Here is a 142,047-nt window from a genome sequence, read left to right on the forward strand (position 1 = left end):
AGGGTTCCCTTTACTCCACATCCTCTCCAACATTTGTTATTTTTTGTCTTGGTAATTATAGTCATTCCAACAGGTGTAAGATGCTATCTCATTGTAGTTTTGATTTGAATTTCCCTGATGATTAGTGATGTTGAACATCTTTTCATGTGCCTGTTGGCCATCCATATATCTTCTTTGGAAAAATGTCTGTTCATATCCTCTGCCCATTTTTTGATCGGGTTGTTTGTTTTTTCATTGTTGAGTTGTATGAGTTCTTTATAAATTTTGGAGATTAACCCCTTGTCAGATATATGATTTGCAAATATTGTCTCCCAGTTGGTGGGTTGTCTTTTCATTTTGTTCATGGTTTCCTTTGCCTTGAAGAACTCTTTAGTCTGATGAAGTCCCATTTGTTTATTTTTTCTTTTGTTTCCCTTGCCCTAGTAGACATGGCATTTAAGAAAGATGCTTCTAAGACCAATATCAAAGAGAGCACCGCCTATATTTTCTTCTAGTTTTATGGTTTCACATCTTACCTTCAAGTCTTTAACCCACTTTGAGTTAATTTTTGTGTATGGTGAAAGATAATGGTCTACCTTCATTCTTTTGTATGTGGCTGTCCAGTTTTCCCAACACCATTTATTGAACAGGCTTTCTTTTCTCCGTTGTATGTTCTTGACTCCTTTGTCGCAGATTAGCTGTCCATAGATATGTGGTTTTATTTCTGGGCTTTCAGTTCTGTTCCGTTGATCTGTCTGTCTGTTTTTGTACCAGTACCATGCTGTTTTGATTACTATAGCTTTGTAGTATATTTTGAAGTCAGGGGTTGTGATGCCTCCAACTTTGTTCTTTTTTCGTCAACGTTGCATTAGCTATTTGGGCTCCTTTGTTGCCACATAAAAATTTTAGGATTCTTTGTTCTATTTCTGTGAAGAATGTCATTGGGATTCTGATTGGGATTGCAAGGAATCTGTAGATGCTTTAGGTAGTATGGACATTTTAACTATATTTATTCTTCCAGTCCATGTGCATGGAATATTTTTCCATTTCTTTATGTCATCATAGATTTATTTCAATAATGTCTTACAATTTTCATTGTATAGGTCTTTGACCTCCTTGGTTAAATTTGTTCCTGGATATTTTATTCTTTTTGTTGCAATTGTAAATGGGATTGTATTCTTGAGTTTTCTTTCTGTTAGTTTGTTATTAGAATATGGAAATGCAACTAATTTTTTAAGTTGATTTTGTATCCTGCAACTTTGCTGCAGTTGTTGATTGTTTTCCAATGGATTCTTTAGGGTTTTCTATATATAAAATCATATCATCTGCAAACAGAGAGAGTTTCACTTCCTCTTTGCCAATTTGTATACCTTTTATGTCCTTTTCTTGCCTAATTGCTCTGCCCAAAACCTCCAGTACTGTGTTGAATAAGAGTTGTGAGAGTGGGCACACTTTTCTTGTTCCTGTTGTCAGAGGGATGGCTTTCAGTTTTTCCTCACTGAGTATGATGTTGGCTGTGGGTTTGTTATATATGGCCTTTAATATGTTGAGGTACTTTCCTTCTATACCCATTTTATTGAGAGTTTTAATCATAAATGGACATTGGATCTTGTGAAATGCTTTCTCAGCATTTATTGAGATGGTCATGTGGTTTTTCTTCCTCATTTTGTTAATATGGTATATCACATTGTCTGATTTGTGGATGTTGAACCATCCATGTGTCCCTGGTATAAATCCCACGTGATCATGTTTTATGATCCATTTGATGTATTTCTGTATTTGGTTTGACAATATTTTTTTGAGGATTTTTTGCATCTATGTTCATCAGTGATATTGGCCTGTGGTTCTCCTTCTTTGTATTGTCCTTGTCTGGCTTTGGGATCAGGGTGATGTTGGCCTCATAAACCGTGTTAGGAAATGTTCCATCTTCTTCAATTTTTTGGAATAGTTTGAGAAAGATAGGTACTAAATCTTCTTTGAATGTTTGGTAGAATTCTCCAGAGAAGCCATCTGGTCCTGGACTTTTATTTTTGGGGGGATTTTGATTATTTCAATCTCTTTACTTGTAATTAGTCTATACAGATTCTCTATTTCTTCTTGGTCCAATTTTGGGAGGTTGTACGAGTCTAAGAATTTATCCATTTCTTCTAGATTGTCCAATTTGTTGGTATATCATCTTTCATAGTATTATCTTATAATCTTTTGTATTTCTGTGGTATCTATTGTAATTTCTCCCCTTTCACTCTAATTTTATTTATTTGAGCCTTCTCTCTTTTTTCTTAGTGAGTCTGGCTAAGGGTTTGTCAATTTTTGTTCATCTCCTCAAAGAACCGGCTCTTAGTTTCATTGATCCTTTCTACTGTTGTTTTTGTTTGTTTGTTTCAATTTCATTTATGTCTGCTCTAATTTTTATTATTTCCTCCTTCTGCTGACTTTGGGCTTTGTTTTTTCTTCTCTTTCTAGTTCTATTAGTTGTAGTTTAAGAGTGCTTATTTGAGATTTTTTCTTGTTTGTTAAAGTGGGCCTTTATTGCTATGAATTTCCCTCTTTGGACCGCTTTTACTGCATCCCATATGAGTTGGTATGGTGTATTTTCATTTTCATTTGTCTCCACATATTCTTTGATTTCTCCTTTAATTTTTTTAAATGATCCAGTAGCATGATCCAGTTGTTCAGTAGCATGTTGTTTAGTCTCCACGTGTTTGTCACTTTCTCAGCTTTTTTTCTTGTAGTTGATTTCTAGTTTCATAGCATTATGGTCAGAAAAGATGCTTGATGTGATTTCAATCTTCTTAAATTTATTGAGGCTTGCCTTGTTTCCCAACATACAGTCTACCTTTGAGAATGTTCCATTTGCACTAGAGAAGAATGTATATTCTGCTGATTTGGGATGGAGTGTTCTATATATATATCTATGAAGTCCACATGGTCTAGTTTTTCGCTTAGTTCCACTATTTCCTTGTTGACTTTCTGTCTGGTTGATCTATCCATTGATGACAGTGTGGTCTCCTACTATTATTGTGCTGCTGTCAATGTCTCCTTTTAGGTCAATTAATAGTTGCTTTATGTAATTTGGTGCTCCTGTATTAGATGCATATATATTTATAAGAGTTGTGTCCTCTTGATGGAGTATTCCTTTTGTCATTATATACTGCCCCTCTTTGTTTCTCATTGTCTTTTTTATCTTGAAGTCTACTTTGTCTAATATAAGTATGGCAACACCTGTTTTCTTTTGTTTGCCATTAGCTTGGAGTATAATCTTCCATCCCTTCACTCTAAGCCTGTGTTTGTCTTTAGAGCTGAGATGTGTTTCCTGGAGGCAGCAAATTGTTAGGTCTTGTTTCTTAATCCATCCAGCCACTCTGTGTCCTTTTTTTTTTTTTTTTTTTTTTTTTGGTGAGGAAGATTGGTCCTGAGCTAACATCTGTGCCAATCTTCCTCTATTTTGTATGTGGGACACTGCCACAGCATGGCTTGATGAGTGGTGTCTAGGTCCATGCCTGGTATCCAAAACTGTGGAACCCAGGCCACCAAAGTGGAATGTGTGAACTTAACCACTACACCACCAGGCCAGCCCCACTCTGTGTCTTTTGATTCGGGCATTCAATCCATTTACATTTAGAGTGATTTTTGACATATCAGGGCTTAATGCTACCATTTTATTGCTTGTTTTCCAGTTGTTTTGTATTTCCCTTTTGTCTTGTATTTTGTACTGCCAATTCAGTTTAGTGGTTCTCTGTGATGGTTTTCTCAGTTTTCTCTTTATTTATCATTTGTGTCCCTGTTCTGATTTTTTGTTTAGTTGCTACTGTGAGGTTTGTATAAAAGATCTCATAGATGAGATAGTTCATTCTCTGATAGCCTCTTATCCCCTTACTCTAAGCAGTTTTCATCTCTTTCCTCTTCCCCTTCTAAGTTGTTGGTGTCACAACTTATTCCAGTATGTGTTGTAAATTTGTGATTAAAATGAAGTAATTATATTTATTTTTGATGTTTTCCTTCCCTTTATCTTTAGAGTTATAATTAAGTGTTTGCTAATCTGTTCTGATAGACAGTTGCAATTTTCTAGTTTTGTCTGCCTATTTATCTCCTTCGTCAAGGCTTTGTAAACCCTTTCTTCTTTTTTTTTTTTCAGGTATGAGGGCCTTCTTGATCAAATCTTTTAGGGGAGGTGGTTTGTAGCAATGAACTCCCTCAGCTTTTGTTTATCTGGGAAAGCTTTTATTTCTCTATCATATCTGAAGATATTTTCACTGGATATAGCATTCATGGCTGAAAGATTTTATCTTTCAGAATTTTGAATATGTCATTCCACTCTTTCCTAGCCTGTAACTTTTCTGCTGAGAAATCTGCTGAAAGCCTGATAGAGGTTCCTTTGGTTATTTTCTTCTGCCTTGCTGCCCTTAATATTTTTTCTTTGTCATTGACTTTCATCAGCTTTACTAATATATGCCTTGGAGAAGGTCTTTTTGCATTGATGTAATTAGGAGTTCTATTGGCTTCATTTACGTGTAATTCCAGCTCCTTCTCCAGGTTTGGGAAGTTCTCAGCTATTATTTCTTTGAACAGCTCTCTGCTCCTTTATCCCCCTCTTCTCCCTCTTGAATACCTATAATCCTTATGTTGCATTTTCTAATTGAATCAGCTATTTCTCAGAGAATTTCTTCATTTCTTTTTAGTCTTAGTTCTCTCTCCTCCATCTGAAGCATTTCTGTATTCCTATGCTCCAGATTGCTAATTCTATCCTCCATAATATCACCTCTGTTATTTAAGGACTCCAGACTTTTCTTATCTCATCCATTGTGGTTTTCATCTCCAACATTTCTCATTGGGTTTTATTTACAGTTTTGATCTCTTTTGTGAAGAATTTCCTCTGCTTGTTAATTTGGTTCCTGATTTCATTGAACTATCTTTCTGAACTCTCTTGTAACTCATTGAGTTTTTTTTTATGATGGCTGTTTTGAATTCTCTGTCATTTAGATTGTAGATTTCTGTGCCTTCAGGATTGATTTCTGGTTGTTTGTCTTTTTCCTTCTGGTCTGGAGTATTAATATATTTCTTCATACCATTTGATGGACCAGATTTGTGCTGTCATATAGTGATAGTATCTGCTCTCAGGTTCCACCTGCTGCCACTGGGGGGGTAGGGACTGTGTAATCCAAGCCCATCACAATCTCTGTCAGCTGTGGCTGTCTAAGCCTGGGCAACTCCTTGGAATTGCAGTGGCCCTGTGGGGTCTCCCACCAGATGGGAAAGCAATCATGCGGGAGCTCAGGGCTGCTGCCACCTGCTCCCATAGTCCCACCGAGACACGCTCCCCACTTTGGGGCTGCAGCAGTACTGTGGGCACTCACAGCAGTCAGAAGATTATTCGCCTAGACTCGCAGCTCTGCCGCCATCTGCTCCTGGGTCACACTAGCTGTTATGCTTGTTGGGCAGGGCCTCCCCACTGGGTCTGTGCCAGAGCCACTCACTGGGACCACGGTGGGACTGTGGACTCTCCCACTGGACAAAAGAGTGATCACGTGTGGGCTTGGAGCTGCTGCCTGCTCCCACAGTCTTGCTGGGTCACACTCCCCCCTTTGGGGCTGTAGCAGGACTACGGACATTTGTGGCAGCCAGGGGCTCATTCACCTGGGCCACAGATACACCACTGTCTGCTCCTAGGTTGCACCAGCTGTTGTGCTTGATGCGCAGGGCCTCCCCATTGGATCTGAGGGTGGGCTGTGCGACCCTTGGACTCTCCCATCAGACAGGAAAGAGATCATGTGGGGTCTCAGGGATGCCATCACTTGTTTCCACAGTCACACCGAGGCACACTCCCACCCTCAGGGCTGCAGCGGTGCTACGAGCACTCCAGCCAGGAGAGCAGTCGCACGTATGTACTGGGCTGCCTGAGGGCTGGAGAGTGCTCACCTATCTCCACCACCTCCCCAGAGGGTAGCCCATCCACCTTCAGATGTATAGCTGCACGGGTCTCTCAGGTGTCCTGATGTGCTGTGTGGGTATCCTCCGTTGATCAATGAATATCCACTTAGTTGTGGTTCAAAGCAGGAGAGACAAAGGGAACAACTCACTCCACCATGTTGCTGATGTCACCCACCTTATTATCTTTTTCCCTATTATTAAATTCAATTTGCTAAAATTTAGAATTTTAGAATTTCTGCATCTATGTTCATGGGAGATATTGGTTTGCAATTTTCTTTTCTTATAATATGTTTGTTGAATTTTGATATCAAGTAATGCTGGCCTTATAGAACAAGTTAAGACGTACTTCTTCCTCTTCCATATTCTGGGAAAGTTTGTGTAACAATGGATTATTTATTCATTAAATATTTGGTAGAGTTCACCAATGAAACCGTCTGGGCCTGAAGTTTATTTTTTGGGAAGGTTTTTATCTACAAATTCAATTACTTTAGTAGATATAGGGCTACTCAGACTATTTTGTCTTAAATGAGCTTTGGAAGTTTGTGTCTTTCACAAGAAATTTGTCCATTTCATCTAAGTTGTTAAATTGATTGGCATAATATTATTCATAATATTTTCTTATTTTCCTTTTAAAGTCTGTAGTATCTGTTATGATGTCACCTCTCTCATTCCTGATATTGATAATTTGTGTCTATGCATTTTTATACTAGTTCCATCTGGTTAAAAGATTATCGACTTAATTGACCTTGTCCAAGAACCAGCTTTTGGTTTAATTGGGTTTCTGAATTGTTCTTCTGTTTTATATTTCATTGATTTCTGCTCTGATCTTTGTTTCCTTTCTTTTGTCTACTTTGTATTTAATTCAATATTCTTTTTCTTGTTTCTTTAGGTGGAAGTGGAGTTCATTGATTTGAGACCTTTCTTACATTCTAATACAGGCATTTAGTCCTATAAATATCCCTCTAAGTACTGCTTTAGTGGCCTATCACCAGTCCCTAAATTTAGAGAGGCCACTAAACTCAGCCTGAGTTCCCCCTTCCTGTATAGCAGTCTAGAAACTCTCTCAAGGCAATAAAACAGGGCACTCCTAGGGCTTCTGATGTTTCGTATCTTGAAAGCTGTTGTTGCTTATATTTTGCCACCTTTTTTCTTTGTTTGTTTCCACAAAAGGTAAATCCAGTCCCTGTTTCTCTGCCTTGGTTGGAATGAGATGTCTCCTCTTCATACTTTGCGATGGCTGAATGAGAAGTTCCCCTTATGTGGAAACACCGCAAGTCCTTTAGCTAGTCTCTTATTGCTGGACATTTAGTTTTTACTGCTATGAAGTATGCTGTGAAGATTATATATCTTGGTGCACCTCTGTGAATATTACTGAACATTATTCCTAGAAATGGAATTACTGATTCAGATAGTTTAGGTTTTGGTAGATATGGCCATATTTAAAATAATGTTGGTCAGATAATTTGGATATACTTCATTTCAAACTAAGGAGCATAGAATTATGCCAATAATAATTTTTGTTTTCATTTATTTATTTATTTAGTGAGGAAGATTGTTGCTGAGCTAACATCTGTGCCAATCTTCCTCTATTTTATGTGAGATGCCACCACGGCATGGCTTGATGAGCGGTGCTAGGTCTACTCCCAGCATCCAAACCTGCAAACCCCAGGCCGTGGAAGCAGAGCACATGAACTTAAGCACTACACCACCAGGCCAGCCTCCAACAATAATTTTTAAAAAGAGTATCTCTGTATAGCCCTTTTGCAGGAAGTGTCATTGTCATGCTTTGAGCAAATAGTGATTCTATTTGCTTGAATCAGCATAGTCTAGGTTATGCTGCAGTAACAAACAACTGAAAATCACAGTGATTTAGCACAACAAAGGTTTACTTCTCAGTCATGCTACATTTCTCTCACAATTCAGCTGAGAGCTCTGGTCCCTGTTGTCTTCATTCTGGGACTAAGGATGACAGAACAGCTACTATCTAGAAAGTTGTCAGTCTGTGATAGAGGGAAAGAGACAGCATGGTGCGTATATTGTATCGTATGCTTCTCACCACCTGTCAACTCCATTCTCATTTTATTGCCCAATGCTAGTCAATGGCCACACCCAAATTTAAGTGAGTGAGAAAATGCAATCCTATCACATGCTTGGTAAGAAAATCCTGGAATTTTTGGGAACAGCCATTATGACTGTCACATTGGTAAAACTGTGCAACCAAAATTTCACCAAAAATATTTTCAAGCATGATATCTCACTTTTTGGGATTATAAAGTTTGGGGAGAGGTAGTTCCCAAGACCGGGATCACTTCTGACACCAACAACAGATATCAAGAATCCCCAAGACTACCCCGCTTCTGACACCAATTGTAAGTTTGAGGGTTCTCAAGGCCATCCTCAGATTGATAATTCACTATAAGGACTCACAGAGCTCACTGAAAGCTGTTATACTCACAGTTATGATTTATTTCAGTGAAATGATACAGAGTAAAGTCAGCCAAGGGAAGAGATGTGTGGGGCAGAGTCCAAGAGAGTTCACATGGGCTACCAGTTGTCATCTCCCAGTGGAGTCATAGACAGCACTAAATTCTCCTAGCAACAATGCATAACAGTATGCATGGAGTATTGCCAACCAGGGAAACTCACCCGAGCTTTGATGTCCAGATTTTTTATTAGGGCCTGTTCACATAGATGTAGTTGACTGCCTGTGTGGCTGATCTTTAGTCTCCAGCCCTTCCAGAGTCTGAGATAATACTGCATGGCCCAAAGCCCTCACCATAAATCACATTGGTGGCTGTTTGGTGTGGCCCAAAGCCCCAGATAAAGAAAGACACTCTTTTCAGGTGGAACATTTCAAGAACTTAGAAACTGTATCAAAGGATCTGAGGGCAAAGACCGGACCTCTCTCTGGGTAAGGATAATTCTTCACTATACAGGGGTTAAATCATATTTGATTCAATATCATTTCAGAACTCTACAATGAAATTGTCTATGTATCCTATTGGAAAGAAAATTATATTTGAATTGTCTCAGTAATATTTGCTACCTAATAAGTCTTTATTTTTGGCAGTATGATAGGAAAAAAACAATATCATATTTGCCTCAATATATAAACTGTCCACTTCCCAAAGAAAAATTCAGGTACATTTCCCACTTTTTTCCACTTGCACATTGCCAAGCACATTACATACAAAAAAAGACACTCTAAGATTTGCTTTTGTTATAGTTTGTCCCAACTGAAACCTACAATGAATTTAATTACACTCTGAAGATCTATCCTGCCTTCCTTTTAACAATTTGGTTTTTAATATTTAAAAAGATATATAATCTATTTTCTAAATAGGTTAAAATGTTTTCCTAAGATTCAGCTTTCATTTCATATTCATTTAGATTAAACTTTCCCCAAAAGAGATTAGTAAAGGAACTATTTAACTTTACTAAAAAATTAAGGCTATTCATCTTAAAATCAGACATGCCAGCTAGTGTGCCTCTAAATGTGGAAGAACTTGTTGCTGTTTGCACTGTGTTCAAACACAGTATGAAGCCCCTGTAAACAAGGGGAATTATGAAATAGGCATTTCTAAATGGGTCAGGATTACTCATCACTGACAACATTGGTTCACAGCCATTACCCTGTTTTGAAGAGTGAGTAAAATCAAGAGGATTGCATGGAGCTCAAGATTTCATTAATGCCGTGTTCCAGCTGATGTAACGTGGCCTTGTCTTGTACCATCTCATGGATCTGAACTTATCATTTCCTAAAACAGAGAACCAAAATGGTTTTTAACCTGTTGCTTTTCACAAATGCTTTTCTAAGTCAAGCCTTTACAATGCAAAGCCTTTAGAATAAAATCTAACATTCAATTATATTTTCCTGCTTTGTAGATTACCCGGTTTGAAAAGCTGTAACTCAAGTAAAAAATTCTGCAAATGCACTTTGTTTTAAGGAGAAACAAGTGAATTTATTGCCATGTTGAGCTAAACATTTCATAGAAATATATTGTTAATCTGGGTATAATTTTCTGCAATCATTGTATTTACAAAAGGGAAAACTTGTATTATTATTTTGATTGTCAGCACAAATCTAGGATTATTGAGAGAAACAGGGTCAGTCATTCCAAATCATCTAATAAAAGTAGGTTAGTAGGTCATGTTTTACAGCTATTCTGGTGATCTGCCATTTTTAAGGGCATTTCAAAGTATAGTCATTAACAAAAATGAAAATTTCTTCTTTTTTTGAACAAAAGGAAAATTTTAACATTGACATAGTTTCCTTATAAAGAACAGTAAACTCTTTCAAGGTACTAAATTTAATCCTTGCTTATGGGATTAAATTTAGGATTGCCTTGTTTATGGCAAGTTTTCCTATGTTAATTCAAAATCTTTGAAAAATGACATATGTTAAGATTGAAAATTAAGTACACCGTAGTTTTAATTTACTGGTTTTATAAAGACAATGCTCCAATGTGGATGTTTTTTGTTTTTTGTTTTTTTTGGTGAAGAAGATTGTCCCTGAGCTAGCGTCTGTGCCAGTCTTCCTCTATTTTATATGTGGGTCACCACCACAGCGTGGCTTGACAAGTGGTATGTAGGTCTGTGCCCAGGATCCAAACCCACGAACCCCAGGCCACCAAAGCACAGCATGCGAACTTAACCACTATGCCACTGGGCTGGCCTCTAAAGTGAGGGTTTTTTTAATGATTATTACTCATTAACATAAGGAATGTACTATATTGCCAGTTGATTACATTGAGATCATAAAGCAGAACAATTGTCAGAGGAAACAGAAAAAAATGCTATGATACTTCATGGAAGTCATGTTTAAAATGCCACAGCATAGCAGTCAACTGCCAGCAAACACACCAACTAAGTACCCAAACAGAAATAGGGCAGCTCTGTTACCAAGTTATTAAGGAAACACTGAAAAAGCCGGCTTACAAACATGCACAAGGTTTGCCAATCAATGATGATGGTATACAGTCCAGAACAGAGAACAGTGCAGAAGAACAAACTTGAGCCACACTGTCATCTGTGCAGCACAGCGAGGTACTCACAACAGTAATGGTCACTACTACTCACGTTGCCACTGAATGCACACACACCTGCTGTGAGGTCCTAGATGGTGGTGTTAATTAAAGTTATTACAGCAGTAGAAATTAAAACAGAGCACAGCATGTCTGATTTTTACATTTCCCTGTATGGACTCCCTGTGTCAAGTAAAATTATAAAGCTCAACATTTATAGGGAGAGTTACGCCTCCAAATCTTTCACGTAAGTATTCTTATTTAAGCCTTACAAAAATGGGTTGTGGTATGAAAACACATAGAAATAAAAACCTAAGTGAAACCACTTTCCTGACATGCACAACCAGCACTCGGCATGGTGTGGGCTCTGAGATGGGCCTTGAGGAAATGTCCAGTCTTTTGAGAATGCGCATTGCTCTGGGTTGAGGGGGAATGATTTTCCTCCAGGCGGAGGGAGCAGATCTCATGTGTGCGAGTTGGCGCTGTTTTCTTCCCACAGTGATGGTTCCCAGCATGTGTATTCTGTTTGGGTTGAATCATAGTAGAACAGCGTATTTTAGATCCCCAAGTCCTTGTGCAGCATTTTTGCTCTTATGTTTAGAGGTTTTCTCTTCAGAGAAAATTTTGTTACTCATTTTGCTTTATCAACATTGATCACACCTTCTCACCTTTAGGGAACTTTTCAAATCTTTGAAAGGAAATCATGATACCATCTACTATTGAATGAAGTGTGTTTCATTAAGAGCAAATTACTGTTGAGTCATATCCTGAAATTGAGTCGTTACTTTTAGCAGGATAATTATAAGGGCGCTTCGGAAGAGAACCCAGTCAAACTCTTATTAGATTGATGTATTTCCCTTTGGAACAGAGTTTCCATTTTCACTCCTGAAAAATTCACTAATATTAAACTTGTAGAATGACACATATAGGTTGCCTTTAACGAGTGGTGGTGATTACGTGCAACTGCTTCATTGACTCCTGAGTCTAATTTAATTGCATCTCCTTGAATTAACCCCCTAGAAAATTGTGCTAAGAATTTTCATTAATAAATCACAGCATTTCTTATACAACATTCATAGCATCCCCAGCATTTTTCCTAATTGTTCTCAGTATAGAGTTAGAATATTATCTAACCATTAAGGTAATGGATTTGAGCAAAATGTCTTTTTCACAAACTTTAATTTAGATTTTTTTTGCTATTATTCCATAGAAATATGTTGATAATGTAATGACTATAATACTGAATTATGCAGAAGAACATCCCCAAATAGTTTTAAAATAAAATGCTTCAAATTTTAAACTTTGGTGTGCAGTCTCTTGTAAAGTAGGAAAAATAACAGGAAGGCATCCCCAATTAGACTTTTTTGACCAGATGACATCGTATTATCCTATTCTTCTAGCTTTGGTTTGTCCAACTCCCAGCCCAAATCACAGACATTTTTCTAACCTAGGACAATAACGTAAAATGATTTTTCGAGTACACTATTTCATTATGTCCTATTCCATGGCAAAGACTATGAATGCAGTCTCTAGTTTTTCCCCAGTTGCTCTGACCACTCCTCTCCTTGGCTGGTTCCCCCTCATCTCCTCAACCTCTCAATGCTAGAGTGCCCACGGCTCAGTTCTCTGAGCTTTTCTCCTCTCTATGCTGATTCTCTTTGTGATGTCATCTTTTCTCATGGCTTTAGCTCAATCTATACGTTATTGACTCCCAAATATTTATCTCCACTTCTGACTTCCAGATCTTCTTTTTCAAAATCTGCTTCACTTGCTGTTTTCCTATCTCCGTAAATAGCAATATCATGTTTTCAGTTGCTCAGACCCAAAACTTTGGAATCATCTTTCACTCCTTGATTTTCTTCCTCATTCTACATACCATTTGTCAGCAAATTCTCTCAACTCTACCTTCAAAACATGTCCAGAATCTGAATACTTCTCACCACCCCAATTACCACCATCCTGGTCCAAGCCACCATCATCTCTCACCTGGCGTGTGCGGCGGCCTCCCCGCCTCCACTCCACTTCTTACTTCTACAATGCAATCTTAATGCACTAGCCAGAGTAGTCCTGCTACAGCGTCAGCTCATGCCAGTCTTCTGCTCCAGTGGTGTCCTGAACTCAGAGTAAAATCTAATCCTTATAAGGACTTATGAAACCTCCCACCACATCTCCTTGACTTCCTCTTCTACTACCTCCTCCTCCCTCCCTCTGCTCCAGTCACCAGGGCCTCTTCCTCCGGTTCCTCAAACCCTCTGGATACTCTCCTGCCTTGAGGGCTTGGTACTCATTCTTCCCTCTACCTAGGATGCTCTTTCCTAGATATCCACAAGGCTAACTCCCTCTTCTCCTTCAGGGCTTTACTCAAGTGTCACCTGCTTTATTTTATCCTTAGCACTAACCGCTAGATAATATGTTTTGCTTATTTATCACTCCCACTAGAATGTGAGCTCCAGGTAGGCAGGGATTTTTTTCTGTTTTGTTCACTGTTGTATCCTCACTACTTAGAATAGTGCCTGGCACACAGTGGGTACTTGATGCATAATTGTACAGGGGATGAATAAATGAATGTCTTGTTATCTCACAAAATTGTTCCAGTAGACAGAAGGTAGATGGATGGATGGATAGATAGATAGATAGACAGACAGACAGACAGGCAGGGCAAGCCTGTGGATAGGTTGGTATAACCTGTCACTACCACTCCCTGTGCCCCCTCCAGGAAAAGCAGCACAAGTACTAACACAGAATTAGATGAAAATCTCCCATTTTAGGCTAAGGACAGCATATAATCATTACACATTTTATATTTGTCAGAAATTAACTATTATGTAATACCTTTCATTTGAACATCTTAAAATGTGTTACCAAAAAAAGGGTACCATAATTACACGTACTTCTACATCATTATCGTACATCGGGTAGCAGCAGAAGGCTTAATGGCTTCAAGATCTCACCGGCTTTTGACATCTTTGTACTGGAACAGAAAACATAAGACAAGCCCAAGTAGGAGTTCGACACTTGCAATCTGTCACTTAAGCTTTACAAAGTCTATTATTGTCTGGCTGATTAGCCTAAGAAAAAAGTGAGCTGACTTGTAGACCATCAACATAGTGCCATGGTGACCTCGGGCCAGTCGGTTACCTCAGGTTACCTCACTGGGTTCTTCCTGTCTACGTCGGCGTATCATGGTTGAACAGCTTAGTCAGGGAAGGCTCGGAGCAGGAAGTGGGGCTCACTCTCGGCGGTTAACCAAAAGTGTTTTCCTGAGGTCAGGGTGTGAGCGACACGTACTGTGTGTTGACCACGCTTACAATGAAAAGACAAGTGTTCTTTGTGAGGCTGAGCCCCTACAAAGTTGTCAGATGTTTGGGGTGTGGCTTTGGTGCCCTGGTCTTCTAGCACCTTCAGATGCCTAGAACCCTCGCTCTTCTTCCTTTCAAAACTAACACACAGGAAAGCCTCGGATCACAGCTTAAACAAGCTGCCTCTGCCCAAGCTGTTATATGTCCTTTTGGAGAGATCAAACCCAGAAGCAAAACGAATGAAGTGCCAACGGTGAAGTTTCCGAATCAAGCCAGGTCCAGCCTCTGTAATTTAGGAGGTAGGACCCTGACTGCCAATGCCCTGGAGATAAAGTCGAGTAGGACAGACATTCATCATAACTCCTGCACCCCAAGCTCATAACTGCACTACTTATTAAAATAAACTCTGGGGGCCGGCCCCATGGTGTAGAGGTTAAGTTCGTGTGCTGCTCTTCTGTGGCCTGGGGTTCGCAGATTCAGATCCCAGGCGTGGAGCTACACTGCTAATCAAGCCATGCTGTGGAGGTGTCTCACGTACAAAATAGAGGAAGATTGGCAGAGATGTTAGCTCAGTGATAATCTTCTTCAAGAGAAAAGAGAGAGATAGTGACAGATGTTAGCTCAGGGCCAATCTTTCTCACCAAAAACATAAATAAGTAAATAAAATAAACTATGCCGCATGGGTCTACAGTCTGAAAGAAACTCTGAAAGGTCTTAAAGCATATATTCACAGACTCTGGAGGACACCTTTGAGTTGATTTAGACTAACTCTCTCATTGTATAGATGAGGAAATTGAGGTTCCAAAAAGTCAACTGCTGGTCTGTGAGCTCCTTGGTGCACATTCCATATCTTGCTTTTGAGCTTGGAAATGACTGGACTGCATTTCTGCACAGTCATTCTGCACATCCTCGTAGTCTCGCAGTGATATTTTACTGAGCTTGTCAACCAGGATGCTCTAAAAATGCCCATGATCTAGGAATACAAATCATATAAACTAATAAGGAACTTTTCAAGTTGGGCCCAAGAGGAACTAACTTGTCGTCTGCCTCTAAACAAGAGAGTCCCCATGACTGCAGGCATGAGGTGGTAAATCAGTATTGCCTGTTGACCAAAGGAAAACATGGTAGTGTGGAGAGAACACTGGATGGGAGAAGGTAGGTGTGAGTTTTAGCCCAGACTTCATCACAATCTAGCCATTTCACCTTGGGCAAGTACTTCATCTCTTGGTGGAAATAGAAACCCTTCTAGTAAGTAATCAAACTTATTATCATCCACTGGGACAGGCAGACAGATGAGCAGCACAAATGGGCAATAGTTTTGCTTTAAAGGTGAAATGCCTCTCTGGTTCAGTGTCTCCTAATCTCCTAGCAGCGTCTTGGGGAAACAGATTGTCTGGAAAGGCTAAGACCACGCTTGTCTTTCCCAAGTCTTTCTAACTCCTTTCTATGGCCAGAGAATGAACCCCAGGGCAGGAACCAAGAAGATCTCTCTCCCAACCCAATTTCAGTGGTAGACATGTGATCCATACTTGGCCAATGATAGTACCTACTCCCCTAGCAACAGAAATCAGTCCAAATGTTAGATATTTGACCAAAGCAGACCCAATCTAAGTTCTTCCCTCAGATTGGTATATAGGTCTTGGGAAATACAAGTCCTTTTCTTTAGAGTCAATAAGCTGGGATGATGCAAGCTTAAAGTTACAATAGCTGCTTCCCTTGGGCCCATAGTGGAAGCCCATTTACAGGAGGGGAGATAGGACCAACACAGAGATAAGCAGAGCTGAGAGAAAACAATTTTCCAGTGATGCTATCTGATTCCTGGATCCAGCCATGCCTGAAGATGTTTGGGTCAAAAAAGTTCTCCTTTTTGCCTGAACTTGTTTTAGCTGGATTTCCATCATTTTTGACTGAAAGAATCCTGAGTAACAAATCTTCTAATTTTTCAAATGAGGAAAATGAAGCTCATAAGGAGGGAGTGACTGACCCATGGTTGCATAGCATGTTGGGGATAAAATTTGGATTTGAAATCAGAGCTCCTGATTTCCATTCCAAGGCATTTTCTACTACACTAGGTTTTATATATTCTATCTTGTGAATTATTCAACATTTTCTGAATGATGGTACAGGTCTTTTTCCATACCATACTGCATCGTGGCAAAATCTATTCATTCATTTAAACAAAAGATGAAAAATCATTTGTTAAGAATTCTATGATATGAGAAGAGAACTTAGACTAATTGATTTGTGTCAAGGTAAGTTCAAATAAAAGATTCAATCATGTCAAGATCAAAGGTAGAAACCGTGAGCTTGATTTTATTTATTTTTTTTGCCCAAATGGAACAATCTACTATGTTCTAGGCACAGCAATAGGGTCTTTCATAAACACGTTCATGTGTTGTTGCCCGACTCTGGGCTTCATGCATTATTGAAACTCAATAGCTATTTGAAATAAGGAAGGAAGACAAGAAAGGAGACAAAGAGAGGAGAAGAAAAGTAGAGTGGGTTTCAAGTAAAAATTGCATTTTCTACTGTTCAACAGAGCTTATATTTAATAACTAGTATCTCATCATGATCTCACAAAATGTTCACAAAACCTAGTCTGCTATGCCCTTACTGCTTTTCTTAAACTGAACAAAAGAAACTGTGAGAAGAGAAACCTCGAGCTGGAGCCTCCGACCACAAACGCGTCTTGGTAGGACTAAAGATTAGGAGCAAAGGAGGTAAGAGAAGATGATGACACTTGATAAATGCCTTAATTGTAGTAGTTCTGTGAACTGGTTACAACGGTGCTCAGTCATGATCAGTATATTCATTTACAAGGGCTGGGGATCAGAATAAACGATGTGAAAGCAGGCAGTTCCTGGATTTAGAAACACAATGAGTGATGTTATAGAAAACTTGAACTCTCGATGATGAATAGATGCTAAGATTATCCTAGGTGAATTATTGTTTAGCATGTGTTATATCATTCTTTGTGATCAGAATTTTTAAACCGCAAACAGGATGTAGACAAATGGTGAAAAAAATTTCATAGTCAGAAAATAAGATGGTCATCAGAAGACTTTGTTTTGCATGGCTTTGTAAAAGTACTCAACCACTTCAAAACTTGCTCTCTTCTAGTTTTAAATTCAGTAATGAAAGGCAACACTCCACGAGATTCCTTCATACCATAATCACTCAATGGAAGGGCATCTTTTACCATGCTATGTCTCGTTAAAATTTAGACATTCTAAAAAGGAAAGGGGGAGATATTTCACTATCACCCTCACCAAATTAGCAAAATAGAGTCTACTATGTGAATTATTTATTAAAATAAGGTTTTCTTTAGGTAAGAAATCTTCGGCCTAACTCATACGGTAATCTAGGAGCCCTGGTTTCTGTTATAAATGGGTTTTATTGATGTTTCCATCAGTAGTTTTATATTCCAAGTAGAATACATTATAGTAACTATTTTTGAACTTTTGAAATATTTATAAAACTTTACTTGAGTATGAATTTTGTTAAGATTCACTGATGGCCCTGACGTCAACTTGTGATGCCATTTATTATTGAAACATTTATAACACAGCTACGTGGTTCACTGTCTGGCAAATTGTTCCTTGGTTTCCTGTGTTATTCTTCTATCTGTGCGTCTCTAGGGCCATGTCACTGTCTCTTGGAGGAATTCTAAAGTCTCGGCTCTGCCGGTCAGACATTTACAGTCTTTTTGTGAAACGCCTACAATAGCACCACACGCAGCTTTCCCCATTGACTCTTTAGTTCACGTGTTCATTCAACAAGTAGGTGCCATTCACCATTCAAGACTCTGAAAGTAGAAGTGGACCAGACAGAAATGTTCCCTGCTCTGGGGACTTTTATTCTTGTGAGAGAGAGAGAGGAGACAAGGAACAAATAAGCAAATAAATGAAAAATAAGATTTTAGAGGTTGATAAATGTCATCAAGAAAACAAAACAGGTAATATGATAGAGGGTGTGGGAGGAGGGCAATATGAATAAAGTCGTTTAGGAAAATCCTTACTGAAGAGGTGACATTTGAGCCCAAACCTGGAAGACAAGAAGGAGCCAGCCCACATTTTCCAGTCTGAGAGAACAGCAGAAACACAAAGAATGGCCTGGCGTTGTGGAGAAGAAAAGAGAAAAAGTGACTGTAAGCGAGCGTGACAAGGCTGAAGAAGGAAGCAGGGTCCCTGCATGCAGGAAACCGGGGGCTGTGGGGGAAAGTTGAAACTGTTCTCAGGGTTTGGGGAAGACATTAAGGGTCTTCAAGCAGAGCAGCGATATCTGATTCATGTTTTGAAAAGATCACTCCGCTGCTGGTAGATAATGGATCATCAGGGAAGCGTCAGCGGGAAGGCTGCTGTTTGTGTTTTTGCAGGCTGGATCCTACACGAGGGGGCCAGGCAGAGCAGGTGAGCGGGTGTTGAAACCCAGCCTTTGTGCCACTCACCAAGCCCCGTGTCCAACATGGGGCTACATTCACCTGTGGAAAGGGGTATCTTTTTCTTTCATACACAATGCGCCATATGGGCAGGAAGCAGCCTCAGGAACGAGAACAGAGGGGAGGATATCGCAATAAGCTTTGCGAGGATAATATTCATGGTGGAGAGAGAAGTGAGTTTAGGACATGTCTGGAGGTAGAGCTGGCAAGACTTACTGATGGATTAGATGTGAGGGGTGAGGGGAAAGGAGAAGTCAACGGTGAGCCTTAAACCCATGGGTTATGGTGTTGTCGCTGACTGATACAGGGAAAATGGGGAGTGGACTAGGGTGTTTTTAGGTTGGAGGTCAAGAATTCAGTTTGGGCTAGTTTTAGTCTAAGATAACGTGTTAGATGTCAAATAATCAGTCACGAGTTGAGGAAATCTGATTCCGTTAAGTATAACTCAGAAGGGCAAAGAAATCAGAGCCTCTTCTCAGATCTCCCCCACCATTCCTGACCCACTGGAGGATGGGAGCAGGTGGAGGGAGGGAACCACAGTTAGTCCAGTCTGGTATTCTTCATCAGAGGGAAGAATTTAAATAGGTTCAGTCCCTCATCTTCCCACCCTATCACTCTTCTCTCCCCCAGGATGGTGGGAGCCCATGGTACCCTCCCAGCCTGGAAGGACTCTTTGTGCCTTTTGGTGTCCTCTACCTTCTCTGGACACTACAGCAATGCACCCTATTCACACAGCCTCTGCCATATTCTCACCCAGCTCCTGGCCCAAACGCCCACCTTGGCCACGTGGATGTTGACTAGCTCTCTACGCAGCCATGGTCCACTTTGCGAACACATTTATGAGTTCCATCCTCACCACATGGGGACTGGGGAGAGCTTTAGAGAGCTACCATCCAGCGCTGTCTCTGCCTGACCTCGCCGTACCACTGATTGTACTCTGATTCGTTCGCCCACCAACTGCTCCCCACTACCAAGGCTGGTATAAGGGCCAGCTGGGTGATGTACTCCATACACACCAAAGTAAAGTGGGCAAAAACTCTCAGCATTGCCTTCAAGAGCTATAACACACCTGCCACTGCCTGGACAGAAGTACTGAGATGGAAGGTAAGCACCCACGTGTCTCCTGCTGCCTCTTCTACCCCACCTTTTTTCCCCTATAATCCCTTGGTGCCAGAAGAGGTGGGCTTCCAACTTCTACTCCTCCTGGTCCATTCTTCTCCTGACCTGGTGCATCAAGCATCACAGCCCAGCCACCAGGGTCAAGAGGTAATCTTTCCTTTATATATTGAATCCTAATATATTGAAGGATATAAAAATTCTTTCCAGTCTCACTGCTACACCTTGATGGCCGAAAGAGTGTAGGGAATAGTGATATAATTATTCCAAGGGGAAACAAAATCTGGACATATTTAAACACATTACGCTTGTAACATGAGTTTGTAGCTCAGCGAAGCTGTCAGTGCTGGAGGCATAATTGAGAGCCTTCAGCACGTGGATGGAGTAAGGCCAGGACTGAATGAGAACATCTAAGTCGTGGCAGAGAAGAATGGAGAGCAGAGAACTGAGTACTGTGACAAGCCAGTATGGAGAAGCTGGAAAGGGAGAAAGGAGCCTGCACAGGATGCTGAGAGGGAGTGGATGAGATAGGAAGAAAGTTAAGAGCATGTGGTGTCACTGCGGCCATGAGAAGAGCACATTTCTAGAGGAAAGGAGTGTCCAACTCAATCAAAGGTTTGGGAGGTCAAGCTTGTAAAAGGATCCTACCCGCGCTCTGACCCTGACCCTGACCCAGACCCTCAGTTCTTCCTTAGCAGGATGATGAGGATGAATTGGAATGAATAAAACAATACCTTATCTAAAAGATCCATTAGTAATAAAACTTCTTAAAATCAATACCCTATTCGGTGAATGCTGTACTCTGAGCCAAACTGAAACCCCATGGGCATGACTGAAGTAATGAACACTGGCCACGGGAGATCCCCACCGTTACTGAGAACTTTAGAGGCATTCCACAGGGTCTGCCAGTCTGCCTCTTATGAAGTACCATGAGGAGCTGGGTGACTGTTCCTTTCTTTTCTTTGCTTATCTTTTTCTGAAATCAATGAAGAAATCACATTAGACTTTCATTCTTTCAGGCAGACACTAAAGCGCACGGTTTTGTGGCTGAGGCCTCCGCTGGGTCCTATGCTTGGTGCCCCAGGTGTTCTGGAGATGGTAGACATGTAACCAGAGATGCAGCCTCCTTTTTCACCTAAAGGAACCATGAAATAAACCCTGGGAATGTGCATCATGCTTGTGTCCTGCTGCCTCTCCCCACCATCGCTTTAATTTCATGTGCCTACCACCCCTACCCTGACCTTCACTCGCAGCTGTGACTGTGGCCATAGTAGGAATTTTACCCATTTCTTCTTTTCCATTTTACCTATTTAATCAAATTGGTACTATCTGGACTAGGGAAAGAATAATCCCAAAATAGTGTTTGAGTGGAAGTATTTGTTTACTTTAATGGTCAACCTGGGAGGTAGAATGAGATAATACAAAGAGCATGGGTTGAATTCTGACTCTGCCTCTCACTAACTGAGGGACCTCAGAGGTCTAAGTAATTTGGTGGGGGGGGGGGGGCGAGGCGGGGATGAGAAATCTGCCCTCCAAGTTGGGCTGGTCTTCTAGGACCTGTCACTAGTCATGGAAGAAGAGCAGGGCTTGCCATGGTTATGGAGAGAAAGACTGGTGTCAGGACTCAAGGAGAGAGTCATTATGATGCATTCCATCCAAGGGAGCAAGATACAGAGGTGGAAACTAAGACAGAGGTCAGTAGTTTGTATTTGGGGTCAACTAGATAGAGTTAGCAGGTCTGAGGGAGAGCGTAGGAAGTGGATCCTACTACCGTCCCAAAGTGCTGATTCATACAGCCCTGTCCCCTTCGAGATGGTGACTGCAACTGGATGAGTCAAGCAGTCCTGGGGATGTGAGAGAGCTGCTTAGGGAACCAGGATGCTCAGACATTGGAAAGTTACCTCACTTCCTATAGCTCAACTTCCTCATCCAAACCTCTCAGGTAATAATGCTTTCCTCATAGAATTGGTGTGAGGTTTAAAATGAGATAACACATATGAAATCTCTAACTCAAGAGCTGGCTCATAAAAAATGTTAAAATAATTATTATTGAGCAACAACTGACTGAACGTTTTAACCTAAAGCTCTTTCCATAATTTCAAACTCAGTATATTAAAAATCAAGTTCATGGTATCCAGGACTAAGATAGTGTTTTAAGCCTTCTGGTTTTATGTGCATTCTTTCCCAATATCCCACAGAAACAACCCAACCAATACCAGATGAAAAATTATGTATCCCAACTGGGGACTGGAATAGAGTCTTATCCTTGCTTGTGGCAGGCCAGCTTCTAATATGGCCCCTAAAGATGCCCATCTGGTATTCATGTTCTAGCATAATCCTTTTCCCTTGAGTATGAGCTGGACCTAGTTATATAATGTCTTTTCTCTGACTAGGTTATAAAAGACTGTGACTTCTGTTTTGTTAGCAGATGCTGTCTATTGGCTTCTCAGTCTGCACACTTCGATGAAGCCAGCTGCCATATTGGAGAGACCCATGTGACGAGGAACTGACAGTAGCCTCCAGCCCGGAAGGAGCCAAGGTCCTCAGTCCAACAGTCCAACATGAGGAACTGTCCTGCCAAAACTATGTGGGCTTAGAAGCCAATCCTTCCCCCAAATGAGCCTTCAGATGAGACCACACACCCTTTGTTGGCACCCCAACTGCAGCCTTGTAAGAGACCTTGAAGCAGAGGACCCAGCTAAGTTTTCTGACAGACAGAAACCATGAGATAATAAATATGTGTTGCTTTAAGCTGCTACGTTTTGGAGTAATTTGTTACTCAGCAATAAATAACTAATAAACCAACCTTGTCATTTTAGGAGGTTTCAGTCTGGAGTGGCTCAGACAGGAGCAGAGGAGGGGAGGGCTGTTCAGCCACCATATCATGAGAGGGAGTTCACCTGGGGTAACTGAAGGGATCCGCGCTGTATCCCCTTCAGGGAGCCAGAGATAGAGCAGGTTACAAGAAAAGGAGTGAGCAGAGACGAGCTCAGCTTTGTTGAAGTCTTCCTCCTAAAGTACCCAGAGCAGTTTCCAGGACTGAGGGGAGTGGAAGCAAGCAGTAACCTTGCTTAGAATCTGCATCCTTGAAGCTGCAGAGGGCAGTGCCAGTCTTCTGGGTAGAGGAAGACCCTGTGAGGTCAGCAGTGGCTGAGATGTCCCCTAGAGAGAGACTCTATGTCAGCTGATGTCCAGTTTCCGAGACAAGAAGGATACTTTGCTCTTGAGCTAAGGGGAAATTCCATCCAAGTAGCTCTCTGTATGTTTACAGCACCATCCCTGTGCTCAGCAAACCATTAGATCTCTAAGCTTCTAAAATAAAAAAGGTGAACATCTAAATTTGTCTTCTACTTTTGTTAAGGACTGGAAGAAATTACATTGGCTCACACAGTCTCTGTTGAGACCCATCTCAGCCACCAATTTTGATTATCTTTCTAAACCACTATTCATATGCATCAACAGAGCAAAAAATTACCAGATATATAAAAACACTCAGCAGTTTAAATGGAGCATTCAGAGTAAATAACCCTGAGTGAAAAAGCACTTAACAAAAAGCTTCTCCCTCCCCTGTTTCCTGTGTATATATTTTTTTATAATTCCTGTTCTTACACTGCATCGATAAAGTAAGAGCAGGCTGTTAGGGAAAGGAAGCAATATTTAATAATTCTTGAAGATAAAAAATATAATTGCACAACTGACAAAATAATAGAACCCCAGCAGCAATGAACACCGCCAGCTTCCATCTTGCTTTCCGATGCCATTCTCCAATAAAAGGGACTAGCACTCTTTGGAGAAATTGCTGAGTCTAGGACTAGGGCCGGAAATAGACAAGATGAGCTGGGAGCATCTTGTAGTGCCAGAAAATAATACAATGCTCAAAAAACAAAAATAGCCACAATGATGGGGTCAAAGGAGGCACAGGAGACAACTGAAACAGCTCCCAAATGGCTAAAGCTGGAACAATGTGAGCAAGAAAATAAATAAAGCAGTATTGGATTGTCACCCAAAGTGTAAAATAAATATCCGTGAGTCCATATTGATATAAATAAATAAATAAATGAGGAGGCAAATCCCCCCAAACAGAAAAATTCAAATTAATTTGTGTAGATACTCAGCCCTCGAGGAAATGGAACACAACTGCCCACTCCTTATGTGTGGGCTGTGTAGGGTGACTCTTCCAAAGAGTGCAGGATGGAAGGGGGGAGAAGAGCAATGTTACAGTAGAGAAACTCGACACACACCACCTCAGGCAGATGATCGAGTCAACATCAACAGGGATAAGTCATGTCGATACATGTATCTTTGACATTTTGTGAGGAAAACATCACCTTACTTGTGCAGTCTTCCTCCCCAAACACTTAACTCCAGTCTAATCACGAGAAAAACATGGCAAATTCCAGTTGAAGAACATTTTGCAAAATGCCTGACCAGTACTCCTCAAAACGGTCAAGGTTATCAAAACAAGGAAAGTCCGAGAAATTGTCGCAGCCAACAGGAGCCTAAAGAGACATAATGACTAAATGTAGTGTGGTGTCCTGGGGGGAATCCCAGGACAGAAAAAGAACATTAAGTAAAAACTAAGGAAATCTGAATAAAGTATAGACTTTAGTTAATAATAATGTATCAATATTGGTTCATTAATTGTAACAAATGTACCATGTACATTTGTAACAAACGTAAGATGTTAATAATAAGGGAAACTAGATGCGGAGTATATGAGAACCTTTTCTAGTATATTTACAATTGTTTCATACATCTTAAACCGTTCTAAAATGAAAACTTTACGAAAGATCAAAAAAGAAGATGGAAAGAGGCTGAGGTAAGGTTTGGGGGAGAGTAGGCTGAAACCAAAAAACTGCTTTTAGAGTCTGGCAGTGGGCATCAGATTTTGGAGAAAGAGAAGTTGGATGGCTGTATCCAAGGACGAACACTAGTGGAAATGAAACTTTTAGCGGAATTTTTAATCAATTTAATTTTAGTGGAAAATTTAAAGGCCATTTTATGTGGTTTTGTCTCTTGCTTTTCATTTCTTCCTCATTTTTATAAAGATGGTGGCAGGTTGGCTTCATGAGCTTGTTAACACAGTTTTTGGAATGCATACTGAAATTTTAAAATATTAAAATTAATATATTCATTGGTGGAAAAAACATGTCAACAGAGCAGTTAAAAAGCAGATTGGATTCTGCAGATATTTGAATGGAGAATTAAAAGACCTCATCCAGAAGATTCCCCAGGAATCAGAACTAAAAATACTGATAAGAAATTTCAGGGGAAAAAAAAGATATGAAAAAAAGTTTAGGAGATTTCAATATATGTGCAATAGGAATTACAAAAGGAGAAAAAAGATTGTAGATCAAAGAACTAATAGAAAATAATTTTACTGGAGAAAGATTATGATCTTAAGATCAAACGGACTATGTGCCAGTCAGGAATAATTAAAAAATAGCCACAACTTAATACATCCTGCTGAAATTTCTGAGTTCCAAGGATGAAGATCATGGAGATGGGAAGAAATAAAAAAGTTTCCTACAGAGGAAAAAACCAGAGGAACTTCATCAAAGAAGAAACCAAAATTGAAATTATAGACTATTAAGAAATTAATGAGATTGAGCAAACTGCGTACTAAAATCCATGTGATGCTGTCCAGGCTGTGTTCAAAAGGAGACGGCTCCTTATCTAGCAACTGCTGTGTGATTCTGGGCAAGTTACTTTACTTTTTTTTTTAATATAATGTTGTAAATTAAGCTGTCTTCTGAGTTTTTCTTTTTAAAGATTGGCCCTGAGCTAACATCTGTTGCCAACCTTTTTGCTTTCTTCCTTTCCCCAAAGCCCCCCAGTACGTGGTTATATATTCTATGTAGATCCTTCTAGTTTTGCTATGTGGGATGCCGTCTCAGCATGGCTTGATGAGCTGTGCTAGGTCCGCACCCAGGATCCGAACCCATGAAACCCTGGGCCACCAAAGCAGAGCGTGTGAACTTAACCACTCGGCCACAGCGCCAGCCCCTTATCTTTAAATAATAATATCAGCTACTTCCGTGGTGCCAATTGTGTGCCAGGCACTGTTCTAGAGCTTTATGTGTACGAACTAATTTATCCTCTACAATAGCCTTATGATGTAGATTATAGGATTAGCCCATTTTACAGATGAGGAAGCCAAAGCATGGAGAAGTCACTTGCACGAGGTCACAAAGTTATAAGCAGCAGCGACTGTCTCCTGTCTGCACTCATAACCACTATGTTATAAAGCCTTCTTATGAAGCCTCTGGAGCGTTGTGAGGATTTGGTGAGACAATGCAAGCAGAATACGGAGCGCTGGGCCTGCCATCTAGTGTGCTCAACAATTGGAGCTACTATTTGTGTCAAATATGAAGGAAACACAACTCAAGGAGCTAGAAGAGGAACAATAAGATAAATCCAAATCAAGTAAGAAGAAAGAATACAGGCAAAAGCATAAAGTGCTAAATTAAAAGATAAGAAAAATCGTATGCAAAATTGATAAATAAAAGTGTAACTTGAATCACTAAAAAGAATCAAATATACAAATTTCGTACAAATTTCATCAAAGAGAAAATGTGGGCAGAATGCACAATATCACCACTTTGATAGCACAAATCTGAGATCTTTTTCTAGGAAAATTCACATAAAAAATTAAAAAGTAGAGGGCAAGCCTCAGTTGCCTAGTGGTTAAGTTAGGCAAACTCTGCTTGGGCAGCCCAGGTTCAGTTCCCGGTCGTCGACCTACACCACTTGTCTGTCAGTGGCCATGCTGTGGCGGCAGCTCACATACAAAAGAGAGGAAGGTTGGAAGTGGGTGTTAGCTCAGGGCGAATCTTCCTTAGGAAAAAAGAAATTAAAAAGTAGAAAACATAATATAGCACTAAAAAGAGAAAAAACAGAAAATCCCAAAGAATTAACCTCCAAAAGTCATCTGACCCAGATTTTATGGACAAGTTCTGTCGGAACTTCATTCAGCAAATATTTTCTTTTCTTGAAACTGACAGTTTATTTTCTGTCAACCTTATCTCCATTTTCTGTTTAAGAGTCTCCGGAAGAACAGCTTAAGGCCACTGAGTGGTTGCTCCTACCTGCTAGCTGCAGACCAGTCCTCAGTGGCGGCCTGAGGGCTCCTGTCTTTGGCAGAGAACTACTGCACAGGCACAGAGGGCACCTGCATGCCTTCAGACCAGTCTGTGCACGACCCCCGGGTGAGTAGCAGTAATTCAGGAGCTGGAGCAATCCATCCGCCCTGAAGTTCCCCTTGGGTCAATGCCTTTTCAGCAGCGGCCTGCCCATCCTTTTCAATCTCTTCAGGGTCACTGTAGAAGTAAACGTCTGGGGTGACCTCCTGTGGGTGTTGACAGGTGATGGTGCCACACATGTGCAGAACTTCCCAGGCCAGCATCCAGCACATCAGACCCACTGGGCGAGCTCCCTTGTTGCTGCATGGGATGGTAGCATCCAGGTGGTGCAGAGAGTCTGTGTGACACAGAGCAATGGTAAGCAGGTTAACATAACACACCTTTCTGAGAGGCTAGGTGGTCGGCCCTGTGATCCATAACCAGTGGAAGCTTTGGCTCCCAGAAGGCTGCCTGGAGCTGGTTAGTGAAGGCTCCAGGAGTGAAGTGGCCAGCTATAGGACTGGCTCCAGTGGCAGCAGCAAACTTCAGCATAGCCTGCTGGCAGGTTTTCACGGAGGATATGACACTGACATCAGCCAGATTTTCAAAGGCAACAATGGCACAAGCTGCCAGCAGAAGCTTCTCCCAGGTTCTCTTCAGATTTACGATGCAGATGCTGTCACTTTTCCTTTTGTAAACGTAGTATTCCACGTGGAAGTCAAGGTGGGTGCCACCTAAGTGGGTTCTTGCTGCAAGGAATTTGAAGACATCCTCCTCCTTCATTTATGGGACATCAAGGGATCTGGACGTTGTGAAAGTTTCCCTTTAAGTTATGAGAGGAACCCAGAGCATTGCCGTGGACCGCTCTCTGGGTAGCATGGAAAAGACAGCAAATATTCTAACTGTTGTGTCCTGGACACTGTTTTGTCACTGGGTTTGTGGAAATGAACAAGAAAAATCCCATGTTTTCTCTGGAGGAGAGAGGGCACACTGAAAATTCTCATACTATTTAAACTCTTCCAAAGGACAAGGATGGAAAGTGTCCTAAAGCGCTTGATGAGGATAGCATAACCCTGAGTAAAACTTGAAAAAAAAAAAAGCACAAAAAAGGGAAAATTAAGAATGAACTCACTTACGGATGTCTATGAGGTAGGTAGTATGTTAACACAACCATTTCTCCTTCTGAAAGAGAATTTGGCCTTTCCATTAATTTTTTAGTTCTGTTGCCCTGAAAACTAGATGACGTAAAATATCAACTAGGCTTGATTGGCAAGGTTATCTGGACTGGGAGGACTCTGAGTGAACTATAACTTCCTCATGGGGACTCACAGCCTTGGGCTCCCCTGAATGCAGGTGCCTTGGGAGCTGTGCCTATGGAGCTCTGTGCCTATTGGCTCCTCTGGGGCATGAGGGGAGGCACCCTGAGGGCAAAGCCAACCCCCAGAGAGACAGAGATGCCCGAGTCCTGGTCCCCCTACCTGGGGCCCACTCCATCCACAGATTCAGCATCTTGTGAGATGGTAAATTTCCGCAATGTTTAAGCCAGCGTTAGCTGGGGTTTCTGCAATTTGTGGCCAAAGCATCCTTGGTGACGTAGGGCTGTCCTCTACCTTTCCAACCTCCCAGGCTTATCCTGGGAGCCTTATTCAGCCAGTTGGGAGGAGGCAGCTCTTCTCGACAGCCAGCTGACTGCAGCGGTCAGGCTGATTCCAGCCCTGCCAACACCTTGATTTCAGACTTCTGGCCTCCAGAACTGTGAGAGAATGAATTTCTGCTGCCTTGAGTCACCCAGTTCATGGTACTTTGTTATGGCAGCCCTAGGACAACAATACAGCTGATCGCTAGTTCTACCTCCCCCAGCCCCAGAACCACACTTTGCATCAAGCGGACTTAGGATTGGGGCTATATAGTTGGGTCGGCCGAAATGGGCATTGACATATGACATAGCAGACAAGAGCACAGGCTCTGGGGTCCAATAAATCCAGTTCAAGTTGCCGGCTGTGTGACTAAGGTGACTTGCAGCCTCTCTGAGCTTCCATTTCCACATCTATATAATGAGGATAATAAAGACTGCTGAGAGGGCTGAGTCGGAGAATGTACATAAAGTGGGTAATATGTTACCTTGTGTGTAGTAAGGGTTCAACAAGTTCTAGTGCCTTCCCTGATGTGATCCAGGACAGGCATTCTCATCCTTTCTTAATTAGATGGACACTACTAAATTGGCCCCAGCAAAGGAGGTCCCACAGTCTCTAACAAATATAGGGGCAGGTTTCAGGTAACAATGGGCTGCGTCGATGGGAGGAAGTAAAATTCCATTTATAAGGATAACATGGATTGTGATTCACCAGAGGTGAGGAGGAGTAGAAGGGGCGAGTGGAGAGAAATGGATCCTAAGTCCTGGAGCTCTGGAAGCTGCATGGGAGCAGGAATTCTTGTGCTCATGGGACCCAGAATTTGTTTAGGAGGGATGCGAGGGGAGAGGTGCAGGGCACCCAGCTGGAAATCACTCTCCCTGGGGGGAAGCCGTTATAGGGATGACAGCACGTTCAGTGGGGCTTGGCCCCTCACACTTGGTTGGGAAATACTAACCTAGAAGTAACTATTTGATTAAGAAATTAGTGCATGAAGATTCTCATGACTAGTTATCTCTTGGCTGTTTAGAAAAAAAGGCATAATGGGTTTTACTTAGAAATTTAGTGCCTTTTTAGGGGTATGTCATTTGGCACTGTGGTTTCCTAGAATAAATAATCATTTTGCTTTATTACTAGAGAAATAATCTGTGACACATGGGTTTTTATCACAAAATAAAAATGTCAAACTTTTTCTTTGGAACAAAATAAATGGTTGAGTATTGTCATTTATCATTCGTTGTAAATATACTATCTATGCTAAATCTTGATAAGCGTCCCACTGTCTAACTTCTTAATTTTTAAAATAGGTGAGTAATTAATTTCTGAGCTTGGTGTATTTCCTCTGTAGGAGATCATTTGCATACTTAGCTTTCGATACTGAAAGAAATCCTAGAAGCTAACCCTCAAAAGCTGTAGACTTTGCCTAGATAAACATCTGCTGTTTAAACAGTGTTTTGAACTGCAGAGCTACCATTTAAATACCCTTAAGTCTTTCCCTTTTTGTAACTGAGTGGTTGGGGAGATGGAAAAGAATTGTAAAAAATAGTCACCTCTCTCTCTCTCTTTCATCCTTTACACAGCTGGAGTTCCCACACGGGACACGCCTTCCCCATACAGTCACTCTGAGAATTGAAGGTGAGAAGAGATTGAAAAGCACTTCAAATTCTCAAGGGGCTATAGAACAGGAGGGTTGGTTTCTTTCGTTGCTTAATCACTCTTCGAGTGCTTTCCTGGTTCAGGTTTTTAAAAGTTATATCTGCTCTGTATTTGTAATGACTCACTGGGAACAAATACTGGTTATTTCCCAAATAATATAAATTTAATAAATTTTTTAAAAATTAGGTTTACTCATCATTCATTCATTTAACCAGTAATTCTTGAGCACTTAATATAGACCGTGCCCTGGGAATACAAGAGTGAACAAGAGTCAGTCGTCATATTGGTTCTCACGAAACTTACATCCCACTAGGAGGAATAGACACTGACAGAGTCATCCAGATTGCAATGATTACTGTGGTCAGGGAGGGCCTCCTGGAGGAAGTGGCATTTGCGTTAAGGCCTGAAGGATGAGAATGGGTCATACATGGAAGAGCTGAGGAAGAATATTCCAGGCAGAGCTTAGCAAAAGGAAAGGCCTGGAGGCTAGAAATAGAAAGAAACCAACGTGACTATAGGGTGGTAGGTAAGGTGGAGAGCAGAGCATGAGTGGAATCTGGACCAGAACAGGCCACATTTCAAATGGGAATGTGGTTCATTCCTGAGGAAGCATCCCAAATGGAACACTCCTATGCTTCCATGACATAAAACTGGGTGATCTGCCCCAGATTCCTGTATGGGCGAGTGTTGATGGTACATTGATGCTTGTAAAGGCTAGGTAACCAGCCCACGGAGCACCAGTGTCCACTGGTCACCTTTCCCTGCATCAACTCTTGGGGTGGGTAGGCGGGTGGGTGACCCAAGGCCAGTTGGTCAGGCCGGGAGTTGGCCCAGGAAGAAAGGAATGTTAATTCACCCACTTTTCTCCTGACTTCAATACATAGGGCTCTTCCTGGTAAAGCAGGGTCTACCAGAGATATGGTTTATGGCGGGCACCTGGCTATACCAAGAGAAGACCTTTGGCTCCTGGGGCCATCAAGCTCACTCCACAGACAGCCACAGGAGAGGATGGGCCTCCAGCACTTCAGAGAACCTGGCAGCTGATGATTCCAGGTTCCCCATTCCCCACCCCTCTGTACAGAGGCCTGCGCTGAATAGCCAGAAGGGTAATGGGAGAAGAGACACTTGGGCCACCAACTCCTAGTTCTACCCTTCCCAACAGGGGAAGATAGCTGATGGTGTCTTCTGAAAATGAGGAATGCAGTGTGTGAGCTACACCGGGGTGGCAAACTTTTTCTGTAAAGGGCCAGACCGTAAATAATTTGGGCTTTACCAGCTACGTGCAGTCTCTGTCACACATTTTTCTTTGTTAACTATTTTTTTAACAACACTTCAAAAAGGTTGAAAACTGTACTTAGGTTGTAGGCCTTACACTGGATCTGGCCAAGTAGCTTAGAGTTTGTTGACCCCTAAACTAGACGTTACGCTGACGCCCTTCAAATTGAGGCTACTTAAGCACTGAGTAAACACTTCTTTTAATCTTTACAAGAAATCTCTGAGGGAGGCCTGTACCACAACCTCGCCCCTCTCCCCGTTTTCCACATCCTTATCCTTATCTTACAGTCTGGACATCGAAGCTTGGGTAGGGAGACCAAGGCGCCCAAGGCCATGTGGCTAACAAGTGATAGAAGCAAGATTTGAACCCAGGCAGCCTGATTCCAGGGTCACTGGTCTTACCCACTACGCTATACTACCTCCCACTAGTGACTAGAGACATGGCTTTGAACAGGTCCGTTCTCTTTCTGGGTAGAGCCCCCTCTGGACAGTCAGAGGGGTGGCATCATGTTTCGCTCAGTCGGGGAGGCATGCCTGGTGGTACGTGAAATGCTTTCCGTGGTTCACACAGCATTAACTAACATTGACTCACATCGTGAGAAGATGATGGCCTTTTCAGGTCTCTTTTAAGTCTCCCAATGATGTCAGGGGAAAAGGTTCAGTCTGATGCTACCATATCTTTCACACCTCTCCAGCACATGCTAATTTCCATTTTATCAGAGCTTTCCATTTTTCCTGAGCTTCAAGGCTCAGACTCTTCAGTAGACAGTAATAGCTAGCTAGAATTTAGTACTGCTATTGTATTTTGATTGTTACTTTCTATTGTTGCTTTCGTAGCTTTATTTTTATTGCTTTTATGATTATTTTCTATTTATGCAAAGTGTTGGTGTCACTATTGCTGCAATTCTCTTGTCTATTCCTTCGTAGTTGTAAGATTGCTGCTGAAGCTCCTGCTATCACACCTATGCCCAAATTGAAATAAGGTGAAAGAGCAGGTTTCAGCTACCTTTGTCTCCTATTACCAGGAAAGCAAAGGAACTCTACAGACATTGCATTGGTCAGAACACATCAGATGGCCACCTGCAGCAGCAAGACAGGCTGAAAAAGTGGGTGTTTGACTGGGCACCGTGCTGCCCTGAACTAATTAGGGTTCTATCAACAAGAAAAGGGCATAGATACTGGACCCCATAATAAAAGTGTTTGCCGTAGGCTGGGGGGCCTTCGAACTTTCTCCTTAGAGCCTGCAAGGGACAGGCATGAAGTCAGAACTGCGGGGGAATTCGGGGACTTTAGCAAAAAGCCGATTCCTTTTTACCTTGTTTGCCACCAAGATGCTCCCCTTCCCCTTAGAGCAGCCAAACAGCAAGGACCCATCATCACTCCTAAGGAGCAACATGCACTGGGAACACCAACATTGCCACACACTCTTGCAGCAGTAGTGGGAAAGTCTTACAGCATTGTCCCTGTTGGCTGCTATGGCTCAAAATGCTGAGCAGAAGAACCGCTCCCCCCCCGCCTTTTCAGTTTCTAGTGAATAGAAGATATATCTTCTTAAGTGCACCCACCTCCAAATGTGTACTCTAGAAACCAGATTTGAAACCTTATAAAATCTCGGTTTATGAGCACCTTTCTTACTATAAAAACTACTTTTCAAATTAATGTTTTAATTCAACATGCGTTTAGTGATAGCCCCCTTTTCCCCAGGCACCTTCCCAAGCCCTGGGGATATAGGGAAAAACTAGACCCACAAGGCCCACAGGGCGTGTATCCCGGTAGGAGAGGCAGACGAAAAACACAGAGAGGCAGAAGAGCAGGAAGATTAGGAGCTGGACCCAGCAGCCAGACTTCTGGGTTTGAATACAAATTTTGTTTCTTTCCGGCAGTGTGGCTTTGGCCAAATCACCTGCCCCTCTGTGCCTCAGTTTCCTCATCTGTAAAATAATGAGGAAAATCACAGTACTTACCTCAGAGGGCTACATGAGACTGCTTTCTGGTTCACAGTGATAAGAACAGACCCATCAAAGGGCCGGGAAGCTAAGATACAGACGGTATTTTAAAAGGTAAAAAATAGGCATGACAAATTAGTACCTACCTCATTTGGTGGTAGTACGTATTACATGGTTTAATTCTCATAAAGTGCTTTGTTTTTTTTTTAAAGATTTTTTTTTTTTTTTCCTTTTTCTCCCCAAAGCCCCCCGGTACATAGTTGTGTATTCTTCGTTGTGGGTTCTTCTAGTTGTGGCATGTGGGACGCCGCCTCAGCGTGGTCTGATGAGCAGTGCCATGTCTGCGCCCAGGATTCGAACTAACGAAACACTGGGCCGCCTGCAGCGGAGCGCGCGAACTTAACCACTCGGCCACGGGGCCAGCCCCTCTCATAAAGTGCTTTGAATTGTGACTGGTGTGTAGCAGGTGCTCAATAAATGTTAGCTATTATCCTATCTCAATCACTGAGTTTTTACTTGATGTTGCACAGTTCTATGTAAGTTCCCTAAGAATGTTAATGAACCCTTGAGGCCATTTTTACCGGGCTATTGCTGCATTCTTGTGCTTACAATTGAAGAGTCCCTCCTTCGGACACCTGTTCAAAGGAATACTTGCACAAAGATGCATTTGTATGACGTGGAGAATCTGGCCCAGGCATGAAAGACATTGTTAAGACTGGGAAATAAAGTACAGTAACATTGAGGTTGCAATGACTGACTGAGCTTGCAAAGACTGACGTTGCAAAAACCCTGACAGACAGAATAGCTAAGGAAGCTGTACTATGTCTCATCTCCTGCCCCCCTCCCGCATGTCCCCCTCTCCCCCTCCATGGCCTTCTTCTCTGGAACACCTGTGACTGGCTATTATGTCAGCATTTCCAATAAAGTAAAAAAGGGAAAATACAGCCCTGGGCTTTCATGGAAAGTATTCTAACTCTCACAACCAGAATCTCTGCCTTAAAAAAAAAATTTTGGTTTTAAGATCTTTAACTTTTCCTGCAGCATCTCAGCACCCACCTTTTTGAAAAGCATCTTTTCTGAGGAATGATATTTCCTGGCACGATGTAACATAGTCTTTGCCAAGTGACTCAATTTGATATGTATAGATATATATTTTTCAATGTCAAGAGGCCCAAAATTACAGAGAAAAAGTGGGCACTTGGTATCAGTTTGATATCAGGGTTTTTCCATGTTTGCCAGGGGGCTTTAAATATGACTTGATCTGAGGCATCCACAGGCAGAGTCCCAGTCCTGTGTCAAGATGCTTCTGGTCGTGGTCCTTGCTTCTGCCCTCCTCCTCTGCTCTGTGGCTGGCCAGGGGTGCTCCACCATGGCAGGAATCATGGATGTCAAGTACCTCATCGACAACCTACAGGTAAGCTTCAGAGAGGGTGCCGGCGGGAAAGGCAGCTATCGGAAATGTAATTGAAATATAAGAGGATGAAAAACGCACCACCTACTATGGGTTCTTGTCTCTCTACTTACTTTAGGAGCACCCACCTTCAAAATGCAGCTGCAGCACCAATGTGAGTAAATGCTCTTTTAAAAACTTTCCAAACTAATTTTAATTTTCTCATCTAGAATCTTCACTCTGGAATTTCTCTTTTGCAGGTGACCGATTGTTTGTGTCTGCCCATTCCTTCTGTGAGTAGAATAAAATAATATAATCTTGTTTTTTAAACGTTTTTAAGGAAAAATAAATTGCCCTATTTGATATTTTAAATAAGAAAGTATTACTTACTTGCAATTGTTACAGATTAGTGTTTCCTTTTAAGACCAGGCTCCTGAAATTCTATACTATATACATGTCTTTGTATTTAGTCAATCTTATGCTCCTTGAGAAGTTTGAACACTTTTCAATATTTAGGAAAGAATCTTGAACGTGTTTTTGACTAGTGGTCTTGAATGGAATCAAACCGGAACTGAGAATATAACAAGTGATACAGCTCACATCACGCTACTTTCTAACCCATTTGCCAGTAACTCCAGGGTTGCAAAACATTGTGAAGAAAATGACAACTCTCTGTCCTTCTTCTGGCGTAAACTATGTGCCATGCCTTCTTTCTCCCTCCCTCCCTTCCTTCCCATTCTTTTATTTAGCTGTTTCAGTGTGGCTCTTGCATGGTCTGAACGCTGTCCTCTGGCAGGAGAGGGTGTCTGAGGGTGTGGGTCAAGGGGAAGTGAAAGGGTTTCCGGGCGGTCATTGCCCTCCTTGGCAGAGAGGAAGCGAGGCAGGAACTTCCCGGTTGAGGCGAGGAGGAAGAACTGAGCTTTACCTGTGCTGAGCTTTGCTCTCTCACAAGCAAGGCCTGGCAGAATCTGAGCTTTTCACTCCAGCTGAGGTCAGACATCACACTCTGTTGCCTTCTGAGGAGGATCCACGCATTTAAAGCTCAGCCCAGCCTCTCGGTTTCTATTCTGTGATTTTAGCTTCTGCTGAAACATTGGCTGTATTCAACTGGCACATCCCATTAGGCTGGTGTGAAAAGGCTTTTCCTTTCTCTGTACTTTCAAACTCAGTGTTCCAAGACTTGAAACAGGAGAGCATCGCTTGAAAAGGAGACTCAGAGCTGGCTGTTTGCCAGGCCCACAGGCCTCAGGTTCCCTGATGGAACATGGTGGAAATCTCCAGGGAGTGTCACTGTGGAAAAATGGCCTCACCTTGAAATAGGAAGGGTCATTTCCTAGACTGGCAAGGGGCCTCTCTAAAATTAATGCAAGTTTAGATTACGTTGGTTAAATTAAAATTGTATCTAAAAGCATTCTCTTTGTGATTCCTTCTCAAAGCTGTCTCTGAGTGTTTCCTTTCATAAATCCTTATTATTTACCAGGACGACTGCACCACAGCATGCTTCCAGGAGGGTCTGTCACAGATGACCAACACCACAGTGAAAACAAGATTCGCCCTGATTTTCAACCGGGTGAAAAAAACAGTTGCAGCCCTAAAGAACAACAAGTGTCAGGTGAGCTTGTTCTCATCCGTGATATGTTCTGGTTGGTTATTTTTGTGTGAATGTCAATGCTGACTCTCTCTGAACGAGAAAGGATAATACAGTTGGAATTGGTAGTTCAAGATTGATAAGGGGCATCTAAGAATTTGAATCAGAACAGTGAAATTAAAGTGAGATCTGTGCCAATAGTCTATTGCTCCCCTTGGTTTTAGAAAACACTCACACCCATATTGCCATTTACTTCTCTCCATCTGCTGAACAGTGAAAGAATCTGCCCTGACTTTAATTAAAAGTGAAAATCTAGAGAATCAGGGCTATAGCTCACACAATACTAAGTTGTCCTAGAGATTCGATTGGTTAGCTGGGTGAATGTGGTACCCTGTAAGTTAAAGATTTTTTTGCTTGGCTAAGAAGGGGTTTAAAGGAAAATGCAGCGAGATCCAGGTGGAAGTTCGCCCTTTGCCCTAAATGCCCATCATCATATACCTCAGTCCATGGAGGGAGGGCGAGAGGGTGGACTCTGAGCATTCACGTCCCTGCAGGAGACCACGGGAGGGAGAGTTCACTCAGCTAACAGCATGTGCTTCTGCAGCCACAGCGCGGAGTTCTAAGTGCTTAGTATATGCCGTTTTCCTGAATACCCACCTTAAAGACAATTGTTAGACTTATCACTTTGTACAGGAGGAAACTGAGGGCTCAGCGAGGTTAACCAATTTGCTTGAGGCTACGTATTTAATAAGTGGCAGAGTTAAGATTTGAAGTCTGGTCTATGTGGCCCCAAAGTCCCGCTCTTAGCCATCGTGCTTGGAAGGACAACCGAAAAGGATAATAACAAAATTTCTAGCTTTAAAGAGTCCCAAGAAAAGGTTTCCTCTAATGAGGAGATTTAGGGCCATTTGATACATCTAAGTGTGTGTGTGTGTGTGTGTGTGTGTGTGTGTGTTTTCAGGACCCATGAAATCCTACCACAAAGTCAACCCACCCACTCTGTCCATACAAAATGCTAGCCTGGGACCTCCCCGTCCACTTGCTCTATGTCTCAAGCCCCCTGCTGCTTGCACACCTCACTCCCCATGGCCTACCCACCCCCTCCACCGCGCTCTGGGCAAGGGGGTCCCGGGGCTGCTGGGTTCCATACTGTTTTAGTTACTTCGTTGACTTTTATCCCCTTTACAGTTGTTTTCCTGTGAACAGCCATGCAACCAAACCACAAGAGGCAACACAGTGACATTTCTGAAGAGTCTTCTGGAAATTTTCCAGAAAAAAAGGATCAGAGATGCAGAGACCCAGATAGGCAGAGTATGAAGAGGAAATATTATTTATTTTATTTATTGAATTTAAAAAACCTCCTCTTTAAGTTGTTACAATTAAAAAGTCGAGTAAGCCATGATAAGTTAAAATCAGTTGTAATAATTTGTTTAAAATTTTATGTCTTTATTTTGGAATAAATATATATGGGAAGAAAAGCACAAAACCTGGTCTCTAGGGGCTTATTTGCGCCTTGCTGCTCAGATCACAGAAAGCTACAAACTCGGTCAATGGGCTGAACGGGTCCAATATTCCTGTGATAACAATAGGATGTGTTATCCTGAATACTGCCTAGAAGCCTCACGAGCTGTGTCTGGGGCTGTCGGGGTGCAGTTATGAAGGGGCTGGTGGGGACAGTCTGAGGGTTGCTACCTCAGGGGGCTAAAGGGTATGCCCGAGGTGCCCTCCCTGTGGGCTCTGAGGGAGGGAGGCTCAGGGCACTGCCAAGGCGTTTGGGGTCCTGAAACCAACTCTACCTGAAATGGGAGAAGGCTTTAAATTATAAGCCCAGGAGGTGGGAGACTGCTCAAGAACGTGCTCGCGTTCCCAGAGGAGAGAGGAAAGTGCTTGAGGCCAAACCAGAAGGTCACAGAGCAGACTCTTTGGGTCAGAGCACAAAGCAGAGAACCACTGGGATGGATCCAGTTGTCTCTTCACTTGAAAGAAGCTCAGCCAGTGCCCACCACGTGCCAGATGGAGTGCCTGGCTGGCGTGCAGAGCCTCGTGGTGGATATACCCACGGGATCCTTGAACTAAGTGTTCTGGCTGACATAGTGTGGCTGTAGCTATCTGTGACAGCTAATTTTGTGTGTCAACTTGACCAGACCCCAGGGTGCGCAGATATGTGACTGAACATTATTTCTGAGTGTGTCTGGAGGGGGTTCCTGGGCGAGATTAGTATTTGAATCGGTAGACCCAGTGAAGTGGATGCTCTCCCCAGTGCAGGCGGGCCTCATCCAATCCATTGAGGGCTGAATGGAACAAAAGGCAGGGGAAGAACTGGCCTTCAGCCTGACACTTGAGCTGGGACCTGGCTCTTCTCCTACACTCAGACTGAGACTGACACCATGCGCTCCCCTGGTCCTCAGGCTTTCGGACTTGGATCAGAACTATACCACAGGCTTTTCTGGGCCTCTAGTTTGTAGACAGCAGACTGTGGGACTTCTCAGCCTCCATACTTACATGAGCCAATTCCTTATAGTAAATCTGTCTATCTATCTATCATCTATCCATCCATCCTATTAGTTCTATTTCTCTGGAGAACCCTGACTCATAAACTAGCCATCTCACCTAAATACTCAACCTGCCTGCCACCCCCAGTATTTCTGATCCTGGCTTCTGTTCCACAGTACTTAGCACCTTCTAAGATGCTCTCCCATTTTTTAATTTATCATGTTTGCTGTTTACCGCCTGTCTCTCCCTTCTCAAATGCTAGTGCCCCGAGGGCAAAGAACTTTGTTTTGCTCACTGTTGTGTCCTAAATGCCGGTCCTGAGCCTATGCTACTCCTATACCAGAGGAGGTGCTCTATAAATATTGACCGAATGGATGAAAAGCCTTTGAGATGCAAAAGCAAAGTATGAAGTGGTGGGTAGGTCAGGATTGTGCTCGCCTGGAGAAGGGGTGGTACCCAGATGTACTATCTGTGCTCAGAAAGGTGAGGTCCCTTCAAATACCTCCAGGCAGGCCGCAAGGCTGGGATTCCCATGACCAGCCCACTTGGGAGGGGACAGCCTGCTAGGAAGCATCCTGCTTGGCATCCCTGGCTCTGTGTGACGGGCAGGGTGGAGGCAGGGTTAAGGTGAAGGTCTTGGGGTTGGTCTGACAGTCAGAATGGCCCTCTCCCCGACTGCCTGAAGACTCAGAGGCTCGGAAAGAACTTAGAGGAATCTACCATGGGGAGTATTTTTTTAGGTACTAATAAGATTCGAATTGTTTTCCCTCCCTGTTGGGCTAGACCAGCCTTTTGATCACAATAATATGTAAAGTTCAGAGCACCAAGAGACAGAGTTCCTCAAAGGGATTTGCTTGGCTTTTATCTTTTACCAGTTACAACGTCAAGCAATATCCAACGGGACTTGCACTGCGCACAGCTGTTGGCCCAAGGTAGAGTCTCTGAGGATCACGTAGCCCGGTCCTTGGAGTTGTGCGGCTCCTGCATTGATGGGGATGGGCACAGGTTTCACCCTCGGCCTGCAGACAAGTCCCTCTCACATAAGAGAGGTGAAGCAGGAGTTTTAGCAAAGGGGGCCCATGTCAGGGGAGCATTTTATTATCTTCTTGGGTGCAGAAATTGTGGGTTCATGGGCACATCTAATCATAATTTTTTAAGTCTTCATTTGGACAGAAAGAGACAAGTTTCTCGGTGATTAATTTCCAGTGACACGTAAATCTAAGAACAAGTTGGATTCCCAAGTCAAGACGCTTTCAGAAAGGGACCACTGGTTGAACCTTTGTCCTCCCTTAGCACTGAAGGCCACCAAGCATTTTGCAGGGGACAGAAACCTTGAGACAAATAGACAATAGTCATAGTCCGCTCACCCATCTGTTTCCCAAGAGAGGTGAAAACCATTATGTGGCAGCCGTGGGTGGTCGGGGTGGGGCAAGGTTCTATCAAGGAGGTTTTCTGAGGATCTCCCATGACAGTGGGTGTGAGAATTCGTGTTCCAACTATTATTGTTTTTATTAGTATCTCCCAGCATCCGCAAATGATTTCTTCCCCGAGACTCAAACTCTGACCTCTAAGTATCCTCAGTGCCCTCCCATCTCATGCACAGGGCTCCCAGGGCTAGCATCCTGACCCTGCACGGTGCACTGAACGCCATATCCAGGTGTGGCTGTCTTGCCTGGCTACCTAGCTGCTCTCTGGATTCCCATGGACAAGGTGCCGAGAAAAAGGTCTATCAAATACTAATATATTTATTATTGTGTATTAATATTAATCATGTAATTACTAAGCCCTTACTCTGTATATACTAAGCGTGCATTATCTCATTTAATCCCCTAATAAACCGTGGGAGGTGGGTACATAGTATTTCTGTTGTACAGAGAAGGAAATCAAAGCTCAAGTAGGGAGACTGACTCTCCCGAGGTCCGTAGTTGGTGAGGGTGAGAGCAGGAGTCCAAGCCCAGCTGTCTCTGATTCCAAGCCCTTTGCTCTTTCCTTTCTGCTCTTTTCCTTTCTTTTTTTTTTTTTTTTTGATTAACTACTTAACCCCGAGCTAACTACTGCCAATACTCCTCTTTTTTCTAAGGAAGACTGGCCCTGAGCTAACATTCGTGCCCATCTTCCTCTACTCTATATGTGGGATGCCTACCACAGCATGGCTTTATGCTAAGCGGTGCCATGTCTGTACCCGGGATCCAAACTGGCGAACCCTGGGCTGCAGAGAAGCAGAACATGCGAACTTAACTGCTGCACCACCAGGCTGGCCCCTTCTGCTCTTTTCTTATTCTGTGTGTATCAGGTGTGGATGTTGTGTTTCCTCTGACTACAGCCTGAGGGTAAAATCAATTCATGATAATACAGGTCCGCACTCCCTTATCCAAAAACCCGGGGGCCAGATAGTTTTCAGAATTCCAACTCTTCCGCCTTGTGGAGAGAGAGCACACAGTTCATGCACCATATATTACATAACACCCAGAGCAGAGCCTGGGGCCGATGCTGTAATTGAACACATTAATATTCTGCAGAAAAACACGTGAGTAGTTGCATGAGGGAGGTAGGTTTGGCAACCAGATGAGTTTCAACAAATCTTGGGCTTTCCTAGCTGTTTGGATTTTATTTTACTAGATGGCAATAAGGGATTAGCTAGTATTTCTCTAGCTCTGGCCCCGCTTACAGAAGGCAGGCACTCTCTCCCAAGGGCTTATCTGGGGCCGTGCTGGGCATCCCCAGGTAGGACAGAGACATCTATAGCTCCCTGGATTGTCTGCCACATGGTGTCCCAGGTGGCAGCAGCAGGGCCTTCTCTTCTCCTTTCCTCCATCTGGGTTTTCTGAATGCCTATCCCCAGACACAGAGCTGCGTCACTTTACACAACGTGGTTTACAGCCTGCAGCATCAGAAGCCGCCACCTCAGCAATGCTCAGCCAGCATGGGGATCACAGCAAGGGCAGATGCTGGTGGTTGGTGATGGTTTCGGAACAGTCTGGGAGCACAGTTGGCTGCCAGAGGAGATAGGCAGAGAGATGAGCTGCAACCCACTGCCACAGATTAGTCAGCAGCCCAGCCTGGTGGTTTCCCTTGGCTTTTCTGCAAAAGTAGCCTTACCCACAGGATACACCCTTGCAGGCAAGCTCAAAACAGGATTCTCAGGGCCTGGGGTGAGGTGCACTGTAATTACTCTCCTCCCTGTGCTGGGAGAGTTGAGATTTGTCTGGAAGGCACATTGGAGAAAGGAGAAGAAGCAGTCACATTTACTGGATGTTTACTGTGCACCAGGCACTCTGTTAAGCATGTTTTGTGGAATATCTGGTTGGATCTTCACAACAATCCACGAGGCAGGTCTATAATTATGGTGTTTAATTATTCCCAGCACACAGATGAGGAAACCGAGGCCCAGGGAGGTTACATAACTTGCCCAGGGGACACTTTACAAGTGGTAAAGTCAACATTCCAGGTAACTAACTCTAGAGCCACATTCTTACATCTGACCAACAGGAGGGTGTCAGGTCTCAACACACCAGCTGCCTTGTCCAGGTTCCAGGCCCCAGGCAGAGTTGCTTCCAGGAGATTCCAGTCCAGGGCACTCTATCACCTGCCAAAGCCAAGCCCAGATGCTGCTGGCCTTAACGTTGACCAATCCACATCCATCTGTCTCTATCTGCCCACCCACCCAATTTGAAGCAGGAAGATATTGTGAAGTCTCAACCTTGCAATTCCTTTCCTACCCTGCTCCCCGCTCATTCACCTCAGACCAACACCTCTCTTCCTCTGGAAAGGGAGTGCTCAGCAGAAACGCAAAGACCATTCGCCCATTTAAAGTGTACAATGCAATGGTTTTTAGTATATTCACAGGACTGTACAACCATCACCACAAAAGTTTCAGAACATTTCATCACTCCCCAAAGAAACCCTGTACACACTAGCAACCATTCTGTATTATCTCTTCCCACAGCCTAATCAACTAATAACCTACTTTGTGTCTCTATATATTTCCCTCTTCTGGACTTCTCTTATAAATGGAATCACACAATATGTGGTCTTTTTTGACTGGCTCTTTTGACTTAGCATGATGCTTGTAAGGTTCAGTATGTTGTAGAACGTATCAATACTTCATTTCTTTTTATTATCAAATAATATTCCACTGTATAGCTATACTGCATTTTATTTATCCATTCATCAGTCGAGAGACATTTGAGTTGGTTCCACTTTTTGGCTATTATGAATAATGCTGCTATGAACATTCATGTAAAGGTTTTTGTGTGGACATATGTTTTCATTTCTCGTGGATATGTACCTGGGAGCAGAAGTGCTGGGTCCTATGGTAATTCTCTATTTAACTTTTTGAGGAACTGCCAAACTGTTTTCCAAAATGGATGCATCATTTTACATTTCCACCCAGCAAGGTGTAAGTGTTCCAATTTCTCCATTTCCTTGTCAACACTTGTTATTGTCTGTCTTTTTGATTATAGCCATCCCAGCAGGTGTAAGGTGGTATCTCACTGTGGCTTGGATTTGTATTTCCCTAATAACTAGTGATGTATCTTTCCATGTGCTCATTGGCCACTTGTATACCTTCTTTGGAGAAACGTCTATTCAAATCCTTGGCCCATTTTTAAATTGGGTTATTTGTCTTTTTGTAGTTGAGTTGAAAGAGTTCTTTGTGTCTTCTGGATATAAGTCCCTTACCTTATATAGGATTTGCAAATATTTCTCCCATTTTGTGGGTTGTCTTTATATTTTCTTGATGGTATCATTTGTAGCACAAAAGTTTTTAATTAAAGTCCAATTTGTCTATTTTTAAATTTTGTCACTAATGCTTTTGATATTCTAAGAATCCTTTGCCTAACCCAATAAACAAAGATATATTCTTATGCTTTATTTTATGGGTTTTATAGTTTTACCTCTTACGTCTAGGTCTATGATCATCTTGAGTTAATTTCCATCTATGGCATGAGGAAAGTTCCAATTTCATTCTTTTAGCATGTGGATATCCTGTTTTCCTAACACCATTTTTTGAAAAGACTATTTTTTTCTCCCTTGAACTGTCTTGGCACCCATGTTGAAAATCAATTGACCGTAAATGTGAGGGTTTATTTCTGGACTCTCGATTTTATCCCATTGACCTACATATCTGATCTTATGCCAGTGCCTACTAGCCTTATAGAAGGGGGGGGTGAGTCCTTCAACTTTCTTCTTCTTTATCAAGATCGTTTTGGCTATTCTGCACCCTTTGCATTTCCATATGAATTTTAGGATTAGCTTGTCAATATCTGTAAAAGAAAAGCCAGCTTGGATTTTGAGAGGGATTGCATTAAATCTGTAGATCAGTTTGGGGAATTTTGCTATCTTAACAATATTTAGTCTTCTGATCCATGATATAGAATATCATTCCATTTATTTAGATCTTTTAAGATTTTGTAGTTTTCAGTATATGTCTTGTACTGCTTTTGTTAAAATATGCCTAAATATTTCACTTTTCAAATGCTATTGTAAATGGAATTGTTTTCTCAATTTCATTTTTGGAATGTTCTTTGCTAGCGTATAGAAATACAATTGATTTTTGTAGGTTGATCTTGTATTCTGAAACCTTGCTCAACTTGTTTATTGGTTGTAATATTTTTTAATGGATTCCTTAGGATTTTATATATATAAGACCATATCATCTGCAAATAGAGGCATTTTAGTCCTCCTTTTCCAATTCGGAGACCTTATATTTCATTTTCTTGCCTAATTGCCCTGGCTAGAACCTCCAGTACAATTTGAATAGGACTGGTGAGAGCAGACATCCTTGTCTTGTTCCTGATCTTAGCGGGGAAGCATCTAGACTTTCACCGTAAGTTTGATGTTGGCTGTGGGCTCTTCACAGACGCCTTTTATCAGGTTGAGGAAGTTCCCTTCTATCCTCAGTTTGTTGAGTGTTTTTATCATGAACAAGTATTGGATTTTGTTAAATGCTTTTTGTGCATTGATTGAGATGATTGTTCTTTATTTATTAATATAGAAGTTAATCCTTGGTTTTCGAATTTCCAAAGGTAGGGCTCCTAGCTCTGGGGCTAGGAAGCAACAACTCTTTGGACAGTGGAATAGGAGTTGGAGAGGAGAGGATAATGGCAGACACTGGAGAGTGCGGGCACCCAGCCGAGCCTTGGTGTGGTGGTGGCAGAAGGAGGGCTGAGGACCTGAGAAGGGAGGGCTCCTGAGCCACATGTCCTGCATCTCCTGGGAGATGACAATCTGAAAAGAAAATGCCTCCTGCCACACAATACATGGTGTGCCACAGGGAGCCCCAGGAAGGTAGACCTTATGAAGGTCCCTAAGTGGTTCCAATGGAGAAGACAAGGCTTTTCCCACCGGACAGGGAGAGGCATGGATGTGTCATGGAGCACACTAAGGCCACAGAGGCAGCGGAGTTGGCAGATACGGCATACATGGCCCACGCGGCCAGCAACAGATGGGACTGAAGGTGCTTCCACAGAAGCCACCGGGGAGGGAAGGCCACACCTGCATGAAGCCAGGACCAGAGGCAGTGCCAGAGAAGAGTTTAACAAACCTCTGCTGCCACCAAGTGTCGATTCTGCAGTTTATCAGCCAAGAGAGTCTTGTGGGTGACTGATTTTTTTATAGAGCAGGGGTTCTCAAAGACAGCCCTGCAGGTCAAAACTATTTTCATAGAACACTAAGATGTTATCTGCCTTTTTCACTCTCATTTTCTCACGAGTGTGCAGTGGAGTTCTCCAAAGGCTACATGGCAAGCGATATCACAACAGACAAAGCAGAAGCAAACGTGGGAACCCAACTGTCCTCCCCTTAAGCCAGACGTTAGGGAGAGTTGCAAAAAGGTAAAACAGTGCAGCTCTTCTCATTACTTATTTTTGTTTGCAAAGAATAGTTATTTTCATAAAAATGTGTTATTATGTTAACATGCAATGGGCTTATCACACTTTAAGTAAATAAATATTTTTTAAATTCTCAGTTTTAATTTCTGATAAGTGGTATAATCTGCATAAACAAAAGTTCTTTGAGGCCCTCAGTAATTCTGAAGTGTGAAAGCTATGAGAGCCGCTGCTGTGGAACAATGGTTATTGTTATTCCTTTCTCTGTCCCCAGCAGGGCAAAAGGTCAAGGCCGAAGCTTTTCAAGCCATGATTCAGACACCAAAACTGGTGCTTGGCTTGGAATTCCATTCTGTCTTCAGCCTTTCCTAAAAACTGAATTCCTTTCGTTTAAAGCCATTCCTTCCGCATGACGACCCGGAATCAGTGCCTAGTACTAAGCTTCCTGAGGGCAGGCTCCCTGCCACCATCATCCCAGTGCTTTACACAAGCCCCGGGCACAGAGTCAGATCCAAGATGTTTTTTTGGTTGATTGAGAGAGAGGCTATGATGTGTTGACTAAGGAAAACCCCACAGCTGTTGGCCCCAATTATTCCACAAGATTATCTCCTCCAGGAGAATCTAAGAGGAAGCAGGGGCCTTGCTGGCAGACGCCACCCAGATACTGGCTCCCACACGAGGCTTGTCTGGCTGGAGGTTGAGTCCTCCGTCAAGCTGAGTTGCATCCTTTCTCAACCCAGGTGTTCTTGTGTGTGCATGTGGGTGGGTGTGTGCCGAAAGGGTGCCGCCGGCTGTGCAGAACCAGCCTGGAGGTGGGTAGGGCAGGGCGGGCAGAGGAAAGGCTGTTAGAGTCTGGTTGAGGTTGGCCAGCGCAGCGGGGCCAGTGGGAGTCTGAAAAGTAAGTGCCCAACATGGAACCCAGCTCTACAAAAGGATGCGTGTTTATTTTAAAAAATTATAAAAACAATATACGCTCACTGTAAAAAATTGAAACATTGTCATGGTGCATAAAGAAATCATCATCACCAAAGTAAAAATTGAAAGCTTTCCCCCAAGCTCACATCCCCAAAATAGCCCCTATTAAGCTTGGGGTGGATCCTTCCAGATTCTTTTCACTACCTATATAATTATGCATATATAAAATATACATATATAATATATATATTTTAATGAGTAACATCACACATTTTATTCTGCCACTTCATTTTTTCACTTAAGATACTGCCAACATCTTTCCATTTCAGCTTGTCTCCTTCTATGGTGGAGAGGAGCCAAGGTGATCAAGAGAAGCTGGGAGGGGTTCCGACACCCAGAGAAGGTTGTTGTTGGATGTCAGCTTCATCAGGAGCGTCCAGCAGAAGACCTCGGCTGGCCTTGTGAATACAACACTATTTCCAAACAAACTGGGCCACCAGGACCAGCCCCAGGACATTGTCTAGTTGAAGTGGACTTAAGAAACATGCTCTGAGACATGATATAGAAAAGACCTCGGGTTCGTCCAGGAGTAGACCAGATGTTAGTGGACATCTCTTCACCAGCATCCACAGGCCCTACCCAGGCCCAGTGATGCTGGGGTGGACGAGCAGACCCATCTCTCCTGTCAATAGAACTGTCTCTAGGAGCTCCTCGAGCCTGTCGCCAACACCAAGGACAGTGTCTGTACTAAATAAATGCTCAAAAATATGTGATGTCTGAAGGAATGAATGAACGCCCCATGGCTGGAGGGATGGAGAGTTCAGACTGCAACCTGTGGAGGTGCCCTGGGGCCCCCACAGTTTCAGGGGCCCTGAAGGAGAAAGCAAGAAGGGCACGCTGAGGGTTCTAATTCAAGGAGGGAGCCCTTTGCTACAGGAACAGGATAAACTGATGAGACCGAATGCTTTCGACTTCTTTGTGCCAGAGCATTGCTTTCTTTGCCTTGGTGTTGGGTCTGTTAGGGCAGGGGATTTTCAGAGACATGTCCCAAATCAACAAGGGAGCGGGAGGGAGTGGAGAAATCAAGGAAGACCCTTTCCAGGAGAAAGAAGAGGAATCTAAGGATATTTTCACCACCTGGATTTAAGGCAGGAATGGCAAATAGATTCATCTGTATGTGAATTCTGACCTGCCGGTGCTGGTTGCCCAGGACACTGTGCTGAGAAGGATGCTGAAGCTGCATTTGGCTCATCAGGAAAGAGCTCTGACTGCTCAGGGATGCCTGGTGTAGGCATCGAAGTGGGAGTGATGTCATGGACACAGGCCACAGAACAGCAAAAGAGCAACGGCCTCCCCACATGGTTCTAGTGAGAAATAATTTTTCTTTATTCTTTCTTTCTTTCTTTTTTTTTTTTTTGGTGAGGAAGACTGTCGCTGAGCTAACATCTGTGCCAATCTTCCTCTATTTTATGTGGGATGCTACCACAGCATGGGTTCATGAGCAGTGGTAGGTCTGTGCCTGGGATCTGAACCTGCAAACCCTAGGCCACCCAAGTGGAGCATGCAAACTTAAACACTACTCCACTGGGCCGGCCTGAGAAATAAAATTTAGAATAATGAAATCATCCTGGAAACCAGACTGTGGAAAAAGCATTTTATTTTGTTTTGTTTTGTTCTCCACGTGAAAATAAGGCTCAGAGAACACCCACCCCACCCGCTCTCAGTGCTGCCCCTCATCAGCCTGTGCCCGGTGCTCAGGGTGGGAGAGCTCCCACAGGCTCCCTCTCCCTCCGGAGACCTTTCAAGCACTGTGCCCTCCCTGCCTGACTTAAGCAGCTGGGAAAAAAGATGTGAGGCTGCTGGCCTTAGTTCCTCGCCTCACTTGCGTGGAGTGGACTCCTCTCTGGGCTGGCCATGTCTACAAGGGTCTAAACAGAGGGAAGAAGGAGGGTGGCTAGCCTCTTGGAGGACAGGCAGAAGCAGCTGACACAGAAGCCATCTGGAGAGGTTTTCAGAGCTTTTATTTGGAAACTTAGGGACAACGCCAGGTCTTCCGTGAATTCCCAGGAGTTGACAGCAGCCATGGGGGCAGGGTCTGTTTTGCCCTGCTTTCCACCAGGCGCCAGAGTGGATCTGAAACAGACAGTGACGGATCGATGGTCCTTCTGAGGCAGCAGCTCACCGACCCCAGCCGGCGGCGAGGAACAAAGTGCTCGCAGTTGGGAAAGAACGGGTTCCAAGGTCAGTGCGGACGGTGAGGGCCCACCTGGCATGGAGCCGCGTGGCGGGAGGCCTTCTTGCTTTTCAGTAAATTTGCTGCTGCGGGTTCTGGAGATGCCGCTGTCTGCAGCAACGTGCAGCAGCATGAGCCCTGGTCAGGTGGCACCAGCCCTGGTCAGGTGACAATGGCCCTGGGGAAAAAGGAGGAAGGGTAAGACTTTCATCTCACCAGCGTTATCAGTCAGCAAGATCTGGGGGTCAAATAACCCATTTGGAGAACATTTTTGTGAAGCAACAATTGGCAAAGCATCACTATGAGGACGGACTGGCGAAAGACTATGAGGTTGTCTGGGGTTATTTGGAAATGTTCAAAAAAGGTATTATAGGAAGAATGTATCTTCTTTCCTGAAAAGGAATTTTCCTGAAGTTCAAAGTAGGCCGGTGAGGTTTGAATGTCATGGCAGAGAGCAGACCAGCCTTATTCCCGGAAGGTTCTGGGGGCAGGGAATCCTGGTAAGCAGGTAGGGAGGGTGCAGTGGAATTCACGGGCCTCAGACAAGCCTAAGAGCTGACCACTGACCAGTGGTTGGGACCCCACTTCTACCACCACAGGGCATCTTGTGCGTAGGGTCTGATTCTGGTTTCTCCATGTGGACAGGTAAAGGTAACCACATCACAAAACAACCACCTCATGCGCTGTTCGCTGCTTTCGGATGGTCCTTGGGTCACTTGGATGTGTAACCTGGGAGATAGATAACTGAGTGGATGGATGAAAGAGAGTTTTCTTCCTTTGCAGGACCTTGTGGGAGCCAGGGGAGAGCGCTGTATCTGGTTGTTGGAAGGAGGCTGGAGCTGCTTGGAGTTGCACTCTAGCCCCTGCAGGCACCTGGGAACAATTCCGTGCCATTCCCACCACCTGCGCCCGGGCCTCGGGACAGTCACCATCCCATCACTTCCTAGGAACTGTGGGGCTCCCCAGTTCTTCAGTAGACACCATCTCACTCTGTCTTCAGTCTAGACTAGGAGGGAGGCATTGGTTTCCATGACTTCAAAGGGTGGGTGTTATGCTGCCTAGAGCAGGACCTGCCCAGGGCCTCAGAGCTGCTTGGTAAATTCAAATCCAGGACTTGTTCAAGCGCCTTAGTGTTCTTGGGTTAGAGCAGGAAGCTGAATGCCTTGAGTGAAGCTTGCTCAAGATGAGGCTCCAGAAAAGTCTCTGGGAACCACCCCTCCTCCCAGCTGGGAGGTACCAGCCTCCCCCCATGTCCAGCAGAGGACAGGCAGACAGACATCTGCGTCCCTTGTACTTTCAGAAAGAAGAGCTTCCAACTGGGGTGGTCACTGCTCTGAAAAGCCAAATCCAGGACAATCAGGATTTGGCTTGCTAGAAAGTTCTTCCTTCCTCCTGAGGTAGCCAATCACCAGGGTGGTCACAAGTGGCCGGGTGTGACAGCTCAGGCAAGCGTCCAGCCACTGTGGGAGGTACCAGGGCTTGGCAATAAAACCACCTTGTAGCTAAAGATTAATGACATGGGAAAATGATCCTGAACTATTGAATAGGAAGTGTGGATTATAAAACTATGTGAAGTAGGATCTCATTTCGGGGATACACATAAAAAACACGTGGAAGAATAATAACAAGGAATTGGGATTACAAGCACTTTTATTTTGTTCTTTCTGTTTATTTGTATTTCTTACTTTTTCTACAATAAAAATGCATTGATTTGATTATAGTATTTTTTTTTTAAAGTCACCTTCCTCTGCTTGAAGTGGGGAGTGGCCGCTATCTGAGTGCGGCTTAAAGAATGAGACAACTTCTCTTCCCCGCCCTGGACGTGCCCCCAATGCAGTGACTCTTCACCCAGGATGTTTAATTATGCAGAATGCATTGCTACCCTCTTCCTTTTATAAGAGAGGGCAAGAAGCCAGGAAAGCAGTGAATGTGGGTGCCTTACTAAAAAGCTTAAAGCATTTTACTTAAAGCCAGTGTCTGGGGCCTGTCCTGGGCTCTCTCCAGTCAGCCTGATCCAGCATGCCCTCCTTGGCCTGGGGTCTGGCCACATGCAAGCATCCTAGCAGTGGGGGGCTCTGCTGCCCCAGGAGAGGCAGCAGGGGTGTTTGCTAGACCTTCCTGACCAAGACCACCCTTCCTGGGAGAATTTGCAGTCATCAAGGCTGAGGCCAATGGTTTCTTTAATAGACTAGAAAATTCAGTGACTCACCTCACTTTGTCCTCTGAGTTCTGTGGGTAACTAGTTTGGGGCCAGAAAAGGAGAAAGAAAGGAGGAAAAGAAGAGGAGGAATGGAGGGGTTTTTCAGGTCGATCATCCATTCACTCAGTGATGTTTCTGAGTGGTCATTTGTGTGCCAGGCTCTGTGCGAGGCACTGCAATACAGAGGTAAAAAATAGTCACAGCTCTTCTGCAATTTGCACACTGGCTGGGGAGTGAGGAGAGTCATCAGGCAGTTCTGATGCAGGGGGTGTGGTAGGGGCTGAGCAGGGGCTGTGGGAGGGAGCCTACAGCAGGTGCAACTCCTCCCAGCTGAGGCATCAGGGCAGGCTACCTGGAGGAGGAGACTTTTAGATCCAGGCCTAGATGAGAAAGAGGAGTTGATGAAGCCAAGGATGGCGGTGGGGGGTAGGTGTGAGAAAGAGATGTCAGGCTGGGACAGCATGTGAAAAGACCCAGCGATGAGAGTGAGGATGGCATGTTTAGGCTGGTGGTGAGGATGAAGCTGTTAAGGATTGATGCTTTCCCTAGAGGGCAATGGGGAGCCATTGAGGGCATCTGAGCAAAGGAGTCACTTGCTCAGCCTTCTGTTTTTAGATCCCTCAGGCTGCTGTGATCTTTCTGCAATGGGAAAAGGAGGGGACACGGGAGGCAGGAATGGGGCAGAGGCTAACCTCTAGGGCTTTGGGAGCCTGTTGGTGGCTCTCAGACTCAGGCTCTGAGTTCAGCAGGGAGGTAGGGAGATGGTGCCCACATGACAGGCATGGGCATCCTGGGCTGAGTCCTCACTCCTGAGCCCGGGATATTGAATTTGTACAGTGAAGCTAAACTCACTTCTCTCCAAGGGCTGTGGAAGCTGCTGGATGGGAAATGACAGGGCAGCTCACTATAAACAGGTCTGTGTGCCGACTTCAGTTACTGAGCACCGAGCTCTCCATCAGTCATAAGCGGCCATTTTGGAAGAGCTTTTTGATGATTAGAAGGGTGGCAATACCAGCTCCAGACTTAACCCAGATTAAATAGGAAACAAATGACAGAAGGACATTTCAGAAGCCTACAGCATTTTCATGGCAGAGAAGAGTTTCAAGCTCTGGAAGGTACAACTGGCTGGGAAGGAAGCCCACTGACCTGGTGCTCAGGGGCCGGTCACCACGTGGTCCCCGCGGATTGCCTGCAGCGAGAGCTCGTACCCAAGGAACATGGCCGCGCTCATGGGGAAGCCCCGCACAGCGTTCACGGTGATGCCTCTGAAAAACACCTTTGGCAGGAGGTAGTGTTATCATGGGGGACTGCCCTGAACCTCCTGCAGGGCCACCATGAGGGGCAGAGAAAGGGCTGGTGGTGCTGCCCACTCAGGCCCCCCTCCCAGGCTGGACCACACAGAGCTCCAAGGACCCATGCAGACAGAGACCACCCGGGATGCCCCAGCCAGGTGCCTGACCTGACCCATGTCACGTCTGATGACGCTTTTCCTCCCAGGCCCCAGTACATAGGCACTAAACACTATGGGCAAACTGTTGAGTCCTATGAATACCCATGTACACTTGCTTAACTCCTGTTCTCTCATGAACACACACATACGCATACCCGCAGGCACATGCATACACATACACACACATGCCCAATTCTCAAGAAGCTTGAAGTCAGAGCTCTGCACTCCACTCAGTTTGCAGTGGGGGGGTGGGGGGGGACAGGGCACCCAGCCATGACCAACCCCTATGACAGATGCTTCACAGCATGTCCCCAAAGGGGCAGAGTCAGGGGGAACTCAGGCCATGCTTAAGACTGCAGACACGCAGTTGAGGCACAGCTTTGCCATTTAGTAGCTGTGTTCCTTGAGCAAGTGGCAAAGTCTCTGGAACTCATCTCCCCAACAGTAAAATGGGGGTAATAATACCAGTGACCTGCTATGGTTGTTGAGGGAAGAAATAAGATGATGCTTTTAAAGCACTGACACAGTGCCTGCCATGCAGTAAGCACTCATTAACTGTTGATATCACATCAGCATCCTTATCATCCACCGTCAGCGCTTTCTATAGAGTGGCACTCAGCCTCCATCATTAGTGCGAGTGCTGAGGAGTAGCAGCCTGTGTTGATGAGCTACTAAACTCAGCCCTTCATACAAGAAGACTGCATTTGCCTTCCATCCCTAGGGAATAGGATAAGATGCTTCCCTTCCTCCCCGAAACTTCCCTCTGGGTGCTGGGCAGACACTGATCAATGTGATGTGGCTCGAGCCCTTGGGAAGTTTATAAACTACTAGGGGAGATTAGCCCCATTCAGGAATAGTTACAATGTAACCTAGAACATGACAGAACAGATAAGGGCTTTGGTGAGCTGTCCTTAAATGTCTTCTCTGGGAAGAGATACATCTAAAGGCAAATGCCTACCCAAGCATAAATGACCTGAGAACTATCAGGCAAGAGATGTACACATGTTCTCTGACTCTCATGTAATTTACTACATTTACGAAATAGAACTGACACTGTAATTTTATGAAAGTAGAAATCCAGCCCTTTGCATTTCCCCAATTTCCTTGGTTGTTGGGCACTGTGGTGCAAGGGTAGGTGCAGGCCACTGTCATTGGCCAGGATGTCAGGTGACCTTCCTTCAGGAGAGGAACCTGCACCTTGGCACTCCATGGAGCCTGGGAGATGCAGCTTGGTCAGGAAGGGGAGACAAGGGCCTTGGTGGACTTGAGGGGAAACCTTGGCCCCAGGGAAGAGAGCTGACAGACCAGGATCCCCAGAGGCGAGTGAGTGGCTCAGCCAGATTCTGGAATGATCCAGGCAGAGGGCAGGTGGATCCTGGTAACAACTGCACACCTCCATAATGTCTAACCTTTCTGGAATTCCACAGGCTCACCCAGAGTGACTGAATAATGTCAAGGAACTGGGTCAGGCTCTGAGGGGAAAATTCCATGCTGGGTGCCCACAGAGGCTCCCCTGTGGACCTGGGCTTGGCTCTGCGAAGCGAGGTGAGCCAGGCAGGACCGAGCCTGGAATGTGAACCTCCTCTCCCACAGTGCTGGGCCCTGCAGAAGCTGGGGGACACTTCAGACAGACAGCTGTGACCTCCCTGCAGCAGCTGTGGTCGACTCTGCTGTGAGGCCCCGAGATGGCAATGCGCAGACCTGCCAGCTTTTACTCCGAACATTCAGAACACCAAACCACCAGACTGAGTCTTTTCTCAGGAAGCCTCCATGGCTCTCCACTGCCCAGGTCAAGTCCACACCCTTCCCTGGCCTGCCCAAACCCATATGCTCTGGACGAACACTTTCTCTGGGGAGGCTCTGACACTGACACTCTGGGCAGGCTAATGGCCTATCATTCCTCTAAGGGGCCAGCTCTCTCCCCTACCTGGGCCTCTTCTGGGCCCCTTTGCTGGAGTGCTTCCCAGACCTGGCTGCACCTTCTGGCAGTCCTCCCATGGGACCTCGAGCTGAATTGTGGCCCATTGCCTTCTGTGGACTCGGTATCTCTGCCATCACAGCGCTTCTCACATCGTCTTCCAATCACCGTAACTGTCTGTCTGCCCAGTAATGATCCTGGTCAGGGTGGTGAGAGCATGGCTGTGTGCACGGTTCACCTCTGAATCCACTGCACCTGCACTGTGCTTGGGCCAAAGGACCCTCTGTACAGCTTATTGAATGAATCAATGGATGAGTGAATGAATGAATGAACAAACACACTCCCTGATGTGAAAAAGGAACCATCTCTGAGCTGAAAGAGTCCTGGTGGCGGCTGCGGCAGTGGAGGATTCCTGGAGTAGATGGAGGGCTCCAGACCCTCCAAGCGGCAGAACCAAAGAGCAACTGACCCTGATGCCTCAGGAAGCCTGTCCACCTACACATGTTCCTCTCCACTCTCCTTCGAGTCACCCAGTCTCATCCCAAACCCCTTTGCAACAGCCACCTCTGAGGGGCTAAAGGACACGAAGGCACTCCTCCAGCCCCTTATTTCAGATGATAACTCTCCAAGCATGAGCCAGGGCCCATGTGGCCCAAGACGATCCTCACAGCAGACAGAGAATGGATCCCAAACTTCCAGGCCTTTCTTCTCTTCTGACTTGGGATTGCCCCTGAAGTCCACGGACTTTAATTCCTGCTATCATAAAGGCTGCTTGATTGGTAATCATTAAGGGACTTACAAAAGGGCTATGGAAATTGGGCACCATCATCATTTCACTCCTTTCCAATTCTTTATTATCACCAAGTTCTTCTTCCATAGGAAAGTGGGAACAGGTGGGCTCAGGGCTTTGTACGCTGCCTCAGTGAGCTGAGTAAAAAGGTTTGGGAAGGGCATGCCATAGAGCCAGTGCGCAAGCCAGCTGGGACTGGAGCCATCCCTCGGCCCTGGGAAAAGGCGTTCCTCCTGCTACTTCTGGGACTCTGTGAGACCACCCAACTTTCCAGGACTGTGTGAGACTGTTTTTCATGTTACTATTTATGCAAACATATATAAATATACCCACATGTATATGCCTGCACAGGCTATGAATATTTTTGGAACATACCATAAGAAGCTCATAACGGCAATTGTCTTTGAGAGCAAACTGGGGACACAGGAGGGACATTTAAACAGTTTATCCTCTTACACATTTTGAAGATTCCTATGTTCATATATCATTGATTTTTTTCAATGAACTAATAAAAAATCTCAGTCAATGCAGTAGCTAATCAAGCTGAATATTGCTACCTCTACTTAAAACCTGTCTCTAAATATAAACTATGGACCAAATGATATCAAGATTAAGATATTGATTATCTGGCCTCAGTTGCATTCAAGGACTTTGTTTTTTAAAGAGGACAATAATTTTTGGAGAAAATAGTGTCAGTGATATATTTGGCCCCTACAGACTTTTTAGAATTAGGACACATTAATATTTTGGGAAACAGACGAAAATATTCAAATAAAAACAGAGCATTCTATTTGAATCTCTCTTATGTGTCCCTCTGTATTTATTGGTTGAATCACAAATTCTGCTTCTGCTAAAGAAAAAAACTACAAAAGACAACCGAGGTGAGGATTCTGGGAAGATGGCAGAGTAGGAAGCACCAGGAATCTCTCTCCCCACCTACACAACAATTGCACTGGCGGAGTCTGTTTGATGTAACTATTTTGGAATTCTGGAGTTTATTGAAGGCTTGCAACTTCCAGGGGAAAGTTTGGACAGTAAATTGTGATTAATTTCAGTCAATTTCTGCTCTTAGCACAGTAGTAGCTACCCATTCCCCACTCCAAGCCCTATGGCAGGCAGCCATGCACGTGTTCCTGGAGCAGCCTGCACAGAGCTGATGGGAGCCAGGGTAGGCAATAACGACTCTCCTCCAAATACTGGAGATCTGTATTCTGATCACTGATTGCTGCTTCTGATCACAGAGGTGCAAAGAGGAGGGCGGCCAATGTTGTTTCTTCTCCCCACATTGATCCAGGCCCCTCTGCCTCTGGCTGAAGTAACTTACAGGGGATTTAAGGGGCTGATTCCCCCTCCCCACCATTAATTTTTCTCTTTTTCCCCTTTTGGGAGTCAGACATTAAAGACCAGAACGTTCAAAAGCAACTACACTTTTGGGGAAAACTAGAAAGTGACCATGAATGCTCAGAGAAAGGTGTAGCCTTAGAAAAGACCTGAGAAGACCTAAGTTTACCCCTCAGGCTGATCCTTGGCACAGAGACAGCCTACAACAATTAAAAAATAAATAAATAAAAACAATAACAAAAAACACTAAACCCTGGGAAAAGGAGAGAATCTGATTTCCAGAGTCACCACATTATTAGATTCAAATGTCTAGTTTTCAACCAAAAACTACAAAGCATGCAAACAAACAGGGAAGTATGGTCCATTCAAAGAAAAAATAAGTAATAGAAACTGTCCCTGAAAAAGATAGCGAATAGCGAATCTACTTGACAAAGACTTTAAAACCATCTTAAAGATGCTTGAACTAAAGGAAGAGGTGGAGAGAGTCAAGGAAATGATATGTGAACAAAATGGAACTATCAATAAAGAAATATAAAACCCAGAAAGAAATTAAACAAATTCCAGAGCTGAAAAGTACAATAAATGAAATGAAAAAAATTCTCTAGAAGGATTCAAAGGCATGTATGAGCAGGCAGAAGAAAGAATCAACAAACCTGAAGATAGCACAATGGAAATTATTAAGTCTGAGGAACAGAAAGAAAAAGGATTGAAGCAAAGTAAACAGAATCCAAGGGACCTGCAGGAAACTATCAAGTTGACCAACACACATTGTGGGAGTCTCATAAGGAGAAGAAAGGGGCAGAGAGAATATTTGAAGCCATAATGGCTGAAAACTTCCCAAATTTGATGAAAGGCATAAATATAAATATAAAATAAGCTTGACAAAGTCCCAGTAAGATGAATCAAAGAGACCCACACCAAGACACATTATAATAAACTTCTGAAAGACAAAGACAGAGAGAATCTTGAAAGCAGCAAGAGAGAAGCAACTCACTACATATAAAAGATACTCAATAAGATTATCAGCAGATTACTCATCAAAAACTTTAGAGGCCAGAAGGCAATGAGCCAATATATTCAAAGTGCTACACGAAACAACTATCAACCAAGAATCCTATATCCAGCGAAACTATCCTTCAAGAATGAGGGAGAAATCAAGACAGTCCCAGATAAACAAAAGCTGAGGGAGTTCATTACCTCTAGACTTTCCCTGCAAGAAAGGCTCCAGGGAGTCCTGCAGTGTGAAATGAGATGACACTAGACAATAACTTGAAGCTGTATGAAGAATAAAGATCTAAATAAAGGTAGATACATGGGGAGAATGACGTCAGCATCATGGCAGCACAAGACACCCCTCATTTTGTCTCCATCTCAACAACAAAAATTTGGCATCCATCCACGGACAAAAGTTCCTCTATAGGAGTTGTGGGATCCAGCACCACATACTAAGGGACCCAAGTGGATTCTCTCCCACCTGTGCATTGGGTAACAGGCAGACAGACTCAGTATTGGTGGTGGATCCTGCCAATATGGTAATCAGTATTGGCCTGTGAACTGGCTCCAGCCTCTCCTGACCACGGTCCAGAAGCACCTGCAGAATGCTGACCTGGGCACTCACCCACAGATGAGACAGCCTTTATGGAAGTCCAAGCTTCCAGAGGAAAAGTTCCAGCACTCCACTGGAGCAAAAAATACAAGTTTGGATGCACTGGAGTGGGCAGTTCACAAAGATTGGAGGGCTTGGGATGAGGCAGCCATGTGAGAAAAGGCCCAGAGCTCAGCAGTAACATTAATACTAATAAAACTACTCATACTAATACCAGTGCTAATGGCAAATGGCAAACTCTTGCTAAATGTTCTCTATGTGTGATGCACTAAGCCAAGCACTTTTTATACAACAAATTTAACTTAACCTACAGATACCGGTGTCATTCATGGTAGGGATGATTATCCTTGGAGAAATCGAGGCCCAGAGAGTTGAAGCAACTTGCCTGGATTCTCCCAGCTCATAAGTAGCCAGGCCTGGCTTTCAACTCAAGTCTGCTGATTCTAAGAGGCATGCCGAGAAAGCCAGGGTCCCATTCGAGGAAGAGCAAGCATGATGGTTTCTCTGGAGGGTGCTAGGGGGTGTCCTGGGAGGCAAGATAGACAGGGATAAATTCGTCTATAACCTTGGACGCCAGAGGTGGAAATCTAGTCTTCACTCTCAGACAGTTTAGAGGCAGGAAGGGGCTTGGATTAAGAACAAGCCCTTCAGGTGCATGGAGGAGAAAAGAAGAGAAGAGGACAAGGCCAGGGTGGAGGCTGTCTCAGTTGCTGAGACCAGGAGTGATAGTCTGGACTCGCGTAGGGTGGGAGAGTAGAAGGTAGGTGGACTTGTGAGATGTGATGACTGATGTGGTTCTGGCACCTACTATTTGGAGGAGGGGTGAGGGTGAGGCACGAGCCGTGAGTGAGGAAGGACCTCCAGCCTATCTGGATGAGAAGGCAAGCTTTGGTGACACATAGATGTGGGTCCAGGTCCCGGCTCTGTCACGCACCAGCTGTGTGACCTCGGGTGGGTTACCAATCCTCTCTGAAGCTCTGTCAGGTGGGGCGCACACCCACCTCCTCCACCAGTCCAGGGCAAGGATGAGAAGGGACAAGGCCCTCTCGTCATGCTTGATAAATGGTAACCACCAGCACCTTGGTTTCCTGATTCCCTTCTCTACAATCTCACATACCCCAAAATGTCTGACCCACCTTCCAGGGACTGACACTGACCCCGCGTGACTGCTGTGGGGCTTACTTTAAGACCTTCCTTCTGGTAACTCTGGGCGATACAGTCCAGGACACCTTTGTATTTGTTTAAATAAACCCCGTCAGCTTGGAGTCGACTTTTCACAACATCCATAGGAGTCGCTGTCCCCCAAGAAATTGCTCCTGTAAAGAGAGAGACAAACAGGTGTCAGGGGCTGGCTGGGTGGGGTCTGGAGGGGCCCAGCTCCCTGCAGACTTTTGCCATTCAGAGGCTTAATAAGGTGCTGGTGGAAGTGGAAAGAGCTCCGGGTCAGGACCTGTGACGGCTGCTTCTGATCCTCCTTTGCCACCCGCTGTGGGACTTTGCAGATGTCTCCCCCTTCCTGTAGGCCTTGGGTTTGTCATCTGTAAAACGGGGCGGCAGGACCTATCGTCATGGGGTTGCTGTGAGGACAAATAAACTGATGCATGTGAAGCATTTAACACAGGGCCAGGGCCACAGCCAGGGCTTTGTAAGCAGAAGCCTTTATCAGCAGCTTTTATTGGAGATCAGGAACAGGGCCCACCAGCACACTGCAGCACTTTCCGGGCACCAGAAGAGAGAACCCAGAGTGAGGCCTGAGGCTGAAGGCTTGCAGCTCCCAGGAGCAGGATTTGCTCTGAACACGAAAAAGCTAAACAAACACCTGCAGATACGCTGCTCGCCAAGGCAGGGCCAGCCCAGAGAGTGCAAAGAAGAGCAGGGGCAGGTCTTATCTTTTCCAGATATGTGGAATCGAAGCCTTGGGATGATGTGTCGCTGGGTCAGCTTCATTGAATAAGCTCAGAGACCCTGGTTTGGGCCCCTTTGTGACTTTAAAGGACTAGGAAAACAATGTCGGGTTACTGAATAAACACAAAAATTGACACAGTCTTGGATGGGAGAGAAAAACAAACTGATGCCAAAGTCCAAGTCAGCTGGTTTTCGAGGTTTTGCAATTGCTGCCTAGAAGCTCCCCAAAGAGGCCTGAGCTTGCCCCAGGCCCTCTGCCCATCCTGGTCTCCAGCCCCCGTGGCCTCCCGCCCTTGGCCCTCTGGAACCCTCTGGTCCTCTCCTCCCTCCTGCCAGGATAATGGGCCACTCTCCCTGGAGGTGGTCCAGCTGCTGCCCTGGCACCCTCCCCTGTCCCTCAGCCCGTGGGTGAGAATATTACAAAATGAGGCTTGCCTGCCAGGCCGCTCACACCCGCTCTCACCAGAAACGAGAGCAGACAGGGTCCTGTTTGTCCTCTCAGCCAACACATACTCAGTGAGCACTTACTAGAAGCCGGCGGGGGCTACGCCTCAGACATGAGGGGGCGGAAGGAGAACACTGGTGTTTGGTGGCTAAGATGTGGGCTTTGTAATGTGTTTGCTGAGTTTCGAGCATAGCTAATAATGATGAGGAGGAAGATGAGGAAGGACAATTTTCTTCCCTCCAGAGGATCTTTGCCATCAGCATCAAACACGTCATGTTACTAGCCTTCTTAACAAGCAATCCTCCCGTGACTTCCACGTCCCCCTGTGGCTATGGCTGCATTTCCTTCTTCCCCATTACAGCCCAAATCCCCCAGATGTGTGGGGTATACTCGGGTTCTCTAATTTCCCTCATCCCATTCTCTCTTGATCCCCCTTCAATCAAGTTTTCACACCCTTCGCTCCATCAAAATCAGTTCTGTCAAAGTCCCCAGCGACTTACAGACTGCTAATCCAAGCAACAGAATAGCAAGCACAAAGGTTCTTTGGTGGGAGAGAGCCAGGCATCAAGATGCAGCAAAGAGACCAGTGTGGCTGGAGCAGAGCAAATAAGGGGACGGGAGCAGAAAATGAGGGCAGAGGGGTAAGAGGTGCCCGGATCATAGAGGGCCTTTAAAACCATGGCAAGGATGTTGACTTTTATGCTAAATGAAATAGGGATGTGGTACAGGGTTCTGAGTAAGGAGCTTAAGTAACTGGTTCATGGTCACAAAATGCTAAGTGTGGATTTGAACTTGGATCTTTCTGACGGTAGAATCCCTGCTATATGGTCTACACTAGCTGTGTGAACTGAGTTGGTTACTTAATCTCTCTGAACCTGAGTTTTCTCATGGGAAAAATGGAGAGACTGCTTCCTACCTTATGGAACTAATGAAATCTTCACATTAGAAAGGTTTGCAGGGTGCTGATATTCCAAAAAAGTGAACCATGATAACAGATTTCCTTTTCAAAACTTAGTAATGCCTGATGGAGTAAATGCTCAGACTCTATCTCTGACTGAAAGTCGGATGAGCCCATCCCCACAGGTGCAGAGGGAAGGGGAAGGGAGGAAGAGGGGGGCCATCCCCCATTCCTAGCCCTTCCTCTGCCTGGCTGAGTCACACGGTAGGTACTGAACAGAGAACTGTTGGAAGAGTGGCTGGATGAACCTGCTCTTCCTCGGGGCTGAGAAGGGAAAGGTGGGCTCCTCAGCCGTTCCACTGCAGTGGCCGGCACAGGGACAGGATCAGGGCTGCTGCCTTACCTGCCATGCCCCCTGCCAGCCACACGGCACAGGGGCTGGGGGCTGCACAGGCCTCAGGGGTGATCCATTCACTCAGCAACACATAGGGGATGAAGTAGAGGCAATAGCCTGGGACGTCCCTCAGCAGCATGGCACTGGCACCCCGGTACAGCCCCGCCAGGCCCTCAGTTCGCACGATGGTTGTGATGCAATGCACAGGCCCCTGGTAGGCTGGCTGCTCTCCAAGAGCCACCGCCCTGGGCTTCAGACTGAGGTTGCCTGCAAAGACAGCAGGGGGAAGATGACTCAGGGGCAAGAGACTAGCCATTCTCTGGCACTGGAGCCAGCCTGGTCCATTGACAGTTCCCACTCACGCGGTCCATCAGTTTTCACCAAACTTTCTGACCTTCTTGGCAGCTCAAACCATTCTGACGTCCCAACAGGGAGCCCCTGCCAACAGTGCAGCCAGATTGGAGACAATCCCAGCCAGGTGATAAAGTATCAGCTGTCTTAGAATGCCTGGAGGTTTCCGGTCAACCGTCACCATGTCTTTCTAAGCAGATATGACTGTAGAAAGCCTAGGGTCAAGTATGGCAGGCCATACCAAGGTCTTTCTTGATACAAAGGCTAGAAAATCCAACACACTATGTGTGTGTGGGTGTCTACTTGTGCACGGTGTGGTAAAAAAAAAGTATATGAGCTTTAGACCCAGACTGTCCTAGTTCCAAATCCTGGCTCCACCACTTACGAACCTTTCGATCTTGCTGGGCCATCTTCTTCAGCTTTTGTTTCCTTATCTTTAGAAAGAGGCCAACACTGTACTCTACACTTGCGAGTTGCTAAAAGAATAGATCTTAAAAGTTCTCACCACACACACACAACGTGGTAACTGTAGGTGCTGGATGTGTTAATCCATCTATCGCGGTAATCATTTCACAATAGACATGTACATCAAATCATCAAGTTGTACATGTTAAATTTACACAGTGTTATATGTCAATTATATCTCAATAAAGCTGGAAAAATCTTTTATTAAATAAAAAGGAGAACAAGCTGTTGTGAGGATGAATGAAGTAATACTATAAAGTTCTCAGTACGGTGCTAGGGACAATGGAGGTGCAAGAAGTTATCAAGAGATTAGTAGGAAGATGAGGTGACTGGCATGAGTTGGGAGCAGGACACACTGGCTGGAGGGCTGCATATGTTCTCACTGACTCCCTCCAGCCCTGGCCAGGCTGTGCCCTGAAACAGCTGCAGGCAGCACTGGTGCCATCGGTCCCTCAAAGTCCAGGGGCACAAGGCTGCTGTCTCCTAGCCTGACCTCCAAGGTCTCTGCCAGCAGATCGTGGGTTATTATGTCTGTAGCTTCCTCTAGGGTTGTATGCAGCCAGCAAGCGGTGACTCTCTCTCCCCCACATAATCCCTTCCACCTGGCTCCCCCGTCTCCCTCTCTGCTGCTCACCTCCTCTACCACAGACCCATTAGCACAGCTTTGACTCCTGGCCAGAGAGACCTCCCAGTCCTAGCTCAGAAAAAGCACCTCTTACTCTCAACTTTCCCTTCTTGAAGAACAAACATGACGTGACCAGGAAAGAAATAGAATGAAGCTTGCCTGTAACCGCACACCTATTTTTCTGCGTGGGTCTAATTCCCTATTGGCAGTGCCTCAGTTTGGTCTTGCGCATGCTGGCGCAGAAGCAGACCACTTTCATTATACAACTGAACTTCTAAGTCCCCCAAATAGGTCCATCTTTATCTGATGAAAGGTTAGGACAAAATCTTCAGCTTCAGGACTCCACAGTCCAAACTGGAGATTCGGAAGTCAAGAACAACCCGTCCTGTCACTCATCCCAGAAGCCGCTGAGGTCGAGGGGGTGGTTTCTAGCGGCCTGGGAAGTGTGCTTGAGCAAACTAATCTTACATTTTCTTTTTGTGTTGGAGGAAGAGAGTAATCACTGCCATGCACGTTAGGACACGGGGCAGGAGGCCGAGTCCCATTCACTTCTATGTGGATCCCAGAGGAAGCGAGCAGAGGTGGTGGCCACTTTGTGGGGACAGGGTCCTCTGAGCTCAGAGCAACATCAGACACTGTGGTCTTTGATAGTCCACTGAGAGGTCACTGACATCCCTTCCTCTCCCAAATCCACTATGATACTATGGGGATCATCTTGGGGAATTGTGGCCTTAGATAAAATAGATGTAGTTGTCCCAACCTATAAACTCTGCCTGGGCCATGCTCATATCTAGTGATCTGACCCAGGAGTCAAGGTTTTCATGAATCATCGATGGGTATGATATGGCTTTCAAAAGTTACTGATTGAAGGAGAATGTCCTGATAACATTCTGCTGGTTTGGAGGTACAGATGTCAAAAAAATACGTGACCAACCTCCAATTGGCCTTGTCAACAAAAAACCTGTACTTTTCCCCTTTTCTTTCCAGAGTGAGCAATAAGGAAATTCTCTCACATTCTCTCAGGTTTGTAACATAAGCAATCTAGCTTTTATTGCTTGAGACTGAGCCATTTATGACCACTAAAGTAATATAATTGTCATGGTAACTGCTATCATCTGGAATACACATGTATCTGAACTGATGGCTAGTACCTTCTTGACACAAGCTGATACTGTGAAAAACAATATCCAGCCTCCTCATCCCCAATGTTTAAAAACAAACCTTTATTTGGAAATAATTTCAAACTTGCCAAAAAGGTGCAAAAAAGAAAAACTGTACAAAGAACATCCTTATCTACACTTCACCCAGATTCACCTATTGTTAACATTTTACCTTGTTTGTTTTATGGTTTGTGCGCTCTCTCTCTCCCTCCCCCACCTCCCTTCTGGCTCAAACACGTGCGTGCAATTAAACTGATCAGATGCCATTGTCCCAGTGCATAAACTCCGCCTGGGCCATGTTCATCTCCAAGTAACATTGACCTGACCTGGAGTCCAGGTTTGCATGAATCAGCTATGGGCATGGTGCGGCTCTCAGGAGTCACTAACGGGAGAACAGCATCTGATATAATCCTCCTTGTACGCAGGTGCCAGTGTTGGAAGAATGCTTGCCAAACCTTGAACCGGCCTTGTCAACAAGACCCAAACCAGACCCAAACCTGTACTTTTTCTCTTTTTTTTCCCCAAGGTAAGCAATAAGGAAATTCTTTTGCACACACATACATTTTTTTTTCACACAGACATATATAAATTTATTTTCTGAACCATTTCAGGGTGAGTTACATACAAAATGGCCCCTTACCCCTAAATACTTCAAGATGTGTTTCCGAAGAACAGGGATATTGTCTTACATTCCACAGCACAGTTATCAGTTTCATCATCTACGCGGACAATACTTTTATTTAATGTACTGTCTGTGCTCAAATTGTCGTTTGACCCATAATGCCCTGTAGAGCATCCCCCGTCCCCAGTACAGGATCCAGTGGAATGCAGGATTGCATTTAGTTGTCCCGTCCCCTTTGCTTCCTTTACTCTGGAGCATTTCCACAGCCTCTCTTTGTTTTTTATGACACTGACATTTTTTTAAGAGTACACTGCCCCCTTCTTGTTAAGAGAACTTTTCTCACTTGGGGTTTGTTGATTTTCCTTGTTATTACATAGACATGATGCATTCTTGGCTGGACCGCCCCCTCATTCTCACCTCTTTTCCCATGAAGACCAATCACCGTTCAGAGCCTCTGGTCTTCTCCTTCTCTGGCTTCCTATACCTGTTTTTATTAGTTTGTTTTTTAATTGAGGCATAATTCACATTCAATAAAAGGTGTGGCTCGTAAGCACACAGTTGATGAGTTTTGACAATTCCATGCACCTGTGTCACTACACCCTCCTGAGAAAATGACATCTTATACTTGAAACAAACTGTTTTGGTCACAGCCCGATTACGCATAGCAGAGATTCCAAGCCTACCTACCCCCTCCTGCTTTTCATGGTAAAAGAACTCTGTGACATCAAGGATGTTCCTGACGTAATGAGGAGCAAATCCTTCATTAGGTGATAGCTGGTACGGGTCTATCTGCATTAGCAATAGTGGTAAGGACAATTCACACGGGACCACAAAGCAAATAGTAGGAATTCCTATCAGTTGCTCAGACCACGAGATGCTCTGTGGGGACATTGTGGCCCTGGGAGGTGTGGCCTGGGAGCCTCAGTGGCTAGACTTAGAAAAGCACTGAATCCGAGCTCTTGGTAATCTAGCAGTGGACCAATTTTAGTTTGTGGAAAACAAATTTCGGCGACCCTTCAAAACTGACTTGGGAGGTTGCTGGCAAGCAGCTCTAGGAAATATGCACAAGCGAAGTGTGCAGATGGCGTGCGCTTTGTGCAAGGCACCTGGGAGGGAAGCCAGGCCCTGGGTCGGCACTCTGCTCACACTGAACCACCAGCTCTCAGCCTGTTGTTCCTGAACCTTCCAGACTTGGGCTTGGGGGAGCACACATGCGTGTGAAGGGACTCACATTAGGTATATTTTCTTCTAGGGTGAAATGTATTTAGTTTCTCCAATTAAAATTTTTTGTTCTAAAACAAGGACAAAATGACGATCAAACTTTGACCATTTCTTATCACGAGTGCTTTGCCATTGAGGCATTTTCTGCTGGGCTCTCTAATCCAGAGCCGATTACCTTTCACTAGGCTAGGGATGAATTATCTACCGCAAACTCGGGATGCCTGTGGTTTCCTTTGTTTTTCCAAATTCAGTTAGGATCAACTCAACGCCCCACACCAAGAGAAGCAGGATGTTCAGAGTCAATGACGTTGAAGCCCAGCCAGCTCCTGATCTTCCCTTAGCAGTGGAGGAGGGCTACACAGTTCTTTTTAGACCCCCTTCTCCCGACCCCCCGCCTCGTCCAACTCAGTCCACTCCTTAGACCACATGCTCTGACTATCTGGCTCCACTGCCCTGCACTGGCGGCCAGTGCCTTGCTTGCCTCCTTCCTGGGCCAGGAGGTCCCTTTGAAGGCGGGTGCCTCTGCAGGAGATCCCACAGGGGGCAGGGACTTCCAGGTTTGGCCAGTCCTAACAGGTACCCATGCAGCACCTCTAGGGGGGGTGGTCCTCCCACCTCAGAGGGGCTGAGCTGGCCCAGACACAGGCTGGGGTCCCCACAGATCTGCCACTATTGCCTGTCTTCTCAGAACCAAGGGCCCTAGCCACAGCAAGCCACTGTGCGCTTTTCAGATACAAACACGATGAAGTTTCATTTCTTTCTCTTTCTCAGAAAATGTCCTTCAATGACTTCAACGGGCCGTGACTGTGGAAACAGGAAAGCCAGCTGAACCACAGCACTGGTCACTGATCCAGGAGGTAAGGAGGGCCCAGCCCTGAGGCACACAAAGGCCAGGCCCCTCTCTGAAGGCAAAGCACTGCCAGGCCTCCCCTGTGTGTGCTGTACGTCAGAGGTGAGTGGGAACACCACATCATTTCTCAACGGCTCACTTTCCGCAAAAATGCCTTGACAAATCAGCCATCCACTAACAAGGCCCTGCTGGTGCCCAATCCAAGATGCGCAGTTTATCCAGTGTTTTGTGCTCAGATATGGCAGGGCCAGTGGGCTCTCAAAGGGAAGCCGGGAGCATGGAGTTATCTGAAGGATCCACAAACCCATAAGCATTATAGATCAACAGAACTCCTAAAATATCTCACACATACTAGTCTGACCATTTTCCTCATATGAATAGATGCAATTGTGGGGGATCACAATAAAAATTTATTCAAATATACTAATAATCTATAGTGTCACTTCTTGTCACATGTGGGGGTTTTTTTTTTGAGGAAGACCAGCTCTGAGCTACCTACTGCCAATCCTCCTCTTTTTGCTGAGGAAGACTGGCCCTGAGCTAACATCCATGCCCATCTTCCTCTACTTTACACATGGGATGCCTACCACAGCATGGCGTGCCAAGCGGTGCCATGTCCACACCCGGGATCTGAACCAGAGAACCCTGGGCTGCACAGAAGTGGAACGTGCGCACTTAACCGCTGGGCCACCAGGCCGGCCCCATATGTGTTTTTTTACTCCAGGACACTCGAAGCACAGTTGCTTTTCTGTGGGTTGGACCCTGTTTTACATATTAAAAGGTGCTCTTAGAAAAGGCCAGGAGCCCCCAGCCCATGCCAGAGGCTGTCCCCCATTATGGTGGCTGCTGTTGGTTTGTCCTGACTGATCCAGTGAGTTTCCTGATGACAGGAGTCACACACTGTGTCCTGTCCCAGAGCACCGTGCCCTTTGCCTGACACTGTGCCCCATATGTGCCTCAACATCCCTTCAGTGAACACTTGAGCCTCTGATCGGACTGGTCTCTGCACAGGGGCCTCTCAGAGGCTCACCTCCCATGCTCTGCATTCATCCGAGCCTGGCCCTGTCTGGTCCTTGTGCCAGAGGCTGTAGATACCAAAAGAAACTCCCAAATCGTGGTCCCAGGTACCATGCTGGTCTAAGATGCTCTAGAAGTATCCAATGTATGTCCTCCAGCAGACGGGCTGGGTATAATCTCTGTGGTTGGGGTTTGAGCAGGCTAGTGGACCCCTCAGTTCTCTTTACCAGAATATTATCATCTGGGAAACTCCTGCCCAGCTCCTGCTTCCAAAGAGGCTGGCAGTTTCCTCGTGACTTGAAGTGTCCAGAGAGGCAGCTGGTTTAGTGGAAAGAGCCCTGGATTATGAGTGGCTGGGGTTTGCTTTGCTGCTCACTTGCTGTTTACTGCATACAGCCTGGCACAAAGCAATCATCCACCCTGGGCCTCAGTTTCCTCATCATCTACAAAAGAGAAGACTAAGTGGCCCCACCACCTCATTTGGCTTTTGCAAAAATTAACTGAGAATGTCGACAAGTATACTTTATGAAAATGAGTTTTGTGCAAATGTACTTTTCTTGAGGCAAATAGTTATCATTCCTATTTTTATTACCCTGTCCTAATGTGACTCTGGATTCCGGAAGTACTGGACCTGCCAACCTCAGGCAGCTGTGGCCTGCTGCCAAGCCTACTGTGGGAGACTGAGGATGCCCACACCAGGCCAAGAACTCCCAATACTAATGTCAGCTCCAGAAATCAGGACAATACTTACCCTTGTCAATTGATTGAAAGAACAAACGGAAGTGTCTCCAATGTACATAACTTGAACAATGGCATATTATGTTGCATGCACCTTCATTAATCTCTGCTAGGTATACGGGATCAAAGTTTGAAAAACATTCAGTCAAATTGTCCAGCATGCAAGGACTCCTCTTGAACTGCATGGCTATATGCCTGGCCTCTTCACAAACCTCCTCCCTCTACTTCTGGGCTGCCACTGCTCCAGCCCTCACTTCCTATTGACAGCCCATAGCCTACTTAAGAAGAAGGCCCAGGACTGTATGCCTCTAGGTTTTTGTGCCGCTTGTCATGTTCCAAGGGTTCCTGCCTTCCCACATAGGCTTCCTTCTTTAGGAGTTGAATGGAGCAACATGTGCCCTTTGAGGGAGCTTAGCATCAATAATTCCAGATCTAGACTGGGAAAGTCTTGGAAAATCCACCGTGTCAGAAGGCTGCTCCTCCCCAAGGCCAACCAGCCTAGAGAAGAGTGTATTTCTTGGCAGCCACACATCTTTATGGTCACAATAAAACCGTATTGCCAAAGAGACAAACTGATGTAGCCAGGGCTTCTGAGACACAACTAGTGAGCTTCCCAGCCAGGCATTTCTGAAGATTCAGGGAAATCAGAGAAATTGTTTCGCCCCATCTTGTCATCATGCAGATCCTTGGGCTCAAATGGGCCTGTGTTCTGGTGCATGATGATCTTACTTGCAAGAAACCCCCTCAGCTGACCCTCTCTGCTCTTACCACCCAGCCCACCTTCTCTCCTCTTGGCATGTCCAGAAACTAGGACCTTCTTATCCTCAAACCCTGGCCACACTCTGCCCCTTTACTCTATTCAGATCATCTTGAATATGGTAAAGACAAGTCTTCTGATGCAAGCTCCCTCAACTTCCTCCTCTCACCCTCAAAATTCTCTCTGAATTGTCTCTTTCTGTCTCCTCTCCCAACTTGGAAAAGAAAGCCTTTTTCCTTCTCCACCCATTGGTCTCCATCCCCAATGTCACCCCAACTTCAGAAATTCTCCCCTCTTTACTCTCCTTCCCCCTCCTTTGGTGACGTGAGTTTCTCAGGACCCTGTTTCCAGGGGTTGTGGAGTTGGACGGCCTCGGGCAATGCCCTGCCTCATTGTGGAACAGCTGAGTGAGCACAGACAAGTCACATAACCTGAGCCTCAGTTTCCCCTCCTATAAAGAAAGAGAATGACAGTGCCTGGTTCACAGAGTCGATGTGGTGATTTAATCATGGAATGCGTGTTAGCACAGCTCAATGGTACGGGCTCAGTAATAATTAACTACAGTTATTAGCATCATTACAGCTCCTTCCCAAACTCCTTGACTGTGTTTTCCCATTAACGTCCACCTTCTTCTGTTTTGCAGCTCTCCTTGGCACTGGCCTCTGATGTCATGACTTCAGCTGTCACGTCTATGTCTGCCACAACCCTGTCTATACCTCCAGCCCTGACATTCCAGCTACAGTCCCACAGGCACCTCACACAACACGAGCCAAGCCAAACTCACCATGTTCTTACTCAAGCCTGCCCCTCCAGCCAGACAGCAGCAATGACAACAAGCATTTGTTGATCACCTAGTCCACACCAAGCACTGTCTCACACACATCACTTGCTGCTTAATTCCCCTTGTGGGATGTCCCACCAACCTCAGAGCCACAGGACTTTGTATTCCTGGGTCATTTTCAAGACACTTTCCTCTCTCCCCCTTGGCCCGTTGGGTCTACATCATTGATGCCCCTTCAGTCTGCCCCTCTCCTCCATTCCCAAGCCCACGGCCCTGGGTCAGGTGTGCTTGGCCTCTCACCTGATCGATGGCAGCAACCTCCAAGTCAACCTGCCCGCCTCTACTATTCCCACCCCCTTCCATCCCTTCTGAAGGCCAGCGCCATCTTCCTGCCACACAACTCTGCCTGGCTCGTTCTGGTGTCCAAGATGCATCATTGCTCACCGAATAGCATCTAAGCCCATCCTTGGCCAGGAAATCCAAGCTCTTCCCCCTCAGCCTGCATCTTCCCCTCCCCGCATTGTACATCAGCACTAACCAAACGGCTTCCTAGTCCTGCCACGTGCCTGGCTTTCTGGCCACGGACTCTTTCCCTATATTGTTCCTCAGTCTGAAACACCTCTCCATACCCTTGTCCCCATCTCCAGATCCTAGCCAATATTCAAAGAGCCAGTCAATGGCCACTTCCTCTCTGGAGACTTCCTGACGTGCAGAGCCAGACTCCGAGGTTCCAGGGCTTTCCAAGAGCCCTTCTCATTCTGGTACACATCTGATTCCCCCCCAGTGCTCCCTGTGTGCTCCCTGAGGGCAGGGGCTGTGGGGCTGATACTTCTGATTTACCTACGCTGCTTGGTTCAGAGCAGGGGTTTTGGGAAATGCTTGTGAGCGAATCACTCAGAGTGAATTCAAACAGGTGTAACACTCAGCCCTCTGCCTCCAGCCGGGCCTGGACGGTCAGCACAGAGTTAATGCCGAGTCCTCCTCTGAGCCCCTAAACTCTGCCCTCCTGTGGTGCTGAGGCTTTGTGATCTGCACGTTAATTAGGCTCTTAATGAAAACACAGACTTGAAAGCTTCCAGACAGGGGAGGAGCAAGTTTCATTGGCCATCGGTCTCCAGAATGTGACCTGGCGCAGACAGCAGAGGGACCCACTGGCGTCCGAGACCACAGCCCCGACTTCCAGCTCGGGCCCAACGGGGCACCCAGTGAGGCTCATGTAAACGGTAATAATGACTTAAAAAGGGAGAGTTTCTTCACAGGTGCCTTACTGTCAAGGCCACATCTGACCGAACTCAGGCCAGTTCCTCCTTGTTTGCCAAATGGCAGAGGCCCCAGGAGGAAACCTCTAAGTTGGACAGTTTCCATGCGAGATAACTGCCGTTTAGTACAGGAAGATGGTGCCAAAAGGAAATTCCCTGTAAACTTCAGCAACTGCCGATGTAATCTGGTAAAACCCTTCTGTATAACAATTTGACAGTATGTACCAAGAATCTTAAAAATGACCATAGCCTTTGACCCCCTCATGAATCAAAGAGCCCACACATTCAGGGAAATAACTCTAAATGAAGGCAACTCTTTATGGACACATTTGCTGATCACATCACTATTTTCAAAAGAGGAAAAACTGTAAACAACCTAAATGTTTATCAGTAGGCAGACTGTTAAACAATAAATTTACTAATATCACAGCTAATGTTTACTTCACGTTTTCAATGTGCCAGACAGTGTGCTAAGATCTTCTTGTGTAATACCTCATCCCATTCCACCCCAGTTATGAAGTAGCTACTAGAGTTACGCCTGCTTTGAAGATGGGTAAACTGAGGCTTGGCCGCGTTAGGTGAGTTGTCCAAAGTTTCTTGATGCTGGTGGAGGTCAGATTAGGAGCAGGTAGTCTAACTCCAGAAACTGAATTCTAGACCACAGTATATCATCACTCTCAACGTGTGTGTGTGTGTGTGGGTGTGTGTGTGTGTATTTGACGGAATATTGCACATCTTTTAAAAACATTATCTATGTAAAATAATTTTATATGCTATTTTAATAACCTGGAAAATGTTTCTGCTATAATGTTGAGTTAAAAAAGGATATGAAACTGTCTATATAACATGAGTACCACCTCTTAAAATATTTAAGCTATGTATATATATGTATGTAGGTACATATATGTATATATATGCATATGTATATAGAAAGGAAAAGGAAACATGTGAATGTGTTAACAGTGATTATATTTGGGTGAACGGGCGTGTTCTCCCTCTACATTCAATGTTCTGTATTTTGTACACATTCAACCACGGGTCACCACTAACTGACAATCAGGATGAACTTGCTGGCTCTTCATTTGCAAGTCCCTCAACAAGAGGAGCTGACCTCTCACCTCACCGTGGTCTCCAGTCCACCTGTCAATGTCCCAGAACAGAGAAGCCAGAGGCCTCTGGGACCTGGCTTCAGCATAGGAGCACAGTCTTTCATGGCCTCTCGTCACCACCCAGGAACAGGACTGGCAATTCCAGGGTAATGGCACCAGCCCTGAGAAATCCCACAAGCCACGCCCGAGGCTCCCTGAAAATGCCGTGTCAGCACAGGCACCACACACAGTGGGCCTGACCCAGAGCAGGGACCACAGCTTGCAGCCAGTCCCCACCCCACGCTGTCCATCCACACAATACTTAGGGCTGCCCAGTGTTTTGTTTGTTTGTGTTTGATTTTGTTTTCAATCAAATTATCTGAAAATTTCTAATTAAAAGACCCCACAGAAAAAAATCTAGCTTTCTGCCTTCTCTTAAAAATCAGAAGATCCAGGCCACACGACAAAAGTCAGCTGGAGGAGTCGTAGCCACCCTCTTCGACAGGATGTGGGCCTACCTTGCAGCAGTCCCCACCACTCGCTACTGTCTCCCAGATGCTGGAGTTGACACATGTGCTTGAACGGCTGCTTTTCTAATAGCAGAGTGATATGGAAAGTGAAATACGTTCTAAGTCCATGTTTCATTCAAAGAGGAAAAGTGAAATGCAAATCAGGAAGGCTGTCGGTGTCAAGAAAAATGGAAGAGGGTACATTTCCAGGCACCTCTGCTCATTTACGTTACCTCCCTGATCCCAGCGGTCTCTGAGTTTTCTACCTCTGGCCTAAAGGGTTCTTGAGGAGCAAATCAAAGAAAACCATAGCCCCCATCACTTTTTGCAGAGATTCCTGGTAGAAAGGAGCACCTGCTGCCCCTTTGCCTGCCTCCTCTGTTCCTGCCCCACTAGCTGATCCTCCACCTGCAGTCACCAAAGACCTTCCCCTAAGCGGCTGGGGTGGGAGGTAAGGAAGAGTGGATGCTGCAGAGAGGAGCTGCCCAAGGCCACAGAATTCAGACCCATCCCGTGGAACCCACGAGCTGCGCCCATTACTTGAACAATGTCATTTTGGAGATGTGCTCCCAGCCCACATGCCCCCTAAAGTTTGAAGCTGGTTTGGTGCATGATGATTTTGTGCAGAGGCCCAGGGGTTACCAAAGTTCCCATAGCCTCGGCTTCTACAAAATTCTAGGGCAGAAGCAGAAACAGCATCAGTGGGTACTGAGCCGGACTGCCTGGGTCTGGATCTCAGCTCCACCTCCCACTGGTGGAGTGACCTCAGGCAGGTTATGGAACCTCTCTGTGCCTTAGCCTCCTCCTTTGTAAATTTCTGGGAGTCAGGTTGTTGTTAAGATTAAATGCACACAAAGCTCCTAGCACAGTGCCTGGCATATAAGTGCTCTGTAAATACTGGTTACTCAGCCCTCAGTGCTGTGATCTGATTGATCCCAGATGAGAGGCTTGAGGGGACCTGAGGTGACCCTGCAATCCTGGCCTCTACCCTCCCTCCACCCACTCAGGTAAACCATCTTTGCCTTTGCACCGCTAGCTAAGCCCTTGGGACCAGGCACAACCAACTTAGAGCTCTGCAGGGCGGAGAAGTGCTTGCCTGCAGGAACCTCCCCCAGCTTATTAAGGGGCTTCCTAATAAGCCCCCTAATAGGCCAGTTTCTGGGCACACTTGGAAGGTCAGAACAAACACACATTCATTTTCTGTTGCTGCCTTGGGGGATTTGCTGAAGAGAACCAGTTTCCTTCTGGCAGCACACATGAACGGACACCTGAGGCCGAGGGCAGGATCCCATACTGGATGGGATCAACGAATCACATCCCTCCCGAGATGCTCTCAGTGCCTCCCGTGGTGGGGGCGCAGAACAGCGTGCTGGTCCCCATGTTCTCACTGCTCAGAGGCCTAATCCAGGAGACAAGGCCCTAGAAGGGTCTAGACTTCCCAGAGGGGCAGTACTGGAGAGGCTGGGCCTGGGTGGCCCATGTCCCAGGCTCCCGTGGCCCCAGAGAGCAGGCATGGGCAACCCTCAGTGCTGCCCTGACGATGCACAGTCCTGACCACCAGGCTCTCCTTCCACCCCTCCTACCACCTGCTCCAAAGGCCTTCCTGAGCCCCAGCCTGGCTGAGAACCCATCCCACTCCCTCCTACCCACCATGTCTGACGTGGCCCATTCTCGTCTGCCTGTCTGTGGACGGAGCACCACAAGAGGGACAGGACAGAGTATTTTGTACACCGCTGTGTCCCCAGCACCTAGCCTGTGCCTGGCACACAGCAGGGGCATAACTATTGTGTATTGGGTAAATGAACAGGGCTAACAGTCATGTCAACCTCACACTGTCATGGTGGATATGACATGAGATGATGCACGGACAGTACTTAACACAGTGTCAGGTACATGACTTGCACTTACCAACTTTGGCAGCCGCTGATGGTGGCTGCTCAGCTCCCTAAAATTGGCTGGTTGATGCCCACCCAGCTTTGGGGCCCTTTTTGGGTCTGGTCTTTCCCTGGCTGCCTCCTATCCTTCCTCTAGTCTCCTAGCCTAGAGGCTTCTTAGCCTGGCCTCAGGACCCCTTGAAGCTCAGGCCTTGGCCTGGCAAGTCGGCCACCATTCTAGCTCCCCTCTGCAGGGCAGGTGGGGGTTGGTGAGGATGGGACAGAGGATGGAACCAAGCACTGTCAAGAAAGCTCACCAATTAATTTGCCTCCACACATCCCAGGCTTTCTGAAGGAAGGCACTTCCTGAGAAACATCTCCCTCAGTGTCCCAGCCGGCTATACCCACCCCCATACATGCACAAATACCCCTATTTCCTCCCCTTACAGGGACAAGGCGCCCAGGTTGTGAAGGAGGCAGAGCTGCCCCCAGGAGCTGAGGGGCCTCATCACCGAGACTTTTCCGACATCTGAACTCCAAAGAGTTTTAAGACTTCTGGAGAGATTTCCTCTGCACCCGAGACTAACACGAGCTTTGCCGAAGTAGACAGGATAGAGCAAAAAGCCAGCCTGGGGGCCAGGGCTCCTGGGTTCCAAGCATGCTCACAGTGCCCTTCATTCCTCTACCTCTTTGCTTTTGACTCTGGAATAGGACCAGATCAGCGAGCTTCAAACGCTTCTCAGAAGCGCAAGCCTTTAATCAAACTAAGATGTGCCAAGACACAACCTAATATGGCAAGTAGATAAAGGTGGGGAACCCCTGCCTTGCATCTCCCTGGGTGGCCCCCATGGGGGTATGCTCTGTGACCCTCTGCATGAGCCAGGCCATTTGTTGCCCTGTGTCTCCCCACATGCTGACAGTGACTATGGGTTTTGGGGCACTGAGCAGGTGTGACCCACCTTCTGGGAGCAGCCAGGTCCCAGGCCCTCTATTTGCCCCAGTGGGAAGCATCAGCACCATGCTCGGAGGATGCACAGCCCTGTCCTGGACACCTCCCGGGCTGGGCAGGGAGCACAGGCTTAATCAAGGGGCGGGGGTGGGAGAGGTGTCAGGCTGGGATGCTCCTGATGAGCCATGTTGGGGCTTTGGCTGTGGGCACAGCTGAGTCCCAGCCTCTGTGGGCAGAGGGGTGACAGACAGGCCATGCAGAAGTCTTCTAGGGAGAGGGGTCTAGCCACAAGAGCTGTCAGCCCCAATTGGATATCTGAGGTGACAGGAAGGACCACGGTCCAGCCCTTCCATTATACGGAAAAGGAGACTGAGGCCCAGGAAGGGACAGCATCCTTCCTGAGGGGACAGAGTGACACTAGAGCCAAGAACCAAACCCCAAGCTATTGAAATTTGTCTTCTAAGACCCCCAGCTTGGCCTTCCTCCACAGTTGGCACTTTCTACTCTGCACAGCAAGTGCCACCCTATTGTTTCCATCCTCCTTGATCAAGACCATCCCCAGGAAAAGACGCAGAAACCTCCATTTCCAACGGGAAGGAAATAACAGATGCAGCTTGTGGTATGGGAGTGGCTGTGCGGCACACCAAGAAATGAAGCTCTAACTGGAAGGTCAGGGCTAGGAGCAGGTGAGGTTGAAGAGAGCAGCGGCCCCCTTCCCAGCCCTGAGGCCAGCCCAGGTGCAAGGCCTCCACGGCTGCTCGCAGCTGGCACATGGGGCCATCACATGGGGCCCCACGCTAGCTTTAATGCTCTGCTCTTGTTCTTTTAAAATTCTTAATCATTTTTGAACAAGGGGTCCCACATTTTCATTTTGTACTGGGGGCCGCAGATTATGCAGCTGATCTTCACTAGCCAGTCATTAACTGTGTGTCTTTGGGTAGGTATCTAACCTCTGGGAGCCTCTGTTTGCTCCTCTGGAAACCACAACAGCACCTGCCTTCCAGAATTGTTATGAAGACGAATTAGAACATACGCAGAGCTCTCAGCAGGTGCACAGCACACATAATAAATACTTAACCAGTGAGAGTTAGTACTATGGATGAAATAATAATAATTACAGACTATTACATGACAACCTAGATGTCTTGCTCAATCAAAAGTATGCTAACAAACGCATCCCAGATCTGGTGAACCAGATCACAAGTCCCAAGACATCAGGCCCCCTCCCCTGGCCTCTTACCTTCCTGAAATGGCTGTGTTTGCATCTGCAGCCGGATCTTGATGAGGTCCACGGGCGCACCCAGCCCAACAGACACCACGCCGGCCACCATGCTGGCCAGCAGCAGGTCAGACAGGGTGCGGGACGGGCTGGCCCCAGGCTCCCTGCAGTGCTGCCAGCTGAGGAACCTCTGCGTGTTACTGAAGACCCCAAACACCACTGAGTTGTAGACGGCGATGCTGGCGAGGGGGAAAGACATGCCCTTGAAGAAGCCAAACACCTGCGGGCAAACCCAGTGGGAGGAAGCATGAGGGCCCAGGGCCGTCTGCAGGCAGGCGCCAGGCTCCCCGTACTGCCCTCGCACAGTCCCTGCCCCCTGGGGCCCGCAGGCTGGCGGGGTGACACTGCAGAAAAAGGAAACCAGTATGTCAGTGAGGAGAATAACAGAGGATGCCGATGAGACAGGAGAGACGGGGCGGGTGAGGGACTGCTCCCCACTCAGGAGCAGGGCATTCTTGCTCTGGAGAAGCCGGCTTCCGTGTGATGTTTTGTTTCCTGAGCGGTAATATGCTGGGCCTGGACCCTATCTTTGCCACCGGGTTGGCAGTACTCTTGGGCTGGAAAGAAATCAGGCTGCGGCCGAGGGGGAACGTGTGGAGCCCTAGTGGGTAGTGGACTTGCCAACACCACATACACCCTCCTAAGTGACTGCTCCAACAAAAGCATCCTCCAGGCACTTGTCACGTGCCAGGCTCCGGGGGACAACATAAGAAAAAGACTGTCCACTGAGCTCAGGGTCTGGGGGCCGGGAAGGCGAGAGGGACAGGAAAGAGAAACTGATAGGCAACTATAATACAATGTGCTAAGTCTGCGGTTAGGGGCTAAGAAGAGGGTCCCACAGCCCAGAGGGGCACCTGGGCCAGCCTGTAGATGGGTGGCCCTGAGCACGGGAGTCTCTTGGCAGAAGAACTGGGGAGGAGAGCCCCAGGAAGGCCTTCTGCACATACACAGGACGCAGCAGGCAGAGGAAGGTGCTGGAGCTGAGGTCACAGTTCTTTTCACACTGCATTCTCAATGAACACCAGAGACGCTCCGCCAAAACCAGCAAATTCCATAGGCTCTTGGAGGAGTCGGGGCAGTACAGTGTTTTAGCTCCGTGCCAAAGATGAATGAGCACCGGGAAGTCGTCGTACAAGCTCCAGGCTCTACACAAACCCACTAATCCTGACCTTCGTGCGTACACTCTATTTGCTAGAGGCAGGACCCCCTCACACGCACAGACATGCACACACAGACACACACACCCTGCTTCAGCCTCTTCCTCTACAACAAGCTCCCACAGATAACTGGGGACACTGCTTAGCCCTGAGCTACGGTGTCTCAAGGGAACACCCACAGTTCCCACAGCTAGGACGCTGGCTGGCAGACACTGCAGGGAATGTGCGCCAAAAAGGAGAATCAACGACCGCCTTTCAGGGGACGGAGGAATCACACATCACCCAGGAATAGGGTACTAGGTCTGCAGGGCTCGCCTTGATTTTAAAGCAGCCCATCAAGAGAGTTAGAACAACACTGACACAAGGCACACTTCATCTGAGGAGAAGCTCCAGGTGCAGCAGCAGATGCCAGAGCTCCAGGGCACTTGCACGAGGGAGACGAGTGGAGAGAGCAGTCAACAGTGGGGCCACATTTCCTGTGACTCAAGGCTAAGCCTCAGGCTGCCACGGGGCTTACACTCGATCACTTCTTTAATCGACAGGTCGTCTCATCCTAAATTTTAAAATTTGTTTATTTATTTATTTTCGCTGAGGAATTTGCCCTGAGCTAACATCTGTTGCCAATCTTCCTCCACGTTATATGTGGGTCGCTGCTACAGCATGGCTGACGAGTCGTGTAGGTCTGCACCCAGAACCCAAACCTGCAAACCTGGGTCACCAAAGCGGAGTGTGCCAAACTTAACCACTATGCCACTGGGCTGGCCCCTTAAAATTTATCTTAAATTTGCCAGAGGGGCCTTAGAAAGTCTTCTGAAAGCACATGCTATTCTCAGGAAAGGTACCTGATACATCTTCTATAAAATGTTGTGCAGGATTTCCCCTTTGCAAAGAAAACCCTTGGGTCCGCTGGTCTTGAGCGACCTGCAGTGCGAGCCAGCTCCAGGCATCTGGAATCAGAAGTGCTGGCTCCCGTCACACCCGGATAAAGGGAAGCCTGTGAGCATGTGGTTTACGGGCCACTCACTCAGTTTTGAGAAACTGACAGGCCCCTCTGTTTTCCCAGGAAATTTCCACACTGTGGTTCTAAATTCCTCAGTATTTGTCCAGAGAGGTTACACAAAACCAGTTTTTTTCCCCAATAACATCACACTGGGTGGCAGGGCTATGTTTGGGTAACACATCATATTTGAGGAGTGGTGTGAGATGAGTAGGGAAAATTGAGCCCAACGTGATGATTGCTAACAAACAGGCTTCCTGCCCGCCGGGCTGGTGTGAGAGTGGTGGCCTTGGTCCCCAGGCCCGAGTGGGCTTCACCCCATTTGGTGGGAGGCCCTGGCAGGTATGGTGCCACCCACCCACTGAAGAGCACTTACACTCTCCCTCCTGTACACGGTGCGGATGCAGCTGAGGGTGTTCCCATAGCCGATGCCGGCCTGCAGGCGAGTCTGCGGAGAGAGGGAGGGGTCAGGGCCCAGGCAGAGAGGATCACGTCCCCACTGTCCCCAAGATGCCGAGCCTCCAGCACCGAGGCCCAGAGAGGGGACAGCCCTTCAGTGAGAGGTTTGTGTTTCAGTGCTGGCGAGGCTGGCCCTCTGTCCTCTACCTGCCTTGCCTCCCTCAACGTCCCATTGAGACCTTGCTAAACGCAGCAGAAGCCCTCTTGGTCTGAGAGAGGAACAGAGGCTGGTTTGTTGTGCAAAAACAATGCTTGTGTGGAGACATAGGACCCCTGCCCCTTGAGTGCAGAAAGCTAACCCGTGGCTCTGCTGCATCTGCTGTCCATCAGTCTGCCCTCCTAAATAGTCCCGGGAGCAACCTGTTCTTCTCACTTCCTGAACCCCCTCATCTCTCACCTGGACGATGGGCTGGTCTCACCACCGCCCTTCTGCTTCCCCCTCGCTCCTTCACCTGTGTCTACACAACAGTCAGACTGATCTTTTCTGAACAACAATGAACCACATCACTGCTGTTTAAAGTGCTCCAGTGGCCTCCCATCAAAGGCAGAATCAATTTCACAGCCTGTACCAGCACCCAGGAGGTCCTGGCTGAGCACCTGTGCCTGGTCTCATCCCCACATGCCCTTTCCTTCATGCCCCCGCCCTCTGCACCCGCCATATGCCACATCCCCAAGTCCCCGGAGCATCAGCTCTTTCCTGCCTCCAGAACTGCCCCGCATTCCCCATCTGGAAGGCTCTTTCTTCAGCTCCTGCTCATCTTTTTGGGTCTGAGCATAAATGTTGCCCTGGTGTCATCTGTTTGTCTGTTTACTTAGGGTGTATTCGAGCTGCCTTTCTGGGGCAGGGCTGTCTCATACTTCCCTCTCCTCCCTGGGGCCAAGCGGGAACCTGGCACTCGGCCCCATGAAACTGGCTGAATGAGGGGCTGGGTAGTGAAGGCATGGTGTCCTTAGCGGAGGCTGGCTCTGGTGGCCAGGGGAACGGCTGACAGGCACAGAGGGTCTGAGTGAGCCCACAAAAGTGCCCAGGTCCCAGATGGTTCCACTTCTTTAAAGATGTGCAGCCTACGGTTCTCCATCAAAACAGTTTCTCAGCACCCACAGTGTGCCATGCTGGTAGGAAGGAGCTGTGAGAGCCAGGGAGGAGGAGACCCAGACACTGCCCCCCAGAACCCAGGGTCCCGTGAGGAGCAAGACTCAGTGTGCAGACTGACTCTTCACCATTAATAGCATCAGCTCCATCTGCAGACAAGTAGAGAAGACTTTGGGAGAACACACCCCCCAAAAGTGATGGTCTCTGAGGTGAAAATCATGGGTGATGTTTTCCTGCATTGAAGTTTTCTTCATTTTCTAACTTTCCTAAAATAAGCAGGGTTTTTCTCCACTATTTTTAGCTTATATAATTTAAGAAATAATTTTAAGTACACAGCTAATATGGGAATACATTCTATCAATTAAAAAATTTCAACACTACATATAAGGCTGAAGTCTCCTTTGCCGGTTTCTCTCCCCCTCCACCTCCCCCAACCCCCGCAGCTAATCACCATGGCTCATAGCCTGGCTAACTGTTTGACAGGCATTCATCTAAAGAGTTTTGTAAAAACAGATAGCCAGAGAGAAGATGTAGTAATTCATAGGTCTGATACATAAATGGCATCACACTGTTGGTAAGTCTTATTTTCACAGTCAGAGAAACGTACTTACTGACTAACTCCACTCGTTGATTGGGTGCCTGTTTCCTAGCAGTCACTGTTCTGATCTCAGGGAATTCAGCAGAGAAAACAAACTCCCCGCACTCGTGGAACTTACAACCAAGCGGGGTCAGAAAAGACCATCAATAAGAAGTAATTCCCAAGTAAGCATATATGTCAGATGATAACAAGTGCCATGGAGAAAAATAAACCAAGGATCAGAAAAGCTGGGTGGCAGGGCAGGAAAATGCAATTTTAATCTGGGTGGTGGGGAAGACATCCTGGAAGATACAGCAAGATGAGACCTGGGCCTCCACGGTCCTCTTGTTGAGCAGAATCACAGAGGTCTACCCTGGGGCGGAGTATCTCCAGTCAGGACAAGGACGTGGGCCAGGAGAGGTGGGGCACAGGCCTCTCTCTTTGCCCCATTTAGGGCTGGCATGAGGCTGCATGCTCTCACCCGCTGATCCCAGCTCTGTCGGGGCTGTCCCTGGGTAGTGCATCCACGAAATGGTGGAGCCCATAGGAGGGATCAAGTTCCCACTAAGAAGGCTGAGTGGTCGAGTCGCTCAAGCAAACGGTACCTGAGGAAACTCAACCCAAGAGCCAAGCCCAGATCACAGAACAGTCTCAAAGCCATGGAGCAAAGGTCTGCCAGCCATGCGGAGCACTCAGGGAGCCTGTCACTGAGGCCAGCAGCACAGCTCAAGCCTCCAGGGCCTCCAGTTACAACAGGAGCCGGCATTTAGTGTGCACCAACTTGGTGCATGCTTGGGGAAACATGGGCCATCTTCCAGAACTTATCTCACCGAAGCTCACAAATGTTATATAGCGTCGATACTATCCCCATCTTACAGATGAACAAAGATGATTTCCTGTGTTAGTTTCCTATTGCTGCTATAACAAATTACAACAAATTTAGTGGCTTTAAACAATACCAGTTTATTCTCTTACAGTCTAGCTGGTCTAAAGGCAGCTAAGCCCTAATTAGAAAACCCTGGTCACACTGCATCAGGCATAAATCCTGTGCCAGGAGCCAGGGGAGAATCTTGACCCCAGCTCCACTGCCACCAAGCAGCCAGTGGCTGGCTCTCCCATCTATGATGGGGAAGGAGCCTTTGACCCAGGTCAGCAGTTTGGGTCCTTTTAGTTTGGCTCTTCCGCAGGTGAGCCATGGGACCTCAGACAAGTCACTCGTCTGCCTCCCCACACCCCAGCGTGTGTTCATCAGGATGGGAATGGCTTGCTCATTGCTCTATCCTTGGTGCCACAGTGACCATCTTCTTGACAGCCCTGCTGGAGAGGTGCTCTTTGCCCATTTTACAGACAAGGAGGTTAAGTGTTGTGCCCTGCCCCACAGTAGGTGGGGAGGCTGGGACTGGACTCCAGGTTATTCTGACTCTGAAGTTCTCACCCAAACCTTTCTCAGTGGACAGGGAGCCTACAGAAAATGTCAGCCAGAAAGAAGGAAGATGTTCCAGGGAGAGACAAGGGCCCCTGCCCACAGCCTCTGAGGCCTCAGAGGCCGGTCATGGAAGCTGGGATCTCCAGGCTGGAACCCACAGGAGGGAGGTTCTGAGGCTGAGCAGGGACTCAATTTTACATATCAGGAAGGGTTCCCTCCAGAGGCTCAGGGCACAGAGTGGTGAGGAGGAGAGCCCCAGCCTTTTCAAGTGACATGTGGCCAGGCCTGAGGTAGCCAGACTTGCCTATGCAAGGGCCAGGGGTCTCCAACAAGCTCCACCAGCCCCTGGTCAGCCTGCAGGTGAGGGAAAGATACTACCAGGGAGCCACAAAGGTTGCCTGTGTCAGAAATGTGGCTGGAAGGCCCTCAGGGCCAGGGATTGGACCTGCTCTGTCCACCACCGAGGTCCTGCCGTCCCCACAGCACCTGCACAGAGAATGTCCACTATGCAGTTGATGTTTGAGCAAAAGGTAGGGCCTGTATGAGGGACACGAGGAGCCAGGAAATTTCTTCAACATTTAAGAGAAGCAGGCTGACCTCCCCATCAAGAAGAGAGCAGGCCTGGGCCCTGACCTGGGAAGGGGCCCATTGTCACGCCAGAGGAAGACAGGAGACAGGAAACTACAGCGGCCATCTGAGAAGGACCTGCGAGATTCCTCTTTGTGCCTGATCCAGGCAGAGCTGTAGAGATGGATGTGGAAGTCGGGGAGGAAGGGGCACTATTTGTGGCCATGTTCTCAGGGTTTGGCTCTGAGTCCTGCTTACCACTGGGGATGGGTAGCAGAGATGGAGGTGGAGTCAAAGAATGTGCCTTTATAGCCTCTCACTCAGCAATGCTTTAACTTCTTGTATGACCTGAGGCAAGCCCCTTCCCCTTTCAGGGCCAGTTTCTACATCTGTAGAAGAAGGGGTCTGGATGATCCCAATGCCAGATGGCTGTGCTGGCTCCAGAGTCCTCACACCCCATGCACTTCACCAAGTTATAATGACTTCCCATTCCCAACCTAAGTCCAGAGTCCTGAGCTGATATTCAAGACCTCCAAGGATTGAGTGCTGACCTGTCTTTCTTGGATTCTCATCCGTAGATGCTCTCGGAAACCTGATGCATCAACAAAACTGGACATGCTGGCCTTTCCCAAGCGTACCCCCCACCCAGTGTCCCCACCTCAGTGCCTTTGCCCATGACGTTCTCTGTACCTGAAACATCTTTTTTAATCACCTGAAACCCAACCCTAAATTTTGGGCTCAGATGCTGCCTTACACTTGAAGGCTTTTCTGGTTCTTATTTCCATAGGGACTTGCAGGAGGACACTCATCTGTGCCCCGGCCCCTCCCCAGCAGGTCCTGAGAACCCGAAAACAGAAATGGGATGATCACAAAAACAAAATCACTGCCAAGTAATGAGGGCAGAGCCTTCCAAACCAGGCCTCCTGGCACCCCACCCCCATGGGCTGGCACAGAGAGCCTGCCCTGGCTGGAGACTCTCTGGGGATCAGAACCAGCAGGCACATTCCTGGAGGCAGTCACACCCCAGGCCCCCTTCCAAGAGGTAACGGCAACAATGGCTACTGTACCTTGACTGTGTCCAGAGGGTGGCCAACGATGACACTGGCTGCACCTGCGGATTAAAGAATACCTGGTCACTCAGCCCCTGGGCTCCTGGCTTGCACCTGCTGGCTCGTGGGACAGGACAGAGGGCTCAGGCACTTACATTCACTTATTCTGTCACCAAAAGGGATCCCTAATGTGCTAGGCACTGGCCCAGGCACCAAGGAAAGCAGATAAAATGGAGGAAAACCTGCGCCCTGCCTCAAGAAACAAGCACCCCAAAAAGGCAGGTGAAGGTGCTGAGACAACTGGGTATCCACATGCAAAACAATGAAGTTAGATACCCCCCACCTCACACCATATCCAGAAATTAACTCAAAATAGAACAACGACCTAAATGGAAGCACTAAAACTATAAAAATCATATACTAAAACATAGGTCTTAACAACCTTAGATTTGCAATAGATTCTTAGCACAAGTAACCAAAAAAAATAGATAAATTGAATAGCATAAAAATTAAAAACTTTTGTGCACCAAAGGATACTGTCAAGAAAGTGAGGACAACCTACAGCATGGGGGGGAGATATTTGCAAAACATATATTTGATAAGGGTCCAGTATCCAGAATATATAAAGAACTCTTACAACTAAAAAAAAAATTTTTTAATAAAAGACTTAAATAGGCATTTCTCCGAAGAAGATATCCAAATGGCCAGCAAGTACATGAAAAGATGCTCAACATTATTAGTCATTAGGGAAACATACATAAAAATCACAATGAGATTCCCTTTCACACCCACTACGATGGCTCTAATAAAAAAATGGAAAATAACTAGTATTGGCAAGAATATGGAGAAATTGGAAATTTGTACATTGCTGGTGGGAATGTAAAATGGTACTGCTGCTGTGGAAAATGGTTTGGCCGTTTCTCATGAAATTAAGCAGTTACCATATGACCCAGTAATTCCACTCCTAGATATACACTTAAAAGAACTGAAAATAGACACCCAAACAAGTACACGTCCATGCGTGGTCATAGCAGCACTATTCACAATAGCCAAAAGGTGGAAACAGCCCAGTGTCCATTACCGGATGAATGGATAAATAAAATGTGGTTTATCCACACAATGGAATATCATTAGCTGTAACTAGGAGTGAAGTATGGATACACGCCGCAGTGTAGATGAACACTGAAAACATGCTAATGAAAGAGGCCCAGACAAAAAGGGTCACATATTGTATGATTCCATTTCTATGAATTATCCAGAATAGGGAAATCCATAGAGCCAGGAAGTAGATTAGAGACTGCTTCGAGGGAGAGGGAGGGGATAGGGTTTAACTGTAAATGGGCACGAGGGATCTTCCTGGGGGGGGGGAGAGAAAAGGCTGTAAAACTAATTTATGGTAATGGGTGCACAACTTGGTAAAATTACTAAAAATGGTCAAATTGTACAATTGAAATGGGTGAATTTTATGATGTGCAAAATAACCTCAGTAAAGTTGGTTTAAAAATAGAGACGTAGCACTTAAACAGCACCTGGTACCTACCAAGGATTCACTGTTACTACACTCATCCTTATTTCAGGGAAGCCAAAAGAAGAGATGTGTTAACATGAACAAAGCAGGACAATGTCAGAACAAACGACAATCCACTACTTGCTGTGTGAGCAGGGCAGGGAGGTCTCTGTGTCACCAGAGCCTCTGAGCTACTCTGACAGCCTTGCCCTCCAGGGTGTTTCTCAAACCAAGCTCCTGGCAGCCCTCCTGAAGCTGGTCTGGCTGTTCAAGGGACAGCCTAGAGAAGTGTCTCTCAATGAAAGGCTGAAGGGGTGTCCAAAGAGGGCCTGGATATGCCCAGTGGGCCTCTGGGCACAGCCCCCTGACTGGGAAAGTTAGGAGGGGCAGGTCTCAGCCCACCCAAGAGAGCCTGTACCAACAGAACTGGCCACCGTGAAAGGAACGGCCTGCGCTCAGGACAGTGAGGAGCAGGGGCCCTGCAGCCACCCGTGGAGGGAAAGAGAGAGACTCCTGCCAGGTGGGAGGGGCCGCCCGAAGGGGATCCTGGGATGCTGTCTGCCTTACGGCTCTTTTTTTGTTTTCTGTTTCCTACAAATCTTCTGGTCTCCTCCATACTCAGAAGAACAATTGGTGGGGCACAAACATGCTACTGTAGCCTGTGCCTCACCAGCTCAGTATTTAGTTTCGTCTTTGGGATGGGGCCGCACTTACCAACATCCCTTCCCAGATGACCCTTTTAGAGATGGGACCAAAAGAAAGACACTTTACAATAAGTAAAGTCCCTCGAACCCTCCCCCAACCCTCACCAACAGCTGAGAAAAGAGGAGGGTGGACCCATTGGAAAGAGAAGAATGGACAAGCAAAGTAGTGGATGCAACTCTTGCCCAAGCAAACCCGGCCCAAGCCCAGGAGAGAAAGGCTCTGGGAGCGGTACGAAGGGACCAGGGGGCCCAATAGTGCCCGGAGGAGAGGCCTGACAGTTGACAACGGCTGAAAACAGGAAGGGTTCCTCCTATCTGGCAATTGGTACCTGCAGCCTGGCGCTCGGCTCCCTCTGGCCGGGGCGCCCCCTAGGGCCGGCCAGATCACGAAGTCGGGCTCCCCATCCCACGCCGGGGCGGACGGGCAGGGGGGTGGGGAGGGGGGCGAGCGGCCAAGCGCCACCCTCACGCACAATTCCTGCGAGGTACGTCCCCAGATTCAGGCGCGCACTCGGTCACCAGAAGGGTGTGTACGCGCCTGGACGCTCCATTGGCTGCCAGCTTTGACCAGAGGTTTAATCATTACCGGATCAAGTTCCGCGGATCCTAACTTCGAGGCAAATCAGCTCAGGGGGAATCTCATTAAGGCTCGCGGAATTTAGCTCCGGCGGCAGGCGAGGAACAGCAAGACCACCCCTGCGCCGGGGCGTCGGGGCACTGCCCGCAGCGGGCGCGGATCTCGCCGGGGCGCATGTCGGGAGCGCACGGGCGCGGGGCTCCCTCGCCAGAGCGCGGTGTGTAAGCTCGGCCCGAGCGGCGCTCGGCGAGGCTCTCTCTTGTTCTCTGGCCCGGGGGTCTCCCGTGAGCACACTCACCTCTGGGGGACCCCGTTACCACGCTCACCTCCGATCCAGCCCGCCGCAAAGTCTTCCATCTGGAAGTTGCCCATGGCCGGTGCCGCGGCGCCTCGCCCTCCCGGAGCCGGGTCAGTGCCCATTCAGAATCTGTGGGGCGTGGCCCGCCGGCCCGAGCGCACCGGAGCAAGAAAGTCGGGGACTGGGAGCGCACGGGAGGTCCTACTCCAACCCTGGCTCCGAGTCACCGCGCGCGGGCTGCCGCGCTCACCTCTCCAAGAGCCCGCGGGCAGCTGACATCACGCCCCCCGTGGACCTTAAAGGCGCAGCGCTCAGGCTGGGCGAGGTGCGCTCTGCGCCGCGCATCCCGGCGCCGAGAGGAATTCCCTATCCCTCCCTTCCCCCGTCGTCCTCTCCCTCGCCACCAGTGGAGCCTCAGCTCCTCCAGCCGAGAGTGCCAGCCCCGTGCAAGTAATTGTTCACATCGGGTCCGACTGTGGAAATGATTTCAGGGACATTTTTGCGAAGTTCACCACAAGAGAGAGGGCGGAAGGCTTTATCGAAGGTCGGGAAACACTTGACAAACCTGTGATAGAATTACTTACCTGTGAGGGTACATCCTCTTTTAGGCTGAAAAAGCGCTGAAATAGTTCTATCTACTAAACTATCAACTAAACCAGAATTTCTTCTCTTTGAGGAACGAAATGAAAGCCAAGGACAGTTTCGCTATAAAACACACAGGACACGCACATTTCCACTGCAGTTTTAGAGGTTCGGAACCCTTCTGCCGCCTCCCTCCCCGCACCTCTCCGTAGTCCCCAGGTTTCAGAACCCTATCTATTCGTGAATAACTGGAATAATGTGTGGAAAGCGCCCAGCCGGAGGAGGGCTCCAAGACGGCCCTAAGTAAGCATTAGCTATTAATAACGTCCACCGTTGCTGAGCGTTTAAATCCTGCCTCACTCACTGCTGGGCTTCCTCCTCACAGTGACCCTGCGAGCTGAGGGTTCTTGGCATCCTCATTCCTAGGTGAGGCAAATGATGGTGTGTTTAGTGTATATAATGATATCTATACATATCACATAGAGTTTAATCTTTTAGGAAACTGGCCCAAATTAGGAGATGAAAGTTGTCACACCTGAGTTACAGGCTAAGCTGTGAGGGCAGATTTGAGGTTATTCTCAAACACCTGGTGGCCACAGTGGAGGGCCCAGGGGAGACCCCACTCAGAACTGAAGGTCCTGCAGCACCGCCGGCTGAGGGCACACAGCCCCCTGCAGGAAGCACCCCGCCAGGTGGAAATTTTCCCAGCCCCCAAAACTCTCAGCCCGCCAGGCCTTTAGGAGTGGGGAGGCAAGGCTGGAAATGTCCTCTGCCAGCTGGCTGGGTGTGAGGTCGAGGTGGCCAGATAGCACACTGTGCCTCTGGAAGTGCCTGCTTTGCAGGTCCCAGAAGCCACTGATACCCACCCCCAAGGCTCTCTGGGCCAGCCCCCTCACGCCCCCTCCCCACACAGACAAGCAGGCCCCAAACCCCGTTCTGCCACCTTGGCTGAAACACTTCTTCCCACCCCAAAACACACCCCCTCTGCCTCTCTACCCACATGCTCCGGACAAGCATATGGGTGCCGGAGCCCCCGCGCCCTGAGGATGCCTCCATCTCTGTGTTGAGGGCTTCATGCACGGTCCCACTTCCTCCTCACAGGAGCTGTGAGGAGCCCTAGCATTGCCCCCACTGATGGTCAGTTCTATGTGTCACCTTGGCTGGGTGACAGTCCCCAGTGAGTCAATCAAACACTAATCTAGGTGTTGCTGTGGAGGCATTTTGTAGACGCGGTTGACCGCACAACCAGTTGACTCTAGGAAGGGAGTGTACCTTTGCTGATCCAGGTGGGCTCCATCTAATCAGTTGAAAGGCTGTAAGAGCAAAATGAGGGTGTCCCTGAGGAAGAATAAATTCCTCCTGTGGACTGAAGTGTCAGCTCCTGCCTGAGCGTTTCCAGCCTGCCCGCCTGCCCCCCAGATTCCAGACCTGCCCAGCCAGACCCACAATTGTGAAAAATATACATATCTCCTACTAGCTCTGTTTCTCGGGTAGAACCCTGTCGGAGTTCACCTGTGAAGTAGAGATGAGGAGACCGAGGTTCTGAGTGGTTAGATGAGATCCTGTCCACCCAGGGATTATCATCCCCACAACCATGAGGTGGTAGAGTGATTCTAGGGACAACCTCGAGCTTGCTCTTGTCCTCTCTGACCGCTCCCCATGCACCTCTCATCCCCCTACACTTTCCCATCCAGCACCCCATCCTGACATGGTGCTTGGTGGGGTGCCCACGTCTCCCTGGCCTGTGCTGATGGTGCTGATCCCAATCAGCTGCGGGCTCGCTCTTCTCCATCCCAACCCTGGGCAGTGATGCTCCTTGCCGTTCCAGCCATGTCTCCTCAGCGTCCTGGGCCCAGAAGCAAGCAGCTGGTGGTCTGGGGCACATTTAACTCTCAGGTACAGCTCTCCAGGGGCCCAGCTCCCTCCAGGGCCCGGCTCAGCCCACACTGTCCACCCTGGGCCAGCCTGGAAGGCAGAGGGGCCTTCTCTCTCTGTCAAACTCTCTCTCTGTAGATAGACCCTGCACCCAGCCAGGACCCCCTAGAGGTCCATGCTCACTGGGGAACGTGCCCTTGCCTGTGGAGGTGCTTTTGTTCCAGTGGGAGCTCCCTGGCCACCTCTGAAATGGAAGACAACCTGCTAACCTCCAGTGTACTGCCAGTGTCCAGCAGGGACCCGGCTGCGGGAGCCAGCTTTGAAGACAATGCATGGTCTGGAGGAAGGGGCCTCTCCTGGGCCTGCTCTTCTCCCTCTGGCATGTCCCTGTCACATCACCCAGAGTGCAGCGGCAGCCAGCCAGCCCTCCTCCTTCCAAGTAAGACGGAGTCTGACCACTGAGGCTTGATCCTAAAAGGGTCAAGAGGTCCCATGAGGAGCGGGACTCTGAGGTGGGAGGGACCTCCTCAGAGACTGGACCTGTGTCTGGGTGTGAGAGCCAGCACCAGCCCTCTGAGGAAAATGTAGGGGATGGAGCCACAGACGTGACTGGGATGGAGTCTTACAAAGTCCCGGGGAAGGATGGAAACATCACACTCCATCTCTGAGCCCCGGCTTCCTGCCCCACATGTGCCTCACTCAGTCCTGAGGTTTCAGGGTTGCCATCAGCACTGACCCCCGAGCTGAGCCCTGCCGTGCCTGGGACACATGCTGGGACAGTTATGAGACATGATAGGACTTTGAAGATGGCTCTTTTGTGAGTTCACTGTGGGAGCAAGTGCACAGGTGGAAGGCCCACCAGTTCCCCAAGGCCCACTCTTTTGAAGGACCACCCAAGGGGGGCCAGACAGATTGTCATTCCCTCAGTCTCGTGTCAGCACCAACTGGGAAGGCCCTGAACTGGCAGGCATTGTCCCCGGCAGCCACAGACGGCCTCCTGAGCCAGGGAGCTGCCGCTTGAACTGCTAATGAGGAGGAGCAGAGCGAAAGGTGTGGGCTCCTATCCAGAATGAACCACTATGCTCCACTCCTGAATGTGTGCCAAGAATCTGCCTACAAGGCACATCACCTGAGGGAGGCGGGGGGAGGACCCAGGTCTGGTGGCAGCCAAGGGCCAGCCTTCAGAATCCCAGACCCCCAGGCCGTGGGACCCCACAGAATGCTGACTCTGGGGAGGGCGTCTGGGCCCTTCCTTATTCCTGGCTGCCCAGCTTTGGAGCAGCATTTGTAGTACTGCCACGTGCATTTGAATTCTACCCTTGGGAGAGCAGGTAAAGAAACTGAGGCACTGAGAGAACAATTCCCTGGGTTGCTAGGGCAGGAAAGAAACCCCATTTCCTTCCTCCCTCAGCTCCTTCTGGGAAGGTAACTCCCAGAGCATTTTCCACTGCAGATGGATATGCCGATATCATTTGACAAGAGTGGCCCGCTTCCCAGTTCTCATCTGCCCTCTCAGGTAACGAGTTTTCTGAGCACCTTGTATGTGCCGATCTCTGCTCTTGGGAAGGTGTCTGTCAGAGAGGAGACAGTTTGTCTGAGATGCCACATGGAGGCAGCTGTGAGAGCACTGGAGTGGGAGCCATGTGCCGGGAGCAGTCAGGGAAGGCTCCCAGGCCTGGAGTCTCCCAGCTGCCCCCTGAGTCTATCCAGCTCCCCGGCTCCACCTCCTCAACACTCTCTCGGCCAAGCCCACAGTCCCCTACCTGTGCCACCTGCCACGTCTGGGCAGCAAAGCCCTGGGCCTATGTCCGGTGGCAAAGACCCCGCCCTGCCGCCTGCTCTCCTCTTGTCTCCTGGAAGCCGGCCCTCACCCTGTGTTCCTCCCTTCTCTCCTGCTCTGGTCTGGCTCCTGAAAGACTTGTCTCCTGCCCCTCCTTCCATGTGGGGTTCCTCAGGGCCCTCATCTTGACCCTCTCCCATCCATGCCCATCTCTCAGCTCACAACCCCCAACCCTTGTCTCCTGCTCAGACCTCACTTCTGAGCCCAGAATCCTTTCTCTACTCAACACCTCCACCTGGATGGCCCCACATCCATCTCTAACTCAATGTCCCTTGATGAACTCTCTGTCTAACTCCCCAAGGTGTTCCTCCTTCAGGGCCCTTCAACTCAGGGAAAGGTGCCTCCACCCAACTGGCCACCCAAACCAGACCCTGGATGCCATCCTTGATTCCTCTCTCTCCCCCAGGGCCTCATCCCATTAGCCATGACGTCCTGAGGGTCCCTCTCCTCGATGGCCCTGACATCCAGCCCTCTTTGATGTCTCCCGATGTGGCTCAGCCCAAGCCTATGCTACTCCCTGCTGGACCATGGTGGACAGAGGCCCCTGGGTCCCTCTTCCCGGTCTCCTGTCCACCTCCAGCTGCTTCCACAGTGAGCCTCTGAACCCTTGCACCTGCTCCGGCCCTCCTCTGTTGAAGGACCTCCAGGGACTCCCCACGGCTTGAGCATCATTCCTATTCCTCTGCTTGGCCTGCAAGGGTATGTGGGCCTGGGTCTGGCTGCCTTTCTCCTTCTCACCTCCTACCACCCCAGCCCTCCCCTCCAGTGGAGCCCCAACAGGGCGGTGTGTCCTCCACACCCCATGTGCTTTCCATGTGTGTGACTGTGCACTCGTGTTCCATTGCTGGGAACACCCTTTGCCCCCTTCTTTCCTGGCTAGCCCTATACCTTAGCTCTTTGAGACTCAGCTCAACTCTCACCTTCTCCTGATAGGCATTCCTGGAAGCACCCACCACCCCTCTCCACACTGGATCCCCTGTCTCTCTACTGTGTTTCCAGAATATTCTGGGCATATCCATATCACTGCTGCCACACTCTACGGGTTATTCTCTGTCTTCCCATCAGGACTGTGGGCCCACTGAGAACAGGGCACTGCCTTATTCTCCTCTGGACCTGCAGAGCCTGGCACAGGCCTGGTGGATAGTGAATGCTCCATGGGCCTTAGACCCAAAGGCCTGCTGATCGCTGGCAGCCAAAGAGAGAGCCCACACACAGGACTCTGTGTGGCAGAAAAGAAGCAGCCCTGGGCCTTTCTTGGTGTGTCACAGAGCTGGCTTCTTTCAGGCCCTCAAAGGTACCAGAGGCTTTTCCACCTCAGGGCCTTTGCACCAATCGCTCCCTCTGCTGGCAGCTCCCTCCTCCTGCCTTCCTCAAGGCCAACTTCCACCTCCTTAGGTCGAAGCTGAAACGTCCGTCCTCTGCACAGAGAGTCCTCACCAGACCCCTCCGTCGTGGTCAATACCTCATTGCCCCTCTCAAGGCATCCCTGCTTCTCCTTCTGGCCCTCAGCGTGTTGGTCATTCCTTGTGCAATGCACGGGAGGTCCAGAGGGTAGGGCTGTCTGATTGGGCCACCGCCGCTGCATTCGTAGCCTCCACTGCAGAGCAGATGACTGGTGATGATGATGGTGGAGCGGGAGTGGATGACTGGAGCGGGAGCACGTGCACGTGCTGTTCTCCTTCTTTGGGCATTTGTCCTGCTGCATCACTCCTGCGCTGGCCTCAGACAGTAGCAGCTCTGAGGTCCCTCCCCTGACGCCAACGGGAAGGAAAGGAGCAGATGGTAATTTTTCAAGGTGGTATTGGAGCTTCTCATTTGGGGCGGGATCCCGCCCTGCACTGGCAGTTCTTTGAGAGGGTCTATTCAGCACGTTCAGACTATATTCGGTCCGGCATCTATTCAATTTGATGTTCCAAGTCAAGAAACAGAGAAAGGTGACTGGCTGTGAAATGAAGGAGCAAAGCTGCCTGGGCTCTGCTTCTGGTGCTGCTGCTGCTGCTGCCTCGCTGGGCACCTTGGGCGGGTCCAGGCCTCAGTTTCCCCCTCTGTCTTTTGGAGGATAAGGATGGGGCCCTTCTAAGGGAACATCCAGAGAAAGTCGGAAATTCTGGGCCGTGGAGACGCCAGCTGTGAGTGTCTTGTCAGGATGTGCCAGCAGAGGGCGCTGCTGCACAGCACTTGGGGCGCTCAGGCGGAAAAGACCAGCCTGGCTGCTGGGGGAGAGTTTCCCTGGCCGGTTTCCCCACGCTGGGCTGACAGAGGCAGACCTAGCATGTACTTGGGCAGTGAGAGACATGCTAACCTGGAGGCTCAGGAGGGGTCTGAGGGTACCAGGGTGGACCTCTGTGGGCTTAAAGAGGACCCATCCGCGGCTTCTCGCGAGCTGTGTCCTTGCATCCCAGAAAAGAGAGGTAACGCCCGGGATCTCTTCACCCGCCTTGATTCATCAAGGCCTCAGATGTACCAGGCTCCTTCCACCTCAGAGCTCCAAGCTGGCCCAGTGCTACTCCATCTCATTGAATTCTGTGAGGCAATTCCCCATTTTACAGATAAGAAGATGAGTCTCAGGGAGGTTAAGCAATTTCTCCAAAGCCACACAGCCAGTAAGCAGAGGATTACAGATTTGCACATGATGTTCACTCCAGGGCCCAGCTCTTAACCAAGGTGCTTCCTCCCAAGACTCATAAAGTAGAAGTGACTTTCCCAAAAGCTCTTGCCCCCATCTCCACTCCTAAATGTCCTCACTTCTCTGCCTCAGTTTCTCCACCATCAGTGAGACGGTATTAACATTTGCCACCCACAGTCATATACTTAGGGCTCCCCAAGCAGGTGCCTCAGTAATCAAGGGGAGTGCTCTGGGGTGCCCTCTGACCTTTCCCCTGACAAGCTCCGGTGGGCGGGGCTGGCTCTGTGCGCATCTAAGAAGAAGGAATGCCTGGCCTCCTCAGCCTTTTCTTCTCAGCTGACGGACATGGGTGGGCTGGTGCTGAGGACAAGTGGAGGTTGGGCAGCAGGGGAGCAGGGAGATCTGGGATGGAGGGGTTTCTGCAGAAGAGGGGCGTGGGGGCTGGGCGATGGAAGCGGCCTTGCAGCTGTTGAGGTCACATCCGGAAACCCCTGCTGAGCACCTGCTGTATGCTAACCTGCCTGGGCTGCAGAGAGCTTGAGATGCTGATAGTGAGAGGGGAGTTCGTGCTAGGAATGTCGGCCCAGCTCTGCTGTGTGGCGGGTCTCCTCCACCATGCGCTCATCAGACATCAGCTGCAGGGCTCTGGGGAGGACCAGGGAACCTCACACCACGCCTCACCTGAAAAGAACAGAGGCCGGAAGGGACGATAGAGAGAAAGTCTTGAGGGTAGACTCAGAAGACTTCGAAAGGAGATGGCATTTGAGCCGGTCCTGAAAAGACGAGTGGGATTGTGACCTGCGGAGGCAGGGGAGAAGGGCCTGATGGGAGAGGGAACAGCCTGAGCAGCACTGGGCCAAGAAAGCCAGGGAGCCGGAGGAGTTCCACTTGCCCAAGCTCGGCCAGAATGGGCAGTCCACCCTCACTCCAGCACATGCACACTCAGCGGTCTCCCATGCCCTCTGGGTGAGGATGTGGGACCGGGACCGGGGGGTGGGGGTTGGGAACTAGAACTGTCAGTATGTTCTGCTCCAGGGGAAAGCCCAGGTCTTCCCATCTGCTGAGAGTCTTTGGATAAACTGTTCTTTCCTTCAGGGCCCCAGCTTCTCTGTCTATTAAAGGAAAGGCCAGACTAAAGACCCCACGCCTTGGGGAAAGAGACAGGGTGCGACAAAACCCTCAGCTCTGAACCCACCCAACTCCCACTGCTCTCTGCTCCAGGGTCAGTGTGAATGTGGCAAACAGCACACTTCCTGTTTTTAAGAGAGGGGAGATGTTCAAGGACTCCAAAGTCATCTCATTTTTGATGCAAGTACAAAGGAAAGAGTTTAAAAGAACAAAATCCCCAAACCACATGGATTAGATTTTCTCCAAAATAGACAGAAGTTTCCTAAATGACAAAAGCTGTGCTTGGGGAGAAGGCTCAAGAGAACCAGCCTTAAATGAGGTACGAGTCTATCCGGGGCGGCAGGCAGAAGGGAAGTCGCCGCTGCCCCACGCCTTGCACAGTTCCGCTGCAGCCAGGCCTCCCGGCAAAGCAGCCGGGCTTCGCTCTGCTCCTGCCTGTCACTTCGATCCAGCCACATCTCCACCACAGGGCTGCTGCCTGGGGCAGCCCCACCTTCTCCCTCCTGCCTGCCAGCCTTGCCCCTTCCATTCAGGCTCCTCACAGGGACCAAGGCGGCCTCGCTGTCCTTCCATCCCCCTTCCTCCGCTCCTCCCCTGACTTCAGTCTCCATAGAACCAGAATGTGCCCCTTCTCTGCCTTTATTGGTGCCTCAGCCATTTATCTGACAAATTAATGCTTGAGGACACAGTGCTAGGTGCTGGGCACACAGCCCTGTCCTCTTAGTGCATCCTTCCCTACTATAGTGTTAATAATGCTCCCTGAGACTCCCCACGCCAACTCCAGGGCTCCCTCTCCCTGTGAATCACCAGAATTTGGCATTATATCTTATATTAGAGAATGTGGTCGCCAGTCTCCAAGATGACCCCCAGTATCTCTCACCGTTCATGCCCTGTGAGGTCTCTTTCCACATTGAGTTGGAGCTAATCTTTGTGACCAACAGAGTATGGCAGAAGTAGCAATATGTGACTTCTGAGGCTCAGTTGTAATAGGCATCACAGCTTCTGTCTTGGTCTCTGGGATCACTTGCTCTGGGGGAAGCCAGTCACCATGTTGTGAGGCCACTCCAACAGGCTCGTGGAGAAGCCACAGGTGAGCAACTGAGGCTCTTTATCGACAACGGGCACCAGTTTGCAGCCGTGTGCATGAGGAGCAGACCCTCCAGCCCCAGGCAAGCCTTCAGATGACGGCAGCTCTGGCCAACACCTTGACCACAACTTCGTGAGAGACCCTGAGCCAGAGCCCCCACCTGAGATAAGCATAATATTAAGAGCATGGACTCTAGAGCTAGGTAGTGTTCAAATCCCGTCTCTACTGCCTTCCAGCTCTGTATCCTTGATTTGGCCACTTAACCCACCTGTGCCTGGACAGCCTCATCTGTAAAGTGGGGTGCTAACGGTACCTAACTGAAGTCATACTTAATATCAGTGTGTCAGTGCATGTAAGGTGCTCGGCACCATGGTTGGCAAGCAGTAAACGCTCAACAAACCTTACCTCTCACCATTGCCACGGCCTCTGCATCCAGACCTGCGCTCGCGTCTGTGTCAGCACAGAGCAGCCCCCGGCCAGTGCCGGCTGGATGGATGGGCCGCAAACTGCTCTTCCAGACCAGCCCAGTCCTTCACCCAGCATCCCTCCTGCTCCAGATCCTTCCTGCGAACTGCTCCCACAAGACAGCTCTCAGTCTTGAAAAACTCAAGGATCTCTTCAGCCCCACGAGCAAGCGAGGTTCCTCCAGCTCCCTCAGGCACCGCGGGCAGGTGGCTGCAGGGCTCCCAGCCCCACGCAGCTCTGGAAGCCACACATGCGGGAAGGGGGAGCCGTACCTTGGACCCAGCTTGGACTGCACAAGGAGAGAGCGGTTCCAGCATCTAACGCACCCGGACACCCCCCACCATAGTCTGCTTTGTTGAGGGCAGAGAGAGCCCAAGGATGCCGGCTCCCTACCAGCCCCGACCCGGGCCTGCGGAACAGAAGAGGGACCAGGCCAAACCCCCGACTCCGAGAACAAAGCCAAGGAGTCTTCCAGCAAAGACGCCTCTATTTCTTCCATCACACTCCCAACCCCAAGTCCCCTGGGCCAAAGGGGAGTTGTAGGAGTGCCTCAGAAATATTAAAAAGTGGAATTTTTCAAAAGAAACTCTTCAGTGTAACTGGAGTGTGGCCAGCTGATCTCTCTCCCCTCCTCCTCAACTTCTTCATCCTCAGGAACGGTGGGGAGCCGGGGTGGGGGGTGTTGCCCTGGGTGGAGGACAGGAGCATGCGGGTCAGAGGAAGTGGGGAGACGTGGAACCAGCAACACAGGACAGAGTGGCTGTGACTGTGGGACACATGTGTGTGACTAGGCATCAAAGGACTGTTTCAAACAAGAGCCCGCATTCACGTGCTCCGTCCCAGGAGTCAGGGGGCTGAGCACGCGCTGTCGTCATCCCACGTGCTGCAGCCTCCGGGCCGTCTGCATGGTGTGGGGTGAGCCTGGAGTTGGGGTCATGCTCGGGCCCCAGAAAACATGTCCACAGAGTGCAAGAAGGCAGGGCCTTGCAGATGTGCCCTGTGTCCCCAGCCTGCTGCTCCAAGGGCAGGGAGCCAGGGAAGGAAAGGGGGAGGGGCACTGAGGAAAAAGAGAGGTGAGGGGGTCCAGGGGAGGCTGGCGGGCCGCGGCTGGCTCTTTCCTTGCTGTGTGAAGACTCACTGAGGAGGGGTGTATGGGGAAGTGTGCTGAGGCCCTGCGGTCAGACAGACCTGGGTGTGAATACCGGCTCCACTGTTTGTGAGCTGTGTGAGCTTGGGCATGCTACTTAACCTCTCTGAGCCTGTTTCTTCTCCTGTAGAATGGAGATGACACCAGTGTCTACCCCTGAGGATTATGGAGATGGTCTCTGTAAGGTGCCTAGTGCATAGTAAGTGCTCAGTAAATGGAAGCTGTAAGTATTACTCCAAGCATCATATTCGTGCACCAATGCCAACAATTGTAGTGAAGTGATTTATTTACACAACCAGTCTCTGGTCTCTGCATCCCTCAGTTGTTAGCGGACCCTACTCCCTCCCTCTGAGCTTGGGACAGGCTACAGCAGGGCGGGTGGGAAGGTCTGAGGGCTGGACAAGGCAGACATCCCCTTGCTGGAGCCTCTTTTAGGGCTGCTGCCCTCCACGTCTCATTGGGCGGGTTTTGCAGCTGGGAGAGGTAAAAGGGAGCAGCCCCGGGCAGCAGGGTCCCTTCTTGGCCGGGGGATGGCTGAACATAGGGCACAGGCTGAGCTGCTCCCCTGTGTTCTTCCAGGAGAGAGGCCAACCCAGGCCTGCTGAGCTGGACACCGGGGTGGAGCCACCCGCTCGCAGGCGCAGGGTCTTCTCGCCTGCCCAGCTCAGTGGAGTGACAGGAGAGCCTGCTGGGCAGGGAGGTGGGCTCGCCTTCAGCAGTGGTCATGGGCACTGTGGCAGGGGGAATAAAGGCATGAGGGCTGCGGCCGGGGCAGACTGAGCCCTGGGAACCTTGCCCCCAGCCGCCTTGCCCCTTGGCTGATCCGCCGGTGCTGGCCCGTTCTCCAGTGGCTCCCGCGCCGCCAGCTCCTGCTCCCTCACAGTGTAGCTGCACGGGGCCTGGGTGGCTCCTGGCCCCCCGACGGAGAGGTGGGAGGCCCAGGGCTGGTGTGAAGCCCCTCCTCGGGGCTTCTGTAGTACGGCACGAAGCCTGGGGCACAAAGGGCGCAGCCCCCGAAGGCAGTGTCACTGGAGAGGGGGGCGTCCAGGCCGCCATCACTGGAGCATCCTGCCGAGACCAGCAGGAGTGGGCAGTGGACAGGACAGTGAGAGGACCCAGAGGCAAGGTCCGGGCCTGCCAGGGCAACCTGGGTCAGAGGAGACAGGAGGGTCAGGCAGGCCCCCAGATTGTGCCCAGACACCCAGGACTGGGCTGTGCCTCAAAACCACATCCCGCCAGGGCACCCGGCTGGGGGAGGGGCGTGTCTGGGATTAGGACCTACTCACCCTGCCGCCTCCATCTCTGCAGTCACCAGGCACGGTGTCCAGCTTCGTGGCCCTAGAGGGGGCTCTTACTAACTTTACAGGGCACGGGGCTTTGGGTCAAACCCCAGGTTTGCTCTTGCTAGCCAAGTGTCCTTGGCCAAGTCACTTAACTTCTCTGAGACTCATTTTGATTAATCCATAAAATAGGAATAATCATCAGACCCATATCACAGGACCATTATTAGGACAAATGACAGATGCACGTGCAGCATTCGTCCCGGTGCTCAGCCAGTCAGGACAAGCAAACATTTCTGTAGAGCTCGGCTAAGCCTGGTATAATAATCGCATTATTGTATGTAATTCTCACAGCAGCTCTAAGAGTAGCTACTCTTGTCATCTCTATTTATAAGGAAATGAGGCTCACAGAGGCTTAACCGTCCCCAGGCCACTCTCCCAGCAAGTGTCCGAGCTTGGACTAAGGCAGTTGGCCTCACAACAACACAAGGCTCCAGGAGACCCAGTGGGCCTCGGGGGGCACTGGCCAGGCCTGCTGGGGTCTGGGGCCCTGGGACAGAGGGCTACAGGGTGCCAGGGGCCCAGTGCTGCTCCCTACACCCCTCCGTGGCCTCCTCCACTCACAGAGCACCCGCAGCTGACTGTCGTCCTGCAGAAGCATCCAGCCTGTGCCTCGCTCCTGGTGGGTGGGTCTTGGGAGCCCCCACATGACCTGCCAGGAAGGGCCAGGCTGGGAAAATGCTCCTCCTTGGAGCGGTAGTGAGGAAAGAACCCTCCATTCGGCTCCGAGTCCTCTGGGAGCGGCACCTCTCCGATGCTCGGGTCTGCTGCTTGGGGCCTGCACACCCTGGGCTGCAGGGCTGACTCATCCTCTGCCAGGAGCTGCCCATGGGTGCGGTAGAAAGGCAGGTACTCCACAGCCACCAGCGATGCAGGGGGGAGGTCGAGGTGGTGGAGGGGCTCCCTGCCGCTTGCACAGGTGGCCTGTAGCTGCTGGGATAGGGGCGCTGGGTCCTCCTCCTCCAGGAGGCTCTGAGAGGACGAGACTCTGAGTTCAGCCTCACAGCTCTTCTGGGGAGTCTGGAAGAGAAGGGTGTGCCATTGGTTAATGCACCCCAACCTCCCCGGCCCCTCCAGCCCCCTCCCCAGTGCCTGCTGACATTGGAGGGCAGGGGGGTCTTTCCAAAGCACAAACCTGAGTGTGGCTCTCCTCTGATAAAAACCAGCAGTGGCTCCCAATCATGGTAGGTTACCCGCAAGCCTCGAAGACCTGCCCTGCCAGCACCTGCACCCTCAGCTTGCATTCTTCTCCCCCGGCTCGCTCCACTCCGTACACACGGGCCTTCGTGCCATTCCTCAGTCACGCCAAGCTGGTCCTGCTCTAAAGCCTGTGGCCAGATCTGCTCTTCCACTCTCAGCTCAGAGGAGCCTTCCCAGCCCCTGCCTCTCCCCAAGGTGACTCCGGATCACTTCTCCCTTCATTTCTCCCTCACTGAACGGTTCTCCTTGGTCTGTGGTCTGCCTGCTCTGTGTGGGCGGTGGTCTTGTCTGTCTGGTGCTCCTGGCTCATTGTAGAGGCACTCAACTGATACTTTTTCAACAAATGATCAGTCTAATCTACTGACTTTCAGCCCATCTCACATTCCCTTCGCTGGCCATACAGACCTTCTCTCAGTCCTTCTCACTCAGCAAGCATCCTCCTGCTACTGGACCTTTGCACATGCTAATGCTCCTGCATGGAATCTCTTCCCCCTCCTTTTTCCTAGTCACAACTTCTTCAGCTCTTGGCTCAAGGTCACTTGCCTCCCTTCCCTGATTTAGTTGCATCCCTCTATTACTGATTCCCAACACCTTGCTACCTCTCATGCAGAGCACTCATTCCTCTGCTGTGAAACATTCGTCTGCAGGGTTACTTCATTAATGTCTCTCTTCCCACTGGTTATAAATTCCACCAGGGCAAGACCCAACTCTCTTCTGTATATCTTCAGGGCCTAGAACATATGGTATATGTTCATGGCATATGGTAGATACCAAATATTGGAAGAAATGAAAGGAAGGTGGAAGGTGAGAAAGGAGGAAGATAGAGAATATCAAAGTGGGTTTGGCCAAGAACAAAGTCCTTACCAGACCCAACGTCAATAAGAGGAGAAGCCATGTCTTGGGGGAAGGGAGGGGGAGGGGAATGAGCAATCACTTCCCAGGCCCAGAGGGGACAGTGAGCCCCAGAGCACCTGCTAGTGGAAAGCCAGCCATTCTCCACCTTTGCCTGTCAGGGCCCGACCCAGAGCCCATGGGTCATGGTGGGGCACATGGGGTACACTGTGGACTCTGGGTTCCACGGGAAGGACCTATTGTGGTCTGACCCCTGGCCTTCTTGATCCTTGCTGGGGCCTCTGGGCCTTGAGTCCCCCTCCCCCACCACAGGCCACATGGTCCTTGCTTGTCCTAACTCCTCATGTGCAGCTTGACTACTGCCGTCCCCGTCGTAAGTCCTAACCCTCAGTGGGTGCCTGTTGTCCCACAGACCACGAGATCCTGGAGAACAGGACCCTGGGTCCCTCCTCTGAGTCCCGTGTCCAGCTGGGGGCCATCTTGGCTGAGTTTCTGCCACTCCCCAGATCCTCCATCGGTGCTTTTTCTCCCTCAGGTGACCCTTAGGAGGCCCTGAGGACAGGCTTCTTTTCCCACTTGGCTGTGCTGAAGAAATAGAACAGGCCAGTGGCTCTGCCAGGCTTTGAGCCAAAGTCTGCCCGGCTCCAAAGTCTGTGCTCTGTCACTGTGACTTGTATGGAATGGTAGATTGACTTGCATCCTCCATAAGATGTGTTGAGGTCCTGACCCCTGCCATCTGTGAGTGTGACCGTATGTGGAAATAGGGTCTTTGTAGATGTCACCAAGTTAAGATGGGGCCGTACTGGATTAGGATGGGCCCTAAATCCAATGACTGGTGTCCTAAGACCAAGGAAACGGGACACAGATGCAGTGAGAACGTCACGTGGCAATGGAGGCAGAGATGGGAGGGATGCAGCCACGAGCCAAGGAACGCCAAGGATTGTCGGCAACGGCCAGAAGCTAGGAGAGAGAAAGAAACAGCTTCTCCCTCTGAGCCCCCAGGAAGGAACCCTGCCCACACCCTGATTTGGGACTTCTGGCCTCCAGAACCGCGAGAGAATACATTTGTGTTGTGTTAAGCCTCCCGTTTTGCGAGATTTGTTACGGCAGCCATAGGACGCTAACTTACACGGCTGGTTGGATGGCTGGTTGAGTGGACGAAGGGACTTGGCACAAGGCTTGTAGGGCTCTCCAGCGTGCCCCGGGGAGCAGCTCGTGGGGAGCGGTCCATCGCCACGGCCGCAGTGCCCCTCCACAGCTGGGCTCACCTAGGCCTTACCCTTCCTGCCATCCCCTGGCGCTGGCCCAGGGCAGACCTCCCTGTGGTGGGCCAGGGCTCTCCCACACCGCAGTCTTCCCAGCCAGGGGGCCTTGGCTCCACTTCACCAAGGAGTCCCGGACTGAAGGAGGCTGGGTGTGCCTCCACCCACTCCCAAGAGGGGCTCGGCCAAGTGGCACATGCACAACGCCGCTCACGCTGTCCCGCGAACGCTACTCCAGCATCCACACTGGAGTCAGCAGGAGCCCCAAGTCGTGAGATGATTAAGCCTCATCTTCAAGCTCTGGCTGAAGACAAAGCTTTCTCCTGGCCTCCTCCTCCTCCTCTGGCAAATCCCCTTCTGCCTGTCAGAGAAGATTCCATCATGAAGTCATAAGACCTGGTGCCAGGCAAGAAAGCCAGATGGCTCCGTTTCCATGGAGACTCCTGCCCAAGGGCCCAATACCTGTGATCATCACCTGCCTCTTAATTCAGCTTACTCCACATCTCCCAAAAGTTTTGGGGGAAACAAAGGGAAGGCAGATGTCTTCTGGAATTAGATCAGTTCTCCACGACAGGGCCAGTGACATCCCCGGGGGACTTCCGCCCAGACACTCTCAGAGTGCCCCAGTGCCTCCCGTGGATGGTGAAGAGGGTTCCCGAGGATCCACTCTGCTGCCCAGGGCTGCTTCTCACCTGGGTGCCTCAGTCCCCTGGGGATGCTCTGGGTCTCTGCTCTGGCCACTCAGTTTCAGCCGCCTCTCCTCCGTGGTTCTTACCATCACTCATGGGCACGAAGTGAACTAGCCGTGGAAGGACTGGCTATGCCGAATGCCTGCTTTCTCCTGCAGAGCCACCAGCCCCAGCTGCCCTCCCAGGTATGACGCTCCTGCTCAGAGGGAAGAGGGCAGTTGTCACCTCCCAAGTGTCAACTCCTGCACTGGGCAAATCCCATGTGGTATCCCATGCAGTCCTCACGACAGACTCTCAAGCAAGGCAGGAGGTGTTAGCACCATTAGGCCATTGTACAGGAGGAGAGTGGAGCCTCCACTTGAGGACAGCCTGGAGGAGAGGCCTTCAGTTAGTCTTCAGACTTAGGGCTCGAGACCGAGATGCCCGGCACACCGGGCCCAGGGCCATGAGGCCTGGGCATATACACGAGCTCAGGCGGCCCCAGTTTGCAGGATTCTAAGCAAAACATGACCCAGTTGGGGTCCCAGGGCCCAGGCAGGCCTTCCCCCATCTCTCCACCCTGGAGCCCATCTACTGCTGGGCCATTTCAGCTTGCTTTTCCTTTTTATACTCTAATCAATGTGGATTTTATTTTTTGTAAGTAGTGATAGGTAAGTCTCTAATTGTATTTTATATTTTGAATGGTTAGTCAATTGACTCAACATTTTGTGTGTGTGTGTGTGTTTGAGTGTGTGAGGAAGATTGGCTCTGAGCTACCATTTGTGCCAATCTTCCTCTATTTTATGTGGGAGGCTGCCACATCATGGCTTGATGAGCCACGGCTGGTCTGCACCCGGGATCCAAACCTGGGAACCCCCGCCCCGGAAGTGAGTACGCGAACTTAACCACCATGCCTCTGGGCAGGCCCCAACTCAACATCTTTTTTAGAAAAATTTATTTCTTTCCCAATCTGATTTGAAATACCAAATACCAAAATAACCACATTCTAAGTTCTTGACTGTTTCAAACTTGTCAGTTTCTCAAAATTGTTTATTCTTCTGTCCTTCCCTGTGTCTCTCTTAGTGCCAATACCATATTGTTTGGATCTCTTTAGTTTTATCATCGTTTTAATTCATGTTATATAGTCATTTTTTTAAAAATCAACTTTACTGAGGTCTAATTTACGTACACCACCAAGTGTACCATTCACCAATGTGTACGGCCATGTGACAGTCCCAAAATTAATATACAGAAATCCCTCGCTTCAGGAGTCTCCCTTCCCCTGCTTCCCAACCCCAAGAAACCACTGATTTACTTTTTGACACTAAAAATTCGTTTTGCTTGTTCTAGAATAAATGGAACCAGACAATACATATTCTTTTGTGTGTAGTTTCTTTTCTTCAGCATTACATTTTCAGATTCATCCTTGTTGTGGCACATGGTTTGCTCCTTTTTATTGATGAGCAGTACACCATTGTGTGGTATAACAGAATGTGTTTATCCAGTCATCTGTGATTAGACATTTTAGTTGTTTTCCTTATAAACAAAGCTGCTATGAACAGTTATGTTCAAGACTTGGCGAAGACATCGTTTTCATTTCTCTTAGGTAAATACCTAGGATTTGAATAGCTTGATCATATGTTGAGTGTATGTTTCACTAAATAAGAAACTGCCAAACTGTTTCCAACGTGGTTGTACTATTTTTACCTTCCAAACAGCAGTGTACGAAGTTCTAGTTACTCCGCATTCTTGCCATCACTCTTTAATTTTTGCTCTTCTGGTGGCTATGTAGCAGTATATCATTATGGTTTCACTTTGCATTAACGACTAACAATGTTGAACATCTTTTCATGTGCATATTGTCAATTTATATACCTTCATTTGTTAAGTGTCCAGATCTTTTGCCAATTTTAACAACTTTATTGTTATAATTAAAGTACAATAAACCGCATATATTTAATGTGTACAATTTGGTAAGTTTTTACATACGTCCACATCTGACAAACCATCACCATAATCAGGATAACAAATATTTCTATCAACTCCCAAAATTTCCTCATAAATTTTGTAATCTGTCCATCCCTCCAGTCCTATACACAGGTAACCACTGATCAGCTCTCTGTCACTACAGATTTTACATTTTCTAGAAGTTTATATAAATGGAATCATACAGTATATACTTTTATGTGGCTTCTCATATGCAGCATAATGCCTTTGAGATTCCTCCATGATGTTATATGTCAATGGTTCATTCCTTTTATTGCTGAGTAGTGTTCCATTGTATGAACGTACCAGCATCATTATTCCGCCATAGGTAGTGTACCATCTTTCTCTAGCTGTTTTGAAGCTCTTTTCCTTTATCTTTGGTTTTCAGCCATTTGTGATGTGTCTAGCCATGGTTCTCATTGACCATATCCTTTTGGGGGTTGGTAGAGCCTCTTGAATATGTCAATTTATGTCTTTCACCAAATTTGGGAAGCTTAAGGCCTTTACTTCTTCAAATATTTTTTCCTGGTTTATTTCTCCTCTCCTTCTGAGACTTCAATGATACACATGTTAACTTTTTAAAAATGTATTTTCCCACAGGTCCTTGGGGCTCTGCTCCTTTTTTTCTAATTCTCTTTTCTCTCTGTTTTTCAGGTCGTATAATTTCTATTGATCTATCTTCAAGTTTACAGGGTTTTTTTTCCCTCTCATCAGCACCAATCTGCTATTGAAATCATCCAGTGAATTTTTAAATTTCAGACTTTGTATTTTTCAGTCCTAACATTTCCATCTGGTTCTTTTTTATATTTCTATTTCTCTGCTGAGAACTTCTATCCTTTTATTCATTCCAAATGTGTTTTTCTTGACCTGATGCAGCCTCGTTATAATAGCTTCTTTGAAGTCTTTGATAATCCCAACACACGGGTCACCTTGGGGTTGGCATCTACTGTCTTTTCCCTTGAGAACTGTCAACATTTTTGTGGTTCTTCATGTGTCCGGTAATTTTGAATTGGCCCGGATGTTGTGAATGTTATGTTGTGTAGATTTGGGTCCTGTATATGATCCTCTGGAGAAAGCTGTTTTTGTTTTAGCAGGCAATCCACTCAGTTAGGTTCAAGCTGTAAGTTCTGTCTTACTTTCTGAACACAGTGGTTCAAATCTAAGTCCAGTTCTCCAAGGCTTTGCTGTATTGGGTTGGGTCTGTCCTGAGCATGCATTATTTAGCGATTAGGGTAAAAAGATGTGTTCCTAAAACCATACAACTCCTAAAAAAAAAAAAAAAAAGATGTGTGCACATGGTTGAAATTTCTGGTTCTTAAAGCTCCTCTATGCGGGTGTGAATCTGACCCTCTCCTGCATAGCTCAGGGGTGAGGCTGAGGCTTGTCTGCACTGATTCAAAGAATTTAGGGAACCGCTTTTCTGGCTCTCTCTCCTCCTGGATTTGCCCCACACTCTCTGTCCTCCCAGGGTCCTCCTTCTGCCACTGCTGCCTCACTCCTGTGCAAGGGGAGACTGCCTTCTGGGTAAAGCCATGAGCTAGAGAGAGAGAGACAGAGCGAATACTTGGGAAAGCTAGCCCCTACATAGATCACATGTCCACTTGTTTCCTCCACAATCTGTTTTGCTTACTTTTTAGAGTTCTCTGGCAGTTGGTGTTTGTATTTTGTTCAGTGAGTTTTTAGTGATAATCAGTGGCAGGAATGGGCTGTAGTGAGCTGACGCCCTCATGCTGGCACTGGAACCTCCTTTTTAAATATTTTCTGTAGGGTTGTTTGTCTTCCTATTGTTGTGTTGTAAGAGCTTTTATGTATGCTGGACAGAAATCCTTTTGTCAGAAATCTGTATTGTAAATATTTTCTACCAAGCTGTGCCCTGCCTTTTCATTTTCTTAACCATGTCTTTCTAGGGAACAGAAGTTTTTAATTTGGATGAAATCCAATTAATTTTTTTCATTTGTGCTTTTGGTATCCTTTCTAAGAAATCTTTGCCTATTCCAAGATTGTGAAGATTTCTTCCAGAAGTTCTATAGCTTTAGCTTTTATATTTAAGTTTAGGATTCTTTTGAGTTAATTGATATGATTTGAGGTGGGGATCAAGATTTATTTTTCCATTTGGATATCCACTGTGCTGACACCATTGGTTGAAAAGGCTTTCCTTTCCCCCATTGAAATAACTTAGCATCTTTTTCAAAGATCAATCATATATGTGTGGTCCATACAACCTGGACTCTCTGTTGTGTTCCATTGATCTATACCACACTCCTTGATTCTTGTCATCAGAGTTTCTCAGTCTTGGTACTATTGACATCTTGAGCCAGATAATTTTTTGTTGTGGGAGGCTGTCCTGTGCCTTGTAGGATATTTAACAGCATCCCTGGCCTCTACCCACTAGATGCCAGTAGCACCCCTTCCCCGCCACTTGCGACAACGAAAAGTGTCTCCAGACATTGCCAAATGTCCCCTGGGGAAAAGAAATTGTCTTCAGTTGAGAACCATTGCTGTAAATTTACTGTATGCTTTGAAATAAGCTGGGCTAGTCTACCAATTTTGTTCTTTTTAAAAATATACTTTTACATTTTTAAAACAAAAATATAAAATACATCCTAGATGCTTTGCATTTTCATATAAGTTTATCTCTAAATATTTCAAGCTTTTTATACAGCTCTCTTTTTTAGCTGGTAAAATTCACACTTTGGAGTACAGATCTATGAATTTTGATAATTGCATACCATCATGTAACCACCACCTTAATCAAGATATAGAATAGTTCAATTATCCCAAAAACTTCCCTTTTGCCCAGTGGTGTGCCATAAGCCAGCTCTTAAAAACAAACACAACTAAGCCTCGATTGTAGTGTTTGCCAATTTCCCTGGTGTAAATACTCCCGCCCTGGCCAATTTCCAGCTGCTAACAGCATGGCCAACGTGGAGCTGAGAAGAGATGTGCAGATTGGGCTCCTGTGAGTGGGTGCAAGCTGCCTCCAGGACACCACTCACTGTGCCCCTGGGTAGAAAACCCTCATCACCCTCATTTAACCACTGATCTGTTTTCTGTCCCTGTGATTTTTGCCTTTCCAAAAAAATCACATAATGGAATCACTTGCAAGTTCTAGTTCCCTCGTCCTCCTTGAACACAGATGTCTGCACAGGTGTCCCCACCCAGCTGCATTCTAAAAAGTGTCTTCAGGCCCAAAGCACGGTGATTGTAGGGCTCACCTCATTTGTTCCCTTTTACTCCTGCATCATTGTCCTGCATTTTCTGTTTTCCATTGTCTCAAAATAGTAGTTTCCAATTTTATCCAGTTTTCTAGTTGTTCACAGTGGGAAGGCAAATCTAGTCCCAGTTACTTCAACATGACCAGAAGCAGAAGTAACCAATTTTTAATAGTCACATTTATCTGAGTGGTTACTCTATGCCAGGAACCATGCTTATCACTTTTCATTGATTATTTATTTCCTCTTAATGATCCCATTGGAGAGGTACCATTATCATCCCTGGGTACCACAAAGAGAAGGAAACGAGGTTTAAAGAGGATAAGAATTTATTGAGTAATAAATGGCCCTACTAAATGGCGGAGCTGGAATTCAAATGTAGGCAGTTAGACCCTGAAGCTGAAGTACTGAATCACTTTGTCATTGAAAAATGATCTTAGGTGAAATACAAGTGAACATTTTTTCTTTTAACAGCAAATATATTTAATCTGCAAATATATTTAATCTAATGTATATTAGAAAAAATACAATTATTACGTCAAAGCCATGATTTTACAGACAATTTTGCTTGGGACAAGAGTAAAGTAGATTTTTTTTTTTCAATAAAAAGATGAGTCTATTTGAACATGGATCACAAGCTGTAATCAGATATGGCGGGACATGCAGGTGATGAGAGCACCTGCCCTCCGGGACGCATGCCCTGAACCTGCTCCCTTCTGGTTGGTGAGTGTGGTCCAGGCTGGCCCCCGTGTCCATGTGCATCCGTAGATGCGGATGATGATAACTAGTTTTAGGTAAAAGGAATCATGCGTCACAACTTGCTCTCTTCCTTCCACGACATGTGCCAGCCCCTCAGGCCTTTTTGTGGGGTTGATGCTCTTCTCTACCTGCGAGAAGTTTCAGGTCACTTTTAGAAAGCCACCTCCTCATGGCTGCTGTGCAAGTCCAGGGTTCTGGGGTTTCCATAGCAAGCCTTGAGCGATCCCAGCCAGCACAGAGCCCTTGAGAAAATGCACCGAATTCACTGTGTAAGCTGGAGTTCACTCAAACTGTAGCTCGAGTGTCTGGTCTAGGAGAACCCCTACGCTGGGGGCCAGTTCCTGAGGCGTTGACTTTCCATGGCCTCGCTGAATCCTTATTAGATCCTCAAACTCATGGACCAGCCAGGTCTGATTGGGCCAAGAGATGGGGACTGACTTATCCAGGGTCATAGAATGTGGAGCCAGGCCTTGGCACCAGGCACCATGCCAAGGAAGCACTTCTAATGTTTCCTCACCTGTAACCCTCACAATCCCAGGGACAAGGATTCAGATTGCCGTTCTGGGGATGAGACGCTTCGAGGTCAGTGTGGCTAGTGTCTTGTCCCAGGTCCCTCCCACCGTTGAGCCTGTGCTCTTAGCTCTGCTCTGCTGGAGGACCATGCTTTCTGCCCAGACAGACCATAGTCTAGGTGGGGAAGGACACCAGCCCTTCCTATGCCTCACATCTTATCTGCCTAACAGGGACCACCTGTCTGTCCTGGCAGGAGCAGGTGAGGACAGTGTGGGCAGGATGTTTGAAATTCACGCTGTCCCAGACTTCCAGGGACACATGGTCCCTGCACTGTTAGGACATTTGGAGTCTGGAGAAAGCAGAGACCCGTGAAGGCTGGAGTGGTCACGGAGGGCTGTCTGCAGGAGGCAAGGGCCCAGCCCGCAGCCAAGTGGACTCTGTACCCCCAGGGAATGTATCCGTCGGACAAATGCCCTCACAATGGCAGCCGAGGAGACAGAGCACGGACAGGGCCCCGAGCGCAGAGGCCTACGTGGGAACCCACGCTCAGTGAGAAGTTGGACTAAAGCCTGGAGCTCAACTAACAGTGCAGGTGCCCTTTGAACTGCCAACTTGGTTTTCTCTGTCGGAAAAAAACATTCCACTGCATTTGTGCTTCTGGTGGGGAAGGTGGCCCTTCGTGTTTCCTCTTTCTGCCAGGAGCAAAGACACATTTACCACCTGGAATGAAGCTGCTCGCAAGGTTTGCAGCAGGTGCTCTCAGGAGAAATGGATGCCTTTGGTCACAAGTCGCTCACTCAGGGTCCACCCTGCTCCACTAAGGCTCCCATTCTAAACCTTCTAGGAGCTGGAGCTCGCCAAGGTTCCTGCAGCTTCTTAAGGATGTAAAAATCACGCAGTGCCTTTTGTGCCTTTTCCTTCTTCCTGAAAGGACTGATGATGTGTTTCATTTTCCCTTTCTGTAAGAGCCCCAGGTGAGCTGCTCCCCCACGCCCCTGCCAATTCACATAGGAAGTTTGCAGTGTCAGAAGGACACTTTTTCATTTAAAAGGACTGACTGCTTTTCAGCACTGGCAAATCAAAGATGTGGTTTTACCGATTCCAGTCATGGTAACGGACGGATGCCACTTGAGGGTTTTACAGCTCCTACCCAAGTCCTCCCCCCAACCCTCAGCCCCCACCCCGGTCCGGAAGTCTCTTGCCTATCAGATGGTGTCATCTGGATCCCTGTGCAGGGCCTCGATGCCACCTGTTTGCTATTCCTTCTCGGGGATCCACTTCTGACCCTGTCCTGTACCCATGCTCATTCAGACCCTTAAAACTCTGATCCTGGACAACTGTAGCCTTTTTCAGCTGGTCCTGACCTTCAGACACTCTGCTGCCAACTTGACCTGCTGCAAGACCTCTCTTTCTAACATTCTGATCTTATCCTGTCACTTCCTTGCTCAAAAACCTTTGGTGGCTCCCTCTTGCTTAGGAAACCAAATCCAAACTCTTTGGTGTGGCATTCCAGGCCATTCACAATCTAGCTGCCTCTCTACTATGGAAAGCAAGTGCCCCCTCAGGCACCCTGGACTTGCCATGCCCCTAACAGACCCAGCACATTCCCGCTCCATGTCTTCTCTCGTATGGCAGCCCGACTCCCACCCAAGCAAGTCAGCAGGCTTCCTCCAGGAAGACTCCCAGGTAGCCATAGGTGCGCGTTAGTCTGCCAGGCTGCCACCATACAATGCCACAGGCTGGGTGGCTTAAACATTTACCTTTCTTTTCTTACAGTCCTGGAGGCTGAAAGTCTGAGATCAAGGTGTTAGCAGGGCTGGTTTCTTTGAGGCCTCTCCCCTTGGCGTGCAGATAGCTGTCTTCTCCCTATGTCCTCACATAGCCTTCCCTCTGTGTGTGTCTGTGTCCTCATCTCTTGTTATAAGGAAAACAGTCAGATGAGGGCCTGTCCGAATGACCTCATTTTACGTTAGTTACCACTTTAAAGACCCTGTCTCCAAATAGACTCCCATTCTGAGACACAGGGATTAGGGCTCCAACCTCTGAATTTGGGGGAACACAGTCCAGCTCATAACAGGTGCTCAGACCTCTTCTGCTCCCTTCCTCAGACTGTGTTCTGGAGAGAATGGCCGAGATCTCCTGGGGGCAGGAACAAGGTCTCCTGCTTCCCCGGGCGCCCAGCACTGGGCTTTCCCTGACCTCCTGCAGGGCGTGTGCTTCTAGCCCTCTGGGAGCATCGAGGCACAGGGCTTTCATAGCCCAGCTCTGCCACTTACCAGCTGTGTGACTTTAAGGAAGATACTCAGGCTCTCTGAATCTCAAATTCTCTGGTATAAAATGAGGATAATAACAGCATATGCTTGTTATGAGGATTAATTTAGAGAACAGGCATAAAGGGGGTAAGAATAGTGCCTGGAATATAGCAACCTTCCCCCAAATGACAGCGATCATTATTGTTACCTCTCCACGAGTCCCCAAGCTCCCTGCCCACAACCTCCTTGTGTACCCCGAACCTCTCAGTTTATCAGATGTAGACGGGGACATGAAGATAGACTTATCCCACAAGGCTGCCATTGCTCTGGGGAAGTGGGACAGGAAATCCTAAAATTTTATTTTTATTTATATATAAAATACATATCTAAAAGCATTTTACTGTATATACAAATGTATATATCTCACATTACCCCTTGTACTTATTTTTTCTGTGTTTTATTTTAAAATACCAGTCATAAAGCCAATCAGCTATTTCAGAGATATTGTGTTACTTTAACACAGATTTTACATAAACTGTATTTATTATTAATTTTAAAAGAGAAGGAAAAACTCATCTACCCTATGGTTCCATGTAACTTAGTGAGGAAATAGGTGCTTTCCTAGTTATCCACAAGGGGGAGGACTGATTCCATTTGTTCTGGAAGGTACCCATTGGGTCATCATTAAAGATCATTTAAAACTGGTATTTCTTTGTGTGTGTGTGTGTGTGTGTGTGTGACTATTTCCTTCGAAGAAATAAAATTTCCTTCTGCAAGGAAGATGCTATTTTTTTTTAAGCTGACAACTTACAGATGGCTGTTGGTTTGAAAACATATTTCAAAACCATTTACACACACATGCTCCCTGCAGTCAATCATGGAGGCGTCTAACGAATGCCACATACAGATAGAACAACACTGTGATCTTTCCACTAGAAAGTCAAGCAAATTATTTAAATTCACAGGAAGGAAAAAAAGATCATCTCGTTTCAACATCAAAGAAAACATTCTCTCTTTGAAAATGTAAATCCCTTAAACATATTCAAGAATTTTAACAAGCATCCCAGAAAATGATCCTATTACTCTTTGAAGCCCTTAAAGAATTTTCTTAAAATAGTCACACACCACTCCTACTCAGAGTGGAGGAGATGGGCTTTTAAGTGACAGTGGAGGTGGGAGCTCTGCAGCGGGGCCCCCTGAGTCCCCGAGCACCTTCTTCTAGAAAAGAAGGCAGCCTTCAGAGAACCACCAGGAGAATGTGGGGGTGCAGGGACAATCTTCTAAGAGTAAAGCGCAAGATCCATTTCCCATCTGTTTTACATCTGGGGTTAGAAATAGGACACAGAGCTCTGAACTGTGAGAGAGCCTCAGAGACAGCCTAAGAACAAAGTGGTCGAGACCTTGAGTCTCTGATATGCTGCGCTCTTCCGTGCAAGCTGTCACTGCAGGCGTGCAGGGGGCATTCCAGGAGGCTGGAACCGAGGTGGTAGCAAGCCAGAGGCAGACAGCGGTTTGATGCCTAATCCTTTTTCGAGCTAATAACCAAACATTAGCTTCAGTTCAAGGAAGTGGATCTCTGTCTGAGGTCAGAAAAACAGAAGAATCTAGAAGAGATCAGCTATTTTACTCAAAGAAATTTTTCCTACAGAAATAATCAAAGATATTGTCAGAGGTGTGACTTTAAGATATTCATCACAGTGTTGTTTATAACAAGAAAAAGTAAATAAAAATTAAATTAAAAAAGGAAAAATCCCTAAATACCTAACAATGAGGGATTGGCCAGATAAATGATGTTGTATCCACAAAAGTAAACATTATGAGACCATTTAAAATTATAACATGGAAATGTGTTTATTGCCATGGAAAAGGAGCCTTAATATATTAAGTGAAAGGCAGCTGGTTATTAAACAGTCTATAAGGATGTATATATTATGGCAGACTTTCAGATGTTATCAGTTCTTTTTTTTTTGCTAATCTTTGAATTTTAAATCTACTGAAAATAATATACAAAACACATGCTAGCTATAGAAAAGTTACATTTAAAAAAAGACAGAATCCAAAATTCCTATCAAAATCCCAACAAGATATTTTGTAGAAATAGGAAAGATTATTCTAAAATGGAAAGACAAAGGAACTAGAATAGCTAAAATAATTTTTGAAAAAGAATAAAGGGAAGAATCATTCTGCCTGATTTCAAGATTTACTGTGCAGCTACTGCAATCGAGATTGTGAGGTGTTGGTGGAGACTCACACAGGTCAATGAAACAGAGGAGAGAACCCAGCAAACGACCCACACGAATACGACCCACTGATTTTTGACAAAAATGCAAAAGCAAACCAATAGAGGGAAGATAGTCTTTTCAGTGAATGGTCCTGCAGCAACTGGACATCTGTGGGCAAAAAAAAAAAAAAAGAACCTCAAAGTTATATTAAAATTAACTCAAAATGGATTACAACTTACATATAAAATGTAAAACTATAAAAGTTTTGGGAAAAAATAGGAAATCTTTAGGGCCAGGAAAGAGTTCTTAGACATAACATTGAAAGCACAATCCATCAAGGGAAAAATTGATAAGTTGGACTTCATTAAAAATAAAAACTTTTGCTCTGAAAAAGATGCCCCTAGGAGGATGAAAACTACACAATGGGATAAATATTGCAAACCACGGATATGACAAAGTACTGGTATCAAGACCATAAATAATGTGCAAAACCACACAGTAAAAAACCAAAGAGTCCAGTTAGAAAATGGACAAAAGACAAGCAGAGACATTTCACCAAACAGGATATATGGGTGACCAATAAGCACATGAAAAGATGTTCAACATCATTAACCATTAGGGAAATGTAAATTAAAATCATGATGACTTATGACTACACACTTACCAGAAGGGCTGAAATAAAAAATAGTGACAACACCAAATGCTGGGGCAGATGAACAGAAATGATCACTCATACATTGCTGGTGAGGGTGTAAAACAGGACAGCCACTCTGAAAAACAGTTTCTTAAAAAACTGAACAAGCAACTACCATAAAACTGAGCAATCTTACTCCTGGGCATTTACCCTAGAGAAATGAAGACTTATGTTCATACCAAAATCTGTACTTGACTGTTCATAGCAGCTTTATTCATAGTAGCCCAAAACTGGGAACAACCCAGATGTCTTTCAGTGGGTGAAAGGCTTAACAGACTGTGGTACATCCATTCCATGGAATATTACACAGCAGTAAAAAAGAATGAAGTATCCATACACGCAACAACCTGGATCAATCTCCAGAGAATTATGCTGAGTGGAAAAAGCCAATGCAACAAAGTTACATTCTGTGTGATTTCATTTATACAGCATTCTTGAAATGACAAAATCATACAAATGGAGAACAGTTCAGTGGTTGCAAATGGTTAAGGAGGAGTGGAGGCGAGCTGGGTGTGGCTGTAAAGAAGCAACGTGAGGGATCCTTACGGTGATGGAAATGTCTATATTTTAACTATCAAGGTCAATATCCTGGTTGTGACATTGTATTATAGTTTTTCAAGATGTTAGCATTGGGGGAAGCTGGGTATAGGGTATGTGGGACCTCTCTGCATTACTTCTTACAACTGCTCGTGAATCTACAATGATCTCAAAATAAAAAGTTTAATTAGAATAAAAAGGACAGAACATGAGACTGGCCCCAGAAACATGGCAGACATGGGCCTGTGTGCTGTGCTGCTCCGGGCTTCATCAAAGGCCTCGCACCCCTCAGGGGACCCACAGGGGCATATTGTGTATGCCCGGGAGTGCCTTAGCATCCAGGTGGCACGTGGGTGGCAAGAGTCAGGGGCATGGTGGGGCCCTGTCTGAGCCCCTGGGGGTACTCCCGCCCCCTGCCCTGTCTGCAGCCCTCAGGGAAGTGGGGGGAGGATCCTGGGTGACAGGGGCTCTTCCCCATCAGCTCTGAGCCACTGTCCTGGCAGGGCCAGACTCCATCAGCACGCCTCCTGCAGAGCACACCTGGATCCACCCTGCCCTCAGCAGCATGAGACAGTGACACTGTCTCTTCCCAGGTGGGATCTGGGAGTCAGTTAGTGCCCTCAGCAACCAGCAGATAAGCAGGCGTGGCCTGTTCAGGGCTCTCTCTCCCACAGCCAATGGTGTGTTCAGCTAAGAGTCCTTAACAAGAGCAGCCTTCTCCAATTAACTCCACAGGCAGGTTTTTTTTAAACCCTAGCACTCCACCTAGTAACCAAAAAGTAAACATAGCATGATTTATTACTTTACACGTTCCAAGAAATGCTATTTTGATCTGTTAACTGCCTCTAATGAGGACGCAGCTATCATAGAGGTACAGAGTGAGAGCACTGAGAGTCTGGAGGAGCACCGCATTCAGAAGAGCTACTGTTCACACTACAGCACCAGCCGCACGCTGCTCTCTGTGGCCTGAACACACAAGCGCAAATGAGGGGAAAATAGTAATGGCTTACAGAGACACAGGAGGAATACAGCTCCAGCGGATGCCTCCAGGAAGGGGAGGCAGGCTATTCGAATGATGCAGGCCAGTCCCAGCGGGCTCTCTCTTTGCTGGAAACAACACTAACGCTGAACCTGAAATAAAATCTGTTCCCATTGGTCTTCTTTCTGTTCCTACAACTCACACAGCCGTTTCCCACCTCAGGGCCTTTGCGCTTGCTGTTTCCCCTGCCTGAGTGTTCTGCCCTCAGATCTGGGCAGGTTCCTAGGTATCTGCTGGCTCTCAGCATACCTGCCTCTTCCTCAGAAGGGCGTCCCTGACAACTCCCTCTAAGCTTGTTTCCTGCCCCAACCTCTACCCACAGTGCCTATCACACCTCCCATTTGTCTCCTTCATAGCTCTTATCTGCAGGAAGTATTTTGTTCGCTAGTTTATTATGCCCAATGAAGTGCAAGTTCCATAAAGACAGGAAGCTTGTCCATCTTACTCCCCCAGTTATGTGCTTCATCGGACACAGAAAGTTTCCATAAATACCTGTGGAAAGGATCAGTGAATGAAGCTGTCTCTCTTCCTGCAGAGTTTAATTCTGCCCAAGAAAGGCTGTGGTCACCATGTGGTCCCTCTCGGGGGTTTGCTGCCTATGGGAGACTCAACAGGCGAAAAAGCCCCCACCTGGTTGAAAACCCCTTTGGTAGGAGCTTTTGTGATGTCTGACAAGTCAAGTCAGCAGGCTGATGCTGGCCCCAGGCCCCAGGATCGTGTTTCTTACATATCTGAGTTGAGGCTGTTTGCTCCCATCTCTGCCTGCCAGGCTGGGCTCAGTCACTGTCTCCTTTCCTGTTCCTGCCCTGTGCTGACCATGTGACAGCCCCAGCATTTTCTAAGAACACAGCCGTTGGATGGTTCCAAAGCCTTTCCTTCAATTTCAGATGCAGTCTGTTGAAATCACTTCCCAGCGAGAAGGACAGAGCCCTGGTCACAAGCCAAGAGACCCAGATTCTAGTCTGACTGTGTCAGTGTCTCACCCCATGACCTTGGGTGAGGCCCGTCTTGTCTCTGGGCCCCCATCTCTGTAAAGGACACAGGCCTCTCAGCTCCCGTCTTAGCCAGGCACGCTCCATCTTGCCTGGGGTTCCTGTGGGCGGGTGGAAGGCCTCCTCTTCCCCCTCGAGAGAGATCCATTGTGGCCAGTGCTATGCACTGAATGTTTGTGTTGCCCACAATCCACTTGTTGAAACCTGACCCCCAAGATGATGGTGTTAGCAGGTGGGGCCTTTGGGAGGTGATTAGGTGATGAGGGTGGAGCCCTCATGAATGAGATTAGTGCCCTTATAAAAGGGACACCAGAGAGCTCCCTCACCCTTATACCGTGGAGGTTACAGCAAACCTCACCAGACACCAAATCTGCCAGCACTTTGGTCTTGGGCTTCCAGCTCCCAGAACTGTGGCATAAACTTCCGTTGTTATAAGCTACCCGGTCCATGGTATGTTATTAGAGCAGGCTCAGTGGACTGAGACAGCAAGGTTCCCTGGATCCAGCAGCCCACCTCAGGAGCATTAGACCAAACTCTGCGCTGGAAGAAAGGCCCTCAGGTGAAGAGCAGATGGTACAAAGGTCACCTGCCATGGAGGGGTGGCTCCCAGGGGCCAGTGAAGCAGGCAGCCTCTGACACTTGAGAGTAGAGACTTCAGACAAGCCACTTTAGCATCCTCAGCCTCAGTTTCCTCATTTGTAACTGAGGATAACAATAGTAGCAACTGATGAGATTAAACAAAATAGTGATGCAAAAATACAGTGCCCTGGGGCTGGCCCCATGGCCTAGTGGTTAAGTTCAGCATGCTTCACAGCTCAGGTTTCGTTCCCAGGCGTGGACCTACACCACTCGTCAGTGGCCACGCCATGGCAGGAACCCACTTACAAAATAGAGGAAGACTGGCACAGATGTCAGCTCAGGGCAAATCTTCCTTAGCAAAAAAAAAAAAAAAAAAAGTCCCTGGCATAGAATAAATGCTCAATAAGTGGCAGCTCTTAGTAAGATGATGATGATGGCAATTGTGGTGATGGAGGAGGAAGAGAAGTTGAAGAAGAAGAATTCAAAGCCACAAAATGAATGATCTCTGGTTGTGCTGTTGCTAAGACAAAGGTGTGGGTGCCAGGGGTCTGGGCCTGAGCCTCTTTCGAAAATGAAGGTATTTATTTACACATGAAGCATGGAGAAGAGCTCCAGTCTGGAACAGTCTGTGCCTGTCCCAAGGAAGCATTTTAAGGCCAGATATTTCTAGAGTTCAATAACACTGAGAAATTATGGAAATAACCTAAATACTCATCTCCCAGATAATTTGGGGTCTTATAAGTAATGATGTGATGGCCATTTAGGGGGATGGTAAGTAAATTCCAGAAGCCACAATTAAATGTGTCATTAAAAATGATACCTAGGAAGACTGTGCAGCCATGCGAGGCAGGCTCAGGAAATAAGGGGGAAGCACAGGCTGCAGAATTGTGTGCCAATTATAGCTGCTTAGAAGAATGTCCGCTTATGGACAGACCCTAGAAGGGAAGATTAGAAACAGCTGATCTGCTTGAGTGACAGGATTAGGAGTGATTAAACCAACGTTTCTGTTACGGTTGTTACATTGTGGTTTGCGCCATTTTTTAAGACGAAAGAGAGAGAGGGGATTGCAAGGGAGTGTGTGTACCTCCAGCCCTGCGCCCCCATTCTCTCTCGCTCTCTCTGATAGTCTCTTCTACTTGCCCTAGGACCTGTTAAAGAGGGATTTTTGCAAATTTACAGTAGCTGAAAGAATGGCAAATCAATTAGCCAATGAAAAAACATTGTTGGGCTTTGTCAAGGTTTTCAGCACAATGGGGAGTTTAAAGAGACATAAGGCAAAGGGAGAGTTTGAGGGGAGCCAGATCATGCTTGCCAGGAGCCTCAGAAGCAGGAAAGCTTGAGCCCTGAGGCAGAGGCCCAGGGGCCAGCTACTTGATCAGCCAGAACGCACCTAGCCACACAGGCCTCTCGGAGAGGAGCAGATGTGTTGTGAGCAAAGCGGTCACTTCGGGACATCATGTCCCCCAGGTCTGGCCCTATCTGGGGTGACCCCCTTGTGGGCAGGAGGCTAGAGAGAGTCATTACCTGTAATAATCACTCAGGTTTGAAGCAACAACAGCAACCCCATCATTGTCCTGACAGTCAGGGGTCCTAGAGGGTGCCCTGGAGTGCCAGCCTCGTCCTCCTGCCCCTGGCACCCGGCCAGGCCTCCCTCAGTGCAGCTGTGAGGGGGCTCAGCTCTCCACTCCTCTGGCCTCTCCCAGGCAGAGTCCATAAACAGTAGTGCATCTCTCCAGGGGAGGAAACTGAGTCTCTGAACAAACAAGTAACTTGCCTGAGATCCGAGGCCAAGCATCCTTGTAGATGACGGAGCGTGATTCAGACCTATACCGTGTTCCTGCCTGTTCTCCAGAATGAAAAATGTCGAGCAGCAGCCAAGTGCCTGGAAAGAGGAAGGAAATAAAAACTGCAGGCAAAATTCCCTCTGTGCTCACACACCACCCACGGGCCCTCGGGCAGCTGGTTGACAGGGTCACCCTGCCCAGAAGGCACCAGCTGCTGCTCATAGTGGGAGCAACTTGAGGGCAGGGAGCATGGGGTTTCAGGTGGACGGACCAACAGACAGACAGACCCAGACAGCCTGACACAGTGCTGTTTCCAGGTAGAGCAAACACGAATGAGACATGTTAGAGATTTAGAAGAGAAACATAGATTCCTGATTCCCCGCTGCTCCATGATCATGCTCACGCACAGGTTCAAAGAAGAGATTTGGTTTTAAACTTTTGTGCTGCTCCAGGTCTTCTGAACTTGTTGACAACAGAGGCAAAACCACACGGTATCATTTCACGCCAGTGTGGAGTCCAGAGCCCCGTGGACTAAATTCTGCTCAGGGCTGCGGTGGAGCCACCTGGAGAAGCCCCATGTCCCGGGGCTGAATGCCCTCTCTGCTAGTCATTTCTGGTTTTCAGCAACACCTTGTCACCAGAGCACATCTTACAACAATCGAGGTTGAATTCCAGGGCACCACAACCGCGGCTCTCTTGGGCTGTGTCCAGGTTAATCTTCCCAGAGCTTTGGCGTCATCCCAGTCAGTGAGCAAGGCTGTCGGCGGCCTGCAGTGGACACTCTGAAGAAGGCCGTCCTCTTCACGGCCTTCTCTCCCTTTCCCTGACCCACACCCCCTGTAGAAGTCTCATCTTCCTGCAGGAACCGTCCCCTTCTTATCCTATCCCTCCCGGCTCTCACTCTCGGTTCTGGACAGCAGAGACCTACTCTGTACAGGGCTCAGGGCATCTAGCTGCTGGTTTTCAACCAGCTTCAGCTGTGCAATCCTTGTGACGAGCAATCTTAGGTGGGCCTCGAATAATCAGACAGAAGTGGAACAACGCTGGTTAAAATGGTGAGGGGAGCTCAGAACCCTCTAGCCAGGCCCCCTCTGCTACCTGCGCCTAAGGACACTCCTTCCTCAGAGGGGCATTTGCACCCTGACATGCCCAAGAATGCAGAGATAAGGCGGCAGGTCAGTGCCAGAGGAAGGGCCAGGACTCAGGCTTCCCGACTCCATCCAGAGACTTCTACTGGCTCTACTATCTCCACCACCAGGAGAACCCCACAGAGTAATCACCTCCCTCCCCTTCACCACCAGGCTCCACTCCCCATTTTTGTTGTGAATCCAGTGGTTTCTAGGCCTGGACTGTTTTCCTCTTTCCCACCCTCGCATCTCTGTGCAATGGATTGTGGGGACAATCATGTGACCAGGATCCTCCAGCATTGTGCCCAGGCTGGGCTGTGCAGGAGGCAGACACCTGCTGATGCAGGGGTTATGGAACTTTCTCTGGGCATCAAACCATTCTGAAGAACCTATTGTCATTTAGTACTAGCAACAGGAAATATTGGGCTCACAAGGACCACTGGTTCCCATGAAAAGCCACCCTACTCCTCTATAAACATGCCCTCAGGGGCCAGCCCAGTGGTGCAGTGGTTAAGGTCACACTTTCTGCTTCAGCAGCCCAGAGTTCATTGGTTTGGATCCCAGGTGCAGACCTACCCATCACTTGTCAAGCCTGCTGTGGCAGGCAACCCACATATAAAGTAGAGGAAGATGGGCACGACTGTTGGCTCAGGGCCAGTCTTCCTCAGCAAAATAGGAGGATTGGCAGCAGACGGTAGCTCAGGGCTAATCTTCCTCAAAAAAAAAAAAGTGTGCTCAGCCACACAAGGCTCCTAGGTCGCTAGGAGGGTCTCACAGTTTAGGTGGAAGGACACTGAAGTGAGCATCAGGGGAGCCAACTCTGCTGCTAACTTTGGGTGGCTCTGGACACATCACCTTCTCTGGGATCTGGGCTCCCGTCTATCAAAGGAATCATAATCCCCAGCTCCCTTGCCTCATTAGGGTGCAGAGAGGGGTATGACAGGTGTAGGGGAGGAAGACATCTCCTCTACCCTCTCTGGGTCCTTCTGGCCAGAGAACAAATTAAATTCACATGAGACAGAATAACAGGAGAAACTTTAAAAAAGCTTTTTAACACGTATACATGGGAGAGGCTCAGGCAACCTGAGCAACTCGCCAAAATGGCTGAAGCCAACACCTTAAATATCATCTTCAGCTAGAGACAAAGGAGGATGTTGGGGGTGGGGGCAGTCAGTTATGGGAGGTTACCAGACAAATACAGTAAACAAGAGTAAGATTGTTATGCAGATTTAAGTCCTTGCCTTCTGCATTGATTAAGAGTTTCTAGAGATAAGCTCATCCCCTCTTCTTCCTGGTACAGAGAGGGAGACACCTTTACAGATGGAGATTTCCCTTACAAATGTAAATGTCTCTTAACAAAGGGTAAGTAAATTCTACTTTTCAGAGTTTCTTTCCTGTCTGCAGTTTTTAAAAAAGTAACCAGCCCCAAATAATCCTCATGTCAAAGAGACATATCTTGGGGTGGCCAATTCCAGTCGCCCATATAGGGCTCTGCAGAGTGTGACATGTGAATAGAAAGTAAATGGCCATGTTGTGTTGAGCTCGGCTCTGGAGCAGGACAGACTTGGGTTTCAGAGTGAACACAGCCAGCTGTGGGACCTCGGGCAAGTTCCTTCATCTCCGTGGATCTTGTCTGCAGTGCGAGACCAGAGGACCCACGTCAGCGCGTGGGGCAGCTGTGTGAGCTCTGTGTGTGTATGTGTTCTGTGAAGCACCCAGCACAGGGCCTGGTCCCCATCTCTATATCTATGTCCTCCTTTCAGAAAGGGCGCAGGCCCAGCCAGCACTTCTATGCCAACCGAGGCCTTCAGGCTACATAAAAAGCCCCCAGCGGAGCCTGGGCCACAGAAGAGCAGACAGGCGATGCAGATCCCTTCCACGGGCCAGACAGCCACTGCCTCAGCCTGGACCCAGGAAATGGGGCCTGTCTGCAAGGCCTGAGGGCGGGGTCTGGGTCAACTAAATCAACCCCAGGTAGGGGAGGGACCTGGGGGAAAGTGCCCCCACCCACATCAAGGGGCTCAGCGGCTAAAATGAGCAGGGACTCAAGTGACTTTGGGCTGCTGCATTCTTCAACCTTCAGCCAACTAAAAGAACAAAATGGATTACACACAGTTTTCACAACAAATGGTTTTGAGGGGGGACTGTTGATCCAGCTGAGCTATGAGCCCCTTCCAAATCTGCGCCTAAGGAAGCCTTTCTGGATGGACCAAGCTCTGCCCCTGGCTAGACAGAGCCTCAGTACTCCTAGCCTCCAACTGAGCTGGTGCAGAAGTTGGGGCATGTCTCTGCCATGTGAGAGGGCAGGGGCAGGGTGGGGACACCTCCCTACAGGGCTGGACGTGCACGAGGCACTGGGTCAAGGCAGGGGCAATCCACAGAGACTGGCTCTGGTGCTGCCCCCCCAACCCCTGCCACATTCCTGAACAGGTCTAAGCGTTTCCCGGACCAAAGGTTCCTCATGCTCTCAGCCACTGCCCAGATCCTGCTTCATGTAACAGCACGAGCACCTTCCCTTCCTGCCCCTGCTGCTCCTTTGCAGGCACATCCCCAGGGGGAGTGTGGGAACATCCTCTCCTGTGCCCCACTGCCTCCCCCCATCCCTTCCCTCGGGGCTCCCCAGACAGGGATGGAAGCCAGTTTTCCATTCTACCTGCTTCTCCCACATGCCTGCTCAGCAACCCCCCAGCCCACCCCACTAAGACACTGGGACATGCACACACTTGCTGCCTCTGGTACACAAATGTGTTCATTTACCCGTCTTTTAAGTAAATTTGACTGAATTGACAATGAGACAGTGGGCCCTAAGAAAATCCCAAAGGGAAAAATAAATCATAGATTTGTAAAACCTAGGCTCTTTTTTCAAGGTAAATTCTGTGTGTTTCATAGGCTCTTTATTTGTTTAATTTCTATTTTCAAAGTTAGCTATTTTTTAAATTAAATGTTATATTTCGAGATAATTGTAGATTCGCATGCAGTTGTAAGAAATACAGAGAGTCTGTGTGACCTTAACCATTTCCCTCAGTGGTGTAGGGGACTGAACTGGCCACCCCAAGATATGTCTCTTTGACATGAGGATTATTTGGGGCTGGTTACTTTTTTAAAAACTGCAGACAGGAAAGAAACTCTGAAAAGTAGAATTTACTTACCCTTTGTTAAGAGACATTTACATTTGTAAGGGAAATCTCCATCTGTAAAGGTGTCTCCCTCTCTGTACCAGGAAGAAGAGGGGATGAGCTTATCTCTAGAAACTCTTAATCAATGCAGAAGGCAAGGACTTAAATCTGCATAATAATCTTACTCTTGTTTATTGTACTTGTCTGGTAACCTCCCATAGCTGACTGCCCCCACCCCCAACATCCTCCTTTGTCTTTAGCTGAAGATGATATTTAAGGTGCGGCTTCAGCCATTTTGGCGAGTTGCTCAGGTTGCCTGAGCCTCTCCCATGTATACGTGTTATAAAGCTTTGTTTGATTTTCTCCTGTTATTCTGTCTCATGTGAATTTAATTCATTCTCTGGCCAGAAGGACCCAGAGAGGGTAGAGGAGATGTCTTCCTCCCCTGCAATGGTAACGCTTGTGAAACTGTTGCGCAATGTCACAACCAGGATACTGACATGATACAGTCCATGGATCAAAGATTCCTTTCATTGTAATCATGCTCTTGTGTGTGTGTTTAGTTCAGTGCAGTTTTATCACATGTGTAGGTGCATGTATCCACCACATCAAGACACAGAACAGGTCCAAAGCCACAGAATTCCTCTCATTGCCCTTTTATGACTGTACCCACATCCCTCCCACCCCTCACCCTTGGCAACTACTAATCTGTTCTCCATTTCTAACATTGTATCATTCTGTTATATAAATGCAGTCATACAGTATGCAACCTTTTGAGGTTGACTTTTTCACATGGCATAATTCTCTGCAGATTCATTCAAGTTTTTGTATATCAACAGTTTGTTCCCCTTTTTTGCTGAGTAGTATTCCCAGGTTGCCCCAAGAAGGAGACAGGTAGTGAGCTCCCTGATACTTGTGGCATCCAAGCAGAAGCTGGATAGCTTGCTGCTCAGGGATCTGTGATAGAGCAAGCTTTCTCAATGAGAGTGATACACACCCAACAGGACAAAAATTGGTTCCTGGAGGACAAACAGTCTTAGCTGTTATAATGGCTGTGGCCCCCAAAGGGCCATGGTACACAGATATATACTATCTGTGGTATTGAGTTTTCATAGCAGGAGGCGATGAACAGAAAAGAGTGTCTAACTAGGGTGAGAAACACCATGATTGAGGGGCTGCTATGCCGGCAGGAGCTTGGTGTAAATGGTCTCAAAGGCCATCCTTCCTAGTCCAGAGCTTCCACAACCAGATCCCACATTTGTATTTTAGGGTTTCAGACCTACAGACCTGTCCCTTACTAACATTTTACAGGGATCAAGGACTGCCTTTCTATCACAATATCAGGAAAGACTCCTTGTTGGACAAGATTCCTCTCACAGATGCCTGAAACCTCTCAAGAGGAAACAAAGCCATCATCTGCCGTGAGAGAGGTTTAGTATGCAAATACTGCCGAGGAAGTGGCAGACTCATTCACACTAAGGTGTAAAGAAATGATAACCAATGAGATCAGAGAATGGTCATCTACCCTCAGTGGCAGCACAGGAGATTCTGGGGGAGCCTAGTTCAGCAATAGGCTCCCCTTCTTGAAACCCAGATCACTACCTACCTGCCGGCCCATGTAAAGGTGCCCATCAAAACTCGACTATCTAAGCTGGTACACTAACCATGTACATGATGGAGGGGGCGTGGGGCAGAGCAGCTCTCACCCAGTTTTCTCAGTGATTGTGCTCAGTCCTGCTTCTCTCTCTGATGAGGATCCTGATGGATGTCCTGGAGCTGGAGACCAGGTAAGACAGATGGTTACTTTTCTCTGTAGGATGCAGACTCCATCTTGAGGAAAGGAGGAATATTCAGCCAAAATTCTTGTCAATGTTGAGTGACAAGGAGTCCAAGCTACATGCACCACCAAGCCTTGGAGCAGACTCTTGGAAACAGACTGTTAGAAACCATGTTTCTGGGTAACTGGCACAGTTATTAGTGCTGGGAATTAAAGAATAAATCTCAACAGGAATTTACCTGTACCAGGTAAAAGCCAGGAAATACACAGTGGGAGCCTCGCAGCCCAGAAATGGGGCTGCACCGTGGCCAGGGCACAGGAGCCTGATTTTAGCCCCGGAAAGCCATGCCCTAGTCCAGCCGGGCTTCTGGCTTCATAATCCAGGGCCGTGGCTGAACTGAGACACAGCTTCCTAATTACAGGTACAAGTGGTTCCAGGAGAGAAAAGCCTGCATTATCCAAGTTGAAAGTTTTCTTTTAGGAGGCATTAGCACAGAACGGATGGATTAGTAATTTAAGAAATTTGTTTTTTCCTACATGTGCACTTTTATGCCAACACTCCTGTGTCCAAACCTTTCATCCATTCCCTGGGGCTTTGGAGAGAGTCCTGAGAGGTGAAGTAACCTCCGGCCAGTCACAGCCTCCTGGGCAGCAGCCCCCCCAGCAGCTACAAGTGTCTCCAACAGCCCATGAAAGGACAATGGCTCGGGCCATGCTGGTCCGGGGGTGGTATTGCAAAGCCACTGAAGTCGACGGGTGCCACCCCAAGGCACACCCACCACCTCTTTGGGCTCAAGGGCAGAGTTGTGCCAGCCTGGCTGGGGTGGGGGCCACTGGGCCAAACGCCAGGAACCTGAACACAACCCCAACCCACTTCATCCCAGCCATAGTGACTCACATACTCACACAGAGACTGGGCAGTCAGGGAAGTGCCCATTCTGGGCTGGAAGCCCCAGTTTGAAAGAGGAACCATTGCAAACGTTGGATAAGCAGCCGCATTCTAGCAATTGCACCTCTGCTACTTCTTTCAGGCCTGACCCTGTCTCCGTCCCAGGTCAGCCCTCACCTCCTCTCATCTGCCCTGCTGCACTGGCATCCTTGGAGCCTCCAGGCCCTTGTCAGTCCAATGGGGTCTCCGGGATGCCACCTCTTCCCTCCCTGAATGGCTAGTCAGATCCTTACTCTCTTCAGTGACTCCCACTCAGCAGTGTGTGACCTTGAACCATTGTTGACCATTTTGTGCTTCTTTGGCTTCCCTGTAAAATGAAGATAATAACAGGGCCTTCCGATCTCCTAGGCTTGGGGTGGGGATCGAACGATTTACTGCAGGTAGAGCGTTTGGAAGTGCGCCTGATGTAGGAGGTGTTCAAAGAGTCCTAACGACCACTAGCGTTATTACCTTCACCCAGGTGCTTTTTGAAGCCAGGACACCTAAGCCAAAGTGTGCAGGGAGGATGATACCCTAACCTCATTGGTGTTGGCCATGGAGGCCTGAGATGGCGGGTGGACCTGCCAGTCTGTGGACAAGCTGAAGGGATTGCAGGAAGGCACGAGATGATGGGCCTCCGCTGTGGGAAATGGTGGAGGGAGACGTCTGCCTCCCTGCTCCTTCCCTGCCCGTGCATCCCTATTCTGAGGCCCAGGATTGGGCCTGGAGGAATGTTGGAACAGTAAAGGCCTCATCAGCTTTGCAGTGATCCTCGAGGGAGGCTTGGCGCATTCCTGCGGTCCGGGGTTTCCGCGCTCAGATCCCCCGTCCTCCTGATTACTTGCTCTGCCCACGGGCCTCACTGCAGCTCCTGCAGCTCTTCTGTGAATATGTGCCTCTCTGCACTCAGCCACACCTAACCTAACTGGCTCCAGGTGGATGGCCAGAGCCCAGTGCCTTCAGGGAAGGGGCGCCCCAGGGAAATGATTCCAGCTTAACAAGCTTCACAACGGAAAACCGTGCTTAATAAGCCTCACCATCACGCCTGTTGGAGCCTTCATGGCCTCTTCCTCTCTCTTGGTCCTGGGGAGGTGGGGCTGTGGGGGTGAGCAGCAGGTGTTCCCATCTCTGGGAACAGCTCCTGGCATGGTTTTCCACTGCTGGCCACCGGGGCTCCGAGGAGGGGGGTGCCCCGTGGACAGAGGCCTGCAGCAGCTTACCAGGATGGAGACTCTGGTGGGCTGTGCAGAATGCCACGGAGGTCTCTCCACCCCCAGAGCAGGAAGGTCATTGCACACAGGGCCTCGTTGTAGAATTCGCTATCAGACTCCATAGCTATGACGGAGGGGACCACACAAATCTCTCTGATCAAAAAGCCTGCAGTCACTTGGAGATGGGAGGTTAGAAGCCTAGTGATGGAATTTCAGTTCTGACGCTTATAAACTAAACTAGAGCAAGTCTTGACCCATTTGAGCCTTAGTTTCCTCATGAGCAGAGTGTCTGCTGTCCTGTCTCCCTCAGGGGTCTCTCCATTGATGGGTTTGTTTGGGTGTTAATTAACCTATGGTCAAATGTCAGGCCTGAGCCGAAACCCGCTGGGCCCTGGTGCCCCCAGGAACTCAGTCTAGCTGCTCTGGTAACCACATAAATTCCTCTTTGTGAAAAAGCCTTGTAAAAGCCTGAAATGCCAAACCATTGCCATCATTAACATGAACTGTCTCGCACTAAAAGTAATTATCTGCTGAAAACAACATAATGTCTATTAGGTGAGTGCCTCTCAGATTGCTTATGCTTTAGAATCACCTGGGGATCTTGTTAAATTGATGCTGATTTGTTAGGTCTGGGGTGGGCCTGAGCTTCTGCATTTCTGACAAGCTCTCAGGGGCTGCTGCTGCTGCTGGTCTGTGGGCCACATCTTGAAATAGCAAGATATTAGGTTAATGCTGAGTGATTACTATTCATTAAACATAAAATATCACTCGGTTTATCAGATCAGCTAATCGCAGGATTTGGTGGGAGGGAAGCATAGGATGGATACATTTTGCTGGGGGTGCCTGAGACTGGGCAGGTTCTAGAATATGGGACCTCCCCGAATGGTGGCCACCTAGGATGGTGTATGCATCTCCAGGGCAGAATGAGACACGGGCATTTGAGGGAGGTGGGATCTGGAGAAGGAGACAGGTGAACACACTTCACGTGCTCCTCAGTGTTGTGCAGAATGCTTTGTAGAAGGGCAGGTCGCCCCGGATGCAAGGAGTCAGCGTGGTGTGAACACAGAGCTTGGGCAGCTCTTCCGGGGTACCCTCTGCTCCCTACAAGTGTTCAAGGGGAGGAAGCTCGTCTTTGGGTGGGTCTCACTTGAGACTGTTTGGATTCAATCTGACTTAAGCCAGAAAGTATGCTCAGGACACAGCATCAACTGGCTGAGCCTGCAGCAGGGGAGCGCAGCCAGACCTCAGGAGGAGTGGGATGGAGGATGGCCTCTGCAAAGGCCCTCTCTCTCTTCTCTTGCCTTTGTTCCTCTCCTTGTGTTTCCCAAAGTGTCTACTGTCAGGCTGCAGAAGGGGCCCAAGGAAGTCAATAGAAAGGGGGTGAATAAGTACTGGGGTCATATATTTGCCCTTGGAACAAGTAGCCCACTCAGACATACTCTTTCCAGTAAGAGTGGAGTTGGGGCACCTGGAAAATTCTGTTCTTTCCTTAAACTCTTTGCTCCAAAAATAAAGCCCATAAACTTGTTCAACAGCTGGAATTTTCCCTCTGAAGAGAGTACCTCGTCTGGCAGTTGACTTAAGCAGTTATTTGCAGCCTATAATTTTCACAAAAACAGTAGGGTGTGCCTGGCGGGAGATGTTTTCTACAATCCCATGGAAAGAAAACAATGAGAAAACTTTGGAACAAAGGACGCTCTGATTCCATCAGAAAATCATCGACAATTCGGGGTCAAGGCCAACAAAGACGTGGAAAGTTTTCCAGCAGACTTGTGAGGAGTCGGGAGCGCTATGCTTCAGAGGGATTATAAAGAACGCAGCCTGCAGGATCCCCGGGTGGGAGGGGGATGCTGGAGGCAGGGGCCAGTGAGGAAGTGGCTGCAGCAAACCAGGAGAGGAAGCTCGACCCCCAGAGGTAGCAGCCAGGAAAGTTGGGCAGAGGGCCCCAGGTGGAGGCTGCATAGAGAGAGGCAACAGGGCTTGGCCCTGAATACACTGGAAAGGAGTGGGGTCCCGGAGACGATGGCAGTCTTCAGGTACCAAACTCCAAGTAACTGAAGACTACGGTCCAGGCTCTGAGGAGGGGGCGCACAGGAATGGACGGATTTTAAAGAACTTGGAAGAGTCTTGTGGGTTCAGGAGCAATTTGAAAGCAGAATTCTGTTTTTCAAGTTTAAGCAGGTCCTGTATGGTCCCCAGGCCTACAGCAAGGGAGACAGTGGAAATGAAAGAAGAGGACTGGTGAGAGAAAGAAGATGGTGGGGACTCTGCTTCTTAGGGACACTTTTGCAAGTGACCCTTAGCCCCGAAGCTCTCCTTCCCTCCAAATAACATGAAAATTGGAGATCACAAGGCGCTCCTGAGGCCCCACGAGCATAGTTAGTTCACGCCCACATGTAAAGCCAAAAGTAACCTGGGAGGCAGACCCTGGAGAGGTTTACAATTCTCCCACAGGCTCGGGACACTAATTAATGCACAAAGAGCTGAAGATCATCAACTTTGTGTGAGCCTCTTGTCTGCCACCTTAGTTCCCTTGGAGTGAAGAGTGGGAGGGCCACAGGACAATGGACTGAACCTTGCTCTTTATTCGAAACTAGCTTATGTGCCTGATGTGGCTTGGGAGAAACATTAACTGGACTCAAATAAATTTCTGGACATTGACACATAGAGCTGTCGATGTGCAAAGCACACGGCAAGCCATCTGCAATGTAGAACTTGCATCTTTCAAGGTGGCATTGTTTTGGAATCCACTAGTTTTCTCTGTCCAGGTCTTCTTACTGCTGCTCTATGTCTGGGACAATGGCAGTAACAGGGGAGCTCGTCTTGCACCTCAGTTTAACTGCTCTGGAATATAACTGACCATGTCTTTGAATGGTTCCCAGGCTTATACGTTTCGCTTATACAAGTATATATCAGTCAGGGTTGGCTGATGCTAGTTGCTGTAATGACCTATCTCAAATCTCAATGGCTTAGCACAGAAAAGATGTATTTCTCACTCACCAAAAGTCCACAGTGGAGATTCCTGGTCGGGCAGCTCTCCTGGATAGCTCTCCTTGAGTGGGAGCTCAGGCATTCAGGGTCCTTCCATTGGCGGGCTCTGCCATCTTTGAGCCTTTCATGTTTTATTGCCAGGTCTCTAAGTGGCATGTAACCATTTAACTTATATTTTAAATCAAAGCATCCCAAATATATCCTCCCAACTCGGCCACAAAAAAATCTATACAGCATCTTTCACACGATGGGTTTATAGGAAAGAATTTAATATTTCTTTGTGTAGAGAAGATCACTTTGAGAAGGAAATGAAACATTTGAAACTTGCCAGTATGAAAACTTTCTACCCTTCTCCTACACAAGTGAGGCTGGATTCTCAGTGAGCTTCTAAGCTCCTGGAAAAGGGGTAGCCTCAGAAAAGATGCTTGGACAGCACATTCCTCCTGAGAAGAGTCCTAATTTAGCTCCCATTCGCGGAGCCACTTTTCTTTGCCAGGCCCTATACCAGGCACACAGCCTATGTGGCATCTACTTCTCACAACACTCTGCAATGCATTCATGAATACACCCACTTTACAGAGGAGCAAACTGAGCAGCAGAGAGGTTGGCTAACTTGCCTGAGGTCTCACAATTGTTACATGGCAGTACTGGGATTGGATCGCAGACAGTCTGGCTCCAAGACCCACACTTGTTTCATGATAAGCCTGTCTTTCTCAGTGATCAAACCAAAACAAACCAGAACCAGCAAAGGAGACAGCAGTGCCTTTAGAGGCCTCATACCCTTTCATGTGGTCCATGGCAAATGGTAAATATTAGCATGTTGGAGCCATCTCTGCTCTTTGATAATCATTTCTGCTCTGGATTCCCAATGACAGTAATTTGAGGCTACAATTCTCATTTCCTGCATTAGCTATGAGTACAAACAGAGAGCAAAACTGCAAAAACCAGCTGCCCCTTGCAGCAGGAGGTACCAATTACATCAGCCCCTGCTCGCAGCCCTTTGCATTTACCAGCTCCAGCTGAGGCAACGACAATACACCCGGATCTCACAGTGAGGAGGGACCTATTGGTGATGCACTGGAGCCAGCTCGTCCCAGCACATCCTAACCAGCTGTGCACATCTCTTTCCAAGTCCACGTTCAACGTCATCACGTTAGGAGCTTTAAGTTGGCCATAGTGGGAATATTTACACCATAGGAATTGGTAAATCCTTCAAATTAGGGCTTTTTCCCTCCAAAAAGATCCAGTTGATAATGTTTTGGGGAAAAGTGTGTTGAGGGAGGGAGCAGAGGTGCAGTTGAGGAGCAGTGGGAAATAATAGTCACGATAGCAGTCAGCGTGAACTCAGCTCTGATAATGTGCCTCGCATTGTGCTGAGCTCTGAAGGCAGGATCTTATAGAACCCATAGGAACCGTATGATGTAGATACAGTTATTATCTCCACTTCAGAAGGAGAAAACTAAAGTGCAGACAGGTTAAGTTACATAGTCAGTAAGCCAAGATTCAAACTCAGGATTTCCAACCCCAACAACCCTACCCTTGAACCACCACCCTGTACCTGTCAGCATAGTGGTGCCCCTGGAATGTGGTCCAGGGCCCCCTGCTTCAAGAGCACCTGTGCTGGCTTATTAAAATGCAGATTCCAGGACCCTGTCTCTTCTGTAGGAGTCACAACCTCTGGGGCGGCCCCGGGACTCTGGATTTGTATCCAGCTCTCTGGCAATTCCTTTGCTCACTAAAGATTGCCACTGAGAACCTATGGGTTAAGAACTGGCCTCCAGCTGGGGTCTTCCCATAGCTTCCCACAAATTTCAGTGGGAAACCTGGCCAGAGTGTTGGTCTTGGACTTGGGCGGGGCCAAGAGCCCATGGCTGGGGAGTCCAGACTCGAATTCCAGCTCCTTCCCCAGAAGAAGGCGAGTTCTCAGGCTCCACAGGCTCAGCGGGCAGCAGGGCAAGGGCAGTGCTGGCAGCCAGTGTGGGCCTGGGGACTGGGGCACCCGAGGAAGTGACAAGGATCTTTATTTTACTGTAATGAAAAGAGTTGTTGGTTGCGATCCCAACTTTGTGGAGCAAAATCTGCTTTGTATTATGTTCTTCTCCAAAACGGAGTTTTCTACGTTTTATAATAGCAAGATCACCTTGGCAGGACAGTCATGCAACCTAAATGAAAACACTAACCAATGAAATAGCATTTTACCAACTTTAAGCAAAGCAAATGTCAAATTCTAGAAGGAAAGGGAAAGCAGGTTGGTGCGTGGGCCCATCTGGGCCTGGCTGTTACTGAGGCCAGCCCAGTTCTCAAATGCAACGCCTGCGCACCCCACCAGGCTGGGATTCACAGCTTGCTTCCTCTCTTATTCTCTCTCTCACTCATTCATTCATTCATTCTCTCTTCTCTCTCTGAAATGCGTTTTTCCACCAGAAGTCATAAAGAATGATTCTGGAGACACTTGGGTTCTCCCCAGCCCCAGTTCAGGTCTGGACTGGCTCACAGCAAACACCCCTTCCGTTGCCCTTAGCCCACTCCCTGCAGGTGACTGACCTGAAAGGATGGAAGCAGCAGTGTTACAGCCTCTAAAACCAGCCGTGGTCTGGGGTTGCCCTGGGATGACTTGGTCATCTCTGCCTGGCTGGGGGTGGGGGTGGGGAGCTGACACCCCACTATTAAAATATGGAATTTGGATGAAAGCACCAGCCCCATGACCACGCAAATCTCAGTCATTTATACCTTCATGCGAACACGTTTGGCAGATCCCTTCCTGAGAGCTAGTCTGACTGGGGAGCAGACAGCGCTGAGGACTCGGAATGCTTGGGGGAGGGAGAGAAGGAGAACGCTTGCCAGGAAGTATCTCTAAGCTCTCGACACAAACCCAGGGCCCATGAATTTGCTTTAGAGTAACCCTTAGGAGTGGGGTGGGGGGTAGGATAGACGAAACAAGATTGGCCAGGAGTTGTTTTGAAGCTGAGTAATGAGTACACAGTATGGATTATCCTATTCTTCCTATCTTTGCAGATGTTTGAAAGTTTCTAAAACAAAAAGTTAAAAAACAAAAAAGATGCCCAAACAAAAACAATAAAGGAGTATAGAATCTGTACACCTACCCCCAGTCCTTGCCCCTGGGAAGCTGGAGGGTCCACGTCCCAGCAGCATGGAACCAACAGGGAAAGGATGTCCCAGCTAAGTCCCAACTGGTGAGAAGTGACACCAGAGAGAGAGGGGAGTCCCATCCTCACCCCTTTCCCCATGCTCAGCCCCAACCACTGAGGCCCCAACAGCCTGCACCATCCATCCATCACTCAACACATATTGACTGTCCTCCTACTATGAAGCCGGCTCTGTGCCAGGCACGGCAGTCTGGCGATCAACAAGGGGGACATGGTCCCTGCCCTCATGAGCTTTCCCCCAGGCCAGCTGGGGGAAACAGACAAGAACCATGTGAACAAATACGTGAGATCCTTTCAGACTGATCAGGGCTATAAGATAATAAAACAGGATGATGGGAAAGAGAGGCTGCTTTAGCTAAGGGAGTCATGGGAGGCCTCTTGGAAGAAGTGACATTGGAGCAGGGACCTGAGTGAAGGGAAGCAGTGAACCCTGAGGGTATCACAGGGAAGTGTTCCAGGCAGAGGGAAGAGCAAGTGCAAAGGCCCTGAGGCAGGAGAGTGCTTGGGAGTATGTGAGAAATAACAAGGAGGCCAAAGTGGCTAAAGTGCAATGAGCAGGAGAGAGGAATGGGAAGCGAGATCCGGGAGGTCAGCCAGGCGGGAAGATCACGCAGGTCCCTGCAGGCCTCCTAGGGTGCTTGGATTTTACTCTACATGGAGAGAGAGGAATGTCACAAACACTCCAGTTTTCAGGGAGGAGAAGAGACATTAGGGAACAAGAGTGGTGGCTGGGGATCAGATCACAGACCACTGTAGTTTCTGAGGCAAGAGGTGAGGACAGCTTGAGAGAGAGAGAGAGGAGGTCAGACTCAGGATGCTTTTGGAGGCAGAGGACGTACTGATGCATTGGATGGAGGGGGAAGGGGAAGAGGAGAATCATGAAGAATGCCTGGGTTGAGGTTTGAGCAACTGGGTGAAGAGAGATGCTAAGTGCCCAGAAGGGAAAACGCAGGCAAGGAGCCATGGAGGGAAAGCAGTGGCTTGGTGATTGGAGAGGTCAGCAGAAGCCAAGCTCCACCCCTCCACACCCCCCTCCCCCTGCCTCCCAGGCCTCCTCTCTGGGCTGCAGAGCTGGCCAATCAGATGTGGTCAGGCCCCAGGGACCTCCCCTCCTCCATAGTCCCTGGGCTGTGGATTCAGAGTCTCCAAACACAGCACTGTGCCATGAATAAAGGATCCCAGGAGATTCCCAGCCAGATTCCCACCCCACTGCTCCAAGGGCCTCTGGGGCCCCTGCCTCCCAGCCCTCAGCCCTGGCCCTTCACGTCCCACCGGAAGGACCCCAGCCCAGAGCCCGCTCACCATACACTCCGACTCACCCCTCCAGCATTCTCCACATTTTCTTTGTGCTTTCCTCTACCCGGTCTACATGTTCAAAAGCAACTAAAGTAGAATCCATCACACATTTCACTTCTCCCATGAAGTTTTTCCTGATCCTTGGAGCCAAAAAGGGCTGCTGCCCTTGCCCACCACTGCCCTGCAGTGTCCCCTCAGCTCTTTCATGGCCCTTGTTACGGCCTACCTGTTGTCTACGGGAGATGACACTCGGCCGCCCATCAGCAGCTTGAGGGAAGGGACTGAGCCCCTTACCCCTCATCCTCCTGGGAGCTCCTCCTCCTTCAAGCCTCATGCCAGGTGGCACCTTCTGGATGTCCAGGCGGTCCTAGGGCCCCTTCTCCAGCGTTCCCACTGCGTCCAGCACTTGCTTGCCCTAGAGCGCTGGTCCCACCACCCCGGGATTGTCCCTGCTTGTCCATCTCCTTACAAGCCAGGAGAAGAGCCCAGAAGAGCAACGCACTGATGATGGCTGATAAACTTCGAGTGTTCACTATGTACTAGGCCCTGTGCTGCATGCATGTGATGCCCCCATCCATCCTCTGAGGTGGGTAGTACTGTTATCCCAGCTCACAGATGGGGAACTGAGGCTGGGAGAATGCAAGTGTCCTGTCCAACCTCACACACTAGGGTAGCTGTTCCAGGACTTGAATCGAGGTTTGTCTGACTACAGAGATCCTGTTCTTTCCCTGTTGTCCTGCCATCCTCAACCCCAGGGAGAGAAGGTCTCAAACCCCAGTGCTCAGCACAGGTCACCAGGGGCCCAGGAGGCCCATGACGCATGTCTCCCTCCTGGCTGCCCAGCCCAGAGCCAGGCCCTGTCCTGGGCAAGCAACCAGCAGAAAGCCATATTTACCCAGGTGCCAGGTGCAACGGGCAGGGAGATCCGGCCCAGAGGCCGGGCACTCTCTCACAGACAGGAGGCTCTCTTTGAAAAGAAAGGGCTGGACCGGTGGCCGATGAGCAGCTGGGAAGAGACAGCTGAGTTCAAAGACAGCGGCTACAGGGTGGATGACTCCTGAGAACAAAGGTGGGGCAGCAGCTGCACAAACCCATCTGTGCTCCAGCCGGGCCAGCTCATCCTTGAGAACAGCCTCTGTCATCTTGTCCATTCAGCTGGGATGTGAGACTGCCGTGAGGACCAGTCACCCGTCAGGAGCTGCTGACATCTCTGTGCCCTGGGAAGCTCCATCTCCAGGGAATGCAGGCCCAGTCCTCGTGGTGCAGAAGAACTTTCTTCTGAATGGATGGGCTCAGAGAGGCTAAGTAACTACCTCAAACTCACACAGTTTGTAGGAGACAGAGGCCAGATACAAACTGTAAGGATGACCAAGCCCACTTCACATCCAGGCAGTTTTGTCTTGTTGTCTGTTCTTCCAAGCACTAAATGATGTTCGTGCATGGTCTGGCATGGATTGGGATCTGCTGCGTACACACCCCATGCCTTGTCATGGTTGCCATCATCGTCGCCATCACATCGTTTTCAAAGCTAATAGGTGTGGAATAATTTCTGTGTGTTAATTGCCTTGCATATATTACCTCACTGACGCCTCACAATGACTCATAAGATAAATGTTAATATTCTCACTTTATGGATGAAGAAATTGAAAAGCTGCAGAACATGCCCAAGGTCCCCACTGCCAGGTGGTGGAATCAGCCTTCTCGGTGAGCAACAGCAGCAGCAACGTTGGGACTGGCACAAAGGCAGCCTCTGGCCCTGCAGGGGCTGCTGCTCTCTGAGTCAGATCTAGAAAATACAGGCCCCAAACTGGATGCAGGAGCTCTGAATCAAGGGGGCGAGGCCCGAGGGCCTGAGCGCAGGCCTGCAGGGAGGACCATGCTCATGTCAACAGCAAGGAATTCCAGAGCCTAACCAGGGGCAGACAGGGCCCAAGAGACAATGGCCAATTCTTCCCAGGTCCAGGTCATCTTCGCTAGGCCAAAAGTGCTCCTGGCAGCCCCTAGCTCCCCGTTAGCCATCCCAGCCATGTCCATGGGCATCCCAGCCATGCCCACCTATATCAGAGGGCACCCTCAGCAGTCGTCCCAGCCCGCAGCACCTGATGGCAGTCAGGGACACTGTGAGTTTGCGTCGTCAACCCAGACCACAAACTGCAGTCTGCCTAACACCAGGGAACTGTCTAGATGTTGGAAAGCTGCCGAGAGACTCAGGTAAGAGCATGGCTTTGCCATCAGTCAGAACTGGGTTTGAATCCTGCCTCTCCCATTTATCAGCCATGTTATACTGGTCAAGTTATTTCACCTCTCTGCTCCCCGGTTTTCTTGTCTACAAAATTGGGACAATAACAATACCTGAAAGGATTAGCAGGGAGATTAAATGAGATAACGCACATAAAGCTCCTAACGTACTTCCCAGAACACAGTAAATACTAAACAAACAAAGAAACCAAAAACTAGTTAATTTTGATCCAACTTGACCCTTACGTGTGTCCCCTAAAGTAAATGGCCAAATAACACTGGCCTGGACGTCAGAAGTCCTGAGTTTGTGAATTTAGCCAAATGATCACACATCTCTGAGCCTCAGTTTTCTTTAAAATCAAGATGTTGCCACTGTCCTTCCCAATATCTGACAAATGTTGCCAGTGCGTGAGGATCTTTGGACTCGTTATAGGTTGCTTTGTCCTTTAGACAGCTAATCCAGAATCTTCCTGCTCGGGTTAGAGGCAAGCCTGGGGTTGGGGATCTGATGTAACTGAGAAGCTGAGCTGGTTAAGAAAACAGCCTTGTTTTTCACCTGATTTGCCACCAACACACTCATTCAGAGAATGTGCTCCCCAGCAAGGAGACCTCCCACTGGACCTCCGCATCTACAGCAGAGGCTGCTCTCCTCCCCTGAGCCTCCTCAGCCCGGAGCGGTGCACAGACCCATACCTGAACCCTTGGCCTTCTTCAGGATGTCAAGCCAGGTCCAAAATGGATGTGACAGCTGGAACACTAAATGAACAGTGCAAACTGACACAGACGTTTGCCGCATCTCAGGATGGAAATCTGCAAGAGTGTGAGGCTGCTGTCCACTGATTGCAGCCCTGTGTAACCATCACCAGAAGGGCACTCGCTCGTGGTGCTGGTGACTCTGCAGCCATTTCCCTCCAGAGCTGGGTGCCTGGTACATAGAGAAAGGATGCTGACTGGTGTAGCAGTGGAGATAGAGGGAGCTCCCAGAGAAGAGGGCAGGCAGTCATTCACCAGCTATGTCCTGGGTACTCTCTTGGGCCAGACCCTGTGCTGGGTGCTGGGGACACAGCAGTGACTATTACCATTCCATCCTCATGGAGCCCACGGTCTTTCAGAGACAGTCACGGAGCATGTCATCCGTGTGGTGCCAGAGCCCCAAAGGAGGTTGTTTAAGGTGCTTGGGGAGACTAAAGCAGGGAGACTCGGTAGGCCGGAGAGTCATGGACTGCTTCCTGGAGGAAGCGACTTTTCTGCCGAGAAGTTAGCCAGGCAGGAATGGGTGGTGGGGAAGACTATGGGCAGCAGGATGTCAGGTGTATTACTTGACCTTGCTTTAAAAATGCCCGCCCTTTTAGAACACAGTGGGGTCTGGGGCGGAAACAGCTGCTTGCAGATTAAGCCAGTGTGTGGCTCCTCCATCCCTTGGCCTTGGCATCTGCAGCCCCGGACGGTGAGAAACTGCTGCTCCTCGCCCTGTGTCTGCTGGGCGGCCCTGTGCACTTATCTCCGAGACATTCTTGGCTCAGAGATGGAGGCACGCTGAAGCATCCCTGAGCCATGATTGAAGTTTTCAGGTTTGCCTTTGGGGAAATTCCTCTGCAGAAGCGAGTGCATAGTTCCCACAGAGCTGCTCCAGATCTCAGACTTCTTGTCTTTTCACACTTTCGACGCAGCAACACAAGCCTGCGCATCTGCCTCTGCTATTTTTGCCTGTGGGTCCCTGTCTGGTATGAAATATTACCATCTTGTTCACTGCTCACTGTGAATGGCATTTTCATAGCTGTTCCTATAATAATTAAATTTCTCAAAGTCTTTTTTTTTTTCAGAGTGCTGATAAGAGGGGCCAGGGGCTGTCAGAAGTGATGAAAAACTCAAGCAAGCAGGTTCGATCCAGAAGAAGGTGTTTTCCTGAAGAGGGCCCTGCATGTGGCTTTGTTTATAGCCCTGAGGTACCTAGGAAGGTGGCCTGTTTGGCATTTAACAGTGTTTCTCAAAGTGTGCTCCTTGGAGCCCCAGCTTTGCAACATGCTAAAAAGTGTTCTGTGAGAAAGGGGTCCTGAGGTCAAGTTTGTTTGGGAAATGCTTGATTAAATAGTGTTGAACAGGTTTCCTGGTTTGGGGACTTCTCAGAGCCGTTCGCACGCAGACATACGTTGAAAATCTCCAGGAGGAGAATACGGCACCCAGCGTGGCCCAGACTAGCCCCGCAGTAAGAATAAGTGGTGTGTTGGTTTCCTAGGGCTGCGCAACAAAATGCCATAGACCGGGTGGCTTAAAGCAACAGAAATTTGTTCCCTCACTATTCTGGAGGCTAGAAGTCCCAAATCAAGGTGTTGGCAGGGCTGTGCTCCCTCTAGAGATTCTAGGGGAATAAGCCTTTCTTGCCTTCGAGATTCTAGGAGAATAAGCCAGTCTTGCCTCTTCCCAGCTTCTTGTGGCTGCCAGCAGTCCTCGGCATTCCTGGGTTTCTAGACACATCACTCTGATTTCTGCCTCCGTCATCATACGGTGTTCTCCTGCATGTCTCTGTGTCTTCATATGACCTTCTTAAGAGGACACCAGTCATTGGATTTAGGGCCCACCCTAATTCAGTTTGACATCATCTTAACTCGGTCCCAACTACAAGGACCCTATTTCCAAATAAGGTCACATTCACAGATGCCCAGGTTTAAGATTTGGGTATATCTTTTGGGGGAGATGCTAATTAACCCACTTCAGATGGCTTAGAAGGAAAACAATTGAAAAAGCAGGAAGCACTGCATGGGGTGGCTCAGTGCACAGACTTTGTGGCCAGATCTGGAACCAGGTTCCAATTCCCTCAGTTGCTGAATGTGAGCCGCGGCAGGTCAGTAAGCGTGGTGCCTCCAGGCTCACCTTCCTCATCTGTGTGCACAAGTCCTGACGCCCATCTCACAGAACTGTTGTGAGGATTAAAGAGTTAAACACATAAAGCGTGGTGCCTGCTACACAACAAGGGCTTTAAGCAGGAGAGGGACACAGTCAGATTAGTTTTTTGGAAGAAAACAAACACCTGGTTTCTGTGTGGAGGACAAGCCGGCAGGCGCCAGATTTCTGTCTTGATCGTGCCGAGCCTCGTCATGGGCGCATCCGGGGAGACACCCCATACAGCCCATCTGGCCACAGTAAAAAATGTGTGTGAGGAATGGCCGAATCTGGACCGTGTGAGGCTCTGCTCAGGGAACATGGAGTCAGAGCCGTCTGTCTGTCCTGCTGTCTGTCAGCTCAGACACCACCACATGGGCCAACCTACCAAAAGTTTGGGGGCCTGTTTCCTCTTCTAAACAGTGAAAGTGATAGGTCCTTGCTATGTCCCTTACAGGATGACATGGGGATTGAATGACAAAATGCACAGCCAAGAGCTCTGTAATATGCCAGTTAGCGCTCAAGATGTGCGTGTGGTAGTGGTGGTGATAGGGTTCACGCCCCTCAAAATACTGCTCCCAGCAGGTCATCAAGTACCCTCTCAGGCAGTCTGGCTTGCTGTGGTCCCAAGGTTCATGAGAACAGGGTGGAGGCAATTATCAGGAAAAAATCCCCTAAGATGTGAAGGTGTTGAACATCAGCGTGTGACCCCAGATGAGGCCATCCTCAGCCATGTCACTGAGGCTGTTGATTGCTAGTGACCAGAGATAGTGCAGGGAAAGCAGGGTGATGCACAGCCTGGGCCGAGTGGACTAGGGCAAGCAGCAGGGGATCAGTCACTGGGGCATCTTGACAGGGGGCTCCATGGCCCAAACTCCCAGGCAGATGGTCATGACTCTGCCCACCACTGCTG

The 142,047-nt window shown here is 47.9% G+C and overlaps 3 protein-coding genes, 2 long non-coding RNA genes and 1 pseudogene across 8 annotated transcripts; 1 reads left to right on the forward strand and 5 right to left on the reverse strand.

The window, feature by feature from the left end:
* Positions 1–26,868: 26,868 nt before the first annotated feature.
* Positions 26,869–31,254, reverse strand: LOC100072685 (small ribosomal subunit protein uS2B-like; annotated as a pseudogene).
* Positions 31,255–34,713: 3,459 nt separating this feature from the next.
* On the forward strand, positions 34,714–37,708 carry IL9 (interleukin 9). Its single transcript, XM_001504354.2, has 5 exons — positions 34,714–34,827; positions 34,943–34,978; positions 35,064–35,096; positions 36,284–36,415; positions 37,580–37,708. Exons 1-5 carry the CDS (start codon positions 34,714–34,716, stop codon positions 37,706–37,708), a joined length of 444 nt encoding a protein of 147 aa, XP_001504404.1.
* A 10,918-nt stretch (positions 37,709–48,626) lies between these two features.
* SLC25A48 (solute carrier family 25 member 48) lies at positions 48,627–88,170 on the reverse strand. Of its 2 annotated transcripts, XM_001502697.5 has the most exons (8): positions 87,791–88,170; positions 84,695–84,738; positions 79,882–79,953; positions 77,313–77,571; positions 61,816–62,073; positions 59,347–59,480; positions 52,206–52,335; positions 48,627–49,037 (listed from the first exon to the last, which is right to left on the reverse strand). In XM_001502697.5, the coding sequence occupies exons 1-7, from the start codon at positions 87,882–87,884 to the stop codon at positions 52,213–52,215; spliced, it is 984 nt and encodes a 327-aa protein (XP_001502747.2). In that variant the 5' UTR covers positions 87,885–88,170; the 3' UTR covers positions 48,627–49,037; positions 52,206–52,212. The 2 variants fall into 2 exon arrangements, with proteins under 2 accessions (XP_001502747.2, XP_070089216.1); XM_070233115.1 differs by lacking the exons at positions 79,882–79,953; positions 84,695–84,738; positions 87,791–88,170 and adding an exon at positions 79,351–79,381.
* Positions 88,171–98,771: 10,601 nt separating this feature from the next.
* On the reverse strand, positions 98,772–103,528 carry LOC111767807 (uncharacterized). 3 transcript variants are annotated; one of them, XM_070233116.1, is made up of 5 exons: positions 103,034–103,528; positions 100,600–100,872; positions 100,417–100,504; positions 99,799–99,850; positions 98,781–99,659 (listed from the first exon to the last, which is right to left on the reverse strand). In XM_070233116.1, the coding sequence occupies exons 1-5, from the start codon at positions 103,133–103,135 to the stop codon at positions 98,831–98,833; spliced, it is 1,344 nt and encodes a 447-aa protein (XP_070089217.1). In that variant the 5' UTR covers positions 103,136–103,528; the 3' UTR covers positions 98,781–98,830. The 3 variants fall into 3 exon arrangements, with proteins under 3 accessions (XP_023473429.1, XP_070089217.1, XP_070089218.1); XM_023617661.2 differs by lacking the exon at positions 99,799–99,850 and having other exon boundaries at positions 98,772–99,659; positions 100,417–100,872; positions 103,034–103,525; XM_070233117.1 differs by lacking the exons at positions 99,799–99,850; positions 103,034–103,528 and having other exon boundaries at positions 98,783–99,659; positions 100,417–100,820.
* A 10,856-nt stretch (positions 103,529–114,384) lies between these two features.
* LOC138917291 (uncharacterized) lies at positions 114,385–126,543 on the reverse strand. The gene is made up of 3 exons (XR_011425067.1): positions 126,353–126,543; positions 120,394–120,501; positions 114,385–114,946 (listed from the first exon to the last, which is right to left on the reverse strand). It is a non-coding gene; the product is annotated as an uncharacterized lncRNA (long non-coding RNA).
* Positions 126,544–130,242: 3,699 nt separating this feature from the next.
* Positions 130,243–136,778, reverse strand: LOC138917292 (uncharacterized). The gene is made up of 3 exons (XR_011425068.1): positions 136,243–136,778; positions 131,563–131,698; positions 130,243–130,763 (listed from the first exon to the last, which is right to left on the reverse strand). It is a non-coding gene; the product is annotated as an uncharacterized lncRNA (long non-coding RNA).
* Between the last annotated feature and the right edge of the window lie 5,269 nt (positions 136,779–142,047).

The sequence above is a fragment of the Equus caballus genome, chromosome 14, assembly GCF_041296265.1.
Source record: "Equus caballus isolate H_3958 breed thoroughbred chromosome 14, TB-T2T, whole genome shotgun sequence".
NCBI classification, from domain to species: Eukaryota; Metazoa; Chordata; class Mammalia; order Perissodactyla; family Equidae; genus Equus; species Equus caballus.

Coding starts and splice junctions, on each gene's coding strand:
- IL9 (XM_001504354.2), top strand. CDS start 34,714: ATGCTTCTGGTCGTGGTCCTTGCTTCTGCCCTCCTCCTCTGCTCTGTG. Junction 35,097..36,283: donor TGTGTCTGCCCATTCCTTCT/GTGAGTAGAATA, acceptor ATTATTTACCAG/GACGACTGCACCACAGCATG. Junction 36,416..37,579: donor TAAAGAACAACAAGTGTCAG/GTGAGCTTGTTC, acceptor TCCCCTTTACAG/TTGTTTTCCTGTGAACAGCC.
- SLC25A48 (XM_001502697.5), bottom strand. CDS start 87,884: ATGGGCACTGACCCGGCTCCGGGAGGGCGAGGCGCCGCGGCACCGGCC. Junction 84,739..87,790: donor TGCGGCGGGCTGGATCGGAG/GTGAGCGTGGTA, acceptor TTTAATCCGCAG/GTGCAGCCAGTGTCATCGTT. Junction 59,481..61,815: donor GCTGGCAGGGGGCATGGCAG/GTAAGGCAGCAG, acceptor CTCTCTTTACAG/GAGCAATTTCTTGGGGGACA.
- LOC111767807 (XM_070233116.1), bottom strand. CDS start 103,135: ATGGACCGCTCCCCACGAGCTGCTCCCCGGGGCACGCTGGAGAGCCCT. Junction 100,873..103,033: donor CCAGCCATCCAACCAGCCGT/GTAAGTTAGCGT, acceptor CTTCTCTTCCAG/ACTCCCCAGAAGAGCTGTGA. Junction 99,851..100,416: donor CAGTCAGCTGCGGGTGCTCT/GTGAGTGGAGGA, acceptor AGCCCCCTCTAG/GGCCACGAAGCTGGACACCG.